This window comes from Gracilinanus agilis, chromosome 5 (assembly GCF_016433145.1).
Source record: "Gracilinanus agilis isolate LMUSP501 chromosome 5, AgileGrace, whole genome shotgun sequence".
Classification (NCBI taxonomy): Eukaryota; Metazoa; Chordata; class Mammalia; order Didelphimorphia; family Didelphidae; genus Gracilinanus; species Gracilinanus agilis.
Window position 1 is genome coordinate 223,404,278 of NC_058134.1, and position 144,179 is coordinate 223,548,456.

The 144,179-nt window shown below is 42.0% G+C and overlaps 2 protein-coding genes across 3 annotated transcripts in view; both read right to left on the reverse strand.

The window, feature by feature from the left end:
* Nucleotides 1-2,488: 2,488 nt before the first annotated feature.
* On the reverse strand, nt 2,489-107,107 carry RIC8B (RIC8 guanine nucleotide exchange factor B). Of its 2 annotated transcripts, XM_044679484.1 has the most exons (11): nt 106,995-107,107; nt 93,452-93,499; nt 64,868-65,476; nt 43,493-43,587; nt 35,942-36,188; nt 31,266-31,361; nt 27,150-27,294; nt 22,693-22,837; nt 14,233-14,352; nt 10,679-10,719; nt 2,696-2,788 (listed from the first exon to the last, which is right to left on the reverse strand). In XM_044679484.1, the coding sequence occupies exons 1-11, from the start codon at nt 107,076-107,078 to the stop codon at nt 2,778-2,780; spliced, it is 1,641 nt and encodes a 546-aa protein (XP_044535419.1). In that variant the 5' UTR covers nt 107,079-107,107; the 3' UTR covers nt 2,696-2,777. The 2 variants fall into 2 exon arrangements, with proteins under 2 accessions (XP_044535417.1, XP_044535419.1); XM_044679482.1 differs by lacking the exon at nt 10,679-10,719 and having other exon boundaries at nt 2,489-2,788.
* Nucleotides 107,108-126,153: 19,046 nt separating this feature from the next.
* Nucleotides 126,154-144,179, reverse strand: part of RFX4 (regulatory factor X4) — a 102,484-nt gene continuing 84,458 nt past the window's right edge. Inside the window, exons 14-16 of the mRNA XM_044679136.1 lie at nt 139,682-139,844; nt 138,581-138,719; nt 126,154-126,426 (exon numbers count right to left, since the gene is read on the reverse strand). Coding sequence (XP_044535071.1) covers nt 126,154-126,426; nt 138,581-138,719; nt 139,682-139,844 — 575 coding nt within the window. The remainder of the gene's footprint in view (nt 126,427-138,580; nt 138,720-139,681; nt 139,845-144,179) is intronic.

The following is a 144,179-nucleotide window of genomic DNA, read 5'->3' on the forward strand; positions in this document are numbered from 1 at the left end:
ACTGTTTGATCCTAGAAGCAATAGAGACCCTGGAGTTTGAGGGGAATGACCGTGCATTTTAGGAGAATCACTTTGGCAGCTAAGTGGAAGATGGAGTGGAATGGAGGGGGGGAACTAGAAGCAGGGAGATGAGTTAGAAGATTGCAATAGAGAGGGATGGTCAGGGCCTGAACTATGGCAACGATCGTGAGAGTTAGCAAAGGGGACTGAAACGAGATAATGTGAAGGTAAAATTGACCAAGTCCTTGGCTGATTGGATATACGAGGTGACAGAGGGGGAGGGCTTGACAATGACATTGGGGTTGAGAAGCTGGGTGTTTGGGGGCTCTGGGGGCAACTAAGGAATTCTGGAGGAGGGGTGGTTTGGGGGAAAAGATAATGGAATGAGACTTGAGAACCAGACTACAATCCATCCATTGAGTGATTCATTGTGTCTCATCCAAAATTAAGGGGGACTCGTTCCTTGGTTGCTGCACCCAGATGCAAAACTCACTCTCAAGAGGTATCTATTGCTGTCTTTCATAAGGTGATTTAGAGACAGAATTTTCCCATTGCTATCTGCACAGCTACTCTGATAGCTAATCTAGGTTTGATTAACATCAGGCTTGGTGGGGGGGGGGGACTGGGAGCTTGCACATCAATGGGTGTAAGAAGGGAAGCTTATACAGCGGTGACAGTGAACCTTTTTGGAGACCAGGTTCCCAAACTGCAACCCTCACAGCCCCATGCCTTACTCTAGACAGGGGAGGGAGGAAGTGCTCCCATTGGGCTGCTGGGCAGAGGGGCAGGTTGTGTGAGAAATGTCCTCAAGAATGTGTGGAGAGGTGGGGAAAGAGCAGTCCCCTCTGGCACGTGTGCCATAGGTTCGCCAACAGTAAAGAGCAGTCCCCTCTGGCACGTGTGCCATAGGTTCGCCAACAGTAAAGAGCAGTCCTCTCTGGCCTGTGTGCCATAGGTTCGCCAACAGTAAAGAGTAGTCCCCTCTGGCACGTGTGCCATAGGTTCGCCAACACGACGGCACCATAAGGGTAGGTGTGGTTGTGTTGGAGACAAGCTCTATCTATACTTGGCCAGCAGGACAAAAGTGGTTTGAAACTTGGGGACTCCAAACTCCATTTCTTAATAAGAATAGAACATGTCACCTTATAAAAGGGGGGGGGGCTTTTTCACTGGAGGGGCTCAAGCTGGAAATGCAAGATCTTCTCCCAGGAGGGTGCAGGTGGGATTCATGGAGGTGGCAGCCATCCCTGTGGCCTCTTCCAAGCTCGAGAACTTTTGGCTTTAGTGCGTGAGTACCGACGACAGTCATCCATAAAGAAAAACACGATGGCCAAGCTGAATCAACCCCAATGTTTTATTTAATTTAAAGTTTTAAAAGGCAGTGGTTAAGCACATTATCTATATATGTATAAAAAGGAAACCAAACTCCTTTTGACTTGATCTAGCAGGCCTCTCATTCTATGACATGATTCGTTTTCTACCCTTCAGTCCTAAAATCCTGACACACTCTAAAAATAAAAATGAACATCCCTAATAAAATTAGCAGTAACCAACAACTGTGTGGTCTTATTCTTTTTTGATTTTTTAAATATATAAAGTTACCATGAACAACCTGATTATGTACGGTAATGAATGGATCTCTAGAGACACATAGACACACAGAGAGGTGGCCCCCGACGGACGGAGATACCATTTAGACCCAAGCCCTTGGCTTCCTCAGCCGCCGAAGTTGGTCTCTCCTACCCTGCCCACCCCTCCTTGAGCAGCTGTCCTTGCCAGAGCCCCCCGGCCTGCAGCCACTTCTGGGGAGACGGGCCCCTCTTCCCGGCCTCCTGATGTGGGACTCAGAATGCACATTCCCCATAGGGGCAATACTATAGATCTCAGCTAGGAACTATTCTATGATTATGTACAATACATCAGGGACACTGTAGGTTAAATAGATTTGGGGGGATTAAATAGGGGGGTTTTTTAGGCTGGTCGGGGAACCTAACCACCATGCATAATGACCAGGCTATGGGAAATTGCATTCTGAGTTACAAACAAAGGGCTTAGAGAATGCACGCTGGGGGCTGTCTCTGTGTGCAAGCTGCGTGCATGTGTGTATACATAGATATTCATATGATAAGATTTAAATAGAATTGAGACATGATAAGTGGTGAGATGGTCCTGGGGTCATGGAGCAGTTTCTCTGGCTTTGCCTAGTCAGTCATGATCTGAGACACGTAACATGATTCAGTCGTCATCGGATGCCATCTTTCGGAGGAGCGTGGAAGGGGGCAGTTAGTTGTCCAACTGCCTGGATGGACACCACCATCTATTTTTTTTTTAAAACTAGGGGGTGTCAGCAGACCGAATGTCCTGGGCAGCCCGTCAGTCCCAGCCCGATGAAACACAATGACTTTTTTTGTCCCTAAACATCCCCCCCACCCCCCTCCCCCCCAGCCCTTGGGGAAGCTGCCCTCCATTGACATTCTGTCCCCATGCCTCCGTTTTGATATTGCAAATCCCCCAGAATCATCCCTTTTAGTATCCCAACTGAAGAAGTAAACCAGTTAATGTGCTTCCAGCCAAAGCAAGGGCCTAGATGTTGGAGAGAAAAGATTCCCCCTGGGGCTACAGAGAAAGATGCTGATAAAAGCGATATTGAGAGTGAAGCAGGTGATTCTTTCAGTCGGAGTCAGAGTCAGAGCTGTTCTCCTGGGTGACGTGGTACCGGCAAAGGGTTTCCTCCAAAGGAGCCATTGTCCCATCTGGCCTCACACCCATGGGTTTAATCACCTCCTCTCTGGAAGAAGGAAAGAAAAGAAAGAGGGGGAAAAAGCATTCACCAGCATCTCCTGCTTGCTTTCGCGTGGGTGCACGCCCATACACGCACCCGCACACACAGCCACCCCCTGCCCCCCAAATCCACATCCTTTCAAAAAAAAAGAAAAAAAAATCTTTAAAACCAAAGTGTTTCCTGAAGCTCTCTCTGTGTGTTTGGAACAAGAAAGATGAAAGGGGTGCTGGAAGGGGGGCGAAAAAGGGAGGGAGATAAAAGGCTTCATTCACAGAGGCCAAACCTCCTAAGCCAATTAAGAGGCATGAAAAGTCAGGGCCTAAATGAGCTCTGGACAAGGGGCAGGTCTCTTCTATTTGGAGTAAAAAGCCATCTCCATTTTCCCTTTGTTTTGAGGTGGGGGAAAAGGTGGGGGGGCGGTTAAAGTTTCACCTGTCCCTCATGAACCAAGCACACCATTAAGTGGGGGCAACTGAAACATTTATTCATTTAGTGAGATACATCAGCATTTCCCTCTGTCCAGCCTCTTGTGGTGCTGAAGTACCTGTTGAATTAGGCCCTTTTCCCCTGCTTACTGGGTCTTTTCACCCTCCTCCTCCTCCTCTTTTTTTTTCCCTCCTTTAAACAAGATTGCTTTTATTTGTGGCAGTTTAATTATGGGATTGACAGCCATTTTAATCTCTTCAAAGCTCCCCAGTGGCCTCTTCAGGGCTAATCCAATTATATCTACTCCACAAGTTACAGCCTCATCTAAAGATGATTAATTATTGATTAAGCCAATCAAAAAGTATTAGGAAAGATTTATTTAATCCTTTCATATGCTCTTATTTATTACACGGAGATTATGGCAAAGAGAGTGCTGAGCTAACCAATTCAGGTCCTTTCTCTACTTAGAAAATCAGCAACATTTCCTACAATTCCCTCCAAATGCCTGAAAGCTGCTGAACACCCAGCCAAAAACCCCAAATCCCAAACCAACCCCCAAAACCCCAAAACCATGTTTATAACCAGAAACTGCATGGTAGCGGCTGAAATGATGGGGAAAGATTCAGAATGGAAAGGAAGGAACCTCGCAAGAAACTTCCCTTGGCCCAATCGTGCTCGTCTTGAGATTGGACAAGAGGAAGGTTCCCACTTGGCCAAGCACTGGCTGGTGGAATGGTGTGGTGCAGACACAGCAGGAGCCCGGTCCAGCGACAAGTTAAGTCCGGCTTGTCACCTGTCAGCTACCCCAACAGAAATGCCACAAGGCAACTGCCCATAACCCAGAGGCTGATTCTATCAATCTGAAAAGCAACTTGACCAATACCAATAGCTAAGTCCAGCTAGGTTAAAGGCTCCGACCATATGGAAGAACATTTTAATGACTCCTCAAAACAAGATTCCCAGGGGAGGCAAAAGGGACTAGGCAGGAGATGATTAAGGGGGGACTGACTACCTTCACGTGTGGAAGCTAGAACCAGAGACTGGACTAGAGCTTCCTAGATCTGGTCTAGCGAGTATTCTTGTTCAGGTACTACACTTGGTCATAGCCAAAAGGCCAAGAAGCGATGGACATTCTTATTCATGTATGGGCTCGGCGAGTCTGAAAGGATTCCCCTTGAATCATTCGAAGATTCAAGATCTCACCCTTGTGGCTGCTGCTCTTCTCAGGCTTCGTTTCTCTCATCCACTCTGCCACAGCCAACTGGTGGCCATCCTCTTCTGCTCTTTCCTCTTCTCTGGGTTTTCATGATCCTGTTCTGTTTTCCTGGTTGGACTGATCTTTCTCAGGTTCTTTGGAGAATCATTCTGCTTTCTCTGTACAAGCATGCCTAAGCACTCTGTCGTGGGCCCTCTCTTCTCACTGTACTCTCTGAGGGAGATTTTCAGCTTTCATGGATTCCACTATTAGCTCTGTGCTGGTGACTCCCAAGGCTCTCTCCTAAACTCCACTCCTGTATCTCCAACGATCTGGGAGACATTTCAACTAGAAAGTACCAGAGGCATTTCAAACCCAACATATCTAAAAGAAAATTAATTCCCCTTCTTCCAAATGTCCTCATTTCTGTCAAGGGTACCTCCATTCTTCTAGTCACTCAGATCTGCATCCTTTCTTTTCTATTCCCTCTTGTGGTGTCTCTTCCACCAAATCCAATCAGTTGACAGATGCTCTCTGTTCTGCTCTCCTCAACATTTCTCCCACACTCATCTCTCCATAGCAAACAATGACCATCCTAGTTCAGGCCGTCATTGCCTCTGGAGTGGACTACTGCAATAGCCTTCCAGCTGGTATCTCTGCCTTGTCTTTCTCTATCTCATTTTGTACTCTGTGCTTCCATCAAAGCAACAGGAGCGAGGTGGTGCAGCAGATAATGTGCTGGGCCCAGAGTCTAGAAGGACCAAATTAAAATCATGCCTCACACGTCCCAGATGTGTGACTGAACAAGTTCCTTCACTTCTACTTGCCTCAGTTCCTCATCTGTAAAATGGGGATGATAATAGCATCTGCTTCCCATAACCGCTGTGGGGTTAACATTAGATATTTTAAAATGTTTTACAAACTTTAAATCACCAAATAAATGCTAGCTATTATTATTTTCCTAAAAGTATTTGTCTGTTATTTCATTTCTCATGAAGAATCAATAGCTCCCTCTTGCCTCTAGGATAACTACAACTCTTCTGTCTGGTACTGGGCATCCTTTCCAATATGGCTCCAGACTAGCTTTCCAGCCTGATTTTGCACAACTTCCCTCCCCTCATTCTAGGCTCCAACCAATCTGGCAAATACTTGCTCCCCATCCCCCACCACACACTAGTGCTTGTGGAATCTCTTCAAGGGTTTGCTCAAGGGCCATCTCTCTGGAGAGGCCTTCTTATTCCTCCAGTTGTCAGCCCTCCTTCTCTGAAGATCATTCTGCATTGACTTTGTAGGTAAACTGCACACAAAGGCTGGTCTCAAAGCAAGGAAGTCCTGGGTTCATGGCCCACCTTGACACACTGGCTGTGATCCTGGGCAAATCACTTCACTTCTCATTGATTTAGGCAGCTAAGCCTCTACACTGGAGAGAAGGTGCCAACCTATACTGGTAAAAGGAGCTCCCTTACCTGGGAATTCCCCGTGCCAATGAAATTAAAAGTCTAAGTCCTAACATCCTCCCATATTTTTTTACCTGGGAACAGGTTAGATGCCTCCCTCGTAAAATGTAAGCTTCTTGGGAACAGGAACTGCCTTACTCTTGGATTTATATTCCTGGCACCAGGTGCACAGAAGGCACTTAATTGTCACGGTTCGGTGAATAATGGAACTGCACGGTTATTAGGTGGGAATACGGATTTGCTTTGAGGCTATCTTTGTGGAACACTTTTTAAAAAGTCCAGATACTAAGCCCAGGTTCCTTCATCAGGACATGCAGATCCCCAGGAATTGAGAAGCATTCTGCCGGGGCAGCTAGCTAGCCCAGTGGAGACGGCCGGGAGGACCTGGGTTCAAGTCTGGTCTCAGATATTTTCTAGCTGCGTGACCCGGGCAAGTCACTCTTCTGCCTTGGAATTGATACGTAGCATGAGACAGAAGGTCGGGGCTTTAAAAAATAAAGAATTGTGCCTATTGGTCCCCATTCACATGAAGAAGTCCCGTCCTCTCACAGCTGATGACGGTCGGGGCTCGCTCTCAAGACCGCCCCCTCCCACATGGTGAACATCGGGGAAGCTCCCCTATGGGCAGGCAAGCGTAAGAAACACATTACTTGATGGATTTTTAATTCTCGGCAAGGGGCATCGGAGAAGGCTAATATAGCAAAATTCAGGCTTCTCATGATTAAGATCTTCACGTATCGATAACTGTCTCATCCAATTCATTTTAAGCAAAGCTAAGGGAAGAGCTCCCTTTTCTTAATTACAAAGGAAATGCCTGCCGTTTGGGTTCCAAAATGTCTCCTCTCGGGGGTACTCAGCAAAGCCCAAGAAAAGTATTCCTAGTAATCCAGGGGCAGGGAAAAGAGGGAAACCTCTTCCATGCTTGTTTTATGCCCTCCGATTTTGACAGATACTTTTTCTTAAGCAACTTTTCCTTCTTTAAACCCTTACTTTTTGTTTTAGTGGCAACTCTAAGGTAGAAGGGTAAGCAACTGGGCTTAACCGACTTGCTTAGGGTCGCATAGTTAGGAAGTGTCGGAGGTAAAATTTTAACCCAAGTCGTCTTGGCTTGGTGGCTCTACCCACTGAACCATCTACCTACCACCCCTTCTCGAGCATCTTCTCCCTAGTGCTGGTGGCCTCTAAGATCCCCTCCAGCTCTACATCTACGGCCTTAGGATCCTTTGGTCTGGTGAGCCCCAGAACTTCTGCAAATCCTGACGTTCAGACTTGAGAACAATGGCAAGAAGGGAAAAGGGAAGTCATCGTTTGGCTGCCCTCCATCCGAAATGATTTTAACTTTTGATCGTTTCCGTATAAATCAGTAGGAGTGTGCGGGTTCACCTTGTGCAGATTTGGGGCTCGGGTCCTCAGGGCCTCACTTGGTGCACCCCAGATCCTGCCCCACGGACGGGCCAGCGTCATGCTTCTCAAACACCTTACTTGACCTGGAGCCAGAGAACAGCCTCGCCTGTGGCCCATGTTTTCTGCCCCACAAACAAAAGTGGATTCAAGCACTCTTGTTAGGAAACGGGCCACAATTAAGTGGCCGGTAATAGGCATTCCTGGTCCTGGCCTGCAGGTCTCCTGAGAGTCCCCTCCCAATTTACCTCTCGCCGGCCGTTTAGCTTGATAACGACTCCAAACCCACTCCCTCGTTTTCAAGGGGGGCTTCTTTCTTGTGTGCACCGTGAACGCCGGGCACGATCGACACACACAGACTTAATGATGGGGCTGTAACGAGCCGGCAGTCATGCAAACACCAGCCTGGCCTTTTGACAAAGAAGCATGTTAGAGACCTATTCACCTCCCTCTAATTGACTGCCGAAGAATAGTTCCGATCCTTTTATGTAACATGATTTTGTTCTATGATTAGAAAAGAAGAAAAGAGAAGGGGTGGGGGTGGGGGGAGAGAACACTCCCCTGCACCGGCGCCTCCTTCCATCGCCCCCTGATTAATTCTGCGTTTTTAATGAGCGTGGTTGCTATTTAGCCAGGTTCGGTTACATCCTTGTTTTGTTGACTTCTGTTCAATGTCTAACAAAAACGGAGCTGGGATAATTGGGAATCATTTCATCAGCAATGGGATTCTTGCTATTAATATAAGGTTGGCTTGGAAAAAGAGCTCTGACATTTTTAAATTAGGCATTTAATATTTAATTCTTCCTAACATTTGTAAGATGGGAAGTTGGTATATAAATAAAACATCTTAATGAATGCCGAGCTTCTTTTCAACAACGCCCCATCAAAAAACGAGGCCTCCGTTGAATCCAGAAGGCACGAGGCTGTCTATGCTTTGGTTGAAACTTGGGGTTTGAGAGATGAGCTTAATTTGAGAATCGAGTCCCGGGGCCATTTTGAAATAGAGGACCGAAATACGCACATTTAGAGAATGACAGGAATATCTATGGCGACCTCTGAGGAATGATGCCACGGCAACAACTGGGGGGCTGCTTTTCAGTTCCCATCTCGAAACGAAGAGGCTTTGTGACTAATTCCTATCTTCTAACGGCCGGCAATGTGTGAAGTATGGTGTTAAGACAGCCAGTTGGGCCTGGGTGCCACAGCACAGTTTTCTAATCGAATCTAGCATACATTGATTAAGTGCCTGCTACGTACATGCCACTGTGCTAGGAACATGAAACCCAAACCAAAATGGTGCCTGCCCTCGAGAAGCTGACCTTCCATCTCGGACACTTAGTAGCTGGGGGACCCTGGACAAGTCACGGGCCTTCTGGGCACTTCCGTTTTCTCATCTATAAAATGAGGGGGTTGGACGTGACTTCCTCCGGGGTTCCTTCCAGTTCTAAATAGATGAGCCTGCCATCGAGGAGGAAGAGCGCTAAGAGTCGGAGAGATCAGGAGAAACTTCTAATGGCTGTGGTCCTCGCGCAGAGACGCCAAGGCCAGGGGCTGGAGAGGGAGGGAGAAAGAGGAGAGATACCGGGAGCTCCCACTGGCACGCAGGACATTTCCACAGAAGATTTTAAGCTCCAGACGAGCTTCCCTTTCCGGGCTTCCAGGCTCTTCTCTTTCTTGACCGTTGCTCAGCACGGGCTCTCGGAACACAAACGATCCTTCGAATGCTGACCTTTTCCTCCTTCTTCCTCGTCCAGCTGAAGAGGCGCCGCACGCTCACGGCGCCACACCAAGACCCCAGTGTTTCTGAAGGAGCTGATGAAGCCACTGTCCCTTCTGCTTTCCGAGGCCGGCCATCTCAGGAGACAGACACGCCGTCTGTTGGCTGGCCTCTATTTGAGAGCGCACCGGCTTGGTGGGGCTGGTCCCCCGCTGCACAACTGCCAGAGCCTTTCCAGAACCCAGAACTGCTGCCGCAGGAAGCCTCGAGTCTTCGATTTGGGGTCTCCTTGGAGCTTGGCTCCACACACTGGGAAGGGAGCAGAGGAATGCAAATACATGCTCGGAGGGAGGTGGGGATACAGAAATGGCTGATGTAACGACATCGATAAAACATATGAAAAAAGAAAAGGGGAAAAAATAAAAATCAGCACACTCGCTGGCACCTGGGAATAAGGCAATGGCAGCACTGACTATGCATACTCTTACCCTGATTGGTGAAACTTAGGAGATGAAGAAGGAAAGCAACCAAGTGAGCAAACATCCAGCGCAGATTATCCTCTTTGAAGTTTCTCTACTGCTGAGAGAGCTCTTCCAGCTGAGGTTGGAAATCAGAGCTCATGGCAGCCAGGGGATGCATCCTGGTGGGTGGCACACAGGGTCCAAGACTTACCGAGCTCCAACAGCACTGGGTTGGCAGAGACCTCCAAGGTCATCCCATCCAAACCCCTCATTTGACACACACAGACAAGGGATGCCTAACGCCACACGGGGAGTAGTGGCAGGGCCAGGACCAGAGGTCCAGGCTTCCAGATTCTCATTCCAACACCCTTTCCACCACACACAGTGTCTCAGGGTCCTCGGAGATCATCTAGTCCAATTCCCTCAGTTTGCAGAGGAGGAACTTTAGAGACCTCTAGTTGGCAGAAATCAATCGCTAAAACAACAAATCTTTACTAAATACCCAGTAGGTGCCAGGCACTGCATAGGTGGTGGGGATACAGAGACAAAGAATGAGGCAATTCCTATTCTCCAAGGAGCTCACATTCTAAAAGGAAATTATATATTTCAAACTAATGACATGCAAAGACCAATTCCTTCTCAAACTAATTCTCCTTCCCAAGCAATCTACATGTCTCAGAATAAAATGACTCAGCCTATCGCTAGCCTTCTCTTTAAAATCTAACTTTGAATATTTAAAAATTGCTATAAATATTGTAGTCATTTCTATTATTTACATTAAATAAGTTTTTATGGTGAACTTTAGTGATATCAAGTAACGTGTTTTCATATATAGAAGAGAAAAAAAGGATTGCCTACGAAACCATGAATCAAATTGAAAGGGCCAGCACCAATCCTGCGTTTCCTCCTTGTCTGTGTTCCCTTTTGAAGTTCCTCAAGGCTCACTTTACAACCTCACCTTCTCCCGGCCTGATCTGGTGTCATTTTCTGTAATAATTCTGGTCTATAAGCTCTCCTCTCTAGAATGGATTCCATTAAGTAAAGAATGTTTAAAACCACTAGGAGATGGATGGGGGGTGGATGGGGAGGAGGAGGCGTTTCTACATGCACCTGAGAAGTGTTTGCTGCCCCATCTTTGAGTCTGAACATGGTCACAGAGTTGGAAACTGAACCTCAGAAAGATGGAGAAACTTGCCCAAAGTTCCCACAGCTAGTCAGTGTCAGAGCTGGGATACGAACCCAGGCCGTCAGAGTCCAGCGTGATATAGTGCAGAGAGCATCTGTTTTCAACAGAAAGGATAGATTTTACTGAAAGAATAAAATGCTGAAGATCAACCCATACAACCCTCAATAAGTACTTGACCCGCATGTAAGGAGGAGGGGAGTTTCTGCGGGAATCGGGGGATGGCAGGGAGGGGAGGGGGTCATTGTCAACAGAGGAAGCTGCCACCCAAACATTATGAGGTGCCTGGCAGAAGAGCTCCAGGAGATGACTGAGGGTCAGGATGGAGGTGAGCAGGGATGGGAAGCCAATAAATCTCCATCGGTGGGGATGGGCATTTCAGAACAAAGATTTTGATGGTACAATGTGTTCATGAGTCCACCTTGACTTAACTTTGTGGCTCCTCTAGTTCCCAGGACAGGGTTCCGCACACAGAAGGTGCCTCATAAATGCCTGTCCTATTTGGTTCATTTTAATCCAATGATTGAAGCATTTATTAAGTGCCTGCTGTATTCCAGGCACTGTGCCAGACACTAGGGCTACAAAGGCCAAATTAAAACAGTCCCTGCCTTTGAGGAGCCTACATTCTACTGGGCTAAAAGCATTTATGTGTGAGGCCCTGGGGTTGATACCTCTGATGGGCATACAACATGCACTTACCCAAAATGAAGGCAAAAACAGAGGGGAGGAGGACTAGGTGAGGGATAGTTATTATTGCCAGGCCAAATGGCGACCCTTGGCTGGGATGATAAAATGGCACAGCACTTTCAAGATCAAAAAGAGAGGGGGTAAAAAGAAAACACTTAAGGGACCCTCAGAAAGGCCAATGGCTTTCCTTTTGGTTCATTTACTCTGGAAACCCATCGGTCTCGCCACTTTTTTTTTTCTGCAGGGGGTGGGCAAGAAGCAGAGTTAGGGGTTGTAGTCAAGGCAAATACAATTAGATTATCCACACTGGCTTTGCTGTCACCCCACATCAACCTTGTTCCTGATTGAGCTGTAGGTGACCTTTTAATCGCTTGGCTTCAGAAAGGGCAAGAGTTATTGAGACAGAAGGCCTCCCCTCCCTTTGGCACCTGGGCCATCTCAGCTAAAAGAGAAAGCACCTAATGACTTGGTTGGTTGGGGTCTTCTCCTGTAGGCCTTGAGATGGTAAATAGAGCGGCTGCAAATCTAACAAGAGGCACGCACGGCAAGGATCAAAGGAGCCATTCATCGGATAAGAGTCTGTAGGCAGAGAAATAGTTCCCCCTCCCCTCCACAAAGGAAACTTTTGAGGGCGTTTAGATCTCCAACCTGCCTAGAACGTTTGCTAGGGGAACACCATGATCTCCAAATTGGGGAATCAGCCCATGCATATCCATTAATCCATGGGGTGTGTGGCATTCTTGGGGTGATGAGATTTACGGAGTGCAAGCTAGATCGCTGGCTTTCACGCTTGCCCGGCCCCTCTGCCTTGCCTGACTCCCTAGGCCCTTGGCACCAACAAAGGTAGGAGAGTGGCTAACTTGGCAAGGGGAGGGGGGTAAACATGGGCCTTGCTTGCTGCAACGCCCTGGGAACTCAGCGGAGAAGCAGGAGACTAAATGATCAGCTTCACGAGGGCAGCGTCTAGACCTAGGAAGAAAGGCGCTACCCCTTACTGCCAGCTTGGAGGCAGGATCGAGAACTCTCTTTGTGCAGAGCCCACAGGGGTTACTCGGCCATCTTTTTGATCAGTGCTTTAGGAAATACTCAGTGTCCCTGGAAGGCACAACACCCCAGTGAAGTCCAACCTTTCTCTGCCTCCCTTTTCCCATCTAGAAAACCAAGATGGCAGTCGCTGGCTCAAAGGGCCAACCTGCCCTAACAGGCCAATGAAAGTGATGAGGATGTCATCAGAACACCTTGGGAGAAAGACACCAGAGTTCAACAGCCAGGGGGCTTCTGATTCTCCATTCTACTCAAGCTTGAAATCATTTTTCTGTAGCTAAACTTTCATTCGGAGCACCAACAACTGAAGACCTTAAAACCTAAAGAATACAGCAGAGACAACTAGCTCATGAGGAGTAGTTTCAACCTTGGTGATCTTCCCAAACGATATCCCCTGTAGCTGGTCCCACTGTGTGCAGGATTATTCCTGGGTTTGTTTGTTTTTTTTTTTTTCCCTCCCATTATTATTCATCTTTTAGTTTTGAGGCCAACTGATGAATAACTATCCGAAACAGACTCTATATGGACCCCGTGATGAGCCACCAGAGAGCTGGTACACTAGTACTAACCTCCAGGTCACTTCTGCCTTTCCTCTTACGTCCCCGGCTTTATAGGACCCACCAAGTGATGATGCCTGCATCCTGGTTTCCACGGGGCGTTCTGAGTTGCAGCACTCTCAGGGCCACTGACTCCAGGAACAGCCTTATCTGAAATCTCACCCTCATGAGGACTGGATCCTTCAAGGCTCCGCTCCCCCAGCAGAGCCTCTAGAAGGTCCTATGCTAAGGTGGCAAGGCATTGAGTCATAAGCAGGTGACTGACCCTGGCAGACCAGCTTCACCAGGGTGGGAGAGACTCATCATCACCAGAAAGCTGTCCACCAGGTCATGGATTTCTTTGGCCACAGCAACTCACAAAAGCTATTTACTAAAGCACAGAAAAAGCTGAAATCTGTACCAGTGGAGAAAATGCTGATAAAACCCGAGATCCCTGAAGTATTTAGAGTTAGCACCCTCTAAGGAAGATCCTTTAGTGGTTGTAGTCTCAACATCAGATGTAAAAACTCAAAATTAAACGTTATGATTGGAGGGGGGAGGGGAACTACTAATGATTAGCAAAAGCATTGGCTCCAACGTTGGCTCCTTCTGAAAACTGACAGGCTCAGATCAGTGAATGCTCCATTAAGCCACCTTCGCACACCAAATAAAAGTGGCAAGAAGGTATATCCACTATAGGCAGGGAATGGGAAGCCTTGTCCAATTTCATTGTTTATTTGGGCTCTCTCCCTCTTTTTCCAATGGTTATGTCAGTCAGGGGTTTTTAATATAGGTGGGGGTCTCAGAGGGAATCAATGAGTTAGCATGGGGAAAAAAACGACCTCTTTATTTCAACATCATTGGTTGTATTCCTCTGTGTTTTATTTTATGCATTTAAAAACATGGTTCTGAGAAGAGGTCCTTAGGTCTCTACAGACTGACTGCCCAAGGGGTCCAGGACCCAAAAAAAGGTGAAAAACTCTCTAGGTTTCTGCTCATCTATTTATGTATGTTGTATTCACGATGTAGAATGTAAGCACCTTGAGGGCAGGGGCTGGTTTTTTTTTCCGCTTTTTTTTTTTAATTTTTATTTTTTTAAATAAACCCAATGCACAGCAGGGGCTTAATAAATGCTTGTCGGATCAGCTTGGATCCAGCAATAGCAGGTCTGAAAAGCCACAAGGGCCAAGAGAGATGTGGCCACCTTGTCCCCATTCAACATGGAAGACTATGGCAATCCCAAGGGCGCTCTTGAAAAGAGGCAAAGAAAATAGACGAATTAAAAAACCAAAAAAACAAAAACAACCCCGGTGGGAAAACAAGCCCAGATGGGAATACAATACCTGGAAAGTTTATCAAGCATGTTGACAAGCTTCATGGCTTCGTATTCCTTTTGTTCTTCCGTCATTTCATCTATGGGGTTTGGCATGGGTTCCTCTAAGTGACCAGTGATAAGATTAATGCTATGAAAAGAAAAAAAGGTTATGCTGTATGCTTCCAAAGAATGCTCTTTCAATACTTTCTCTGGGCCATGTGATGAAAGTTGAATTTTTACAAGAAAGAGTCTAACAGCTAAAGACTATGGAAGTGATTCCCATGTTAACTCCAGGAGCCATTTCAGGATGACTCTCAAGATAGGGCCATGCTCTCTCTAAGAGAGCTTAAAAAAAAAAAAAAGACCAAAAAACTCCTGTGCGGGAGTTGGCAAGTGAGCTTCCATGGCTAGATGAGAAAAATCAAGACTGACTGGCCTCCAGGGGTAGAAATTGTGTGGCTATTTGCTAAGGCACACATTGTAATGGAATTGGGGCCATTATAAAATATCATCATGGATGCACAAGTCTTGTTCCTAAGGAGACAATTCATCTCACAGAAGAGAGAAAGGAGGTTTGGTTTTGTGATACAACATAAAATATAAACATTAAAAAGCACACTGGAAATTAGAAAGGAAGCAATGAATTGGGAAAAAATCTTTAGAACTATGGAAGTGATTCCCATGTTAACTCCAGGAGCCATTTCAGGATGACTCTCAAGATAGGGCCATGTTCTTTAGAACAAAAACCTCAGACAAAGGTCTAATTACTCAGATTTATAAGGAGCTAAATCAATTGTACAAAAAAATCAAGCCATTCCCCAATCGATAAATGAGTAAGGGACATAAATAGGCAATTTTCAGATAAAGAAATCAAAATTATCAATAAGCACAAGAAAAAGTGTTCTAAATCTCTTATAATTAGAGAAATGTGAATCAAAACAACTCTGAGGTATCACCTCACACCTATCAGATCAGCTAATATGACAGCAAAGGAAAGTAATAAATGTTGGAGGGGATGTCACAAAATTGGGACATTGATGCACTGCTGGTGGAGTTGTGAATTGATCCAACCATTCTGGAAGGCAATTTGGAACTATGCTCAAAGGGCTTTAAAAGATTGCCTGTCCTTTGATCCAGTCATACCACTGCTGGGTTTATACCCAAAAGAGATAATAAGAAAAAAGACTTGTACAAAAACATTTATAGCCACCCTCTTCGTGGTGGCAAAAAATTGGAAAATGAGGGGATGCCCTTCAACTGGGGAATGGTTGAACAAATTGTGCTATCTGTTGGTGATGGAATTCTATTGTGCTGAAAGGAATAATGAACTGGAGGAATTCCAGGTGAACTGGAATGACCTCCAGGAATTGATGCAGAGCAAAAGGAGCAGAAGAACCAGGAGAATGTTGTACACAGAGACTGATATACTGTGGTACAATTGAATGTAATGGACTTCTGTACTAGCAGCAATGCAATGACCCAGGACAATTTTGAGGGACATATGAGAAAGATGCTATCCACATCCAGAGAAAGAACTGTGGGAGCAGAAACACAGAAGAAAAACAACTGCTTGATCATATGGTTTTATGGTGATATGATCAGGGATGTAGACTGTAAACGTGCAAATATCAATAATATAGAAATAGGTCTTGATCTATGATACATGTAAAAACCAGTGGAATTGCTTATTGACTACAGGAGGGAGGTGGGAGGAGGGGAGGGAAATAACATGAATCATGTAACCATGTAAAAAACAGTCTAAATTAATCAAATAAATAAATAAACTTAATTAAAAAAACACACACACACTAGAAAATGACAACAGAGAGTCCACAATCAGGAAATGAGAGAATGCCCACTTGTCATCCTAGAGGATAAATTCATTAAATCTATCACTTCAAAGGAAAGCAGAGAGCAATCAATATTTAGTACAAGAAAAAAGCAGAATAGGTTTTAGTATGTTTAATTGAAATCAGGGGGAAAAAATAGCATACAATTTCTCAGGAGGCAGGTAAAATATTCAAGTTTTTTTTTTTTGGGGGGGGGGGTCATTTTATATGGCATTTAAGCTTGAAGCCTAGGTCTACTCCTAGGCTGAGTGCCTTCTTTTAGCACCAATTAACAGGTCTACTAGATCTCAGTCCCAGTATTTTTTCAAACTGGGAGGGAGCTTACTCCAAGCTTTTCATTTTACACAATGGCAGCCTTAAGCCTAAAACTGGGGAGGTCTTTCCCTAAATCACACAAATAAGCAAAAGTACCTCTTGAACTTGAACTCTAGTTACCCTCCTACTACACCAAAGACTAGGCTTTTTTTTTTTTAAACCTTTACCTTCTGTCTCAAAATCAATTCTGTGTGTTAGTTCATAGGCAGACGAGGGTAGGGGCTAGGTAACGGGGGGTAAGGGTTAAGTGACTTGCCCAGGATCACAGAACTAGAGAGTGTCTGAGGCTGGATTTGAACCCATGACCTCCTGTCTCTGAGCCTGGCACTCTATCTAATGAGTCACCCAGATAGCTGTCCCCGCTAGGCTCCTTTTTTAGGGGGTAGAAAATAAAGAGATGTAATTCTTGTGCAATAAGCCTCCAGCTTTATTTGAGGGCTTGGGCAGCCAACAGAAAGCTACACAGTGCTATGTTGGTTCAGCAGAGGTGGTTGATGACCATTATCTATCTTTGACAATAACTGGCAGGAAAACTATTGCCTAAGCTCCTTTCTTTCCTAATCAGGGCTTCTGTCTCTCGTAGTCCTGACCTGGGCCATAACCACTTCATCCTTCACCTTCGCATCTCCAGCCTCCACCCCCTGTAACTTCCCCTGAAGATATACCTGCAGAGAAGGCACAGAGAAGAGAAGAGCAGAGAGCTCCCGATCTTAACTGAGCTCACTGGGACCAGAAGCAGCTTTTAGAAATCTTTCTCACACAGAGCCCAAATGATCTCAAAACTTATTTTTTGGTTCAGTTGCCCCCCTTCCCCCAAAGATAAGAAATGGCCATCTTGCTGTCCTAGAGGTACTCTCTGGGTCCTTCAAGAAGTCATTTCAGGGTGTCCAATAAGAACAGTGAATCCAGAAGTCAGCTCTTCTTGAAGACAAGCGTTGGGAAAAGGGCCATATTTCCGGCCTGGATGTAGGGATTTTGTAAGGTAGTGCTAGAGAAGCAGTCAACTTCGACAATGGAAAATGTGGCTGCCATTTTTCTAATATCTGCTTAAACATACACGATATCAGCAGACAAGCTTCTCTCACTGGCTGAAAAGTCAAGTGAAACAAATAAATATCTTTAGAACTAGAGAACCTAGAGTCGGAAAGGGCCTTACAGACTATGGAGTTCAATCCCCTCATTTTACAGAGGAAGAAATTGAGGCTCAGAGAGGGCAAGAGTCAAACATATAGAATTATATGTATGGTGCAAGGAGGGGCCTTGGAGAAGAGTCAAGAGTTGAGTCAGGAGGACCCTGTCTCTGTCACCATCTCTGAAGTCCTCTGACTTCAAGTCAAGCTCACTCGGATACATCCCCTTCTCAGGCTATGCCCAGCAGTGGGGAGAGAAAGGAGAAGTGAGGCCTTAGGGAGGAAAAGTAGAGGAGTTGCAGTGTATTAAATAAAAAGAATACACTCATTTAGATTCATTGAAAAATGGCTGACTCTAAGCTTGGCTTTGAAGAAAGAGAATTCCTTTTCAAGCAAAGAAAATCCTGATTTTATAATCAGAAAAGTGACGGATGTTTCTCCCACAGTGGAACACAATTATCCCAATAGGGGATGTTGTCCTAGGGAGTCCGATCCATGAAAAAAAAAAGGATGTGTCATCCAGCTTCATTACTAGTAAACACTATGACACAATAGAGAAGACAGACAATGACGATGACGGAGGCTTGAATCAAGATCTATTTTGGGGTTCTGAAGAAACAAGAAGCCGGCTCAGTGGATAGAGAGAGCCAGGCCTAAAGATGGGAAGTCCTTGGTTCAAATCTGTATTCAGACCCTTCCTAGTTGTGTGACTCTGGGCAAGTCATAACTCCAATTGCTTAATCCATGCCAGTTTTCTCTTAGAACTGATAGGAAGGCAGAGGGTAAGGGTTAAAAAAGAAAAAAAAGACTATGGCTTTTCAGCCACTATAGAAATAATAATAATAGCTGACATTTAAATAATACTTTAAGTGTTCCAGACTTTTTCATACGTGATTTCATTTGAATGTCCTAGCTTACAGAGGGAGAATCTACAGCTAATCCTCTCCCTCTTTTAGAAGGGCTCTCTCACAGCCCCTGTAAAATAGGGACCAATATAACAGTTTGATGCAACAATCTGAGGTCTGAAAGAACTGGGGGAGGGTGGGAAAAAGCCTTGTGGCTGATGAGCCCATGCTCCACAGAAGAAGGAGAATGAGTTCTAATGAAAGTCTATTCAATTAGCTTTAGAAGAAGTGGATATAAAGTTCTAGGATATATGGAAAGAGCATGTAATTGTACCAAATAAACTGACTCATCAAAGGTTTAAAAAAAAAAGAATACCTACAATTATGATGTCTGATTAATGGTTCCCTATTTTGCTACAGAATGATAAATCTATTAAACAAAATTATGGAAAGTTCATAGTTCTCAGCCTGAAGAAACTTGACTCTAATGCAGAACACCTACCATAGCTGAACACACTAGCATGCAAAACACCAATGGTGGCAAAAAATTAAAATGGCAAAAAATTAAAATTCCAGGACTTAACAAGGGAAGTAGGGGTAAGGGTTGAGAGGGAGAACGCTGCAAAGCCAAAGGACTGAAAGCAAATGTCTCATGGGTTAAGGAGTCATTTTATTTTTTTAATAATATTTTGGTTTTTTCCTCAATTAGTGAAAAAAAATTTTTTAAACCATCTTTTTAAAAGTTTGAGCCAATTCTCATTCCTCCGCCAGCCCTCCCATGTTAAGGGTTGTTTTGAGTGCAAAAATAACTTCATTTTGACCTTGGCCTCACTGGAACCTCAAAAACGTGAGATAATAACTTATTACATTAAATTGCCAGGTTCCTGTATTAAATTAAAATCCCATAACAGCATGCATTGGTACCAACCCCAATTTAATGTAACAGAAAGGCTTCTAAACCTCAGAAGATGGGAGGTTTTGGGGAAGCGATAGTCCATAAAGCAAAAAACACAGAATTTGGAGGACTGGCCCTTGCAAGTTTGCTCAGTGGAGTTTACAACTTATAGGTAGCCTAGTATAAACATTCTAATTTTAAAAAATGGTCTTAACCTAGTTAGGCAGCATGGTAGAGAAAGAGCTGAGACTAAGAAGACCTGGGTTCTAATGCCATCTCAAACACATATTCTTTGGGTGACTCTACACACTTCTCAGTCCTCCAGACAACTCTCTGTTCAAAGTACATTACAGAGGAGGTACTGACTTGCATGGGTAGATGGAATTCCCTCATCTAGGAGGTTCCATATCCCCCTGAAATCACAGATCTAGTCCCTATCCCTGGCCTAAGTAGAGGTTGCCTGGAAGAGTACAAGACAGCAATTTGCAGAAAACACAAAAGTTTGATTAAATTGTACAAGAAAAAAAGGTTTTAACCCAAGATTAACATAGTGAGACAGAGATCAAAGTTATACTGGATCACCTCCACAACATGAGCCAGATCCTCCCAGAAGCTCTTCCAGAATTTCCAGCTTCAGTTAGAATTTAGAATTTGTCGCTTCTTTCCAACGCACAACCCAAAGCTTCTGGGGAAAATTTTAGATGTTTGGACTGGCCAGACACACACACACACCAAAAGCCTGTGTGGCATGTTGTTTGAGCATTGATTCTTCTAAGTCTGTGATTTCTGCAAGTGTGCCAACAGCAGAAGGCTGGCTTCCAGTCCATTAAATACATTTATTTTGACACAAAAAGGATTGCTGCGATATTAACTGTCCCCCGTAGCATGAATGTAAGCTTCATACAATTCGGGGTCTCGGATTCCTCTAAAGGATTACAGGTTACCTTGGTGCACTAATCAGAATCCACTTACATTTTTGACAACTGGGTTGGGGCCAAATGGAGGGATGGACAGCTTCCCTACCTCTGCTCACACTAGCAACTGTGGGGAATAAATGGACAGTATAAGAAAATCAGCAATGTTTGCTCTTCGGAGATTGAGGGAGGAGGGGACAAGGGGCACCTTGTGGGTAGAGGGATAATCGATTCTACCCAAGACTGACTTTATAAGCTTAATTAGGTTGGCAAAGCTCTGTGGGGCATCAACAAAATTTTCATTTCCCCTAAAAAGTTCTTGAGGTCCAGTGGGATCATTTCCCAGAGTATAGCTGGTCTGTTCCCTGGCCAAGTCTGCTTAGTAGCTCTTCTGAATATGAGACTAGTTTAAGAAGCTTTTTTCCATTTTTAAGCAATAAATGAAACATCTAAACAGTGATGTTTTTCCCTCTTGTATGGGGGACAGAGAATTTAAGATAAAAATAAACATCAACATATTGGAAGAGTAAGAGAAGAAGAGATTTGAGAAATGGATAATCATTCTGAGAGCTCATTTTAATATGATTGGACTGTGAAAATTATTTTGTTTAGACTAAGACCCCCATGCTAGAAAATGCATTTTCAAGATAGGTCAAAAGGCTTAAGACGGTTTCTGTTTAGGGATATGAGGACTAGAGTAAAGAGTTTGATCCACCAAATGAAGCGAGAGACAATATAAACACAGTTGACATCCCATTTCTTGTTTTAAATTGGTTTTCTAAGAAAACTAATATGCCATTAGCCACCATCAGGCTTCCAGTTCTGACCTGGGTTCTCTTTAAATCTCTCATTCCTTTTTAGTTAGGGTTCACTCTGGATTCCTCTTTGACGCCACCATGCAAAAAATTCCGTACAAAATTTTAGCTTCATCTGATGGCGCACAGATTTTGGATACAAGATTATTCACTGAAATTCTGATCACATCATCATCATGCTGTTTAGGAGACACTGAGAGGTTTTAAACCTGGCTTCCTATCCTGGTTCACTGTGTATACATATACTCTTGGTATATAACACAGGCCTCCAACAGTTTCTCCTTCATTTTAAATTCCTGAAATTCTCAATTGGTGAATTTTAAGGCCTCACATTCCAATATAGAGTTTTTGATGAGTTTGGCATGAAAATGCCCTTCTGATGTGAATTAATTAATGGAATCTAAGAAGCAAAAACTAGCAAGGACCAAGATTTATGTGTGCCCAGAAGAAATGAACCAGAATTCCCTTGCCTTAGATCTGAATAATTTTTCTACACGGTGCCTAAAAGGAAAACATCCTTAGGAACTATTCTGGTGAGCGAAAGGGTCGCTGACGGTTTTATTTGAGCAAGTTTTGTCTTTGAGTACACACCACACAGGAGACAGCTGGGACTGACTACATTAGAACTTTGCCAAGAGCCTTTCAATCAACCCACACTTCCATAAGAAGCTTGCCACAAGAATCCTGAACAATTAGAAGCTTAGATGCATTTTCATAGCCTACTTCCACGGTGATGACTGGGGAGTTTGTGCTAGAAGGATTCAATAGAAGATAAACACATTAGTTTTCGTTTTGTTCTTTTTTTTTTTTTTTTTTAAGAAGAGGAAAAAAACCCCATTCTCATTTGGCAGATGTCAATTTTCAATCTCCAGGCTCCCACTGTGTGTCCCCAGCAGTGTTTGAAAGATCATAGGAGGGAACCAGAGACTCTGGGCACCACTGATGATGGCCCAAAAGGAAGAGTATCACCCTCCAACATTATCTGGGTCAGCAAACCCCAAAGACAAGAGTGGAGGTCACTCCTCAGTGATGGAAGCCAAGAACACCACAAGAGAGGAAGGCAGTTTGACTTGGGATAAAATATTGCAGCTGGGCAGTCTCTAAATCTTATCCTCTGACGCCAGTGAGACTCCCTGGGGGCTCTGGTTTTCTTACCCGAGGCACTAATGTCATTTAGGGCATTTGGCAAAGATGATTCCCCAAGTACTAATCTGATTAACACTCCTTCCATGGCGACTAGTGGCCATCATTCCATGAACCTGCCCATTCATAAAGACTTTACATGGGAGGTTCAAGAAAGGCTAGAATTTGGAGGATTCACCAAAGAAAAAGTTAAACCTGAAATAATCCAATAACTAGACTATACAGTTAGTCTTTCTACTTTACAAGAGCTTAAGGAATGGAAAGGCAAGCAGAGAGTGAGAAGAAACAGCTTTCAGTATGTGATGAGAGGCATCCTAAACACCCAGGAGCTCTATCTGGGGCCATTTAGGAGAGGCTAGCTCACTGCCTGGAAGGGCCATGGCAGCAGCAGAGACTATGCCTTGTTATCCTGCCCTCCCCATATCACATGAAACCATCCCTTTCCTGGAAGATTGGGAAGCTCCGTCAGAACAAAGTCCTCACTTGGAAGATGAAAGAAAAAGCAAGAGATAGGGAGAGAGAGACAGACAATAACCCAACGGAGAGGGAAAGGTGGGTCCAAACAACGAGTAATACCATACTTGGGCTTTGCCGACTTGTACTCTTCCGTGTCCGTGTCTTCGTCGTCCGAGTACCAGTGATCTCCTCTTCCTCCTGCCAAGAGGCCCCTGGCCGCCAACAGTCCTGCCGCGTTGCCATAGCCGGTGTATTTCAGGAGGCTGTCCACTGCAAAGTCACAGAGAGCCGGTCACTTGTTACAATCGAGTCAGCCCCAGGGAGTCCCTGCGCCCGTGGCCATCGCCGGCCGCATCCTCCCCAGCGAAGGTTTCCAGGAGGTGCTACAGGGGTGAGGATGGTGCCCTGGGCACCCTCTGGAAATAGCACGGCAAGGGAGCACTTACTAAACCCCTTCTGAGTACCAGGCAGTGTGCTAAGCCCTTTACAACTATGATCTCATTTGATTCTCACAACAAACCTGGGAGGTGAGTGCTATTATTATCCCCATTTTACAGCTGAGGAAACTGAGGCAAACAGAGGTCCAGGGCCATATAGTCAGTAAGTATGTAAGGCTGGATTTGAACTCAGGAGGCATTGACAGAAGACACTTACATAAGGAGTGTCTGTAATTCCTGAGGAGAGCCAGCAATAAATGAGAGTCACCAGCCAATTGGGGAACTGATTTCTTCAGTCATAGCTCTTAGCTAACACAGAGGGTCCTGGGGCTCAGGGCTGGCCACATGAGGATTTCACCAAATGCATAATACTGCAGATGGAGTAGAGAAAACCTGCCTTTCACCTCTTTTCCAGGAAATGGAGAGAAATGTTATCAGGACTAAGAGAATAAATTGAGAGGGGTTAGTAAGTAGAACAGGAGAATAGAGAATCAGGCTCCCAGAATGCCAGGGTTAGGAGGGGCTTCAGGGCTCTTCTAAACAGTAACAACACAGCTACAAGGGTTCTTCAGCCTTTGCTTGAAGACCTTCAATGACAGGAGTCTGGGACCTATGTAAAAGGCAGCCCCTTCCATGCTGGGGCAACACTGTCTGCAGGGTTTACTGAGCTTAAACCCCTTCCTGCTGGGGCCTCTGGAGTCAGGCAGAACAAGTCGACTCCCTCTTCCACAGGGTGACCAATCCTCCAAGTACATAAGGGCTGCCATCTTGTTGGGAAGCGCCATTCCAAGAGCCTGCCCTTTTATAAAGATTTTACATGGGAAGTTCAAGCTTCAAGAGAGCTCGACTCTGGAGGATTCACCAAAGAAAAATGAAATAATCCAATAACTAGGCTATATAATTGGTCTTTCTTCTTTATAAAAGCTTAACAGATGGAAAGAAAACCAGAGAGTGAGAAGAAAAAGTTTTCAGGGAAGTATCATTAGAAAAAAAGATGCCATTAAAAAACCACTCTATAGCAAAAATGAATACTATGGAAATAGGCATCAAGTGACAGCATTTGTACAACCCAGTGGAACTGCTTGTCAGCTGGGGGGGGGGGGAGGGAAGGGAAAGAAAATGAATCATGGAAACATGGAAAAATATTCTAAAAAAATAAAATAAAATTTTAAAAAAGATGCCAAAGTCACTTGATCCCCATTGCCTAGCCCTTACTGCTCTTCTGCCTTGGAATTAATACACAGTATTGATTCTAAGGTGGAAGGTAAGCATTTAAAAAAAAAAAAGATGCCAACAGGCTAGCGAGGGGGTAAATAGAGAGCTAGCACCGGAGATGGGAGGTCCTGGGTTCAAAATCTGGCCTCAGATGCTGCCTAGCTGTGGGACCTTGGGCAAGCCATTTAACCTCAATTGCCTTACTCTTATAGCTCTCCTGCTTTAAAACAAATACTTAATATTGATTCTAAGACAGAAGGTAAAGGTTTAAAAAGAAAAGGTACTGAGGACACCCTGGGACCTTCCGCAAAAATCACAGCAAACTGTGGGGACCATCGCCAAGGTGGAGGGAACAAGTAGATGACAGTTATGGAGACCCTTCAAGAGTCTTTGGTGATAGTCTCTGACGAGAGCCAAGAAAAAGGAGGCAGAGGTCATGGCCGTACCATTTGTTAGGGATAGACAGAGAATGGGTTACAGAAAGGAGGGACGTGTAATCTTGCAGACATCTAACATGAGCCCTGGGAAGCAAGGACTGCTCTGCTTCTGTGTTTGCACAGAATTAATAAGTGCTTTAAAATTCACCCAAACGTTCATTCATTCAATGATAAGTTATAAAGCAGGGTAAGATAGGACAAAATGCTGGGACCATACAGGCAATTGGCAGGTGACTTCACTCTTGAGTTCTTAGGAAAAACTCATTCAAACAACACTTAGAAGATGGGCACCTGAGTTAACATTTATGGCTCCAAAAAGGGCTCAAATCATTGGATGTTCTTTCTGAAGGTGCCAACCCATTAGGTTACCATGACCAAAATGGTGAAGACAAGCTCAAAACACACAGGCCAGGCCAGGAAATGAGACAGAAGGCTTTGTTGGACAAAATCAGTGTTTCTGTCACACAATAGCTTTATAAATCTGGTGACTGCATCTTACCAAAAAACCAAACAGTTAGAGATGGTACAAAGGAAGGAAACTATAGGCAGTGTGTGTGTGTGAGAAAGAGGGGAGGGGTAGGGGAGAAAAAGGGCAAAAGGGAGAAGGAAGGAAGGAGGGAGGGAGGAGAGTGAGACAGACAGAGAGAGAAAGAGAGAGGGAGAGACTGATGGGGGGGGGGAGAATAGAGGACGGGGGGGGTAGAGAAAGACAGAGAGAGACAAAGAGAAGGGGTGGGGGAGAATGATGGTAGAGACTCCCACATTCCAGAAAGAGAGCCATCAATAAGATCTTCCTCTGGAAAGGGACAGATTTGAAAAGATCAAAGTCAACAGAATCAGGAAAGCACCAGGGAGTACAGTCACAAGCCCAGGAGGAGAAATCCTCACACTTACTACTTCAGACTTTAGAAAGTGTTCTCTTGAGGACCCTGTGAGGATCAGATAAGGGGTTTGTCAAATCTCAAACTACCAAAATTAAAGTGTTTCACTGAAGGTCATTTTTTTTTTTTTTACCAAATAAAAGGGAATACAAACATAAAGTTTATTCTTGAGTCCCCATCTCTGACCCTTGGTCCTTGAAGGCTGGGCCAGTGGAGGGCAGGCTCTGGTGGGTCCTACTCAACTGGACTTTAAGGACCAGCCTGGTGCCAGACTATAACAAGCCTGTATACCTGTCAGCCTAGGACCCAAGATACATCAAATGATTGACAAAAGTATTTTTAAAAGTACCTACTATGTGGCAGATGTAAGGGATAAAAAGACAAAAATGACATAATCTCTGCCCTTAAGGAGCTCCCATTCTACTAGGGAGATGTGACATGATGATAAATAAGAAACAAATACAGAGTGATAGAAGGAGGCGCTAACAACTAGTGGAATCCAGAAAGGTCTTCTGAAGGAGGTTGGGATTCCAAGGGGTAGAGATGAGGAGAACACTTTGGGTCGGAAGGACAGCTTGGACAAAGGCATGGTGGTTGGAGCTGAATGTGGTCATGTATGGAGAGTAGCAAGTAGGTCAGCCTGGTTAAAGTATAGAAGAGAGAATGAATGAGGGGAAAAAATGTGTAATAAATCTAGAAAGACAGAAAAACCAGATTGTGGATAGTTATAAATGCCAAACCTGACCTTAAAGGCAGTGGCGAACCACCACCTGAATCCTTCTGGATAATACAATATTCCAGGTTGAGCTGGATTTTTAAATTTAATTATTTTTTGGAGGCTAGCACTATGCTATCCAGAAAAGCCTTCCCTCCTGGATGGCTAGAAAACTAAATAATGACCAAAGATACGATCAATTATGAGAATGACTATTTCACCAAGCTGAATGCCTGGTGATAAATACTTAGGTCATAGCAGTTCCAAGAGTTACCTTAAAAAATTTAATTTGTAGCATTAAGTCTTTTGTTTTGATGCCATTCACATTTCCCCATGTGCTCTTCTCCCTCCCAAACAGCATTCTTATAACAAAGAATAAAGGGATAAGGACTAGACCTGAGATTTTGTTGTTATAGGCAATTTCTAAGTGGGGAAACTCTCTACCAACAGTCCTTGGCACTTTCACTGCATCTTATAGGGTTTAAGAGCAGGAGTTCCTCATTTGGGGTCCAGAAACTTTTCATCTTTTCCCCACTGTATTTCAATACAATTGGTTCCCTTTGAAATCCTATGTATTTGATTTTAGCCTACTCCATTGCAGAGGCAGGAGGTCCAAAAATGCATATGTGCTCAGGCTTTGGTCACATACTCATCAGTTGTGCTGATTTTCTAGTTTTACTGAATTCCAAAGCCGAACAAAAAAGACGGCAGGTTTATCCACTATTTTGAGGTATCTGCATTTCTCTCTTTCTCCAGCAGTGGGAATTTGGAGATTCTGACATTATTCTAGGCTCCTTTCATTCCAGGATGACCAGTTATGACCTTTCATTCAAAGTTTCTCCTCTGACCCCAAGGAAGAACATCAGCAGAAAGCAAGGGAAAGCGGTTCCCACCTACCTCTCTCTTTGCAAAGGACAAAAAGGAATTCAGCTGCGATCTGTTTGACCCCAAGGTCAACATGCGTCATGAGGCGCACCAGCTTGTTCCGCACGGTGGAGCCGACTTCGGGGCGGTTGGTCACATCTCTCAGAGGTGGCAGAACCTGATGACACAAACACAAATGTTGACGGTGGCCCAGAGTCCTATGGGCATGCTCAGGCACTAGAGGGGAGGAATAAGTCTGCCCAAGAGCTGCCATCTTAGATCTAGAGTTGGAAGGGACTGGGGAACCCTCTGTCCAACCCACTCGTTTTACAGATAATGAAACTGAGGCCCAGGGAGGTGATGAGGTGGACCTTGTCCATAGGTTATACATGACAAAGGCAGGATAGAGCCTAGTGGTCTGCCTCCAGGGTTCTTTCCACCTCTAACTACTCAATAACTGAAGTTGGAACTCAGCCATCATCAGAGTGGCAAATATCTCATGGGCTTAGGCGTTTTGTTTTGTTTCTTTAAAATAAGCAAACAAACAAACCTTTAGCTTCCATTTTAGAATCAATACTGTGGATTGGTTCTGAAGCAGCGATAAGGGCTAGGCAGTGGGGGTTAAATGACTTGCCCAGGGTCATACCACTAGGAAGTGTCTGAAGCCAGATTTGAAGCCAGGACTTCCCATCTCTGGGCCTGGCTCTCAATCCACTGAGACAGCTAGCGGCGCCCATGGTCTTTGTTTTCTAAGAACTCAGGCACCTACTTCCAGGATGAGAGAAAGAGCACCAGGAAGATTTGCTTTCCTTGTGCCCAACGAAATCAGACTCCAAATAATGGGCATGTCTATAACAGAACCCAGGGGACGCTTTTCCCCTTGAATGGGTGTCCTACCGACATAAAGAAGAATGCTTAAGGTTGACCATTTGGGCAAAAACAACTTTCTAGGTTCCCAGTTCCCTCACCCCCAAAGGCAAACACACACACCATACTCATTCCCCCCCTGGCCTTCTTCCATCTTGGTTTATCACAAGCCATGCCTTAAAGGAAGACTAAGTCCTAACTTCCTCCATCCAAGAAGGTCTGGCCCAAAGGGATCCTCCTCTCTTCTGAATTCCTGTAAAACAGACTGAACCACAGGATTTTTAATTGATACTATCTGATTTTTTTAATTGCCTCCCCAAATATACCACAAGTAGGAAACCAAGTTGCTTTTATTTTGGAAACATCATTAGTATAAATTCTGAGACACAGGAGTGGCAAAGGGTTAGGCAATCAAGGCTAAGTAACTTGCCCAGGATCACATAGAAGGAAGTGTCCAAGGCCAGATTTGAACCCAGATTCTCCCAACTCTAGACCTGGTGCTCTATCCACTGTGCTTCCTAGCTGCCTTGGAAACCAAGGTTTAACACTTCTCTTAACCTTGTGGGAAAGTGCACAGGACTGGGCCTATAGTACATGCTTGGCAAATACTAATTGAATGAGCTAAACAAAATGATTTTGGGGCCAACTTCTGACAAAAGAATAGGACCATGTAAGAGTGTGGGTTTGTAGCTCTGGATGACAAAAGATATTTAGAGTCAGTTAAAAAAACAACAAACGAAAGTTCTGTTAAGTCATTTGGCATTTGAAAATGAGGTTATTTTTTTGGAGAAATAGATTTTTATTGGTACCTTTTATTTTTACATGAACTCTATCTTTGCTCAGTTATCCCTTAAAGGAAAGACTTTAAAAAACTGTTCCTTCATTATAACATTTATACATTTCTTTATATTATTTATAGATAGTATTTATATATTTATACATTTCTATATAATTTGTAGATTTATTATATAAAATGTTAACACTTTACTCACCCCATAAGCTGTAATAACCTATTTGGAATCACTTGTACCTTCCAAGATCTTTTGTACTTTAGAACCTCACCCATGACCATCTCCCCTTCTTCATGGCCCTTGAAAAACTATCACAGGAGTATTGGCTTAAAGTTAGAAGAGAATCAGAATCCAACCCATCCATTTTATAGATGAGGAAACCGATGTCCTGAGTGGTTAGGTGACTTGCCTAAGGTCACATAGCTAGTGGGTGTCTGAGATAGGATTTAAACATAGGACCTCCTGACTCCAAGTCCAATGCCAAATCCACGATGCTTCCTTTCCATGTTTCATACTTGTCTTCCATGGGCCACAACTCAGTGAAATAACTCCTATTTCCTCCTCTTCAGTTGTTTGGGGGCAGGGGCTGTCTTTGGCCTCTTTTTGTATCACTGGAGCTCAGCCCAGCCTGGTATGTAGTAGGTGCTTCATAAATATTTATTGGTGAAAGTATATTTTGCATACTAATACCTGGACAACCCAGATCAAATGGCTTATAACCTGGGAGTCTGGGAAGGAGGGGAGGAAGATTTGGATCTTACCATTTAAGGAAATGTTCACTGAAAATTCTTATAATATGTAACTGGGAAAATAAAGGTTTTTAAAAGTATTTATTGATTGATCATCTAATATGAATTTTTTTCTATACGTTTTCTATATGTTTTTTCTATACTTTCTGACTCCAGTCCATCCTTCCCATAAATATTGGAGGCTTGATTATTTTCCTGATTAGACATGTCAGCACCCCAAAATGTTGGCAGAGTCTGGCCTCTCTTGTGAAATGGAAAGCATTTTATATCATGTGCTTATGCATTAAAAGCCACCATGGCTCCAGAGATGGGTAATAAAAAAACCACGAGAAGAAAAGCTAATACTTAAACAGCCTTGTCTATGTGCTAGGCACTGTGCTAAGAGCTTTACACTTAGCATCTCATTCAGTCCTCACAACAAGCCTGAGAAGGGAGTGCTGTTATTATCCTCATTTTACAGTTGAGGAAACTGAGGCACACAGGATTTAAGTGACTCTGCCAAGGTCATATAGCTATTAAGATTCTGAAGTTAAATTTGAACTCAGCTCTTCCAGACCCCAGATCCAGCACTCTATCCATTGCGCCACTGCCTGCAAATAGAAGGTCTTACTTAAAATAAATGATTAACCTTCTCGAGGTAAAGAGAAACAATCTCCATGTATGAATTTATATAAGTTTTCCCTCTTTTCTGCAATTTCTCAGGCAAAGATGGTTCTAATCTTCCCCACTGGATTAGAGATAATTTCTTTCATTCATTTTCTTTCTTTTATTTTATTTTCTCCCTTTCATTTTCTTTCTTTCCTTCCTTCCTTCCTGTCTGTCTTAGGAACAACTCTAACACAGAAAAGAAAGGTCTAGGCAATGGGGGTTAAATGATTTGCCCAGGGTCACCCAGCTAGGAAGTGTCTGAGGTCACATTTGAACCCAGGACCTCCTGACTCCAGGCCTGGAGCTCTATCCACTGAGCCACTTAGCCACCTCCTAGAGATAATTGATCTGTTGATGGACCTGTGATGGCTCCTTCCTCACCCAGCCTCCCTTTCTCTTCCTGATTCTGGCTCATGGTTTGATATAAATCTTTCATGGAAGATCCACTCCAAACCTGGAAACTTTCTTCTTCCCCCAGGTCCCTAAAATGGATTATATTTATCCTATCTTCTATTCCCTGTTTTTCTTCAACATCCACTACAGGCAGCTATGGCCTTGGAATTAGGAAGACCTGAGTTCAAACTCTCAGTCATAGACTAGCTGTGGGACCTTAGCCAAATCACTTAACCTGGCTGCCTCAGTTTCCTCATATGTAAAATGGGGCAATTATAGTACCTATCTCCCAGTGTTGTAAGAATTCTTAGCATTGTGCTACATAAGTTTTATACAATATGAATAGTATTATTACAGAGCTCTACACACAGGAGAATATTCAGTAACCTTTTTTTTTTCTGATAGATTCATACTTCCCCTAACTCTTAAAACCACACCAAAAAAAAAAAAAAAAAAAGCCAAAGGAAGAAAGAAAAGGTGTACTTGATTCCCAAACTGGATGAATTCCAAATGACTCTCAAAATGCCAACAGGCACCTATTTCTCAATGGAGAGGTGTCAAAGAGGAAAACAATGTGTCTTGGTGGTTTTTTGTTCTTTTTTGAGCTTGATAAAAGAATCAGGAGTACAAAGAGAATACAAGTAAAGGATGACAGCTTCCAGGATGCTGGCATGCAGATTCAATATGCATCCAGCTGTTACCTGGTCTTTAATGAATTTCCGGATGTTTCGGTGAGCTCGGGAACATTCGGTTAAGAGACTGAGAACTGGGGTCAGGCCCTCCCGGTAGCAGCTTCCCTAAAAAAGACCCAAAGAAGGTGAGTGAGCGGATTTATAGGATTTCACAAAAGACACACAAATCACAGAAATCTGCCCTTTGGTTTGAGTGGAAAAAGAAAAACAATGTCTCCTGTCTTCAATGAGTTAAAACTTAAAGAGAGTTAAAGATCAGCTTGGGGGGAGCATTACTGATGCGGAGGCTTCGTCATCTCCCCAAAGTGGTGTGTCCCAGAATTTTAGTGCTTCAACGGACTGTGAGTAGCAGCAGTTTTCATTCAACCGCTTACTTTTTTTTTTTTTTTAAATCCTTAGCTTTGATCTTAGAATCAATATTGTGTATTGGTTCCAAGACAGTAGAATGGTAAAGGCTAGGCAATGGGGGTTAAGTGACTCGCTCAGGGTCACACAGCTAAGAGATGTCTGAGGACCTCCCTTGTCTAGGCTTGGCTGTCTATCCATTGAGCCACCTAAGTGCTCCCTACTCTCTTTTTGCAATACAAAAAAGGCCTGTTTTGAATATTTTAGAACAGACATTTTTTCCCTGTCTTTTAGCAAACAGGAGTATCTGCCCAGGACTGTAATGAATGGGTTGAAAGTTATGAATGGTTCAGTCATTTTTCTTATATAACTCCAAATTGCATCCCTGAACTTTAGACCAAATTTACTGCTCTACCAACAGTGCTTCATTGGACTTCCTGACTCCACCAATGCTTCCATTTTTTTTTTTTAATCATCTTTGCCAATTTGAATAGTGTGGGGTAAAAACTCAGACTTGTCTTCATTCTCTTCATCTGGTCATTGCCAGTTGGTAATTCTCCCTTTGGAAACCATTTCTCATATCTTTTGACCACTTATATTCTATTCAATAAATATTTATTAAGCACCTACTATGTACCAGGCACCGTATTAAGCACTGGGGATTGAAAAGAAAGAAGCAAAAGACAGCCCATGTCCTCAAAGAGCTTACAATCTACTAATAACCGATGTATTGGAAAATGATCTGTGGTATTCCGTTTTGAGTCATTACTCATCCATCTTGGATATCAGATTTTATCAGGGAAACTTGATGCAAAGTTTCTCCCCATCACTTGTTCAATTCTTTTATTAATCTATTCTTCTATATGCATTGGCTTTGTTTGTGTGAAAGCTTTTTAATTTTATGTAACTGAAATTGTCTCTTTTTTCCCTCATGGCCACTTTGCTTGGTTTCTCCAGTCAAGAATAATCCCTTCCACTCTTGCTATGAAAGAAGGCTCTTTTGATTTTAGGATATGAATTTTGATGCTGAAGAAGCACATTGGTTTGGAGATACTACAGTACCTAGTTTAAGAGTGTGGCCGAAACCTAATTTCTTCCCAAAAGCTTTCTAGTTTTTCTAGGAGCTCAGCTAAAGATAATACTTTCCCCATACTGAGATTAAGTTTACCCAATACAGTGACATCCTTTTCTACTACTTATGTTTCTTACTTACCTAGTTTTTCTCACTTATCTTCTTTTTATTTTTAGACAAATAGTTTTTATGCTCATCACATTATAATTTATAACTTGAGTTTAGGTAGAGTTATGCCTTCTTCATTTCTATTTTTTTAATCATTTCCTTAAAAAAAAAATTTTTTTTACCTTCCATCTTAGAATTAATACTGTGTTTGGGCTCCAAGGCAGAAGAGTGTTAAGGGCTAGGCAATGGGGGATAAGTGATTTGACCAGGGTCACATAGCTAGGAAGTGTCTGAGGTCACATTTGAATCCAGGACCTCCTGTCTTCAGGCCTGGCTCTTAATCCACTGAGCCTCCTAGCCGCTCCCTTATTTTCATTTTGATTCAGATTCTAAGCCTTTTGTTCCAGAATGTGAATTTCATTATTCAGCTAATTTTATAAAATATTTCTCCCCCAACCCCATTTTGGTAGTGTTACTGGAAATAGCAATAAGTCTAAAATTAACTTAGATACTATCATTATCTTTATGATATTGGCACCACTCACTTCATCCCTGGACCACTATAGTAGCCTACTGGCTGGTCTCCATGCCAAAAGTCTCCCTTGACTAGCTATCAAAGTGAGCTTCCTACAACCCAAAGGTCTGACCATGTCTTTCCTAAGCCCCTGGATTCAAACAGCTCTAATGGGTCCCTATCATCACCAGAATTGACTATAAAACCTTCTGTTTGTACTTGGAGCCCTTCACAACTTGGCTCCATCCCACTCTTCCAATCTTCTTATGTTTTATTGCCCCCTCATCCCCACCACACTCTGAGCCAGTGACAACTGCCTCCTTGCTGTTCCTTCAACTAGACACTCCATCTGTTGTCTTCCATGCCTAGAATTCGGAACCCTCCCCCCTCATTTTTGCCTCCTCACTTCCCTGGCCTCCTTCAAGTCTCAGCTAAAATTCTTCCTTCTATGAGAAGCCTTTTCTGATTGCCCATAATCCTCATGCCTTTCCTCTGATAATTATCTCCAATTTATCCCGTCTAGATTTCGAGCTCCTCAAGGGCAAAGACTGGCTTTTGTGTTTCTTTGATTCCCAATTCTTACCTAGCACAGCGTTTGGCACATAGTAGAAGCTTAATAAGGCTTTATTGCCTGACCATTCAGTAATAAACAGTATCTCTCTAGTTATTTAAGTCATTTATTTTTTTGAAAAAAAAGTTTTAATAGTTATATTTGTGTAAATCCTATGTTAACTCCCAGAGTTTGTAGATTTTGTCATTTTTTAAAAATTGAACTTCTCTTACTTCCTCCTGATTTTCTAAATTCTCTATAGAAATGTTGATATCTTGTAGACATAGCTTATATCCTGCTAAAGCTATTCATCATCTAAGTTTATTTGCTGATCCTTTCAGTTTTTTCAAGCAAATTGTCATCTTGTCTGAAAATTTTTCTCCTCTCTGTCAATGTCTAGGCTTTCATTTCTCTTTAGTGTCTTACTGTTAGAGAGAACATTTTAGAACTTTGTCAAAGAGAGGGGATCTTTGCATGTCCTTGTTTGTACATGGAAAGCTTCTAGTTTTAATTTTTCTATCTCATGGCAAATAATGTTACCGCTTGGTTCCAGATAAATGATTTTGATCATATCAAAGTATGATCCTTCCAAGCCTATGCTTTTCCAGGTTTTTAACACAAATGAGTGACGTGTTTTTGTCAAAAGGCTTTGTCTGCACTTACTGATATAATGATGAGGTTTGGTTTATATGCATAATTCATGATTTTCTTAATGCTAAACCATTTTTGCATTCCTGGCATGAATCAGAATCAGTAATGATGAATCATTTTTTGGATATCTTGCTGTAGTTTCCTTGCTGGCTTTTAATTTTAAAATTGCCTTATCAATATTCATTGATGAAACTGATTTAAACTTTTCTTTCTCTGTTTGACCTGTCCCTGGTTTGGGTACATGGATCATATTTGTCCCAAGAAAAGGGTGGTAAAATGCCTTTCTCCATTTTAAAGGTGCAGGTATAAGCTATTCTTTAGATATTTGAATTTAAACAGTGAATTTAAGAAGTTGAAGTCACATGGAAAATCCTTCTGGATCAGTGATTTCTTTCTTTTTCAGTTTATGCTTGCATAATTCCTTTTTCTAAAATTGCCTTGGAGCCCCTACACTCTGTTTTGTTAATTTGGGTACTTTATATCTCGGCTTTAAAATTCTCAATTTCTGTTGGTAATATATTTGGGTAAAGACATTTTTTATAATTCTCCTTATTTCCCATAAAATGGAAATTCACCTTGCTCTTTTTAAAATTTTGGTAATTTGATATTTCTATGAAAACATTTTAACTCATGTTTCATTGATTTTGTTAGTCTTTTTCTTCACCATGACTATTTGTTGTCTGCATGACTTATTCTTTGGCTGGCTTATTATTCAGGATGTTTCCATTTAGGTCAGCTTCTTTTCCTCACATCTTTTACTGAATACTCTTTATTGAATTATGACATGTAGAGAATGTGGTCAGCCTTTTTGAATTGATCATTTTATTATGGCCTAGCACATGATCAGTTTGTGTAAAGGTAAGTATAGGATACATGTGACAAATTTTTGCAACAGTACTTGGGATGCTAAGACATCTATGGATTCTTTATTGCCACTAGTAAGTCATCAGGGGTCATCCATATTTCTTTTCCTCAACAGTCTCTGCAGCTCTATTTTTTCCCCTTATTTATCTTTCTGTTGGATTAATCCTGGTCTGAAAGTCCCCTCATTTCTCTGGGGATTCATTTCTTCCTCTTTAAAAATGAAGTTATTTGGGGGTAGCTTGGTGGCTCGATGGATAGAAAGCCAGGCTTAGAGATGGGAGGTCCTGCATTCAAGTCTGGACTCAGATACTTCCTAGCTCTGTGACCCTGGACAAATGACTTAACCCCCAATACCTAGCCTTTAGCACTCTTCTACCTTGGAATAAATACTTAGTGATGATTTTTAGAAAGAAGGGAAAGGTTTAAAAAAAAATGCTATTGGCCTAGTTCATCACTAAGGTCCCTCCCAGGTCGAAAGCTTGAGTTTTAAGATTTATTTCCAAAGCCTCTGCTAGTTCAAATTCCTCAGGAAGGAGCTTATTTGGGCACACCTCCCAAAGCCACCCCACCATTGGTATTACCTTGTCTATTCTCTTCTCCATAAAATCAAGAAGAACACGGATAGCCTCCATGTTCATACCATTGTACACCATGGTATTGTACTTCAGATTGGCTTCTTCTTCCCTTGTTTCATCTTGGCCTGTTTCAGCTTCTTGGGTCGGTTCATCCAGAGTTGTTGCCTCCTGGGCAATTTCGTCCTGGGCTAATGGACTAATGAGGACGTCCAAGCATGAGACTGGAACATTGCTTAGAAGGTTGACTGCATTGCTGAGAAGGGGAAAAAAAAAGATTTTAAAATGTTTTATTCTAAATATTTTTGAATAGCACTTACAAAAAAGAGAGGATAACAAACAGTTTCTAAGTGACTCTAAGGAAGCAAAATTTTGAAAAAAAAAAAACCTTTAAAAAGGTGCCATTATATTTGATAATAAGTTATACAAGAGAGAGGGAATAAATTATTTCCTGGCCCAATAAATAACCCAAAAGATAAAATAAGAACGGTAAAAGAGACTAATAAGTTAATGTATACAACCAGGTAAGTCACTTGCTGGATCTAGAAAATAGGAATTAATAGGTTCTCATATATACTTTTCATTTCGCTCTGTATGAGCAAAATAATTTTCTCATTTCTCTTTCATCCAGTTTGTAAGAGAAGCCAACATGGCTGCTGCAAACCTGTTTCCCATCATCTCTCCCTTCAAGAGGAAAACAGTAGATATGAGCTTGAGCCCTCCATACACCAGCAGGGGGAACTCACACACAGTTTTTGAGCGATGGATGCAATGTTTGATTCATTGTACAACAAATCCATTACAAGGATGGTGTAAGCTACTTTTAAATTTGGCCTGCTCTCCAATTACAGGGTATCCTTCCCACCAGAAAGAGAAGCCATTCTAGATGCTGCCTTAATCTTTGAAAAGAAAAATCTTCACAACTGGTTGACAAAGAACCCAGTGCTGAAAGAAATCACATTTCTGGCTTCAACGCTTCAGGCAGTGTTCTGAAAGTCTTAAATCCCGATTTTAAATGGTCCTCTCCTCTTCCCTCATTTTGATTTAAAGTTCTACAAGTACCGTGGCGTTTAGGGCATGCTCCAGTTAAGGTGGCCAGTGGCACCTTTGTAGAATCCCCTTCCCAGCAACAAAACCTTTGTGAAATGCTTTTCTTGTTCTTCTGAAGCTCAGTCATTCCTTTTCCTTCAAGTATGAGTTTTTCCTTTCTTTCATCATCAGAGAAGATTTCATTTCTTAGCTTATTTTGAAAAGAAGAAAAAAAAATTCTAATTGCTTCATCACAGATGAAGAACAGACAGCTGGAAAACAACATGTAGTAGGTTTTTCTTTTTTTGGGGGGGAAGGGAGAATCTTTAAGCACCCCCATTCAAATAAGCAAACAAATACTGCTGTCATTCTGATTTCCTTAATACAAACCTGCTTGATGATAGGACCTTATAATTAGGACTATTTATAAGGAAAGAAAATCTTCCATGAAGGAGAGTTTATTTTGTTTTATTTTGTTTTTTTTTTTAAACCCTTACCTTCTGTATCAGAATCAATACTAAGTATTGGTTCCAAAACAGAAGAGTGGTAAGGGCTGGACAATGGGGATTAAGTGATTTGCCCAGGATCACATAGCTAGGAAGTATCTGAGGTCACATTTGAACCCAGGACCCCCATCTCTATGCTTAACTCTCAATCTACTCAGCCATTCCTGAAGGAATGCATTTTTAAAATTTTTCCCACGGTTACATGATTCTTATTATCTCCTCTCTCCCAGAGTTGACAAGCAATTCCACTGGGCTATACATGTATTATCACTCAAAACCTATTTCCATACTATTCATTTTTGTAAAAGAGCAATCCTTTAAAACCAAAACCCCACATCACATATCCATATAAACAGGCGATAAATCATATGTTTTCTTCTGCGTTTCTACTTCCTCAGTTCTTTTTCTAGATGTGGATAGCATTCTTTCTCATAAGTCCCTCTGGATTGTCTATCACATTTTATCCTCCCACAGTGTTCCAGTTACTCTGTACAATGTTCTCCTGGTTCTGCTCATTTCACTCCGTATCAGTTCATGGAGGTCTTTCTAGTTCTTACAGAAATCAATCTATATATTCTACCACCATCATTTACCACAATTTGTTCAGCCATTCCCCAGTCAAGGGACATCCCATCATTTAAGGAATAAATTCAAAAAAGTCCTTTCCCACCTTTTAATTTTACAAATGCTTGAGGTTCTTTTTTAAAAAAATTAATGTAAGGGGCAGCTGGGTAGCTCAGTGGATTGAGAGCCAGACCTAGAGACGGGAGGTCCTAGGTTCAAATCTGACCTCAGACACTACTCAGCCGTGTGACCCTGGCAAGTCACTTGACCCCCATTGCCTACCCTTACCACTCTTCTGCCTTGGAACCAATACATAGTATTGGTTCCACGACAGAAGGTAAGGGTTTAAAAAAAAATTAATGTATCTTTAACATCTTTCCTAATTTAAATTTTTTCTTTTTAATTAATATTGACAAGTATTTTCATACACAAGAGAAAAAGACAATTGCATATAAAACTGTGAATTATTATGTCTAGCTTGTTTTTTTTTTTAAGTAAATGACTTAAACAAACTGCCTGGCTGATTTGTGTCTTGCTCTGAATTTCCTTCTGCTCTTTACTGGGTATTTTCTACATATTTTGCTGATTCTTTTTTAAATGGAATTATCACTACCTCCTTTACTCCCCTGATAAGTCTTCCCACTCCAAAAATTCCTTCCCTTGCATCAGATATGTATAGTCAAGTAGAACAAATTTAGACATTGGCCATATCTGAAACTGGATGTCTCAGCCTCTGCCTGTGGGTCTGCTTCTCTGCCAACAGGTAAAACTCTCCAAATGGCTTTTTTCTCCTAGATTAAGTGGGGTAGTGGCTGGGACTGAACTTCATATTTCCAAAGGAGATAAACAGAAGGGGAGGGAAATCCCCTTAAATAACAGAACCAAGGGAAATCTCCTCCAGTTATCTTCTAATACTGTCCCAGAAATTTCACATCTGCCATTTTTCTTAAGGTGCTTGGGGGTACCGGGAAGGTGGCTGGGATCCCAGAACTCCAACCAATCCCCAAAGATCACTGAGAAATAGAAGAAATGTTCAAATGTTGATCTCTTCCTTGACTTCATTTTAGATAACTATCTCCCTTTTTAAGGGATGTCAAGTGACCAGGTTACAGGAACTTTGCAATGATAAAGCAACCAAATCTGGCATTCAATTTAACAAATATTTGGTGCTTTTTAGGCTTCTCAAGGAAAAGCCCCCCATTTGCTGGTTTCTTATTAAACCACCGAGTTCCCAAACAACTACAAAATTAATTTTCTGGATCACTGTGTCTGAGCTATTCTTTTCAGGGCATGAAGTGTGGCTTTCTGATCTCTGTCACTTTGCTGATGGTTTCATTTGTGGTCAGAGAGTGTATGAAATTCTCGGGCTACCAGGAAGTCGGGGGTATGCAGAGCCGTGCACAATGGGGTTGGAATGCATGCTGCAGGGGGGAGAAATCCTGAGTATGCTACTCTCCTCTTTCTGGCTGCCTGGAGATCATTAATCACTGGGACAGGCCATTCCCCCCTCCAGCTCCCAAACCCCTCCTGATATGCAGATTTCAAAGCAAAGCCCATTTAGAAAGATAGAACCCCTCAGTGCCTGGGCTAAGTGGGCCCTTGTTTGTGGAGGGGTGGAGAATGGCCCTCTCATGCAGAGCCCTGGATGCTGACTTTGGATACAGTTTACTATCCCCAAAGGCTCCCAAGGATGAATATTGCAATGAGAAACACAAGAATGGGAGAGTCCCAATTCAGGGGCTCTTTTTCCTCTGCTAATTCTATACAGTTTGGGTATATTCTTTCTAAAACTTGTCAGGGGGCAGCAAAGTGGCTCAGTGGATGGAGAGCCAGGCCTAGAGATGGAGGTCCCAGATTCGAATTTGGTCTTGGGCACTTCCTAGCTGTGTGACCCTGGACAAGTCACAACCCCCATTGCCTAGCCCTTACTGCTCTTCTGCTTTGAAACCAATACACGGTATTGATATGGTTAATATGTCTTTTCTCCATCATTACCACCAGCACTCTGTCCCCTCCCTGCCGGACACTCCCTGGAGGCAATTGCTGGTTCTACATCTCTCAGGGTTGCTTCTGCTACCAAATTGTTGCCATCTTCAGACAGCAAGATCTGAATTGTGACTTGAATTCTCCACTGATGATAAAGTGACTTTTAAAAAAATGCTTACCTTCTGTCTTAGATGCGATACTAAGTACTGATTCCAAGGCAGAAAAGCAGTCAGGGGTAGGTAATGGGTGTTAAGTGACTTGCCCAGGGTCACCGAGCTAGGAAGTGTCTGAGGCCAGATTTGGACCTAGGACCTTCTGTCTCCAGGTCTGGCACTCTGAGCCACACTGCTGCCCCAGACACTGTGATTTTTACAGAGCAGAACAGATGTTCAGAGATGTTGTCCTCAGGATGCACCTAGAGTTTTTGCCCATCTGCAAAGCATTCCCCTTCCCCAGATCAATACCACCTATCAAGTGGAAAAATAACTTTGGGAGTCCAGAGAACCAGGCTGGAGTTTCAGATATGCCATTTACTAGTTGGATGACTCTGGAAAAGTCCCTTAATTTGTCTGAGCTTTTTTTCTGCATTTAAAAGGCCTCCTTCAATTCAATTTGACAACTTTTCATCAAGTGTCTACTGTGTGCTAGAAGCTGAGATTGTAAAACCTGCAGAAACCAAAACCATAATCCATGCTCTCATGGGGTTTATAGTCTAATAGGGGAGAAACTGCACAGACAGAATACATAACCTTATCATGTGTTGCACAGAATTGTTGTTTGATCATTTCAGTCATGTCTGATTCTTCATGATGCTATTTGGGTTTTCTTGGCAAAGATACTTGGAGAGGTTTGCCATTTCCTTTTCCAGCTTATTTTATGGATGAAGAAACTGAGGCAAACAAGGTTAAGTGACTTGCCTAGGGTCACACAGCTAAGATCCTGGAACAGTTTGCCATTTCCTTCTCCAGCTCATTTTACAGATGAGGAAACTGAAGCAAACAGGGTTAAATGACTTGCCATGGGATATAGAGCTAGTACATTTCTGAGGCCAGATTTAAACTCAGTCACTATGACTTAGTTCTTACCACTCTTCTGCAAAGGTAATGGTTTAAAAAAAAATCTTATATTGTTTAATTTGGAATAAAAAAAGAAAACAAAAATGCAAAAGACAAACACCAAAAAAGAATACTTTCCTAAACCAAAATAGAAAAGCATTATGACATAAAGATAAGAATCTTTATTACATAATTTTGATTTTTGAAAAATAGAAAAAAATAAAAATTTTTTAAAAATTAAAAAATTAAAAAAAATTTTAAATGGATTTAAAAATTTTAACTTGTTACTTTCAAAGCTGTCTTATTTGTCTTGTTTTCTTCTGACTTTCCTTAAGTTCCTATCTGTATGAAAAAAAAAAAAGATGTCTCCAAAGTGTCTCCATAAGCCTCTCTTCTTTCTTTTCTTTTTGCCTCCAAATTCATTTCTCAAAATGAGAGAGATACAATCTTGTTGCAAATAAGAAGTTAAGTAAAACCTTATATTGTCATTTAACTTCTAATCAAGCTCTCACAATTCCCCAAGAGACAAAATCCTCGAGGGAAGCAGTTGTATTCTATTCCTTCTTGTAACGTTGTGGCACTTGAGGGTTTACAGAGAGCTTCCTTTGTAGTAGTGCTATGATATAAAGCAGGAGAACCAGATTATTCCCATTTTACAGTTGAGAAATGCAGGCTGAGAGAGCCTTAGACTAACCCAAGATTAAACATGTGGGACACGAACTCATATTCTTTGGGTTTCAGATCCAGATCCAGAATTCTTTCTATAATGTGCTAACCTCCATAAAGCAGTAACACCTTTAAATTTAAAATGTGTGTGTGTGTGTGTGTGTGTGTGTGTGAGAGAGAGAGAGAGAGAGAGAGAGAGAGAGAGAGAGAGAGAGAGAGCGCAACCATCTTCCTATTATAGAATCACAGACTTGAAAGAGGCCAATTATCCAACCCAAACTGGAAAGGGAATTGCACCCCCCTACCACATACACACCTGTAACATACTAGACATATGCTCACTTAGACCTCATCCACCCTAGTTCCCCTCCTATGGGTGGTCTCTAGCTAAACAATGCCCTTGCTAAAAAGTGATGCCCAGAACTGAACCTAATAATTCTTCTTCTTCTTCTTCTTCTTCTTCTTCTTCTTTTTTTTAAAAAATAAACTCTTATCTTTTCCCTTAGAATCAATACTATGTATTGGTTCCAAGGCAGAACTGTGAGAGCTAGGCAATGGGGTTTAAGTGACTTGACCAGGGTCCCACAGCTAGGAAGTATCTGAAGTCATATTTGAACCCAGGACCTCCTATCTCTAACCTTGGCTCTCTAGCCACTGAGCCACCCAGCTGCCCCCCTGAACATAATATTTTTACTATGGTCTGACCAGGGCAGAGATAGTGGGACTCATCACCTTGAGTTTCCCCAGAATGGAATATTTTCATTATATACCCCATCAGGTTGTCTCAAAGGGAAGTTTGCTATCAAACCTGAAAATGCTACTTTGTGGGTTGGTGTTATAATTATTATCATTATAATTATTTCCAAAAGATTTCACCAAAATCATCCTTCTGGCAAAAGGCCATATGTATCCTAATGGCAAGCTTGAGAGTTTAGCAGCCCCAAATTTAATAATAGTAACAACAACAATGACAATAATAACAACAATAAACACATACATCACTTTCAGGATTGCAAAGGGCTTTATGTATCCTATCTCATTTGGTCCTCACAACCCTGGGAGATGGGTGCTATTATGACTCTTCTTTTTCAGATGAGAAAACTGAAGCAGTTAGGGATCAAGTGACTTGCCCAGGGTCACACAGCCACTAAGTGTCTGAGGCAAGATTTTAACCCAGGTCTTACTGATTCCAAGTCCAGGGCTCTCTACCAAACAGATTATGAATGAAGGTTGTAACTAAGAAGCAGGAATTCATTTTAATTTGCTTAACTCTTTGATGCTGATAAATTTCATTATGCACCAAGAAAAAAAATCCCAAATACCAATTCACAGAAAATCAATGTGTTTCCAGTGGTGACTTGATCTTTTTAAAAGCATTTTTAAAAATCCTAATGCTCAAACACCCTGGTAGAGAATTCTTCTGTTTAAAAAAACAGAAGAAGAATTTTTAGGCTAGCACCAGTCCAGTTTTTCTGGACGATGATTTTGGAAGCAGCAAACAAACTCATCCTTCCCTACTGGGTGGTGGTCACCATGGTTACTAATCAAGGCGTCTGGGTGAAGCAGCTCTTTTCTATTTTCCATTGGGCCACAGTAATGACTTCTAGCCTGCTGGTGACCTTGTGTTTATTCACAAGGAGGAGGATTAACTCCTTGTTGTTTAGACTTGTTTAAAAAAGAAGAAAAGGAATTAAATCTAGACCCATCTGAACCAGGCCAAGAGAGGATGCCTTCCGCACCAAGAGCTCACCCACCTGTGAAGCTCCTCTGTTTTGTCTTCGGTTGGACCCATAGTCAGTAAGCAGTAGCGGAGGACCGCGGCCATGACACGGAACTGGTGAGAGTCACTCTATGGCAAACACAACACAAGAAGGAGAAGAGACAAGGTTAAGCTTTTATTTGGAAGGCCTGAAGGAAGGGCTTTTCTTTTTAATCTTTTTAGGCTTAGACTGTCTCACCTTCTGTCTTAAGGCTCAATACTAAGAATTGATTCTAAGGCAGAAGAGTGGTAAGAGCTAAGCAATGGGGGATAAGTGACTTGCCCAGGAACCCACAGCTAGGAAGTGTCTGAGGCCACATTTGGACCCAGAACCTCCCATCTCCCATTCTGGTTCTCCATCCACTGGGCCACCTTGCTGCCCCAAGAAGGGTTTTAAGATAGCTGCACAAAAGTGAGCCACACGGTCAACTTCTCTGCCCTTTGCCCCTAAATAATGTGGGCGTAGCCTCTACGGTGTGGCTGGTCAAACAAGCAGCACATTCAAAAAGGTGGTTCCCCAACAACCCACAGGCCTTCGAGTCTGATCAATGAGTGCCTGGCCAACATGAGCCAACCCAGGGAAGAAGACCAGCTAGAAGGGGCTAATACCAGATCCTCCCACTACAGCTTACAGATCATTCCCAACAGACTGCTGCTGGTGGTGGTGAGAGACAGCAAGAGAGTTTGAAAAAAGGCAAGAAGACAAACATTTGGCTTATAAGCATTTCAGGCAGACATGACAATTCTCTACAAATATTGAAAGAACTGTCTGGTGAGAGAAGGATTGAACTGGTTCTGCTTTGACCCAGAGGGCAGAAATCAGAGAGAGAGAGAGAGAGAGAGAGAGAGAGAGAGAGAGAGTGAGTGTGTTGGGAGATTTAGGGCTGATATAAGCAGTAATTTCCTCATAATCAGAAGGGGAGAGGGTTGCCTTGGGAGTTAGGAGGCGCCTTCTTTCTCCAAGTAGAGGCTCATCCATCCAGAACTTCTTAGGGATATTCACATTCAGTGCACCCTTCTGAGTCTGAGATCTGGTGATTCATGATCATTTAATGGGATGGGATGACTCAAGCCCTTTTGGGAGATGTTGCCATAATCAGACCACTGTCTCCCAACTACTAAGAGTAGCAGTGAGAAAAGCTAGCCTCAATCATAAAAATGCACGGAAAATCCCCCACTCATTGTGACCAATGACCTTAACCTGCTTCTCTCACCCAAGGCTGGAAGATAAAGTGTTTTTGGCCTACCAAGTTTGGGGGAGGCCAAAGGTTTGGTGAGTGAACGCCAGCTCAGCTCATCAAACTTGGTCTGCCTGCTTGCTATGAAATATCAAAGGGCCATCAAGTACCCCAAATTCTTGGTTTTAGTTTTGAAGACTTGTTTTTGGCCATCATTCTTCATCATCTGTTAGAATACCACAATTCTTTTTTTTTAAACCCTTACCTTCTATCTTAGAATCAATATTGTGTATTGATTCCAAGGCAGAAGAGCAGTAGGAGTTAAGCGACTTGCCCAGGATCACACAGCTAGGACACTCTTCTTTTGTTTCTTTCTGACCCTTACCTTCTATCTTAAAATTGGTACGAAGTATTGGTTCCAAGGCATAAGAGTGGTGAGGGTTAGGCAATGGGAGTGAAGTGACTTGCCCAGGGAGGACATATCAGTGTGATTTGAATCCAGGACCCCGCCATCTCTAGGCTGGGCTCTCAATCCAATGAGCCACCTAGCTGAATGCTCCCTTGCTCCTTTATTCCTTTTGATCAAGGTACAAACAATTCCTCTGTTGCCCTGTGGTTAAAAGCTTTTGAATAGAGACTATATTAGAAGCACCCAGTACAACCTGATGATCACAAAGATAAAGCATTTTGGAGCTGGGAGGTGCCGTGGAGGCTATCTAGTAGAGGGAGCTGAGACTGAGAGAGGAAAAATATCCAGGTTCAGGGACTAAGCACTGAGAGGTAGAGCTAGGACCCAGCTCTTGTGATTTGTGGATGCTTCCCCTATTTTAATGTCTTGATGTAGTCTGGGGAAGCCTATGGGCCCATCTCAGAATCATATTTTTAAATAATTGAAGGAAATGCTAAATTTCAGGGATAGGCTAGTGAAAACAAGGATGTCTTTTTTTGTTTGTTTCATCTAAGATCAGGGACTCCAAGTTAAGGACCCTGGGCTATACCAGATACTCGGAAGTCAGGGTGAGACCAGAAAGAAGGGACAGAAGAAAAATGGACAGAATTTAAATGATCAGGGAGTTTCCCCTTCTTATTATGTGTTTCTTAGGGGACCTTAAATAAAGTCTCTAAACTGATTGATTCACATATCAAGAGTATGTGGAAATCCTTCTAACCCCTGGTCCAGAACTCCCTACGACACAATGAACTCCACAGAGTAGCCTGGAGCACTCATAACCCACAGTCTAATGCCCTTTTGCTTGATTTTAATGGAGCAATCAGGAAATATATTTTTCTTAAATCAGATGTCCCTTTCCCTTTGGAAATTACCAGGAAAAAAACAATCTTTCCTTGTCCCTTTGGCTGATTCTGTAACATGTAGCCACTTGCAAAACAAAGCAATCTGGCTTTCCCCCACTTGGCAAAGTGGATCTGACATCAAATTTTTCCCTCCTCCTCCCGCCATTCCCAATCTCCAGTCTATTTCGAACATGTCCTCAAAGCACAAGGAGCTCCAAGTGACTATTATTTACTCATTAAGCCTTCCCCTTGTTTGAAATGACTCAACATCCCACTGGTTGTCCAATACCTCCTCTTGAAAGCCTTCTCCAACAACTTTGTAGATAGGGTGATAATTCCTCAGGAAATCATAAGGCTTGTGACCTCTCTCTCCATTCACCATTCCAGCAGATGAATTCTACCAGATTTATCATGCTATCCCTTTGTTAGACAACATGGGATGGGGGGATGGAGGTGGCTACGTGGCTTATTGGATGGAGTCAGACCAAGTGACTGGTTTCAAATCTGGCCCCACACACTTCCTAGCTGTGTGAGCCTGGACAAGTTACTTAAATCTTTGCCTATCCTTTATCATTCTTCTGCCTTGGAACCAGTATTGATTCTAAGATGGGAATGTAAGGGTTTTTTGTTGTTGTTGTTGTTTTGTTTTTAAACTAAACAAAGAAAAAGAAAAACAAAGGAATGACTGAGTCTTCCTAATGGAGGAATGATTTAATCTTTCTGTACTGCTTGCAAGAAAAGTTAGGGCCAAATTCATAACTTTTATAATTTTGTAGAAGGCAGGATATATTTATCATGGAAGGGGATCTCCAGGTTTTGGTTCACCAGCCTGCAGAATCTGGAAAACCAATCCCTAAACCAAGAGCATCGACCACATTAAACTGGACACAAAATTGGGACTTCCATTTTGCTTCTTTGCTGAGCTAGAAGCAAAACATTGAAAATCAAACTAATGAAAATTGACCAAGTCCATCTAAACTGGAGTCAAATCTCTGTTTTCTATGCCTAAAATGGAGTAAAAAGCAACTATGCATAATAGAAAAGGAATGGATTTTGAATTGGAAGACCACAGATGGAATTCTAGCTCTGATACTTAGTGGATGTATTTCCTACATGACTGTAGGCAGATCATTTAACCCTTTGGGGTCTCTATTTCCTTCTCTGTAAAATGGAGGTTGTGGCCTAAACCCCTTCCAGCTCTAAGCCTTATGTACCTATAATCAGATCGAACTGCAAAAATCAGGTATGGTATATGTAAAAGAACAGTAATGAGACTACTCCCTTTCCTTTTTCCTCCTAGATACACTCACTTTACTGGGTTCTTTTTTTTTTCCCCCTTAAACCCTTACCTTCTGTCTTGGAGTCAATACTGTGTATTGGCTCCAAGGCAGAAGAGTGGTAAGGGTAGGCAATGGGGGCCAAGTGACTTGCCCAGGGTCACACAGCAGGAAAGTGTCTGAGGCCAGATTTGAACATAGGACCTCCCGTCTCTAGGCCTGGCTCTCAATCCACTGAGCTACCCAGCTGCCCCCTTTACTGGGTTCTTAAAACACTGCTCTCTCCTGGTTCTCCTCCTCCTTAGTTTCTTTTGCTAGATCACCATATTTGTTCCATTTCAAAACATGCGTGTACCCTAGGGCTCTCCTGGGTCCTCTTTTCCTCTCTCTAAATGATCATGAGCTTCCATGAGTTCAACCATCAACCCCATAGAGATGACTCTCAGATCTACATATCCTGCCCCACTCTTTCTTCTGAACTCCAGGCTCACATCACCAAGTGCCTGTTAAGACTTCTCCAACCAAATGTCTTATTGTCATCTAAACTCAATATGACTAAAACAGAACTCATTATCTTGACTTCCAAATTCACCCTTTCCCCAACTTTCTTCACAGTGTTCCAGCTTCCCAAGGCTAGGGATAAATAAATGCCTTACTCTCTTTTGGAACTTTCACCTCCCATGATGATCCACCACTTAAACATTTTCAGAGTTTTGATAACCTCAAGGTAATGTAAAACAATGGAAGAAAAATGGTAAGTCCTCTCCTGGCATTACTCTCTTTGTGCCCTCTTACATTGCCAAACTAGAGATGGGTCAACCATTTAGCATTCCTTATAACTTTAAGAAATCTCATGAAATCCCATGAGATTCTTTTTAGCCAGAACAATTGGTCTTCCCCATAAGATAGAACCGGCATTTCTGAAAACTCTCCCTACACTAAAATCTTAAACCATTAACAAGCATAATATGCAATGAGGATAAATTAGAAGCCTTCCCAATAAGATCAGGAGTAAAACAAGGATGCCCATTATCTCCTCTATTATTTAACATTGTACTAGAGACACTAGCAGTAGCAATAAGAGAAGAAAAAGAAATTGAAGGTATCAAAATAGGCAATGAGGAGACTAAGCTATCACTCTTTGCAGATGATATGATGGTCTACTTAAAAAATCCTAGAGAATCAACTAAGAAGCTTGTAGAAATAATCAACAACTTTAGCAAAGTTGTAGGATACAAAATAAATGCACATAAATCATCAGCATTTCTATATTATTTCCAACACATCACAGCAGCAAGAGGTAGAAAGAGAAACACCATTTAAAATCACCCTAGACAATATAAAATACTTAGGAATCTATCTGCCAAGACAAACACAGGAATTATACGAACACAACTACAAAACACTTTCCAAACAATTAAAACTAGATCTAAACAATCGGAAAAACATTGAGTGCTCATGGGTAGGATGAGCTAACATAATAAAAATGACCATTCTACCCAAATTAATTTCCTTATTTAGTGCCATACCTATCAAAATACCAAAAACCTTTTTTACTGCATTAGAAAAAATATAACAAAGTTTATTTGGAAGAATAAAAGATCAAGAATATCAAGGGAAATAATGGGGAAAAAAACGTGAAGGAAGATGGCTTAGCAGTACCATATATTAAACTATACTATAAAGCAGCAGTCATCAAAACAATATGGTACTGGCTAAGCGATAGAAGGGAGGATCAGTGGAATAGACTTGGGGAAAGTGACATCAGCAAAACAGTGTATGATAAACCCAAAGAGCTCAACTTTTGGGACAAAAATCCACTATTTGACAAAAACTGCTGGGAAATTTGGAAAACAACATGGGAGCGATTAGGTTAGATCAACATCTCACACCCTACACCAACATAAATTCATAATGAGTGAAAGACTAAAATGACTTCTGTTTAGACAGCCCTGGATGGCTCCTCTCTGGAGTTCATTTTCTCCAGCTGTAAAATGAGGAAGTGAAACTGCAAAGTGGAGAAGAGCTCAAAGTCTGATCTGCCACAGGGGTGTTGGTGGAGGCAGATGGTGATTAGGAACTCATGGAAATTCCCTTGTGGGAATGAAATGAAAGCTGAGTGCCTACACCCATATACAGTCAACATTCTTGGTTATCTGGTCTAGAAGAAGAACTTGGCCAGACTTTCTGTACCATTTCCCTGACCTCACAGAGGTCATACTGCTCCTCTAAGAGATAGCTGATCTCTCCCAGATTCTTAGGAGCTTGGTGAACATGCCTTAATTCAGCCACAACCCATCTCCCAAATTTAGCACGAGAAAGGAGCTGAAACCAAATCTCCAAGCTCTCTCCCAGATCATCTCTCCAACCAGTTATTTCTGGAGCATTGATGTGCCCAGAAGTGTGTTAGATTATGCTGAGCTGATTAGTTGTGAAGATGAAAAGGCTAAGCATACTGAAGAAAAACTATATGGACTATAGCTTCTAAACAATGTAGACTGGGAATGGAAAGAGTCAAAGACAGAAGTTTTAAAAGGCACAAGGAAGATCTCTTTTTAGGGACATTAGAGCTACCACAAGAATTTCTCATCTTGTTCCATAAACAGTCGTAAGGGATGCTCCTAACTAAGGTAGTTTTAAGTGTTCAAAGAGTAGATATCTCATGTCATAATGTAACCCCTGGAGATCAGATTTTCACAGGGAGTAAGAAGGGCTCTACCAGTTGAGGAAAAAGGGTTACCTGGAGATTTTCCAACAGTCTCAATGGACTGGTAAAGAAACAAATTAAAGAAACTAGCAACAGCTATTCCCTCAAAGTCCAACTCATTGTTTCCAGAAGGAGTGGGAGAATGGCAAAGCAAGGGGATGCCACCCAGAGTGATACGGAAACTTTATGTGCCCTGAGACCAATTATGGTAGTTCTGAAGGCAAAGCAGCAATTTTGAAATGTTGGCTAATGGAGTTCTGAGGGGCACCACTGATGGGGTTAGCATCAATCATGATCATGTGAAGTAATTTCTCATAAAGGTCAAAGAAATAGATAGGAAGTCATGGGGTTCCAAGCTGGCGCAACTGGAAATCATCATGGTGTTCAGTTTTCATCCAAAGATGATGGAGCAGATGACAAGGTACCAAGAAAAAAATCAGAAATACCAAATCCAAGGAGATGGTACTGATGAAACAAGCAAACCACCAGGATACATGAAATGGCCTGAAGACATGAACAGCTCCCAAGGAGAATTTTTAAAAGTTGGTATTCCTGCCTCTGCCTGATGAAATTTCACCACATCGAGGCAACCCCAGAGATATCAAACTACACTCTGGTCATTTCCTGAGCATGCTACTACTGCTATATCCACTTTTTCCTCTCCTTCCAACCAGAACCCAATGTTCCAGCTCCCATTCAGGGGTCCTGAACTCCTTAACTTGTGAGAGTTTACTATATCTAGACATCTTAGATCCACTCACAATGCACTCTGGCCATCTCCCTGGCATGCTATTGTGCAGAAACCACCCCCATTCCCCATTTAAAACATACCACCAAGATGACAATGTCAAGAATAACTCATGCAAAATGTGACATTTTTCAGGAAGATAGTTTAAAGCCATGGTGACTCAGACTAACCTTGGTCTATTAGCATTTATCCTAAACAGAACTTAACATGGCTTCCAAAAGAAAGGAGCTGAGTCAGTCAATGTGATGTATAGAGGTAACATCAAACTATGTGGCTTCACCAGAAACAGATCAAACAGTTCTTTCATCTCATGAAATCCCTAACGACATCAAAACATCATTTGTATACTCAATAAGTATAAAAATTCTAAACTTGTGGCAAGGAAAGGGAAGAGACTGAAGGCTTAAACCTGGAGGTCACAGTGAACAAATGGGTCAAAGTAATGCCTACAAATACCTTGGGTCTCTTTATGGCAGAACAGATCGTGAATAAAGCTACTGGGAGAGCTAGATGACTCAGTGAAGAACTAGACCTAGAGATGGGAGGTTCTGGGTTCAAATCCGGCCTCAGACACTTCCTAGCTATGTGACCCTGGGCAAGTCACTTGACCCCCATTGCCTACCCTTACCACTCTTCCACCTATAAGTCAATACACAGAAGTTAAGGATTTAAAAAAAAAATCAATATTTCCACTTCTAAAGAGGAGGAAGATGAGTGAAAGGCACTCACAGAGTAAGAGGAGCTCCTTTGTGTTCTGGTACCACAAGACAAGATACCAGCACAAATCAGACATAGCAAATATACCGCCTTCTGGAAAGTCTTTGGAGTAGAGCAAAAGTCCACAATTATCAAGTGAAAAAGCTACAGAAATATTTGGGGAACAAGCAGATACCACTTCATGAAGCAATAATAAAGGAAGATAACAGGTATAGACTACCTGATTCATCCAATGTAAATGCAAGTAGCTTACCTCTGAAGCGAGCTGACAAATTGATTGTGATCCAAGATCAGAATCAAAAGGTTCATGGGTGACATCTACATGGATTCAGCCAAAACTATGTTGACAAAGAAACACTGAACAAATGGCTGAATCAGGCAGATTGTTTTGTGGAAACAGAGAGAGTTATGACAGCAATTTAGGACCATGCCACTGCCATTACACCCTACAGCAGGATCATCCTCAAGTAACTCAGATTGATCAAATTTTTTTTAAACAACCTTTACCTTCCAACAGCAATAATGTACAATGATCAACTGTGAAAGATTTAGCTATTTCAGCAATACAGTGATCCAGGATAATTCTGAAGGACTTATAACAGAGAATGCTATCCACCCCCAGAGAAAGAACTGTTGGAGTAAGAGTGCAAACCAAAGCATACAATTTTTCACTTTAGTTTTTTTGCATTTTTATTTTAGGGTTTTGGTTTTATATGATTATTCTCTTACCACAATGAACAATATGGAAATATGTTTTACATGATAATATATGTAAAACCCAGATCAAATTGCTTACCACCTCTGGGAAGGAGAGGGAAGGAGACAATTTGGATCTCATAACTTCATAAAATGTATGTGGAAAATTATTATTACATGTATTTGGGAAAATAAAATACCTTAGTAAAAAACCCTTACCTTCCATCTTCAAATCAATACTGCATATTGATTTGAAGGCAGAAGAAAGGTAAGGGCTAGGCCAGGAGTTGGCAACGTATGGCTCTTTCTGCAGGAGCCATAAAGTCAATTTTTTTTTTCAGGCATCGTTACAGGAGCGTACACTGAGAGCACTGTATGGCTCTCACGAAATTACATTTTAAAAAAGGTGGTGTTTATGTCTCTCACAGCCAAAAAGGTTGCCGACCTCTGGGCTAGGCAATGGAGGTTAAGTGACTTGCCCAGGGTCATGCAGATCCGAAGTGTCTGAGATTTGGACCCAGGGCCTCCTATCTCCAGGCTTGGCTTTCTGTCCACTAAGCCACATTGTTGTCCTCTCCATGATCAATTTTATATTTTTATTTTTACCAATTACATGTTTTAACAAATTTCCACACAAGTTTTCCTAAGTGGTGTGATGAATTTATCTCCCTCACTTCCCCCTCTCAGTGCTGGCAGGCAATTTGATTTGGGTTATGCATGTATTGTACAAAACATATTTTCATGTTGCTCATGTTTGTGAGGAAATAATCTTATAAAACCTAAGCCCTAAAACATAAACCCAAATAAATGATTGAAAAATCATCTGTTTTCATCTTCATTCTGACTCCCAACAGTTCATTCTCTGAAGGTGGATAACATTCTTTGTCATAAATCCCTCAGAATTGTCCTGGATCGCTGTATTGTCGATCAAAGTTGAACATTCCACCATATCACTGTTATTAGGTACAATGTTTTCCTAGTTTTGCTTATTTCACTCTGCATCAGTTCATGTAGCTCTTTCCAGCTCTTTCTGAAATCATCTTGTTTATCATTCCTTATAGCAAAATAGTATTCTGTCACCATCATATACCACAACTTGTTCAGTCATTCTCCAATTGATGGACATTCCTTTTAATTTCCAATCCATTGCCACCACAAAAAGAGCAGCTATAAATATTTTTGCACCAGTAGATCCTTTCTCCACTTTCTTTTCTCTTGTGGTTTTACTGAATCAAAGGGCATGCATTGTTTTATAGTCCTTTGGACTTGGTTCCAAATTGCCCTCCAGAATGGTTGGATCAGTTCACAATTCTACCAGCAATGCATCAGTGTCCCAATTTTGCCATATTCCTTCCAACATTTACCACTTTCCTTTACTGTCATACTGGCCAGTCTGATGAATGTGAGGTGGTACCTCAGAGTTGCCTTAATTTGCATTTCTCTAATTAAGAATGATTTAGAACATTTTTTTCATGATTACTGATAGCTTTGATTTCTTCATCTGAAAACTGCTTATTCATATCCTCTGACCATTTGTCAATTAGGGAAAACCTTATATTCTTATAAATTTGATTTAATTCTTTGTATGATAAATGAGACCTTTGTCAGAGTATTTGTTATAAAAATTTTTTTCTCAGTTTATTGTTTCCCTTCTAATCTTGGTTGCATTGGTTTTGTTTGTATAAAACCTTTTAAATTTAATATAATCAAAATTATTCATTTTACATCTTATAATGTTCTTTATCTCTTGTTTGGTCACGAATTCGTCCCTTCTCCATAGATCTGACAGGAAAACTATTCTATGTTCCCCTAATTTACTTATATCGCTTTTTATGTCTAAATCATATATCTATTTTGACCGTATCTTGGTATAGGGTGTGAGATATTGATCTAAACCTAATTTTTGCCATATTGCCTTCCAATTTTCCCAACAGTTTTTGTCAAATAGTGAGTTCTTATCCCAAAATCTGGGATCTTTGGGTTTATCAAACACTAAATTGTTGAGGTAATTTATCCCTAATCTATTCCATTGATCCACCATCCTATTTCTTAGCCAGCGTTTTGATGATTACTGTTTTAGAGTACAGTTTAAGATCTGGTACTGCTAAGCCACCTTCCTTCACATTTTTTTATTAGCTCCCTTCATATTCTTTTTTTTCTCCCATTTGGTAGTATGTTTAATGTTGATATTACTTCATTGTGTGCTACCTTTTAGCATAAATGCAGTTTCCCTACTATCTATTTTAATTAAATCTATTATTGCTTTTTTTCTGCTTTGAGTTCCTAATTGCTCTTTTTTGCTGAATTATAATTGTCTGTTCCAGACCTGTATTTTTGATCTGTGTGTGTTTCTTATAAATCTATATATCATAGGAGTCTGATTTTAAATCCATTCTACTATCTGTTTCTGTCTTATAGCTGAGTTCAGCTCGTTCACATTGACTGTCATGATAACTGCCCGTTTTCATCTCCAATCTGTTTCCATTTGTTCCCTTCATATTCTTGACCTTTTGTTCCTCCAGATAAATTCTGGTATTATTTTTTCTAGTTTTTTTAATTTTTTTTTTAAATTAAAAAAAAAATTTTTTAAAACCCTTACCTTCCATCTTAGAGTCAATACTGGGTATTGGCTCCAAGGCAGAAGAATGGTAAGGGTAGGCAATGGGGGTCAAGTGACTTGCCCAGGGTCACACAGCTGGGAAGTGTCTGAGGCCAGATTTGAACCTAGGACCTCCCGTCTCTAGGTCTGGCTCTCAATCCACTGAGCTACCCAGCTGTCCCCTATTTTTTCTAGTTCTATAAAATAGTTTTTGATAGTTTGATTGGTATGGCACTGATGAAGTAAATTAATTTAGGAAGGATTGTCATTTTTATTATGTTAGCTCAACCTACCTGTGAACAATTAATGTTTTTCCACTTATTTAGATCTAACTTTGTAATGATTGATTTTTAAAAATTATTCTGAACTCAAGTCAACAACAACATATACATAACAGAAGGGAAAAAGAAAGATTGCACAGAAAATGACAAACCTCCACCATGTACAAGCCAGATCAATGTAAATTATGCAGGGAAATGGTGGAGCCTGCAGACTGTGGAAAGTTTAGGATCTATTGAATACTTAATAAAAGTTGGCCTGGTAGCTAGAATTATACATCAAAAGCTCACTATATTTCAAGGACTAACATGAAAAAATCCCCATCCTACAAACCCAGACTCAAACATCAGCTAGAGGTACCAACAAAAGAACAAACCAACATAACCATTATCAAAGACTAAACTCTTGCCTACAATTTCCTGAACATCACACTGATTCAGAAAAACTTAAGAACAGTATTTTTTAATAGATGATACAATCCTAAATATCTATAATATCTCAGTTCTATGGAATAAAAGTTATCAAAATACAGAGACCTGGCCAAAAAAAAAAAAATTTAACACTATGTGGGAATAGGCTGAAGTCTGTATCAACCCCATCAGCCCCAACCTGTCTGCTCCTGGAATGATCCAGAAGATGCTCTCTTTTGGTGAGCCTACAGAAGATGAGTAGATCCTAATAAGAGCTTCACTTTCTCAATGAACCCTTTCCTGACCCCTAAGTGCCTCCCTCTCAAGCTACTTTACCTATTTAGACACCTCCTGTATATTATTACTTGGTCACTTCCTATTAGTGCTGTATACTTTAAAAAAAACCTCTTACCTTCTATCTTAGAATCAATACTGTGTATTGGTTCCAAGGCAGAAGAGTGGTAAGGGCTAGGCATTTTGGGTTAAGTGACTTGCCCAGGATCATACAGCTAGCAAGTATCTGAGATCTGAACCCAGGACTTCCTATCTCCAGGTGTGGTTCTCAATCCAATGAGCCACCTAGCTACTCCCTGCTGGATAGATTTTTCTAAGTGCTTGCCATCTGTCCCATTGAAATGGAAGCTTCTTAGGAACAGAGGTCATTTTGTTCTTTGCTCTCTGAGCTGGGCATTGAGCAGAGCTATTGCTCAATTGAATCGAAAATCTGTTGATTCAAATATAAAAAGCATTTACTTTACACTCAGTGAATATAAGGGAATGATATCAGGAGAGTGACTTGGCCAGGACCATTTCTATTGGAATCCCATTTTTAAAAAGAGAGAGGAAGAGAGAGAAGCCTGAGATAATAAATAATAACAATAATAAGGAGAAAGAAAGGGTCTGGAATTGCCATCTCAATGCTTCTTCTTCTTCTTCTTCTTTTTTTTTTTTTTAATTTTAAACCCTTAACTTCTGTGTATTGACTTATAGGTGGAAGAATGGTAAGGGTAGGCAATGGGGGTCAAGTGACTTGCCCAGGGTCACAGAGCTGGGAAATGGCTGAGGCCAGATTTGAACCTAGGACCTCCTGTCTCTAGGCCTGGCTCTCAATCCACTGAGCTACCCAGCTGCCCCCTATCTCAATGCTTCTTGATGAGGAAATTCTCTCTACAAAGGCTGGTCTTGAACCTTCTTTGCAACTAATAGTCCTAGAGAGTTTCTGGAGCACTGTGAGATTATGACTCTCCCCAGGTTGGAGCAGTGTTTTGGACCCACATCTTTTTGGTTTTGAGGCCAGCTCTAACATGAGACAGGTCAAGTCATCCACTGGCATTCCCTTTGGCAACAGTTGTAAATTCTATGTAAGGCCCTTGCAAGAAGATGGAGAGATCCTGCCAAATCTGGAGACAGAGCCTGGAGCAGTAGAAAGGACATTCTTTGGAGTGAGAAGACAAGAGTTCAAATATCAATCCTGTGAACTCTCTGGGTCATCCTGGGCAAGTAACTTGACCTCTTTGGGCCTCAGTCACTTATCTGTAAAATGAGAGGGTTGGATTAAATGATGTTCAAGGTGTCTGTCAGCTCCAAATCCATAACCCTGGTCCTCTAGTAGAGCTAAAGTATCCAGACAGCTAAAGTTTTTTTTTTTCCTGTAGGTGCCCTTTTAACATTTGGGAATGGACATCTTCCTAGAACAGATCATAGGGCAGCTAGGTGGCTCAGTGGATTGAGAGCCAGTTCTGGAGAGAAGAGGTCCTGGGTTCAAATCTGGCCTCAATCACTTCCTACCTGGGTGATCCTGGGCAAGTCATTAATCTCTATTTGCTTAGCCCTTGCCTTTCTGTCTTAGAATTATTACTAAGGCAGAAGGTAAGGGTTTACAAAATAAAATAAAATAGGTCATTACCTTTCCTTCCTGGTTATGCCAAGCACATTGAACTGAGTTTCCTATTTCCTCCAGGACTCAAGGTCTTCAAGAATATCAACGATCACCCAGTGATGTTCTTGGGTCCTACTGTGAGCCCAAAGCCTCTTCCTCTCTACAGCAGACACAAACGTGCTTTGGATGTCTTCTCTCTGAGTGCCTACAACTGCCTTCTAGGTCTTCTCTCTTTTCTCTCAGGCATGGTTCTGCCTACCCCTGCCCATCTCCTCCTGCTTACCTGCTGTATCTCATCTGCTTGATAGGCAAGGAGCCATATTTCTTAGGATTTGACAGGAAGAGAATATAAAGATGCTCTGAGGGAGGGGCTGGAGGTCTCACCCTGTAGCCTCTGCCAGCTGGCTCTCAAGCACAGTTCTTAGGGTCTCCCGAAGGATTGACACAAACAATCTTATTTGATCCTTGCAACAAGCCTGGGAAGCAGACTGTCACAGGTATCACTATCCCTATTTCAGGGGTGCTTGAAGATCTCAACTGAATAGTGTCTGTTATAATCTCCCCCTATTATGACCACCTTGCAATTCTCGCATCCTTATTTTATTATTATTTTTAAAAATACTTACCCCTTCTGTCTTAGAATCAATACTGTATATTGGTTCCAAGGCAGAAGAGCAGTAAGCGCTGGGCAATTGAGGTTAAGTGACTTGACCAGGGTCACCCAGCTAGGAAGTATCTGAGGTCAAATTTGAACCCAGAACCTTCCATCTCTAGATTTGGTTTTCTCTCCACTAGGCACCTAGCTGTCCCCTCTTTCATATCCTTATAATGCATTATTTTGTATTAAAACATTTATGGACATGCTTTCTCCTCCGTAGGAATGACAGACTGAGAGCTTCCAGAGGGGCCCTTCTGTAGCAGTCCAGGCATGTATAAACCTTGGTTATATTTTAGGGGTACTCGAAAACCATGCTTCAGACTTGACATTTTTTTTTATTCTTCTTCTTTTAATCGCAAGATTTCATTTGATAGTTTTTTCTGTTTGTACTGCAATTTATATAATTTTTCTCCAGAATCTAAAATTTTACCCTTTTTGAGATTTTGCTTTTTCCCTTTTTTGCTTTTTTGAATTAAGTTTTCTCTTAAGTTACTCTAAACATCATCATTTAAAAATTTTTTTTAAATAAAAATTAAAGGGAGATATTTCTTTATAGCAGTTCAGGGATGTATAAACTTTGGTTATATTTTAGGGGTACTCAAAAACCATGCTTGTAAGCTACATGCTCATTTTTACCAAGCTAAGTTCTATGCCTGTGGTTGGGTACTTAACCTTTTCTAATTGAGGGCCCAGCCCTGAGGACACACTCCATAAGACTGACCAGATATATCAGTATCTTTGTTTTAACAACAATCGGACAAACTCATGATTTGAGGTGTTAGCTACATCTATTGTTTTAGGATTGGCAGTTTGGATCTGGTGATGATTACCTAACTTTCAGACCACCTTTGTCCCTTCCCCCATTCCTTTTTGTAACCCCAATAAAAATGAGTGTGCCCAAACACAAGCAGGCTCTATTCCACCGAAGCTCTTTCCACCAAAGCTCTTGACCAGCAGAGCTCTATTCCATCAGAGCTCAATTCCATCAAGAGCCCACTCGCTATGAGGTCTCCTCTTTTGCTACTGTTCTCTTGTGTCTGAGTCTTTCTTTATGATGTTCCTCTCTCATCACTATCAGAGGAGCACGAATGGCTGGAGCCCAGGTGGTGGAATCCTTTATCTCCGAGTCTTTCTTCCTTTATTGTTTCCCCTCTCCTTTTCCCTCATCACCCTTTCTCCCTCAGTCTTCAACCTCCCTTCTGAGTGTTCACCCACGAATATAGTAATTTGTGGCTGCTGGCAGCCACACCTGCCCTTCCTCTAGAGCTATGCACTCAATAGGTATTTAACTAACATGTGGCACAAATTCAGAGAAGGGATAGGATTTGCCCATAGAGCAGATGAGGGCTTGGAGCCCAGGCCTTTGCTGACTTGAAGGCCAGGAGTCTTTTCCTTATGAAAGGTAGTCAAGGTGGCTAAATGCTTTGTGGTCTTGGGGATGTTTACTTGGCCCTCCCCCAAAGGTTTTCTGGCTGCCTTTCTAGTTCTTTGCTATGTTTTGGAGACAGACATTGTTAAGTAGCTCAATTCCTAAGGGCTGAAATGTTACAGCTGCAGGTTGGCAGGAAAAGGGCTAGATTTGGAGCTCCTCTCTATGTTGAGAAGTCTTGAGATCAAATTCTGCCTCAAACTTCATCGTACCCCCAAACCCAGGCAAACTGTAAGCAGGGAAATTCCTTTGCTCTCTTCTGTCCTTGTGACTCCTAACCCAAGAACATCTGATAACTTCTATAAGACCCTGAGATTATTAACACCTTTGGATCATCCTTTAGATTGAGATGGATATAGAGATACACCTCCAGGCTACACCTTGATACCATTGGGTTGTATCTCAGGCATCCATCTGTTCCCCAAACTATGAAGGTCTTCAGGTAGACCCCAGTCAAATGGCCAAACCCCCCACCGAATGCCTGAGTGTTTACTACTCTAGAATCACGTGCACACCATGACACAACACCACATCCCCACTGTTGTAAAAAGTATATAATAATAGAATTGATGGATTCTGGGAGCAACCCTCCAGGTTGTTCCACTCATGCTGTCTTGCTGGCCAAAAAATTCAACACCACTAATAAATCTCTCTTTTTATTTTTAAGCCAAGTTTAGGAGTCTTGCATTCTTGCAAAAGGTATCCTTCCCAAACCCCAGGGGTTCACCTCTGTATCCCACATCTACTGCCTATGTGACCCTGGGCAAGCCACTCATATAGTTATAAGGATCAAATAAGATAACCTCTATATTATTATTATTGTTGTTATTATTAGTGATATGCTTTTCTACATGAAAGAATTTATTTTACTTTCTAATATTTTTTTCTCAATGATATGAAAAAACAATTTTGAATCTTTTTTTGTAAACTGTCACTCTCGCTTTCCTCCCCTGCTATAGATTTTATTTATTTTATTTTATTTTATTTTAAACCCTTGTACTTCGGTGTATTGTCTCATAGGTGGAAGATTGGTAAGGGTGGGCAATGGGGGTCAAGTGACTTGCCCAGGGTCACACAGCTGGGAAGTGGCTGAGGCCGGGTTTGAACCTAGGACCTCCTGTCTCTAGGCCTGACTCTCACTCCACTGAGCTACCCAGCTGCCCCCTGCTATAGATTTTACATGTGTACTGGTGTAAAACATTTTCATGAAAGAAGAATTCATTTTATTTATTTTATTTTTTTATTTTTTGATGAATTGAAATGAAAGAAGAATTTAAAGGAACAAAAAAACCTGGAAATATGCTCAACATTTCTCCACCCCCATTAAAATATGATGGCAGGCAAAACATATTATGACGACTGTCTTTTCACAGGTATCTGAGAAGTTGTCCTCTTCATTCACCCACACCCATTTCTTACTCGCCTATATGACAGCTTGAGGGGCAGCGTGGTGTAGAGAGCTGGCTTCCTCAGATTTACATGCCAGCTCTGCCACATTCTGGCTCTGTGGCCCTGGACAAGTCATTTAACCTTTCACAGTGCCCCAGACACCTCTCAAAAACTCTCTATTTCAGAAAAGGGGGCCAACCGGTGTTGAGAGAGGGCGTTTTCCTAAACCCATGAAAGCTCATGGCCGGTTCAATCCTGCTACTTCCTCTGCCAGCTTATCTAGTCTGCTCTTGGTCTGGGGCCAGATGGGCAGCTCTGGAGAACTCTGGTCTCTAGGACGCACCTGCATGGCTTTGGGCAAACCACAAGGGCCTTCCTGTTTTGCATGCCAAGCTAAAACACCAGGCTTATGACAACAGTCCCGGAGGACACCACACAACAGCAAGAACTAACAACAATAATGACAAAAATCCCCAAACAAATGATGTAGAAAGAAAATAACTGTAGAGAGTGACAAATACATATGCTCCTGATCCTTCAAAGTGTAAACAGAATGTGTAGGCTTGCCTGACCACCCTTTCCTGCCAAGGCTGGGCATGACTGACAGTGCCATCGCCATCCCCTAGAGCCGCTTTCAGATATGTGGCTGCGTGACGCAAACCTATTTGTGCTTTGAAATCCTGATATTTCCACCCTCTGAGACATCCTCCAGCTGGGGTGAACCTTCCCAAAGCAGCCTGTCGGTAGAAAGCCTTTACTCATGGGCGAGAATGATACAACTGGGCAGAGGAACACATGAGGGCAATTCCTAAACTTCCCCCCCCCTTAAATCCTTATCTTCTGTCTTAGAATCAATAGTTCCAAGGCAGAAGAGCAATCAGGGCTAGGTAACTAGGGTTAAATGACTTGCCCAGGGTGACAAAGCTAAGGAATGTCTGAGGCCAGATTTGAATCCAGGACTCCCAGTCTCTAGGTAGGCCTGGTTCTCTATCCACTGAGTCACCCAGTTGCCCTGAATTCCTAAACTCTTTTTGCGATGAGTTAGAACATTGCTGTGAAGGAACTACCTCATGCTATTTAAGGCCAAGATTCAAAAGATTTGGATTCCCATTGCTCCTGGGGTGGGGGAGAAGGGTTTAAATAGTTTTCTGTTTCTGCATAACTTTGTCATCCACTTACAGATTATTTTAATCCCAGCAGTTTAATTCCTTTCTCTGTTCAGCTGTTAATGCTGTTATAAAACATTTAGTTTTATAAGCTTCCCTGTTTCTTTTTCGTTTGCGGTTTTCAGTTGGAGGGGAGGGCTCATGGATTTTTTTTCTGTTTTTGTCACTGAAATGTTAAGAGTAGAATATTAATACATTTCAGTTTAGTTGTGTAATGTCAGGTATATATAAATTTTATATATAATTTATATGTGCACATATAAATTATATATAAATTTTATAATTTTATATATAAAATGTTATAGGTATAAAATTAAATTATATAGTATACAGTATAATTAATATATAATAATTAAAAGATGGCCTGGAGACTTTTCCTTGTGAATAGGAAAAAAAAACAACTCAGCACAAGTAAGGGGAAAAAACAAGATGGAGACGGATGATTCAAGAAATGACTGTGTGGAGAGCCAGGTGGTTCAGTGGATTGAAAGCCAGGCCTAGAGACAGGAGACCCTGGATTCAAATCTGACCTCAGATATACCCTAGCTGTATGACCCTGGGCAAGTCACTTAACCCTAATTGCCTAATACTTACCTCCTAATACTTACCTTCTGCCTTGGAACTAATACTCAGTATTGATTCAAAGTCAGAAGGTAAGAAGTCAAAAAAAAAAAAAAAGACTGTGAATGAAGTGAATGAGTGAAAGAAAGAGGAAAAACCGAAATTATCTCAGGTCACAAGAATATCTATGATAAGATATTTAAGCTGAGCCAGCAGCTTAACACTCCCTACTTTCTAGTAATCGTATTCAGTGTCTAGCAAATATCAACTTGGAAATGTCAACCCTGCCTTGTTCTAGGCTGATGGGATCTGTGTTCCTTGGCCTATGAAGGAACAGGGCAATTTAGTGGCTAAAGTCCAGAATGGAATTATAGCATAATCATGCTTATATTGCATGTCCTTGAATGAGATCCAAGTGGCTGGAGGCTTCCAGTTTAACCTGAAAGATAAATGAGCTGCTGGAGAGGCCTGAGTAATTCAGGAAGTGCCCAGCCCAGGCCACTCCTCTGGAGATAAAGATCAGAGCCCTGAAAGAGTGATCTTCAAAGTCCCAGAGGCTCAATCAGAAATGACACAGAGCCCCAGCTAGAACAACTGAAGAGAACAGATTGCCAGTTTGAGGTTCACCAGGAAGGGGGACCTCCTGTAGCAGCTCAGCCCAGTCCAGGACAGCCCTCAAGAGGAAGGGAGAGAGGTTTCCCCTACGCTGGGGTGAATCCACCAAGATGTAGGTTGGCTCCAGTGCTCCTGACTCTAGGGCTGGGCAGAACAGGGTCCAAGAGAGTCCAGGAGTTTCTGCCACCTTATACAGGTTCTCATCACCCCTGGCTTACCTCATTGTACCAGTCGCCTAACTCGCCTCCCTGCCTCAAGTCTCTCCTTACTCCAGCACAGTCTCTAGACATCACTGTCAAAATCATTTTCCTTAAGCACTAATCTGTAACTTCTCTAACTTAACTACTGTGGCTCCCAGGATAAAATCTAAACTGTTTAGTTGTTTTTTTTTTTTTCTTAAAAAAATAAAAAGAAACCACCCTTTAATTTTTGTCTTAGCATTAAGAGTGATAAGAGCTAGGTCATTGGGATTAAGTGACTTGCCCAGGCTCACACAGTGAGGAAATGTCTGAGGCCACATTTGAACCCAGGACCTCCTGGGTTTCTATTCACTGAGCCACCTCACTGCTCCTGTTTAGTTTTTAAAACTTTACCCAACTTGCCCGGAAGTCTAGTTTCTCAGCTTTACTAGCTAGACATCATTTCTAACATACCCTAAAGATCCAGACCAACTAACTTTCTTTTTCTCTGTTTTTCACACAGGACACTCCATCTCTAGTCTCCAAGTCTTTGTACTGGCCATTTCCTCTGCCTGGAACCCAAGCCCTCTTCTCCTCTGGCTCATAGAATCCTTCTCAACTAGGGTTAAGTGACTTGCTTAGGGTCACATAGCTAGGAAGTATCTAAGGTCAAATTTGAACCCTTCTGAATGCCAACCTGGCTCCCCATCCAGGGTGCTACCTAGCTGCCTCTTGATTTACACTCCTTCCCTTTACATTTGTGTTGTATAGATGTATATATGTATTTGTTGTCTCCCCCATCAAAACGAAAGTTCCCTGTGCCTTGTATCCTCAGCACAGAGCCCAGAGCCCAGCACATAGTAGGGGATTAATAAATGCTCACTGGTTAGCTGATTGATCATGTTCCCCCAAGTCTTCTCTTAAAATTAAGGGCATTCCCCCTTACAGATCAAGAGCCAGGCCTAGGGACAGGAAGTCTTGGGTTCAAATATGGCCTTAGATACTTCCTAGCTACGTGGTCCTGAGTAAATCACTTCACCCCCACTGCCTAGCCCTTACTACTCTTCTGCTTCAGAACTGATACACAGTATTAATTCTAAGATTTGGGGAGGTAAGAGATTAAAAAAACAAATAAACTAAGCATCCCCCATTTACCAATGGACTCCCACCAGCTAGGTTCCCATGGATCACCCCCTTCAATCTAATGGATTCTCTTCCTTCGAATTAGGTGTTTGGACTTTTTTTTTTCCCCCTTCAAAGATAAAATTCTCTTGTCACTTCAAAACTGAATCCTCACCTTGGTAGGATTTTCAATCTAAAGTCTGATCGCTTTCAAAAGAAGCATGAGACAAACCATCTTTAAAGTAAAAACAAGAAAGGCGTGCTGGTGGCCACTTGGTACAGCACGCCACGCCAGCCCCTACAAAAGAGCACCTGGGCGGTCAAAAGTGCTTTATGATGGAGACACAAATACTCAGCCAAGTTAGGAAACTGCCTCTGCACGTGATCCTAGGCTGCCTTGCCTAGTGGATGCCCCTTTCTCCCAGCAGCCTCGGTGGTTTGGGCAGACCCAGCATATCTCCCTCCTACCTCGCTGTGGACGTTCCAGCTGTCCACGGTGACGTTGAAGAGGGCTTTGAGGGCCTCGATGGCACAATCCGTCTCCTGCGGGGACAGGGGGGGCCCGTTGTGGTCTATGGCGGCTTCGTACTCATCAGCCCACTTGATGCTGAAGGCGCTCTCCAGGGCCTGGGTGAGCAGGGGCAGCCCTTGGAGCTCATGGCGGAGCTGGGACCTGATGTCGGTCTGCAGGAGGGACAGGAGGAAGAGGAGGCGCAGGTCGAAGCACTTAATGTCGCTGATGACCTGCTGGTCCTTGCATTTCCGCAGCAAGTTACACAGCATGGCGGCCAGGTTGAGCTCCAGGCTGAGCTTCTGGGCCATCTGGCTGTTGAACACTATGTTACACAGGCATTTTAGGGACTCCACAATGACCGGGAAATCCGCCACGTCCTCCAGAGAGTCCTCCGAATCATCCAGCTTGGCCAGCCGAATCAAAATCTGCATGTTCTCCTTGGTGGTGACAGGAACCAGAACCTTTTTGTCACGGGAAAGGATGCGGAGGACTTCCAGGCAGGTAACTTGGCAGGAGGTGGTGATGTCTTTCTCAAGGACCTTAAAGATCCCTTCACACAGTTTCTGAAAAGATAAGGGGGAAAAAAAAGCCAGGATTTCAGAGAAGGAATTCCCAAACAGAAGTTTCACTTGCTAATTATAATTATAATTAATAGTTAATATCAATGCAAAGGCTCGTACTGTCACAGTTCCTGGTCACAAACTTGCTTTCAATTCATTTCAGATCTCTTGCTCTTTCTTGGAAAACAAAAAAACAAAAAAACCTTATCGTCTATCTTAGAATTAAGTTCTAAGACAGAAGAGCGGTAAGGCCTAGGTAATTGGGGTTAAGTGATTTGCTCAGGGTCCCACAGCTAAGAAGTGTTTGAGACTAGCCTGGAAACCAGAATCACCTGACTCTAAAAGCCTGGATCTCTATGTAGCTCCCCCACAAACCCATTTCTCTTGATTTTATCTGTGGAAAGTTAATATTAATCTGAACCCCTTTTTTGGTACCTCAAGACAACTTTTGGATTTTAAAGGGGAAAAAAAGTTTGATCTTAAGACGGAAGCCACAAACTTGCTTCTTTCCCCTTAGAAATAGGGTGGAGAAAGTGCTTCGTTTATCTGTGAACAAGCTTCTTGGGTGTTAAAATAATCGAATGGGCTAGGCAGAGCCAGATGGAGGAAAACACATGCCCATACAGCCACTCTAAACTTCCCATGGCGGGTGCAGACTCCTGGCCTCTGGAAGACCCACCTCTTATCCAGACTGAGGTCAGAGTCCTCCAATCAAAGAGGCTTGGGAAAGGGGCATCACAAAGAATATACACTGGCAGGGGAAAGAGGAAATTGGTCTTTCCTTGGAATTGAGGATTGAGGAAGGTGGCCAGCCATAGGTGACTGGTGCCTTTTCTTTCTGTGCCCCACTTTTTATTATTTAATAAGTTATTATCATTTATGATACAGTCTCCAGAGAATTTTCATTATAACAAACCCAAGAAGGAAAATTACATGTAGAATAAGTACATTTAGAGTAGATGGAATCATATAGAACACAGTTCCCTGCTATTCCCTCACCAGTATAGAGATGGCCATCATTTTAGTGAGAAATGACACAAACCTGCCTCCTGTGACACTGTATCAATGAGAGTTGCTTCAAAATAAAGCTGCTAACACATTTATAACCAGTGCCAACCTTAACACTGGGAGAGCCCCTCTATTTACTTATTGTTGTCGTGGAGTAACTCTACCCTATAACATTGTTTCATCTCATGCCATGTTTCCATGGGAAGCCTGTCTATGGACCTTAGAAGTCATCTAGGTCAACCTCTTCATTTTACAGAGGGGGAAATGGAGGCCCGTGGAGGTGAGCTGACTTATCTATTCAAAGTCACATAGGCAATCAGTAAGCATTTGAACCTGGGTCTTCTCATCCCAGAGTCAGTGTTCAACACATTAATAAAGGAAGTAGGATTATTCTTAACCAAACGATAAAACTTCTATAATCAAAGGTTGCAGGAGCCCTCCGAGACCAATTAGTCCAGTTTCTTCATTCTTACAAAGGAGAAATATGGGCCTCACAAGGTAACACAGAGAATCTTTTACGTTAAAAAAAATCTGTAGCCTGAATGAAACTCGGGAGTCCTTTTCCTCTACTATAGTAGAAAATCATCACCTTTAAAAAGAAGCTTACTGTTTGTTACTGAATAGAGCTAGATAAATGAAAGTGAAACTCTGTATACTTAACAGCAATCTATCTTTCCTTCCTCTCCAAGTTAAAAAAAAATGTGGGCACTGTGTCCCTGTCCCTGCTCTCCCCCCAACTTCCCTGCCAGAGTCCCAGAAAGAAAAGAAGACCAGATCTGGGAAGCCAAGGCAGGAAACCCAACAGATAGCAATGCTCTCGGACAGAATGAAGATACAAGAAAGAGATCAGAGAATCTTCATGACACCCACAAAAGTGACTGTCAATGGCCAGCCTGAGCTCTGAGCTTTCACTCAGGAGGTTACCCAGCAACCAAAAGCAAGAGCGGTCAGACTGTCTCCAAGCAGCCACTAAGCACTGCTCTTACTTTACTTAGAAAAGTATTCAGCTTGAAAACCGGTCAGATTTGCCTGGCTCCCTAATGCTCAGAGCAGAGGCTCCTGACCTCTTCGGAGCAAAGAGCTACCCTGCTGGGCCCTGGTAATTCACCCTAAGTTAGGATGGATGAGGACTGACAATCTATGATGGAGCCAGTCCACTGGGGCTGTGGGAGGAAATGAGAAAGAGAGGTTCCTTCTGGGGAGGTGGGTGGCTTCTGACTAGCTAGCACGCTTTCCTAGAACCTAAACCTAACGATAACAGCTAATGTTTATAAGGTACCCACTATGTGTCAGACCCCATGCTAGGCACTTTGCAACTGTTATCTCATTTGTTCCTCACAACCCTGGGAGGTGGGTGCTATTATTATCTCAATTTACAGATGAGGAAACTGAAGCAAATGGACGTTAAGTGACTCACCCAGTGTCACAGAGCTAGGAGGTATCTGGGATTGGATTTGAACTCAGGGTTTCATGACTCCAGGACTTCTGTTCTAGCCAGGCCAGACTCTGCAGGTGATCATGAAACCTGATCAACCTGGCCTCTAGGAGAATGTTCCAAGCTTTGGGGTCAGAAGAAGCCAGACTTCTAAGTGAATAGGGATAACTGTTCATCTTTTCTTTTCTTTTTTTTTTTTTTTAATGTGCCTCATGCTAGTGAGGCTGCTAAGGGCACAGCACAGAGAGAGATGGCCTAGAGTCAGGAAAGCTACGCTTCTACCCTAGGCAAGTCACCTAACTCGCTCTGACTGTCTCTGTTTCCTAAGGTTTTCCAAAGCACTTTGTTAGCTCAACTGAACTCCAAAATATAGGTTGCTATTATTATCATCCCCATTTCACAGATGAAGACACTGAGGCAAGCAGAAATCACATAGCTGGTAAGTGTCTAAGGCTCAGCTTTCTAGCCCCTAATCCCTATTCTCTCTCCAGGACTTTATAATCTGTTTGGGGTAGGGGGCAGGGGAGAGATGGCTCACCAACATGAGACAAAAGGCAATATATCACCCAGGGATAAACAGAAGTGCAGAGAAAGGGCAAACCAAGCAGAAGGACTTCGGAGCAAAGGAATCTGAGGGATGAGTGGGATTGGGTATGGGAGGTGCAGGGGGCAGGGAGATGGAAGAAGGGGAGGCATTTCAAGCAAAGAGAACCAAGAAAAGGCAGAGCCCAAAGGAGGCAGCTGCTTCTGGATTTCAGAGCCATTTGCATGATAATCAACTAGGACTAGCTCTGGTCACTCTCAGAGATGGGAGAATTCTGTCTACACTACCAGCATACCAATTTGGTTTCAGTGCTTATGTACCCTTGTCACTGCTCTGAGTTCCTTACTGACAAGTCTCAGAAAGCTGAAGAGTTAAGCACAAATTATTTGCTGTCTAACAAAACCTGAGCCATTTTCGAAGGAACTGCTGAATATTTCTGGCTCACAGATCAGCAGCCAGTAAACGCAACCAACAATTACCCATACTTACCACCTCTGGTGGGGTGGAAAGAGCCCTGGATTTAGAGGCAAAAGACCTTGGATCCATTTGATTTTTCTGTGTTTATTGGTCTGTAAAATGGGTGCAATGATACTTGTACTACCAAAAGTATAGGGTTATGAGAATTACATGAGATAACATATGGAAATTGCTTGATAGACCATCAAGCCCTCAAGAATTCATTATCAAATTCTTCTGACTCTTTTCCTTCACTCCTCCCTGTGTGTCTAAAGAAAATCAACTGTATTAACTTAAGTAAAACATGACAAGGAAGAGAAACAGCTGTAAATTCCAAACATAAATACATAAACAAAAAAGGCAATTATTTAGTAAAAGGAGACCACAATTTGCAACCAGAGGAACTGGGTTTGAATTCCAGCTCAGGGACTTTTAGCTGTGTTACCTTGGACAAATCACTTTCTCTTTCTAGACTTCTGTTTCCTCATTTAAAAAATGAGGGACAAATTAAAGAGCCAGAACTGGAGTTGGGAGGATCTGGGTTCAAATCTGGCCAGAGATAACTCCTAGTTGTTTGACCCTGGGCAAGTCACTTAAATCCAACTGCCTAGCCCTTAGTGCTCTTCTGTCTTGGAATTGATACTAAGACAGAAGGTAAGAGTTTGTTTTTGTTTTTAAAGAAGAAAAATGAAGGATGAAACAAATATGGTGCTGATACCTAAACCAGGAAGAGCAAAAGCAGAGAAAGAAAACTGTAGACTGATTCACTAATGAATATGGATGCAAAAATCTTAAATAAAATAACTAGCCAGGAGACTGCAATAATCTATCACAAAGATTATCCATTGTGACCAAGGGAGATTTATACTGGGAATGCAGGGATGATAAAGAAAACTAGTAGCATAATTGATTATATCAAGGGATGCAGAAAAGGTTTTGACAAAATACAAAACATTACTATTGAAAACACTTGAAAGCAGGTATAAATGGATTTTTTCTTAAAACGATTAGAAGCATTTGCCTAAAGCCACCAGCAAGCATTATTTGTAATGGGCATTAAGCTAGAAGCCTTCCCATTAAGATTAAGAATAAAGCAAGGATGCCCATTATCACTAATATTAATCAACATTGAATTAGAAATGTTAGCAATTGCTTGAATTGCTTGTCAGCTCCAGGAGGGGAAGGGAAGAAGGGAGAGACAACATGAATCATATAAGTTTGAAAAACTTATGTGGAAATTTGTTATTAAAATAATAATAAAAAAAGAAATGTTAGCAATAAGAGAAGAAAAAGAAATCAAAGGAATCAAAATAGGCAATGAGGTAATAAACCTATCTCTTTTTACAAATGATAATGATGATATATACTTGGAAAATCCTGGAGATTCAACTAAAAAGCTGGCTAAAACAAACTTTTAGCAAAGTAGTGGGATACAAAATATATCCATGTAAATTACCAGCATTCCTATATATCCCCGACAAAGTCCTGCAAGAAGAAACAGTAACAGATATTTCATTTAAAATGACCACAGTATAAGATATTGGCCAAGACAAACCCAGGAATATCAAGACCATAATTACAAACTTTATTAAATTTTAACACTTTTAATACAGATTTAAATAACCAGAGAAGTATCAGTTGTTTGTGAGCAGGCAGAGTCAATATACTAAAAATACAATTCTCCCTAAACTAATCTACTTATTCAATGCCATCCCAATTAAAATTATCAAAAAATTATTTTACTGACCTAGAGAAAATTAATGATTCATTTTGAAGAATGAAAGGACAAGAATATCAAAGGGAGTAATGAAAAAATGTAAAGGAAGAAGGTCTAGCAGTACTAGATCTTAAACTATTTTATAAGGTAGAAATTATCAAAACTATCTGGTAATGGCTAAGAAATAAAAAGGTGGATCAGTGAAACAAAGTAGACATATACACAGTACTAAATGATTATAGTAACCTTGTATTTGACAAATGTAAAGAATTAAGCTTTGGAGATTCACTATTTGGAAACATTTTTTATAGTTATTATTATTGTTTAGTAAAAAATATTATTGGGAAAACTGGCACAAACTAGGTTTAGACCAGGATCGTACACCATTTATCAAGATAAGATTAAAATGGATACATGACCTAGACATAAAGGGAGATATCATAACTAAATAAGAACAAGGAACATATTGCCTGATAGACTTATGCATAGAAGAATTTGTGAATAAACAAGAAATAGAGCATTGTGAGATGTAAAATAGGTAATTTTGATTACATTAAATTAAAAGCATTTTATACAAATGAAATCAACATAGCCAAGTTTAGAAAGAAAGGAGTAAATTTGGGTTATAGATAATTATAGATAGTTTCTTGGATAAAGGTCTCACCTCAAATATATAAAGAACTTTGTTGAATTCATAAGAATATGAGTCATTCTCCCAAATAATAAATAATCAAAGGCTATGAACAGGCAGTTTTGGATGAAGAAATCAAAATTATATACAGGGGCAGCTAGGTGGCTAAATGGTTAGAGAACCAGGACTGGAGATAGAAGGTCCTGGGATCAAATCTGACCTCAGACACTTCCTAGCTGTGTGACCCTGGGCAAGTCACTTAACCCTGATAGCCTAACCCTTACTACTCTTCTCCCTTCGAACTGATACTTAGTATACTGAATTGTAAGACAGAAGGTAAAAACGACCTATATATAATCATGAAAAAAAATGTTCTAAATCACTGATTAGAGAAATGTGAATTAAAACAACTTGAGATAACATCCCACACCTTCCAAATTGGCTAAAATGATAGAAGGGAAAAATGACAAATGTTGGAAGAGAGAGAGAAAAATGAGTACCCTGATAAATTATTGTGGAGCTATGAACTGATCCAACCATTTTGGAGAGCAATCTGAAATTACACCCAAAGAATTATAAGACTGTGTATATCCTTCAGCCTAACTAGGATCAAGGTGATCAGGGAAAAAGGAAAAGAACCTATATGTCCTAAAATATTGATAGTAACAATCTTTGTGTTGGCACAGACCTATAAATTGAGGGAATGCCCATCAATTGGAGAATGGCTAAACAAGTTGTGGCATATGATTGCAATAGAATACTACTGTGCTAACCAAATGTAATGGACTTCTCTACTAGCAGCAATGCAATGACCCAGGACAATTCTGAGGGACTTCTGAGAAAGATGCTATCCACATCCAGAGAAAGAACTGTGGGAGCAGAAACACAGAAGAAAACAATTTGATTGATCACATGGTTTGTTGGGGATATGAGTGGGGATGTAGACTCTAAGTGATCACCATAGTACAAATATCAATGATATAGAAATAGATCTTGATCAATGACACATATAAAACCCAGTGGAACTGCTTGTTGGCTATGGGAGGAGGGAGGGAGGAGAGGAGGGAAAGAACATGAATCATGTAACCATGGAAGAATACTCTAAATTAAATAAATTTTTAAAAATACACTACTGAATTAAATTAAATCTTTCTTATCAGAAGCACAAGAAAAACTCTATTTACTTTATGCCTTTAAACAAAATTCATGAAAATTTTTGTCAAAATTAAAATGAAGCAATGAGTCAGAACCCAGCAATTCCTGAATATGCTCCAAGAAAGTGATGGTGTATTATACAGCTATTTCAGACCTCACAACAATACATGAATGGCGTATGTGAAATGTTAGCTAAAAAAAGAAAGGGCAAAAATATGTACACATAATTCTGTTTTGTATAGTGACATTTCTGTAGTCACAGACCTGACAGAAATGTAGGGAGAAAATGGCTTTATTTTTTAAAATGTAGGAAGAAAAATATAAATAAATTTTAATGTTCATTATTTTTAGTTTTCTCTTTCCAGTTTGATTAAAAAGAAATTAGAATTAACTTGTTATAAAACCCCCTCAAGAGTTTTGGTCCCAGTGACCATCCCAAAGAGCCATACTTTTGAAAAAGGATCAACTTGCTTTGTTCTAGGGCCACAAATTACATCCAGATCTAATTCTGAGGGCTGTCTCCACATTCCCCACAGTCCTAAATATGACTGACCAGATAAGAAAGTTGATGCCACTACAGCATACCTGGAATAATTAAGTAGTGATACTACAGTGATTATCACTTTGTATGCAAAAGGAAGCATNGCTTATATCTTACCAATGGGGGTGGGGTAGAAGAGTACTACTGTGCTATAAGAAATGTTGAGCAGGTCGATTTTAGAAAAACATGGAAAGACTTGCCTGAAATCATGAAGAGTGAAACAAGCAGTACCAAGAGAACATTTTATATTTGTAACAGCAATATTGTTTGATGAATAACTGTGAATGATTAAGCTACTCTGAGTAAGATGAATATTCAAATCAAGCACAAAGGCTCTAGGAAGGAAGAGGCTATCCACCTTCAGAGAAAGAACTGATAAATAGCAATATGCATCATCTGGTTTTGTTTCTATCTATATTTTTCTACTATCTATATTATATATATAGTGATCTATAGATATATCTATATTTATCTACATATAGTTACCTATGTTTATATATTATCTATATTGTTCTACATATTGATCTATCAGGTTCTATATATTATCTATATCTATCTCTAAATATATCTACCTAGGTCATGTCAATATATATTTCTATCCATATCTCTCTATTGATCTATACATATCTATCTCTATTTATCTACCTATCTTTATATTATCTATATCTCTCTATCTCTACTTATGTCATCCTATCTAGTTATCTCTCTAAATCTGTATGTGTCAAATGGTGGCCTTCTCTAACGTGGGGTAGAGAGGGAAGGAGACAGCTCAGAACTTAAAAGTGTAACAAAAAAAATTAAATTTTTTAAAAAGGAAAAGAAAAATGAAGGAGTGGGATTCTGGATGATCTACTTAACAAAATGTATGTTGACCCATAGTGTCTGTCCACCAGAGCTAGACATGCCCCTAATGACTCCAGAAATCTTGGTTGCTTTGAGAGACTTGTTCCCTCAGCACTGATCATGAGAACTAAGTGCTGGGAACAACATTCACTCTTCAGCCCACGATGATAATTTTCCTTTTGTGAGTTGATGGGTCCTGGCTGCTTTAGTCCAGCCTTGAGGTCAAACATCAATATCATGGAGCAGCATAAATGGAACTGATAGTCCAAACTCTATGTATTAACACAAATCCATGGACAAAACCATAGTTCTTTAACAGAGTTCAAAAACTCTAACTTTTTTTTAAGGCTCTAGGTCACAATCCTAGCAATATGACCTGCTTAAGGCCCCAGATCTAGGTTTGGAAAGGGCCTCATGGGCTATCTTTTTCCTCTTGCTTTCCATAAGGCTATATCCAAAAGGTGAAAAGTGAATGCGAGGTGGGAACAGGAAGACCTGAGGGCAAAAAGCCAGAGAATGGAAAGAGATCATCAGCTCTAGGGGAGAAAGGGCATGTCCTTCCATGATATCAAACTCAAATAGAATATGGAAGAATCCCTGTGGGTTCTATATGAACTTTGAAAACCACATAATGACATTATCTAGGTTCTATTGTTTTTTCATTTATCTTGTCAAATATTTCCCAATTGTATTTTCATCTGGTTTGGACTGTACTGATCAAGAGTGTTGCCTGCCACAGACAGTGTGTTTGATTTTGTTGTTCAGTAGTGTTCCCATTTGGGGTTTTCTTGGTAGATACTGGAGAGGTTGGTCATTTCCTTCTCCAGCTCATTTCACAAGCTGAGGAAACTGAGGCAAATGGGGTTAAGTGACTTGCCCAGGGTCACACAACTAGTACAAGCTTGAGGACAGATTTCAACTTAGGCCTTCTTGACCCTAGGCCTGGTGCCTTAACCACAGCACCAACTACCTGGCCCACAGTGTCTTTGATATTTCTGATCTAGTCCAACCTCCTAATTTTACAGACGAGGAAGCTGAAGCTTAGGTAAGTGAAATGACTTGCTTAAGGTCACCTAAGAAGTAAAACTCAGAGAAGGAATCTGAACCCAGACCCCCTGACTTCAGGGCCAGAAAGGAATGTAGACAGAGCTCATCTAGTTCAAAACCATCATTGTACAGATGAAGAAACTGCGGCACAGAGATTGGAAATGTGCCAAAGATCATCTGATTGAAGCCTGGGTTGAAGCCAGGTTTTGTTGCTCCAAATTCAGGGTCTTTCCCTGACCCCAGGGAGTGCGGGGATCTGAAGTGCTGGATTGATCCCCAAAGCTTATGAACCATTTCTCACTCAGCACAGGAAGGGGGCAGGGAGACTTGTCCAGGACAGTAATTATAAATCACTCTTGTTTGCATGTGCAGTGTTTGCAAAACAAAACTATCCTGTACCCTTAATGATGCCAAAATATCATTCCAGTGAAGAGAGTCCGGGCTCCTCCTCATAGCTTCTCCAACAAGACTCATCTACTAGCATTTATTAAGCCTCTACAGCACAACGCTCAGAAACAACAAAGAAATAGTCTCTGGCTTCAAGGACCTAGTAGACTCTGGAGGGAGCAGAAGCTGATGGGGCAAAGGGTGGGTTTTAGATATTCTTTGTAGACCCTGATGGGACACTGGCCTAACATTATGTAAATAAATGGGTAGAGATACCTAGGTGGCTCAAGAGCTAGGGTTCAAATCTAGCTTCAGACATTTCCTAGCTGGGTGACCCTGGAAAAGTCACTTAATCCCCATTGCCTAGCCCTTACTGCTCTTCTGCTTTGGAACCAATACACATTCCGAAATAGGTCAATGTTTAAAAAAAAAACAAACATTAAGGATCTCCCCCAACCCAAAATAAAATTTGTTCATCTGGGTTATATCTATTGATACTTAGCAGATTAGAAATGAAAATATTTTAATATTATGAAAATAGTTTTGACCTCACAGACCCCCTGAAAAGATCTCCCCTCTTCCCCCAAGATCCCTGGACTGCATTTAGGAAACTGCTGATATTGTCCAACTTGTACACTTTTCAGATAAGGAAACAGGTCCAAAGGGGGTGACGTAATGTGTTCAATACAAATCAGCAGCTGGGTCTAGCCCTAAGTATCTCAATGTTCTAGGCCAGTGCCTTTCCCATTCATTAAGGAATATTACAGAGGTTATATGTGGGAGCAGAGAGTGATAGGAAAAGAAAGCTAGCAGAGAACAGAGGACCAGGGAGGGCAAATCTCCCTCTCAGGATGCAACAAAGAGTCCAAGCAGAGCAAGTGTGAGAGGAGGGACACTGAAGTCAATGGAGGGAAGAGCCACAGACAAGGGGCATATCTAGAGGATGAGGGTGTTGGGGGATGGACTTGGCTAGTCCCATGAAACAGGCTGCCCAATAAGACAGCCTAAATGACAGTCAAATTCTTCCTGGTGAGCCAAATGCTGAAGTGATTTGTTTTCTAAAAATACCCAGAAAACTGGGTTTTGCATATGAAGGAAGTTATTTGCTTAAAAAGACTGAACCTGCAAGTGAGTCAGACTATTACTGGGCAATACTGGTGGTTTTTTTTGGGGGGGGTTACAACGATATAGGGACCCCTAACATATTATCAGGATTAATATATGCCTGGACTCCTACAACCGGGGGTCTTTGAATACGGTGGAACACCATTGTGCCATAAGGAAGGACCAAAGGGAGAGTTTCCAAGAAACTTGGGAAGGCTTGCTTGCATGAACTGATGAAAAGAGAGGCAAGCAGAACCAGGAGAATAAGTTATAAAATAATAACCACATTGCAAAGACAGGCAACTATGAAAAACCTGAAAACTCCGATCAGCGCAATGCCCAACCATGATCCAAGAGCACTGTTGATGAGATGTCCTCGTAGGAGGGTACGGCCTCATGGGGCAGATTGAGACACACATCTGGAGGCATGGCCAATGTGGAAATTCAGTTTTGCTTAACTATGCATTCTTGTTATATGGATTTGTTTTTTTTCCAATTGAGGTTGGAGCCCAGAGGGAGGGGGGAAAAATCTGTTTACTGAAAAAAAGAAAAAAGAAAGACTGCAATTTGTCATTGCAAACAATAGTTCTATTTACATATAAGTGTTTTACATCCATTATCTCATTTGAGTCTCACAACAGGTATTATTATCCCCATCACATAGAAAAGGAAACTGAGGTTTAGGGAGGCAGAGTGATTAATTAAAAAAAACCAAAAACAAAAACCTGGAAGCAGGATTTGAAGCCAGGTCTCTTCGGTCTCCAAGGCTAGCCCTCACAACACTCTTCCAAACTATTTCTCTGTACACAAGACAGACAATTACATCCTTATCTAAAGCTAACTCATTCTAAGGATCTCAGCTATCAGTAAATAAGCACAAAAAGCTTCCTGAGCAGTCCAAAGAGATGCCACAAAGTCCCTTCCCTAAAGCTCTTCATGTACAGAGCCTATTTGTTCTTATTTACACACAACTCTACCCAACTTGGTCATGTGGCTTTCTGGAGCCCTACAGATCCAAGCAGGCAGCTAGAGATGGACTTTCATTGCTACCAACGCCAACACTGACAGCTGATAGAAGCCACAGGTGACACGACTGAGGAGGAGCCTGGAAACCATCAAAAGACAACCCAAGAGCCCAAAAAACTGCAGCCTGGGGCCATCTAATATTGTTTTTAAATGCCAAGAGTCAACCATGAAGCATGGCAGGAGAACATACAGTGGAGGAGGGTGTGGGGCTTACAGTGACAAAGTTTGCAAGTTTCTCAGTCCATAAAGCTTTTCCCCTTCTGGTTCTTTTCCTTCCAGCTTAGCTTCACAGGGCCAAGTGCATTAATGACTGTGGATTCAACAGCTGTTCAGAGGCCTCACGAATCTGCCCAAGTTCCTTCTTCTTTCATTCACATCCCAAACCCTAAGAAAATCTCAGACCTGGGAAGACCTGACTGTTGATTCTGGCTCTAGACTGAGAAAGCCTCTTCTGACAGCTTCCAGCCATAAATGGCTCCTCCCCCATTTGGGGTCAGTTAGTGTCTGAGCAAAGAGTCCTCTCCACACCTCCTCCTACCCCAAGCCCTGACAGTATATATTACAGCACGATGAGAGAAAGGACTCAGGAAAGCTCAAGACCAAAGAGAGCATCTGTGGTGCTGATCACAACCTTGTGTCATTAAGGAAAGATTAAATGATGCCAGGTTAAACAAACACATATAAAATATACAAACACACGTATGTATAAAATGTATAAATATGAAATATATTTCATATAAAATAAATATATAAAGATATAGACAGAAATATTTATGTGTAAATATTTTTGTAGGAATGTAGATTTGAATGTGTCTATATTTATAAAAATAAATATTGATATATAAATGTATTTACAAATATATAGTTATAGATACATTAAATACATGTTAAATGATATCTCTGACTATTTAGACCTCTACTAAAAGGCTCCTCTGAAGTTTTCTCTGGGCAGACAACCTTGAATTACCTTTGGCTGGGTGGGTCAGGAGTGTGAAGTCTGACAGGCCAGACGCCAGGCACAAGAGGCTGCAGACACAAGTTTAGCCACATTTTTAAACTTTGGAGGTTACAGTCTGAGAAGCAGTGGAATAAAAGCTGGCCAATGAACAAAGAATTGTTTTGATCAGAACTCCTAGTTCTAGTCTCCACCTCTTATCAGGCAGTCCAGTTCTAGACCCAGACTCTTAATCAGCGAGATGTCTTTACATCTAGCCGAACCTGTAAGATCTTCCTGCGCACTACTCCCTGGCCAGTTTCTTTCTTTTTTTAAATCCTTACTTTCTGTCTTAGAATTGATAATAAGTATTGGTTCCAAGGCAGAGGAGCAAGCCTCAGGTAGTATCTGCAAAGTTAAGGTTTAAGTAACAACCCCAAAGGTTCTGGCTAAACGAAGTGTTCCTAGGAGGTGGCAGCAGTACCTGACTACCTCTCCATATGCTGCTTGTTGGTGTGGCAACATCTCATGCTGGGAAATCCAGCTGGCTATTTGGCCAGATAATTGGAATTTTGATAAGACATATAATAGCACAATTCATTTTCTAGGAGGTCTGTAAATCTGAAGATGGAGAGCTCTCTATCAAGGGCAACACTATGTTGGTGGCCTGTTTTCCTCATTCAAATAAGCCCACTGGGTAAGACTCATTGTCTATTTTTATGTTCTAGATCACAGGTGCACCTTGAATGTTTTAATTAGCCGAGATTCTTCCCCCCACTTTATTATTAGTCTCAATGGTCCTAGGAGATTCCTGTAAAGGATTACAAAGGTTAACTGCAGAACAAAAATGGGCCAAGGGTCAAATGGAACCACCACATGGTGGATGAAGAAAGAGAATATGACAGAGGATACCACGAAGGAAGCAGGCTTTATTTGCACCCAAGAGAGAAGGACAATTATTTTCTTACCCAAACCAGAGAAGAGGACAAGGCCCACCTGTGTCAGGAAGACCTTGGGTTGGCTGCATAGCACGGTAACATGGCTTACAAATCAAGTAAGTTCAGTTCAGTACCCAACCGGGGTTGGACACTTTGGTGGAGAGAAGAGTGACAAATAGTTCCAGGGCTCAAGAAGCTTAGGACACTCAGTGAGAAACAAATGATTCACTTATGAAGGAAAAAACCACTGCAAAGTGGTAGATAAGCCTATAAAACCAATGGATTTGTTTTGAGACAGCAAGATGGAACAGCAGAGAGTGCTGGGTTTGAAATCATGTTCACAGCTATCTGTGTGGTATTGGGAGAGTCATGTATCCTCCCTCTGCTTCAGTTTTCCCATTTGCAAAATGAGAATAAAAAGGGCACCTATTTTAGAGGAGCAAATAAGCTAACAAACTAAGGCTGGTAAAGCTATAAACCAATCTTCAAGTCCACAGAAATATTAGCTGTTGCCATTGCTATATTTTTGATGCATGATGTGTACATAGCAAAGGTAAAGAATTTCAAGATCAAAAAAACAACTTCTCATTAATGTAGATTCAGAACTGAAACATATTCATGCCTGACACATGACCACATGGATGATCATGACCTCTTGCTCCTCTAATTTTCCCAAAGTGATCTGTCTGAATCTCTCCTTTGGTTCCATCACTTCCTGTCCCGTCATAGATGTGTCCACCCAGACACCATAACTTCTCCACCAAAACCAAACCATTATCTTTAAGATCAGAGGTGCCTCCTTTAAAAAAAATCTTTCTCTCCAGCACCTTTCGTAGTACCAAAAACACATTCAAACATCTGTTAAAGTGTCCATTTGCCTCAGCAGAACATTCAATAATCTATTTATATATGGGTGTGTGTAATATACAGAAATACACAGATAAATGGATAAGTGTTCCTAACATCCATTGAGAATATTGCAAGAATAATCTTGAAACCAAGAAAGCCAAAACATTAATAACTCAGACTCCAATGGTGAAACCAATACCTAAGGGGGGGGGGGGGAGAAAAGAAGAAGAGAGGAGGAGGAAAAGCCTGAGAGCAACAATCTTCTTTTATAATAAAGTTTGGTGTGAGTTCTCTCTTAATTAACTGAAAAACATGTTGCATCAACAAGTGTCCCTTAAACAGATGGCAGATGCAGCTTATAGGGAGATGAATCAGAAAACACACAAATGCATACACACACACACACAACTAATCCCCAGCTCTTCTTCTCCTGTCCTAAAAATGGACCCATCAGTTTTATTGCTTCCCTTCTGTCCCCCTCCAGCTCCACTGCTCCTGCTGCTGCTAGAGCCCTGGGCACAGCTGATAACACATGGCCAAATCCAGAAGTACCAAAAACAAATCTCTGCCTTCTGACAGGGGAATCCTGGACATTTGGGTCCACACAAATGAGTGACAGTCTATGACTCTCTGAATCTTGATTTCCTCGTATCTAATGCCTCCCTCATATAGGATTGCCATCTATAAACATATATGCCATCTCATTAGAAATAATACGTGTAAAGTATTTGGCAACCTTTGGAGCATGATAGAAATGTCAGAAATCACTATGAACCAATGATTCTAATTGAGGTTCATTTTATTGAAGCTCTTTTTCATTCTTGGGGGTGAGGGCCAAGAAGTAGTGGATGGGGAGCTGGTGTCAGACCCAAGCCCACCTCTGACACATGGTGACTGTGTGGTCTGGGGCAAGAGCAAGTCTCAAAGATCCTAAATTGCTAAGAAGGGGCTGCCCTGCCCTGGCCCAGGAGTTCCTGTTTACACTAACAGAATCACAGTTCCTGTCTGCATCCTGTCCCTTATTTAACCACCTAGAATTAGCTTGTTTCATGGTGGAAGAGATGCTAGAGGGCACCTCGGCCAGGACTTCATCACCATCCTTATGTCCTGGGCTCCTCTGGCCATCAGTGAAGCCTCTGGACAGACTCCCTTTCAGAATCATTTTTTAGGGGCAGCTGGGTAGCTCAGTGGAGTGAGAGTCAGGCCTAGAGAAAAGAGGTCCTAGGTTCAAACCCAGCCTCAGCCACTTCCCAGATGTGTGACCCTGGGCAAGTCATTGCCCACCCTTACCACTCTTCCACCTATAAGACAATACACCAAAAATTAAGGGTTAAAAAAAAAAAAGAATCATGTTTTAAAGGCAAAAAATAAAATCTGTAGGATTACATAGGGGATCAAAAGCATTTTTTGTGTGTGTGCGTGTCTGTACACACACATACTCTCTTATCTTCTCTCTTAGAATTGATACTAGCCTAGTATCAGTCCCAAGGCAGAAGACGAGTAAGTGACTTGCTCAGGAACACATAGCTTGGAAGTGTCTGAAGTCAAATTTGAACCCAGGACCTCCTGTCTCCTGGCCTGGCTCTCTGTCCACTGAACCAGCCAGCTGCCCCTCCACATTAGCTTTTCAAGCAGCTGTGGCCCACTCTGAGGGCTAGTCTTGAACTTGTAATTGACAAAATCATTCCAAATCTTTTCAAAATGAACTGCAGTTAAGTATGGGAAAAAGTAAAAAACAGACAAACAAAAACCAGATCTAAGTCAGTTATTTCCTATCTTATACATATGCAATTGGTTTTAAAAAAAATTCAAAATTTTTTGTTGATCTGTAATTAATTTCCTAGGATTCTGGCCCATTGTTCCAGTCTGGTAAAGTCTCTTTGGATCCTCATTTGAGGTATAAACCTGCCTGTGTGGTTCTGTGCCACCTACGAATTCTGTTTTCATCCCACTTATTAATTTTTAAAAAAATCTGATGCCAAAAGGTCAGAGACTAAGCCCTGGAGCAACCAGCAGAGTTCTCTTCAGAAGGCAACTTGGGACAAAGTTGTCCAATTCACCACCCAGCCATCAGCTTGCTAGCATTATCCACGCCAGGTTTCTTCATTCTATCAGAAGGGTTTAGTGAGAGATTGTGACAGATATTTTTCTTAAATCCATGTATAATGTGACTGTGACATAGGAGATTTATCAATCATGGCTTGTTTTTTGAAACAGACTTGTCATCTCACCTGTGTGGGGAGCTCCCAGAAAGAAATTCTCTTTATCAGAGCAAAACAGCGCCTTTTCTGCAACTTGCAAACTTAAGGAGTTTCTTAGGACACTGAAAGGTACTTGCTCAGAGTCCCACAGTCACGATGTGTCAGCAGCAGGATTTGAACCTTGGTCCTCCAGCCTCTGAGACCAGCTCTCAATCTACCATACTACCTACTTCTCAACAAACTATTAATCCTATTTAAAAAGGAAATAAGGCTAATTTGGCATGACTTCTTAGTAAGCCCTTCCTGGGCTCCGGTGATCATAAATTTATTTTCTGAGGACTCTCAAGCAATCTGTCTACTAATCTGCTTTGGAATTTTGCTAGTGAGCAGCACCACGCTTATTGGTCAAATCAATTTCTGGAATACGTGTTTAGCCTGATTTGGAATCACAGAATCACAAAATTTCATAATTGGAAGAGATTTCTGAGGCCAGCTGGTACCACCCAAACTGAAACATTTGATTACATTCATACCCAAGTGGTCATCTTGCCTTTATCTGAAGGCCTCTAGTTCAGGGGATTTCACTGGCTCCTGAGGCAACATTATACTTTGGGGCAACTCCAATTTTCAGGAAATTCTCCCTGAAATCAAGCAAGAATGTGGCTCTTTGCTAAATACACCCCCACTGCTTCTACTTTTGCCCTCTGGAAAGAAGTCAAATTCCCTTTAAATCTTTGAGAAGAGGCATCATATCTAAACGTTCCCAGTTCCTTCCTCCACTTCTCATAGAGAATGATCTATTTTTTCCCTAATTAACAAACACTTATTTTCTTTCTCCCACTTCTCCCCAATCTGAATAACAATTTCTTTTAAACCCTCACCTTCCGTCTTGGAGTCAATACTGTGTATTGGCTCCAAGGCAGAAGAATGGTAAGGGTAGGCAATGGGGGTCAAGTGACTTGCCCAGGGTCACATAGCTGGGAAGTGTCTGAGGCCAGATTTGAACCTACAACCTCCCATCTCTAGGCCTGGCTCTCAATCCACTGAGCTACCCAGTTGCCCCCCAAATAACAATTTTTTAAAAAGAGAAAACCTTTCATCATATGCTATGAACTGGAGGCCCTTCATCTCCCTGGTGGCCTTGCTCCTAGGAGATAGGATAGATCTATCCATCCATCTCTCTGATTTCTCAGAACTCCTCAATAGAGTTTCCCAGATCATACCCAAATCCTTAGGTGGGGAAAAGGGGACAGGGGAGTGGCTGCCATCAGGAATTGGGCACTTAAGCTCATGTAAAGAGGAAGAATGTTCTCTTAGGATCTGCTCACTTATCTGAGCCTTTTAAGTCTCCCTTAATGATGCTTGCTCTACCCGTATTTTTTTTAGAATTATTTCCTAAGCCCTTACCTTTTGACTTGGAATCTATATTGTGTATTGATTCCAAGGCAGAAGAGTGCTAAGGGCTAGGCAATAAGGGTTAAGTGATCTGCCCATGGTCAGTATCTTAGACCACATTTGAACCCAGGACTTCCTGTCTCTTGACCTGGCATCTTATCCACTGAACTACCTACCTAACTATTCCACTCTAATCATTTCTTTTGGAAGATGGAGACAGAATGTAAAGAATATAACAGTTTAGCTCACTTTGTCCTTTTGAACATTACATCACTTTCCCTAAACAATGTTCCTCTTCTTTCCTTCTTTTTTTCTCCCTCATCCAAAGCTCAGCTCCTTCAGGCCTTGGTCTTTTTTAGGTTTTTTTGGCCTTAACCTTTATAAGAATATTCTTGCAGGCCATGGACCACTTTTCGGTATTCATCCTTTCACCTCTTATCTTCATTCTTTGACAATTTTATCTCAAAAAAAAAAAAAAAACCTCTCAATGAAAGCAAATTAGTTTAAGAAGACACCCGATTTTGTTCATCAAGCCTATTCATCTGCAAATGGTTTTATTCATGCCTCTCATTCATCTTTAGCATTTTTCCTAAATATTATCCCTATATTTTTCCTTTTCTATGTAAGTCATTTAACCTCAATTGCCTAGCCCTTGCCACTTTTCTGTCTTAGAATTGATACTAAAGTATAAGCCTAAAATTCCCTTCCTTTACTATTTATTAGAAACTCATGACAACCTAAGACATTTTCTCTCAAAATTCCTACATTTCTACATCACTAACCAATCTTTCCCTGTTAGCATATCTCTTTCTTTCTATCATTAACCTAGCTGTAAAATAAATGAACAATTTAGTTAATGATGAATTGAATAATAATTATTCATATGAATTATGAAATAAGATAGATAATATTGGTAATAAAATTAGTTATCCATTGAATTACAAACTTTTGCATAAGACATGTCAAGAATTTTTAAGATGCTCTACTTTTTTAAATTTTATTTTTCCCTTGGGTAAACTATTCTTTCTTTTTTTTTTTTAAGATGCTGTGCTTTAGAGAAAATGACACTTCTACCAGATATCTGAACACCTACAATCTTTATATTACAATTACCTGCCAGTTTTATAATCTAAACTTTGTATTAAGAAAGCAACATCCATATCTTCCTTCTGGCCAGTGGGCTGTAGCAAACTCCCATAACTACACCTAAAAGCATAACACCATGCTTTTACACTTAGGTTTGTGGATTTCTAAGATAGCAGACATGGTTCAGTAGGACTCTCTCTTCCACATACATCATTCAACATGACTCTCTTTCCTTCTATTACATCTGCTTCGTGCCTTATTCCAGCCATGAGTTCATGTCCAAACAAGTTCTATGAGATTGTATTTAGCTCTTTGTATGAAAATCAGGCTACTGTCATTACCTACATTCTGTACATTGCCCTTGAGGCCATCAATATTATTCCTTGCCTCTTCTCTGTCTCTTCTTGGTAACGGCTTAGCACTTCCTCTATCTATCACACCTGTCAATATACCAGTATTGTAATATTATAGTAGGTTATTTAGTAGGTTGTTTAGATATTTTGTCTCCCTCCCAAATTTTATACAAGAAGGTGGAAATATCACATACCTTTCTTACTTTCAAGAAGTCTTAAAATGTCAAGATTCCCTTTTTTATTAGGACACATCGAAGTTCATTAGAAATACTGAAATAACTTTAGCAAAAAAGACACCTGAAGTTAATTGTGGTAGTGGAGGTGGAGGTGGTGGTACCTCAAATAATCACTTGCCTAATTCAAAGAATATTCAGTGCCCCAGGGTGTTACAGGCCACACATTTGATTCCCCATGGGGAGAATTAAAGTCTGACCTTAGGACTTTTCTCCACTAATAATTTATTTAATAGCTCGCACTATCCCTCCTACTGGACAATCAGGTCATCTGCATCACCATTAACGTGGGCACCCAGTTTGGCATCTTAGAGCCTCTTTCTGCTCTGCATCAATAGGCTCAAAGCTTTGATGTCTAAAACCAGAATCTGCCTGGATTCCCTGAACTCTCCAGATCAATCCAATTACTCTACAGGAATATTCTATTTAAAAAGTCAGCTTGGGCCTTGGAGACTCCAGAAACACTGGCATTTAAGCAGATGTCACAGCAAAACAACATGGGCCTTCTGATGACAAAACAGGAGGCAGACGACAGCATTAAACCTCCTATCTGGGCTCATCCGTGACGCTGCTAAGTCATTCCAAGCAAATGACTTGAATCTCTGAATTCCAGGCTTTCAGGAAAAAGGAGGGGATTGTGCCCTACCTAATGGACAGGGTTATTATGAGAAAAAGCCAGGTGGTTAGTATGTAAACCTGAAATTCTGTAAAGAAAAATGACAAAATACTAACCACTCTTTTCAAGTGCAGAAGAATTAAGAGAATGGCAAACTATAGTTGAACAAAATAGTTTATCCAGGCTTCCTTTATATGAATCATAAAAGCCACCCTCCTCCTCCAATATATGCCTTATTGAAGAATCTGCCAAGAAAAGTGCTGCTTCAAGGATAAATATCATAACCACCTCTCTTATAACATATTCTCAGATTGGATCAGCTAGTGATAAAAGGAAAAGAAGATGGTATATCTATCTGTTCTAGTAGCTTATTTGTTTGTTTGTTTGTTTATTGTGATTATTTTTTAACCCTTACCCATCCATCTGAGAGTCAATACTGTGCATTGGTTTCAAGAAAGAAGTATGGTAAGGGCTAGGCAAGGGGGTTTAAGTGACTTGCCCAGGATCACACAGGTAGGAAGTGCCTACAGTCACATTTGAATCCAGGACCTCCCATTTCTAGGCCTGACTCTCAGTCCACTGAGCCACCCAGTTACCCCTACATTAGCCTTTTTGAATTTGCCAGATCTACCCACTAGGGACTAGGAGAATAAGCACTGACAATGGCTGATGGGGATTCTCCAAGAGTGGTTTCACCTCTCTCATCTCACTGGAGAAAGGAAGAGGTAAGTAACCTGTCTGGTTACAGACTGGGATACAGAAGCTCACAGAGATAAGAGTGAGCTGCCCAAGGTCCCCCAGAGGGTGAGGGACAGTGGCAGAGCCCAAACTTGGGTCATCCCAGACCCAGGGCCCTTTCCACTACACTGTACTACACCACAGCAGGCAGGGAAAGGAAGCCTTTTTGATGAGAAAATTACAACCCAGTCAGAAGTAAAGTTGTTTTAGAACCATTACAGAACAAGAGAACAGTATGTTAACCAGTGTGACTATGATGAAAACAAACTAAATGCTTCAATAGGCTAAGTGTGGTGGCAGCAGCAAACAATTGGACACTCTGCTGCTTTAGTTGTAGGAAAAAGATGCTTTCAGGAAGATACATCTTTTGGTCAACATCTCTCACCATGCCCTTTTATCTTCTGAAAATAATAAACCCAGAACACTGGATTTGGAGTCAAATTGCTTCTCATCGCTGGGTCATAATTTCCTTGGGTGTAAAATATGGCAGCTGGCCTTGGTGATGGTCCCTTCTAGCTCTAAATCCTGGGGTCCTGGTGATCTCTAAATAAGGGGAGATCCCAGAGTGCTGCCCACAGAAAGAACTTTCCCTCAAGTGTTTACTGTATGACTCATGACTATCTCATTCACAGGTCTTTGGTTTAAGATGCAATGGGATACCATGTAGGTTATTAGCCTGAATTTTTTCAAAGTAATTTCTATCTACCATTTCTATCTACTAAAGCCTAGGACCTAAAGACCATAGGGCTTTAAAGACGTCACCAAAGACATTTTGGGAAGATGGCTTTTGGAAGAAAGGTGAGCAGCACACATATGCAACAGTGGCTTGTACCAATGAAGATGGAGAAAATGATTTCAGTGAACTAAGTGGCTTCTTCTAATAAAAAAAAAAAAAGAAGAAAAGAGAATGTGCCAATGCAAAGCAATTCAAGGCTGAACCACTTTAGAAATAGTTGGAAGGCAGCTAGGTGGCTCAGTGAGTACAGCTCTAAGCCTGGAGTTGGAGGATCTGGATTCAAATCTGGTCTCAGATGTTTCCTCACTATGTGACCTGGGCAAGTCACTTAACCCCAATTGCCTAGCTCTTACCACTCTTCTGTGATTGAAAGAACTGATCCTCAGTCTAAATAGAAGGTAAGGGCTTTAATATATTCTACAGAGTATATTATTATATATAACAAAATTTTGGAACATAATATCTGCAGAATGTGGAAGCATATGACTTAAATGGGACCAAAAAACAAAAGAAAATCAGGCACCAAGAACCTTTCAAACACTTTAGAACCATTGCTCGATGACTGTCTGTTAGCCTTTTACTCGGGGAAAAAACAATAAATACGAAGAACAAAACCTGCTCCAGTTATTTCTTGCTTTCCCTTCCCAATCCAACAGTAGCCAAACAGATGCAAAGAATCTAGCAGAGATGGATTTGACTGCCTTTGGGAGATTTTAAGACTTCATGGAATGAAAAACTCCCTGACCATGAGGACTCTCCACAAAGGGAATGGGCTACTTTGAATGGTGGTGAGATTCTCCTCGTTCCTGGAGGTCTTTGGACAGGGGTTGGATGAACACTCATCAGGAATACTGGAGAGGGGGATCCTGTTTGACCAGGAGTCAAACTAGATAGTCCCAGAGGTCTCTGACAGTGCTGATGGGATGGGATTTTATTCAGAGTATTCAGGTAATTCATTTCAGTTCAATAACAAAAAAGTTAAGACTTCATTTCAATGAAGCCAAATGAAACATTTGAATTCTTCCACTGAACTGACATTTCGGTAGGCTAGCTGACATTTCTATAACCCTTTATGCTCTGCAAAGAACTTTACAGACATTAAGTCATTTGATCCTTACAACAATCATTTTAATTAAGGAGTACAACTATTATTCTCTTCATTTTCTAGACAAAGAAACTGAGACTCACTGTCAGCTGCTTTGAACCACTCTAAATTGGAGGTAGTCTGTGAGGTTCCCCCTCAATGGAGGTCTCTAAAAGCAGATATATTAGAGAGGGAACTATCTTCAGGTATAGGTTGGAATCAGAGTCTCTGCTGACCATTCCAACTCTAAGGTTCTTGGGGGGGGGTGAAAGGGGAGGGAAGGAGACAGTGTATTTGTGAGAGAAAGTGTGAGTGCGAGAGAGAAAAAGAGACAGTGTGTGAGAGACAGAGAGAGAGGAAGAGAAGAGTGTGCATATGCACATACTTGAACTTGTGAGGAAATGATCTGACCTGCTGGAGGTTCTATAAAAGATGTTTTATAAACCATTATACTTGAAGGGCAGCTAGGTGGCTCAGGGGATGGAGTGCCAGGCCTGGAATCGGAAGGACCTGGGCTCCAACCTGGCCTCAGACACTTCTTAGCTAATGTGACCCTTGGCAAGTCGCTTACCCTCATTTGCTTGGCCCTTGCCTTTCTGTCATAGAGTTGTTACTAAGAGAGAGAACAAGGATTTTTAAAAAATCAAAACTATCATATTTGGATGAAAAGTTCTCTTTAGAGCAGACTGAACCCTGCTAACCAGGGGACAGCTAAACAACTATCATAGATCAAGGGAATGTAATGTAATTGAGTTGTAACAAATGGATATGATGAATATGATGGACACAAAGAAGCCTGGGAAGACTTCTATGAACTGATACAGTATAGAAGAAACAACAGACACAATGACTTCCACCATGTAAAGGGAAAGAAAATAATGAAGAACTTGATACTACAAGGTGGGTTATTCTAATGGCCAAGCTTGGGACTAGGAGAAGGCACTTCCCAATGCCTCTAGGCAGACGTGGGGTCTCTGGGTGCAGAACAACAAAGAGAAGGTTTTCTGACATGCTGTTTAGCTTTGTGGAGTTTTTCCTCTACCCCTTCTGCTCTCTGGGAGCTAGAAAGAACTCACGTTGTTCCATGATAGGACCTAGTACCTGCTGGGTCACTGATGAAAGTGATAAAGGATATATGGGGGGGAGGGGCAAGAGGAAGAAAGATTATATTGTATATGAGAGAGGAAGAGATTGTGTGTGTGTGAGGGGGGGGGGGGAGGAGGAAGGGGGGGGAGAGAGAGAGAGAGAGAGAGAGAGAGAGAGAGAGAGTGAGTTTTCCTATTCTGAGAGGCATACAACAGTGCTGAAGAGGTGTTGTGTTGGGGCTTCTTAATCAGCACCTGCATTGAGCAGGGAAGGATCTCCCTGGGGTTCAGGCAATGAATAGATTCTGAGAGGAGATGGCAAGGTACATGAAAATGGCATTTGTTTTGGTGGTAAATCGAGTTGTGTCTAACATTAGCCTAGAAGGATTTGAAAACAAGCAGCCATCTCTTGGGCTCTATCTACCTTGTTAGATTCTCAGTGGACCTGGAACAGAAAGTTTCCCATTTCCCATGGTCCCCAAATGGAAATCTGTAGCACCTGTGTGTACCTGGAAGTGCACAGGGACAAGACCACACTTCCAAACACGATAGGGGAATAGTCACTTTAGTAAACAAGGACTGAAATACAGCAGGCATTTAATAAATGTGCTGATTAACTGATGAAAGTGAGGGGCGGAGAATGAGGGAGGAGAGATCTTTTGTCAAGTTCATACAAATTGGCTTCACTGCATTCAAAAAGCATTTATGAAGTCCCTACTATGTATAAGAAGTGATCTGTACTAAATAAAATACAGTCTCTTTCCTCAAAGAGCTTACATTTTACTGGGAGAAGAGTATGTAAAACCTGCAGCTAGGAGAGCCTAAGGAATATCTATACAAGAAAATAAGTGCCCAGGGACTTCAAATTCAAATAGAAACCTATCACTGTGAACCACAGACTGATTAAAAAAACTCACAAATTAACATTATCTATGTTGTGTTGTGCTTGAAAAAAAAATCTGTTAAACATTAAACAGTGCATTTCTCCTTTCAGAGGAGGCTTTTATTTGATCCCTCTGACATACCCCTTAAAAATACTTCTCCACGTGAAGGTCTCTCTTGTTAGAATGGAAGCTCTTTGAAGGCAGGGGCTGTTCTGATTTCTTCTTTATAGCCCTTCCTCCCCCAAAGTCTATTAGAGCACCTATCATATAGCTGAGATTTGAACCTAGGACCTCCTGTCTCTAGGTCTCGCTCTCAATCCAATGAGCCACCCAGCTGCCCCCCACATGGCTAAGATTTAATGAATGCTTATTGATGAATTGATTGCCGCTTCCTAGACCACAGATGCCCCATTAGGTTTCTCTGAGAATGAGAAGTGATGAATGGGAGGAAGTATGGAGAAGCCTGAAATCAGAAGACTTGAGTTCAGTTCCTACTTCTCACACCTGCCTCACTTCCTGGGCCTTGATTTCCTCATCTATTACTAGGAAATATGGATTCAGCTGGTCCTCGAGGTGTCGTTCAGTCCATATTTGCTATTGTGGGTAGATGAGGTTCATGCTTTACATTGGAGATTTGGACCAAAGGATGGCCAATGACCCTTCCACAATTTTTGGAACTCTTTAAAAGGCTCAACGGATCAAATTTGTGAGTTTTGAAACTAGTGCTACAGTAGACATATTTCCAAATCAGCATAAAGCTTTTGTAGTCCTGTGTAAAGGTTATGTTAGCTTTCTTGGGGAACAGAGTGAGAGAGGGAGAGCCAGAGGCTGTCTACAGGGAGTGTGGTTGCTGTTACCAGGACATCACTGGCAGAAGACTCAAGGGAGAGGCTTCTAAAATGCCAGAGAACAAGGATGGCAAAAGCAATTTGGATGTTTTGAGTTTCTCTTATGCCCAAGTTGAGTTTTTAATTAATGCTTTTTGGTTGATTGATTGCTAGGGAGGCCAGGAGAAAAAATGCAGCAATTGTTTTAAGGGTGGATAAAGGCTCAATAAGTTTAAAAAAACAAACTCAAAAGAATAAGGACAGAGATGAGACCATCAGAGTTGGTAATTACAGGATCATTCAGTAAATTTGAGGAGAGCAATTTCAGCTGAATGATGAGGAGAGAAGCCAGACTGCAATGGCTGAGGGAAGAGTGAAAGCAAAGAGGGAAAGAAATGGAGGCAATGGGTATGGAGAACTTTTTCTAAGAATTTGGCTGATAAATGGAAGGGACATAAAGGATGATAGCTTGAGGGGATATTAGGAGCTACTGAAGGCTCTTGAAGGATAAGGGAGATGGGTATTTCTGAATATAATAGGTAAAAGACCAGGAGATTAGAAGAAATTGAAAATTCAACTGAGGGGGATGTTTTAGGTTGCCAATCTGTTGAAGACAGAAGAGGAGGAGATAAAGGGAGCAGATAGAGGGGTTAGCCTTGGCAAGAAGGGTTATCTCATTGTCAGAAACTAAGGAAAAGAAGGAGAGTTAGAGGAGGAATTGATATCAAGGGACTGTAAGATGAAAAGAAGGGAAGATAAGTTTATATCAAATGGTGAAATAAGAAACAGTTCCTTCCCCTAGGGTAGTGATGGGCAAACTATGGCCCTCCAGGGAGATGGGGTGGGCCCTGAAATGTTCTATTGGGGGGGGGGTCCCAGACATTATTCCTAATCTGGCAAATACAATGAAGAGGATACAATACAATGAAACTTCAAAAGAGTTGCCTTAGAAACAGTCTGACGGATGAGCATTTCCTTTCCTTTGGCCCCCTCTTTAAAAAGTTTGCCCATCACTGCCCTAGGGAGTTTACATTTAGTTGGGGAATGAAACAGGTAGAAACATTATTGTTAGACAAAACAGAATGTGCCAAATGCCTAAAAAAAAAAAAAAAAAAAAAGAAGTCCAAAGGATGATGGGATATCATGAAGGAAAACAATTTCTTTTGGCTTGAGGTAGGGGTATCAGGGAAGTAGCAATGACTTTGGACTTTGGCAAAAGAAAAGGATTTCATCTGGAAAGGGAAGAGGGGAAAGAAGAGTGCATCCTGGGAACAGATGTCATGACAAAGGCAGGAGGAGATGTGGAGGCCTCATGAGGATTCCAGTCTGGCTGGAGTGTAGAGGACACTAAAGGGGAATGAGAAATTAAATGAAACTCACCACAGGCAGGCCAAGAAGGGCCTTGAATTAAAGAAGGTAGAATTTATACATTTGTCCATGAAACAGCTACTTCCTGCTGCCTGGTATACCCCAAGGGGAGGCAGGATTGGGGAGGGGGTAGACTAGGGGGTATGAGCACTGTATTCTCAGGTGCTGGCCCTCAATGGTCACAACCCTCACCCAGGATGAACAAGGGCATTATGAGAAGTTGGAGGATTCCCCCAATCTACAAAAAAAAAAAAAAAAAGATTCAAACTCTTCATTAACAAATTTATGGCTTGCATCCTTCTAGCCCTTTAGGGCTTCTAAAAGTGCTTTCCTCATGCCAGCCCCATAAGGTAAAGCTATGCCAGGCTTGCCCCCTAAAAGAGGACCTGAGATGTTTGTAGGTAGAGGGAACACCTTCTCACAGCTCATCAAGATCTGACTTAGCAAGGAAGTCCCAGGGATTTATATGAAGGGCACAGAGATTAAGTGGCTTGCCCCAAGGAACAAGGTCAGTCAGAAGAAGCAGAGGCAGGAAACAGTCTTTCTGAGTCCAAGCCCAGCAATAAATCCACCACACCCACACCCCCAGCCTCCTGGTGGAAGTGAGCAGGTGGGTGGCACCCCTATTTTAAAGATGAGCTCACGTGTCAGGGATGTTCCCGGAGGGAGTCCTTTTGGGCAGAGGTTGGAGTACACAGACAGACACAGACAGACACATAGACACACACACACAGAAGCAAGATGAGCTAATGCTTACCTTTCTCTTATCTTCATCTTCAGGTTCAAATTTGAAAGTAGCTCTGTGCTGTGGGGAAAAGAAACCACATGTTATCATGAGAAAAGAATTCATTTCTGATGCTGCTATGAAAAAAGATACATAAGGCAAAGCCACTGGGTAAGAGTTAACTTTCTTTTTCCTCTTGGGAGAATAACTGGGAAACGCTAGGACTTTTGTTTTTTGAAAAAAACTTTTTTCATAAGCACAGCTAGGTGGCATAGTGGATAGAGTGCCAGGTCTAGAGTCAGGAAGATGCCTGCCTCTTCATGAGTTCAAATCCAGCTTCCTAGCTGTTTGACCCTGGGCAAGTCATGTCACCTTGTTGGCCTCAGTTTCCTCATCTATAAAATGAGCTGGAGAAAGAAATGGCAAACCACTCCAGGTCTTCACCAAAGAAAAAAACCAAAAACAAACGGGGGCAGCTAGGGGCAGGATGTATAGAGCTCCAGGCCTGGAGTCAGGAGAACCTGGGTTCAAATTTAAACTCAAGCACCTCCTAGCTGACTAAACCCAGGGACCCCAGTCACCTTACTCTGTTTGCCTAGCCCTAGCTCTTCTATCTTGAAGTTGTTAGGATAGAAAGTAAGGATTTAAAAAAGAAAAAGAGGGAAAACCCCAAACAGAATCACAAAGAGTCAGGAGTGGGAAGGAGTCTAGGCAATTTAAAAACAAAAGATAGCAATAAAATCCATTGTTGCTGGGTTTTTCTTTAATGTAGAAGAAAGGACAGAAAAGCAGGGACCTCCTTTTTAAAGAAGAAAGGTGCAGAGGACTGATAAAGCCAGAAAAGGACATTAAGAAAATGCCTTCCTCTTTACAAAGGGCTTTCCCTGCCATTCTCTCCTTTGAGTTTTGCCAAAATCCTCTGACGTCAATAGAGTCTGGGATTGGAAGGTTTCAGATCTGGAGCTAGAATCCAGGACATCTTGCCCAGCCCCTTCATTTTACAAAAGAAGATACCCATGGAGGTGAAGTGATTTGTGCAAGGTCACATCTGGCAGCTAGTAACTCAGATCCTAGGACTCCAAACCCAGCAGTAGATTGTTATCCCTATTTTAGATAAGATAGGGAACTGAGTGAGGGGGCAGTGAGAGAAAGAGACTTTTTGTTCTAGGTGACAAAGCAAGTTAGGGACAGAACCAAAGATCTGCAAGTCAGTGTTGTTTCCACTATGGTTTATACATATTATTCTCTTTGAATTTAAATAGATTACTTTAATACATTTAATTTAATCATAAAATATTACTGTTTGTATATTTAATATATTAACATTTTAAGTTATTTTAAATTTCTTCAATTATTTTATTTTCCTTCAATTATGTGGAAAAACAATTTTTAGCATTCTTTTTTAAAATTTTGAGCCAAATTCTAAATTAATTAAATAAAAAAATTTAAGTTAAAAATAAAATAAAAATTTGAGTCAAATTCTCTCTCCTCCCCTCCCATTCCAAACAATCTGTTATTCCACTGTTATATTACTTCTTAAGTCCCTACTGTGTGCCCAGCCCTACCAAGGTTCCTGCCTTCAAAGTTCTAAAAACTGATGATGACAACATGTCCAAAAAAGTTCAGTCCTGAGCCTAAGATCCCTCCCACCACCCTTTCGGGGTTATTCCCAAAGGACATGATGGAAGGTAAGGAACAGTTTGTGATAATGAACGGCCTTTCTTCTCAATCCCATGGTGAGTGCACATACAGCATCCCACAGCTCACCAGGAAGGGGAGGGGGCACTGCTGGGCACTGAAAAAGCATGCTGGATCTGAAGTCAAGGAAGAGTTGAGCTGGAACCCTGCCATCACCTCTAGTGATTAATGTGACCTGGAGCAAACCACTCCAGGGATACTTCCTTATCTATAAACAAGGGGGTTCTACTGGATGTCTTCTCAGGATCTTCTTGCCCTAAATCTCTGGTCATATCATCTCTTCATGCTTCCACAATATCTCCTTCTCCATCCTATGGTTTGCAGGAACACAAAGGACCAGTGCTGGATGAGGTTGCTGACCCAGTGAGCTCACAATGTGTGATAATACAGAAAAGAGGCCAGGGGACTCCCAATGCCAGGCCAAACCCCAAAACAAAGAATTCTCAAGCACTTCAAGCTTTCCATTGAAATTTCCACTGGTTCCATTTCTCCCTTTCCCTTGTGTTTTGCCGGTTGGTGCAAGGATAAGTATTTGCTGGTACCATCTTAGAAGTCAAGCACTCAGCAGACTGTAGGTACTGTCAAGTCAAGTTAAGAATCATGTATTAGGGGGTAGCTAGGTGGCTCAGTGGACTGAGAGCCAGGCCTAGAGACAGGAAGTCTTCGGTTCAAATCTAGCTTCAGCACATCCTAGCTGTGTGACCTTGGGCAAGTCACTTAACCCCAATTGCCTAACCCTAAATGCTCTTCTGCTTTGGAACCAATGTACAGTATTGATTCTAAGGCTGAAGGGGAGGGTTTAAAAAAAAAGTCATTTATTAAACACATAGTTTCAGGCACTGAGCTAAATGCTAGGGATAGATAGTAAGGCCCATAGCTCCTGCCCTCAGAGAGCTTACTTTCTAATAGAGCAAACAACAATGTACAAATTGTACCCACACCAATACAAATATAGACAGCAATTGGAGATAATCAAGAGGGAGAAGGCTCTAATTAATATTAAGGTAGGCTGGGAAAGGTTTTGGAAGGGAAAAGTCCCGGAGTTATGTGAGGTGCTATAGTAACGACGCCTTGGAAAACGGCTTTTAAACAGATGATCCAGATTCAAATCACCTTTCTAAGACTTATGGTGTGATCTTGATAGTCATTTCCATTTCCTTGCCTTAGTTCCTTCAGTTGTAAAACAAAGGGGCTGGCTCCTAGAAGCCCCTGGTTCCCCTCTAGCTCTAAGACCATGATGAGACAGAATGTAATGGTGTGGTACCCAGGCTGGCACCAGAATGAGACATCATCGAAGGATGCTCAGAGGTAGGAGATAAAGACCGTGTGTGGGAATCCTAGACAAGATATGCCCTGGAAGGAGCAGAGCTTCCAAGGAGCCATGATTTTCTGGGATGTGGGTGCAACTTGTGTCAGCATGGATTGGTCACAAACCCCACATCTTAGTCAACTGTTTTTATGAGCTGCTGAAGCCAAAGAAAGAGAAGTCGTCCAACTTTCTGGTGATGAGTCTGTCTGAGCTTACACAGGCCAGGCTTAGACAACAGACACACAGTCTGGCGTCTCTAAGTGGGTCCCCCTTGTTTAGGGCCTGTCACAGTTGGCACTCTCTTGGCAAAGCCTTTGAGATCCACAAGTAGGCACCAGAGGTGGCCTTCAACAGAGATGCAGGAGCACATGGCACAATGGACATGGCCAAAAGAGGAAGAACAGGCAAAAATGTGTTCTCCACTTCAAGATGACTGATGACTGACCAATAGGGGAAGGGCTGGGGGCACCAAGATAAAAGGTAAAAAAAGGTCTGTTTCAGGATTGAGCCTGAACAATACCATTCAGGCTCAGAGAAAAGTGAAACTGGAGGGAAAAAACAGGAAAAAAATGTTTTTAAACCCTTCCCTTTTGTCTTAAAATCTATACTAAGTTTCAGTTCCAAGTCAGAAGAGTAGTAAAGGCTAGGAATGGGGGTTAAGTGACTTGCCCGGTTACACAGCTCGGAAGTGTCTGAGGCCAGATTTGAATCCGGACCCTTCTGTTTCTAGAGCTGGCTCTCTCTAAAAAACAGAAGCTTTGAAATGGAAACAACAGGCATCACCTCAGAGGAGGGTTCTGGCAAGTGAAAAGAAATAGCTGAGGGTGGGCAGGGTCTGAAAGTTATTACATAGCAGGGGTCAATGAGGCTTGGAGAAGGGCTTGGATGGGAGGAAGGGGCAGACAAGATGGCATCAAAGGTACCTGGCTTGGAAGGGGGAAGTGTAGATGGGGCCCATGTAAGAAGTCAGTCATAACGGCTTCTTGGAGCCCAGGACAGTCTAATATATCAGCTCTTGCAGTGTTTATTTTACTACTCTGAACCAAAAGACTCTCCATTTAAGTATCTGTTAGACACGAATGTGCCCAAATGCATGCTTTTACAGAACTGTTACACATTGAGAGAGAAGGGACAGAGAAACACAAGGCTTCTGGGAAAGGAAGACATCTAAGTTACCAAAAACATTGTACAATTAGTCACTATAAGGGGCAGTCAGTTTGCTCAGTGGATAGGGACCCAGGTCTAGAGACTAGAATTCCTGGGTTCAAACCAGGCCTCAGACACTTCTTAGCTATATGACCCTGGGCAAGTCACTTTATCCTGATTGCCTAATCCCTGACACTCTTTAAAACTTTAGAAGTTTTAGAATACTAAAAGGTTTCCAAAAAAAAACAAAACAAAAAAAAACCCAAATAACTTGGTTTCTCAGTTCTTCTGCTCTACCTACATACTTACCATCAACCATACACTTAGAAGGGCATCTGGTTGGCTCACTGGTTTGAGTGCCAGGCATAGAGATAGGAGGTCCTGGGTTCAAATCTGGCTCCTGGTACTTCCTAGCTGTGTGACCCTGGGCCCATTTGCCTAGATCTTGCAGCTCTTCTGTCTTAGAATTGATACTAAGGTGGAAGAAAGGAAAGAGTAAAGGGAGGGAGGGAGGGAGGGAGGGAGGGAGGGAGGAAGGAAGGAAGGAAGGAAGGAAGGAAGGAAGGAAGGAAGGAAGGAAGGAAGGAAGGAAGGGAAGGAGGGAGGGACGGACGGACAGTATGAGGGAGCAGGCAAGCAGAATGAGCAGCCCACTAAGCCTGCCCTTGTGTGGCAACCTTTTAGCTTCCACTAAAGCTTCCCCTCTGAATTCAAAAGTGGAGTTGGAAAGCAGATATCCTTTGACGTAGTTCTCTGTATCCAGGCTACCCTAAGTCCTAAGTCAGGGGCAGGATTTCCAGGGCTAACCCTTAGATTAGTATTTTCCAAACAGTGAGTCAGATGCAGTAGCATATTACAAGAAAGGAGGGTTTCCCCTGTGGCCTGGCATCTTCTTCAAGATTGGCCCCTAGGCTCACTCCTGCCCAAGTATTTTTAAAGCCCTTGTTCCTCCAGACCAGACATCTCTTCTTCCTTTTCCTCACTTGAAACAGAAGACTTGGGTTCAAATTGTGCCTTTGATGCTTACTAACAATATGGCCTTGGTTGGGAAGTTGTATAATTAGAATCTGCTTCCCAGGACTTTAAATCCTAGTATCTCACTTTCGTTCTCATGTTACATCCTTATGTTCTGGAGATAAAGTTTGTGTGTGACCCTGCCCCTCTCTCTTTCCCCGCAAACGCGGCTAAGAAAACTTTTCTATACTAAGGTTTTTACTTTTGTCCTTTCATTTCTTTTACTTCAAGTGATTATTAATACATCTTATAAAATATAATACTTGAAGTTATTGGATATTAATTTTAATCTTACAGAGGTAAGTATGCATATCCAGGAATAGTTAAGGAAAGTGGGATGCTGGGATGCAGAGTCCTGGGGAGCAGATTCTAATTATACAGTCACTGCCTTCATGGGCTGATTTCTGATTATAAAACAAGGGAGTTAAAGCAAATGGCTTCAACTTCAAAAAGACCCTTCCAATTCTAAATCTCTGATCTTATGAGCCTTGTTGGGGAGATCCAGGGGCAATCAACAAAAAACACCCTCAGATGCTACCAAAGAAAGTATCTCCAAGAGATGGGCTTAATTAATAAATGAATGAATGACAATACAGGCATTAATCTCTTAATAAGTGCAAGCTCTAAGGACACAAATAGAAAAAATAAAAAAGACAGTTTCTTCCCTCAAGGAACTCACTTCTAATTGAGGGAGATGGCAATGTATGCGGGTTCAGCTGCAGAGCAGATGCAAAGGCCCAGAGGTCCCTAGAGTGTAGCATGTAGGTAGGTGCAAAGGCCCAAGAGAGCTTGGAGTCCTCCTTGTCCCAAACTCCCTCCTAAAGGTTTTTATTCTTTTCTCCTGCCATATCAACACCCACCCAGTTCCTGAGATAACACAAGTTTCCTCCTTTCTTCATGGTCTGGGTTGACGAGTGTCCTTTCTTTATTTCAACAGACGTATACTCAGGATTTAAAAAAAAAAAGAAAGAAAAAAAAAGACCCACACGTCCTACTGGGCTACTTGGGAGGAAAAATGAATTCAAACAAAATACGTGAAATGCAGAATTGTGAACCTTCCCCAAAAGTGGACATAGATCTTCAGCTCACCCCGCAGCTGAGCCTGTGTCTCAGGCCCAGCTCGCCATAAGATGTCCAGGGAACAATGATGGCAGCCAAGACACCCCCTGGTCATGGAGCCTGTCCAAGTCACCTTCCTCATTGATAAAATGAGTGCAGGGGAGTTTGGAGCAGATGATGTCTCACATCCCATCGTGCCACAAACACCTGATCTTCTATTTCTCACTAGAGCCATCCTTCAAACATTTTCCCAAAGGTCTGCCCAAATCTGTGTTCTGTTTCAGCACACGCACACCCATTCAAGATTCTATGTGAGAAGGGACTATTCCTGGCATGCTCTAGGCATATTAGAACACCAAAAATGTGCCACAAGATGAAAAAAGCTGGGGAACCAGCTTGCCACTAGACTGCAAACTTCCTGAGGGCAGATGGCTGTCAACAGACATGACAAACTCAAAGGCATCCACCATACTGCCATGAACCTCAGAGAGCCCTAATTAATAGAGCCTGCTGTTGGATAATGACTGTAAGGATGGCACTAGGGATCCCTTATTGGGTCTGTTATCAGAGCAGAGGCTCAAAGAGAAAGAAAAGGAAAAGTGCCAATGATTTGGAGCAAAAGGCCATTGGTATAGGTATAATTTGCTTTTTGGGACAAATGGGGTGACCTGGCTTACCTGCAGCCAGAAGAAAATATTTACACTTTCCTGAAAAACCTCTCTTGTCTTTTTGTTCCTCTACTAGACTACCTTGAGAAAGGAGAACAAAGTTCATAGGAATCTTAGATTGTAAGCTTCTTAAGAGAAGGAATTCTTTTCACTTCACTGGAATGTGGTGGCTGCCCTTAGGTTTGTCATGTCTGGTTAGAATGGCAAACCTATGACGTGTGTAAGCACTGACACACGCAGCCATTTTCAGTGACACGTGGCCACATGCGGCTGCATACAGAGAAGTCTGGGGCCGCATGCTGAGGATGAAATATTTGTTGTAGAGCAGTGTAGACACTCTGTGCACTATAGATGATAATTCTACATTATCTATATTAATTTACCTATTTTGGTTTATTAAATACAGTTATATATTACAATTATACACTTTTGTTATTTACACTATAAATATTGTGAGATTATGGTTTTTTTCCCTCAAAGTGACACACCACCTGAGTGATGCTCCATTTTTTGGCGAAATTTGACACACCAAGCTCAAAAGGTTGCCCATCACTGGGTTAGAACCAGCACCTGCCCTTAGGAAGCCTGTAATCTAGGGGCAAATTTGGGAAGTGCTCACCCAGTCCTTTCTATAAGGTGGCACATTTTTTAATTAAAAAATCCACAGTGAATGGCATACAGCAGGTGTATTAACTTACACATAAATAAATGCTTTGTTAATGGACTGGATGGTAGATTTAGAACTAGAAATGAGCTCTGAGACCTTCTAAGTCTATGCCTTCATTTTCTAGAGGAGGAAATTCCAAGAGGTTTAATGGCTGGTCCAATATCACCCAGATGACCACTGCCGTAATTTCTGCAGTAAATTGCAGAATCAGGAATCCAAGGCCACCGATTCCAAACCCAATGTTCCTTCCACAGTAACTTACTTCCCTGCCACACTTGTGCTGCTCTCAGTGAACAGATAGGATATAAGAACTGGCTGAAGGAAATGGGGAATGTTGGCCTGGAGGACAACTAACTTTAAGTATAGGAAGTGCTGTCTGGCAGAATTACATTGAACATATTCCTTATAGGTACAGAACCAGGGGATCCAAGTTAGGGGAGCCTACTCAAAATTGGAGCTGTCTGAAAAAGCGATGGGCTATCTCATAAAGCAGTGGATTCCCCTGGGCAAGTCACGTCACCCCCATTGCCTAGCTCTTACCGCTCTTCTGCCTTGGAACCAATACCCAGTATTGGTTTTAAGACAGAAGGTGAGGGTTTTAAAAAAATAAAATAAAATAAAGTAGTGGATTCCTGGAACTAAGGGTCAAAGGATCTTAGATTTAAAAACTAGAGATAGTCTAGTTTTGTGCTGGCAAACCTACGGAATGCATACAAGAGGAGGCTACTCCCCCCCTTCCATGCGCCTGAGGACATTTCTCACATGACCCACCCCCCTGCCCAGCAGCCCAATGGGAATGCTTCCTCCCTCCCCTGTCTGGAATAAGGGTGCAGTTTGGGCACTTGGTCTCTAAAAGGTTCACCATCACAGATCTAGTCCATTCATTTCCCTCTCCCAGAGTCACTTATCAGGCTACCATAAAAGGGTTTTTATATGCTTCCGAGAAGGGGGGGAGAAGGGGGCCTAAGGCACAACTTAGGTCACTTAAAAGGGCTCTTCTACCTCTGAGAACTTGTAAGAACTGAAAATATGGTCAAGCAGATTCCATTCCTTCTAGAACATTCCTACCTCATTTAGGGGCAGTAATACATCCATGGCCAAAGGCTAAAGTCAGATGCCTTGGAAACTAAAGATGTAATATCTGTAGCACCAGTGACATCCATCATTTGGGCCCAAACCCCTCATTACCAGACAGATCTGCCTATCATTCATAGCTCACAATATTTGGCCAACGTTCCCTGTTATCCATTCAACTCTAGGTAGAGGGTTGAGGGTCCAGGCAAATGGATAAATTCATTAGGTTTAGGGAGGTAATGCTTTTCCATGTTGTTTTTTGCAGATGAGAAAACTAAGGCACTGCCTACCATAGAAGTCAAGGGTCAAAACATCAATACTCATTAGAGTTGAGGGTAACTTCCCCCACAACTGAACCCAACATACCTTCCTCTATTCCTGATCATTATCATCAGACTCTTTCTGCTCTTCCTCAAGCCTCCAAGTCTCTCACCTAAAGGACAAGACACCTTCAGGGCGGCATGATATGGGTGCAACTTGTCTCCCCCAAAAGAAGGTAAGTTCCATGAGGAAAGGGCTCATTTCACTTCTGTCTTTGAATCCCTAGCATTCTGCACAGTGCCTGGCACATGATAAACATGAAAAAACGGCCTTAACTTCGTAGTATCCATTTTTTAAAAATCCTTACCTTTTGTCTTATTGCATATTGGTTCCAAAGCAGAGCAGTAAAGGCTTGGCAATGGGGGTTAAGTGATTTGTCCAGGGTCACTCAGTTAGGAAATGTCTAAGGCCAAATTTGAGTCCAGGACCTCCCACTTCAGGTCTGGAGACCTAGCCACTATGCTTCATAGTTGCCCCATTAACAACAACAAAAACAAACAAAAAACCCCAACCACTTAATACATGCTTGCTGATCAGTTAGTTCCTTGGTAGTTAAGACACCTTTGCAACCAATATTCAATATGGTGGAAGGGGTTCTGCATTCCATAACTGCTCCATCAGTGGTGCTGCCTGACCCTGAACCCACTCCAAGCATCTTCTTGCTTAATCCATGGAAGGCCAGACAGTCTCCGTAAGTGCTTCACAGGCACCTACTGCCACAGAGAGGGGGGCAGATAGTCTACTCATCCTGCCTGCTCTTCTTCAAGAATGATCCAAAGGAGGGGCAGTTAGGTAGCACAGAGGCCAGGAGGCCAGGTCTGGAGGATTCAAATTTGCCCTGAGATACTTCCTAGCAGTGTGACCCTGGGCGAGTCACTTAACCCCCCATTTGGGTTAACCCTTCTTTCTCTTCTGTCTTAGAAGCAATACATAGCATTGCTTCTAAGATAGGAAATAAGGGTTTTTTAAAAAATGTAATGGAAATGTTTAATAAAATAAAAATATAATGCAACATAGATAATGTTAATTGGTGGTTTTCTAAGTTTATAGGCAGCCTCTGGGGATCATTTCATTTGAATTTGACACCAGTAGCCTAGACCAGGCTTGCTTGCTTTTTTTCCAAACCCTTACTTTCTGTCTTAGAAATGACACTAAGTATCAGTGCCAAGGCAGGATCAGGCAGTCCAGGATTCACACAGATAAAAAGTACCTGAAGCCACGTTTGAACCCAGGACCTCGGCTTTCTTAACAGAAGTCCACAGACCTTCAAGGGTTCTATGATACATTTCAGAAGGTCTTTTATTTTATTATGGATGAAAAACAAAATGTTACATTTATATTTCATTGAGTTGGTTTCCTTTGTAATCCAATATATTTTATATACCTAAAACATTATTCATGGGGGCAGCGGGGTGACTCAGTGGATTGACAGCCAGGCCCGGAGACAGGAGGTCCTAGGTTCGAATCTGGCCTCAGACACTTCCTAGCTGTGTGACCCTGGGCAAGTCACTTAATTCCCATTGCCTAGCCCTAAATGCTCTTCTGCCTTGGAGCCAATATTGATTCTAAGATGAAATGTAAGGTTAAAAAAAAAAAAAAGCTCCAACCCCCAGTCTAGACAATAAGCACTCTCCGGGCCCTCAGCTCCAGGGGCGTTAGGCAGGCCACCCTGGTGGGTGACTGTGGATCTCAGGGCACCCGCCAAGGGGCCCATGTTCCTCCCAGGACAGGAGCCTCGGGAGGCACCTCAGAAGCTAAAAGGACACGATGCTGGATCTCTGATACCAGCAAAGTCCCCTCTGGCAAGTTTGTATCTCCCTGTTTCTTGCCTCCCTTGGTAGGAAGGAGAAGAAAGCTGGGAAACAAAGTTATGTCTGCTCAGAGCTTTCAAAGGCAACTGCTGACCCACGCACGGTAGGCACCTTGTTGGAGGACAGCCCTGAAGGTGGTGCTTTGCTCCAAACACAAATCAAAATGTTTTTAATCATCAGCAAACCACAAAACCAGTAGGATTTCCTATTTGCTACATTTTCCAGTCAAGTGTATGATGGGAAAAAAAGTGTTTGACTGCAGTCCATGGCTTGTGAGTTAGGTGGATTGAGAGCCAGGCCTAGAGATGGGGAGGGAGATCCTGGGTTCAAATATGGCTTCAGTCACTTCCTAACTCCCCTTTAGAAATAGATTCTTAAAAGGGAAATGGTATCCTCAAAAAGCAAAATTCAGCCATGGGAGAGAAGGGGGAATCAGCCTTTAACCAAGTCAAGAATACGGAATGGAGAAAGATTTGACAATCAAGGTGTGGGAGTCCATGTTTTCACACCAAATCAGATATATGTCTAATAAAGAAAAACAAAAACAAAAAAAAGGCTTGAAATTATCCTGGGCAATCTGGTTCCTGGAGAATGCTAGGTCTGGAGTCACAGACAGGTTCAAATTCTGCTCTGCTATTCTTATTACCTGAGTGACCTTGGACAAGTCACTTCACTGGGATTCATTTTCCTCCTCTGGAAAATGACTACATGATCTTTAGGGTCCCTCCCAATTCTAAATCTGGGTTCTAGTCTGTGATCTGACACCTACTAGTCAAGCTTTCTTCAAGTTATCCCATCTGACTGATCCTCAGATTGAACTGAAGGATAATTTTGTTTTTACTGATACCTGTCCCACCTAGAAGCTTCCTAGGGTTCTTATGAATTTCAAAGGAAAGACATACAGAGGAAAACCTTAAAATTAAGATGTGACTATACCTGCCAATATATTTTATGGGTCTCAAAGATCCAATTCTGATTCTATTAAATATTTTCTTGGTCCCTATTATATAGGAGGCCCAGGGCAACAAGGCAGACTCTAGGGATACAGAGCTAAACAATGTATAATCCTTGCTTTGAAGGAAAAAGTAGGAGGAAGTCCAAGACAACTCCTTCAGGAAGTTCAAGATGATATAGGGCAATAAGAAAGCTTCAAACAAAATGGGGGGAGGGGGGTGAGAGAGACTCCAGGAGGGAAGGAGATTTCATCTGGAGAAAGTGTGAGGCAAAGAGGAATGACTCCAAGAGATCTAGGTCCTGAAAGGTAGGATTCTCACAGGTAAAGCTTCAGGCAAGGGAAGAGGCAATTGGGAGAGTCCTGAAGGGCATCTCAGGAAAAAGAAATAACCTGAATAGCCAGAAAATAGGAAAGCCCTGGGGAGGTTTAGTGAAGAACCAGAAGGCCAGTTTGAATGTTTACAGAGGGTCCAAGTAATGTCTTCCCCTCTCATCTTACTTGATTTCTCTCTTGTATATACTTGGCTATTTTCTTCCTCCTTTAAAGAATTATTTTTGCCTTTTTTGTAGGCCCAGCTCTTAGCACAGTGCCTGGTACATAGTGGATGCTTAATAAATGTTGACAGCTAGCTGGCTGCCTGCCTATTACACAAGAGCCTGGAATTTGTTGTCAAGAGGACCCAAGTTCAAATCCCAGCTCTACTACTTACCACATGTGGAACTCTGGACAACTTACTTAACCTTTCTAGGTCTTAGTTTCATCATCTGTAAAATAAGGGGTGGGGGTGAATTTGGACAGATCAGGGTTCTTGTCCAGAAATTAAAAAATATATCTTTTGATAATTATGTTACAAGTTAATTATTTCCTTTGTGATTTTATGCCTTAAAAACATGATGGGGGTGGGGGATCATAGGCTTCCCTAGACTGACTGTCAAAGGAGTCCAGGGCACCCCCTGAACTATAAGGTATTTGGTCCTTACTTTCTATCCTAATAGACTCTAGGGTCCTATCCTAGTGAAATAAGATTTGAAAGCTATGTTAGGGCCACAGCAAGAAATGTGAACCCTGAATTTGCAGTCAGACACCCAAAGCTGGCTTGGTTATTCACTTCTTGAGTGACCTTGGGAAAGCCCCTACTCTCCTGGGCCTCAGTTTCTTCATCTGTAAAATAGTGGAGGAGGAGAGAAGGGGTTGAACCAGGCAATTCCAAAGGTTCTAAGTCGCTCAGGTTCGATAAATGCTTGTTGATTGTTTGATACCACTCCGAGCCTGGAGTTTGGGCTCGATTTCAGGGAGCAGCAGGGAGCCGCTGAAGGTTTCTGAGTAAGGCAGCTGCTCCCTGAAGCTGTGATTGGGGAAGATTGATTTCAGCAGGGGAGGGTGTCCAGGCCAAGGAAAGGCTGGGGGGCTGGGGGAGATGTGCCATCCTGGCTGGGAGAGGTGAAGACGGCCTACACTAGGGTGGTGGCGGGGGATGGATGGATGGATGGATGGATGGATAGATAGATGGAGGGATGGAGGGAGGGAGGAAGGGAGGGATGCAAAGGGCTGGGGATTGCAACATCAATCAAGGAGAGGGAAGGAATGAGAGGGAAAGCCTTTGTACCGAACATGGGGGACAGCTGGGGGGACATGCACGGAGGAAGGCTGGAGGGCGCAGAGGTGGGTCTGGAGGGGGGAGGCGGGGTCGCGTGCATGCAGAAGAGATCAGTTGCACGGGTGGGTACGCCTCAACGTACACCGGCATGCTGGCTCTGAGCCCCTCTACCATGGGGATAGGGGTGGAGGGGCCTGGGGAGGGGGCGCTGCGCCACAGCCCAGCCCTCCCGGGGAGGGGGCCCGCGAGGGCTTTACCTCTTCGCTGTACTCCCGCAGGACCCTCTCGATGGCACCCGCGTCGCCCCCTCGCAGGGTGCTCAGCGCTCCCTCTGCATCCATCGCTGCAGGTGCGGGGCGGCCGCGTGCTGCTCCGGGCTCTGGGTCAACGCCTCGCGCCCCCTCCCTCTCGGGCCGCTAGCTAGCCCGCTCTCTCCCCCTCCCTCCCACCCGCCAGCCTCCGCCTGGCTCAGCCTGACGTCACCGCCTCTCACCTTTCACCCCCGTGACGTCAACGTCCCCATGGCAACCGCCGCGCCGTGCCCGCCCGCTGAGGGAAGGAGGGTGGTTTTTTTGTCGCGTGGATTGGCTGCGCGCCGGGGGTGGAGCCCTGGGTGAGGCATCTTCCTTGGCGGGGTGGGCGGAAAGAGGTACCGCAGACACGAGCGCAGAAGGTGGAGTCCACGCTTCGGCACCTCTCTTCCGAGGCTGCGTTCTTTCTCAGCGGGCCTGCGGGCCCCAATACATATCTTCCGTGGCCGCGGCTTCGCTGGACTACGTCTCCCAGCATGCAGCGGGGCAGATCTGTAGCTCCCTCTGTTGCCCAGCCCATCCATCAGCTGATAGATGTAGAACTGCATGCTGGGAGTGGTAGTCTTGTTCCTGGGAGAAACTTCGCCTTCTTGCCGCAGGGCATGAAGGGAATTGTAGTCTTGTTAGGGGCCTGGGGACCACCTGGGCAGAGGGAGGAGCTCAGGGTTCGGGAGAGGCTGTGAATAGTGCCCCAGGAAGGTCTAGGTAAGGGCCTCTTCCCTTCACAACTTTAATCCGTACCGGGAAGCTGCTGCCCAGGAACAGCCTTGGGTTGTACTTCTTAGGCCCAGGGTGGACGATGCCCTGTAACAGGAACTGTGAGAGCTGGGCATTTAGGACTGGTCCGAACTGGTTTCTCTCTCCCATCCCCCAACCCCCTTTTAAAATTGCCTTTCCGTATCCAGAGTCTTGAATTTGGAGTCCACAGCTAACTGGAAGCTCAGCTCTTCTTTTTAAATACTGTGTGATCTGGGAGGAGTTGCCTAACCCCATCTGGGCCTCCGTTGTAAAACAGGAAATCGTAAGGCTTTGGGGCTCTCAGTCACCTCCCCTCTCTGGGCCTCAGTTTCTTCCTATATAAAATGTGAAAGACTGGGATAGGTGATCTCCCCTGTCACTTTCAAATCCAGACACAGTCATAACCCTCCTCCAGAAGCTTCCTATTTTTCTAGAATAAAATGCAAACAACCTATCTTTCCAGACCATTTTCTCATGACTCCCTTTCCCCCTCCTTCCCATTTCAGCCCACTGCTGCCACTCCAGATAATTCTACCTCCTTCCTCTGCCCAGAATGTTCTCTCTCTTCACCCCCCAACTTCCCTCTCTTGGAATCCCCAGCTATCTCCAAGGCTCAGCAACCACATCCTAACCTTCAAAAATGTTTCCTTCAATCCCTCTAGTTATGGGTGTTCTTGCTCTCCCTGGATGCTACTTTCTATCTATTTGTATCTATGCATCTCTGTGTTTCCCTTCTCCCTCCTACCGTGGGAAAGATTACTAGGTCAGAGAACGTGGTCTTAAACTTTTCCGGAGTTATTTCCCTACTGTGGCCCTCAGTTTCCTCATCTGTAAAATGAGGGAATTGACTAGGGTCCTTTCCAGCCATGAACCCAGGATGACATGAAGCTCCTGAAAGGTTGAGGGTTTGGGTTTTTTGTCTTTGTATTCCCAGGGCCTCCTATGCAGTCTGGCATACAGTAGATGCTTAATGATTCTCTGTCTTGGGTTGACTAAAACTGAATTTCTCTTCTAATAGTCCCTGATCCTATAGGTTCCCCCAAAAGATAGTAAGTTTTCATCACTGAAGGTATTCAAATAGGGCTTTGATGGTAACTTGTTAGGGTATAGGATTCATTCATCAGGGGTTCAAGGGGTCCAAGATCAATTCTGAGATTCTAGCCCCAGCTCAAGAGTAGTCCCAGCCAGGGCCACCTTCTCTTTGAATCTCCAAGATGGGTCTTTCTACTACTCACTGCAAATCCAACTCTGCTCACCATCCCACACTCCCTCCCGATTATCTAGGCATTAAGAGGACAAAAAAAAAGAATGGTTTTTGACCCAGGTGTTTCACATGAAAGTGCAGATTGGATAGAGATTAAATTTCTCTCCCCTGGCCATACTTCATTTAGGAGGAAGGTTAGAGTGAATTGCTTGTTAATCAATCTTTGCTATCCAAATCTTTGCTAGTTTTCCATTCAAAAATATCTTTCATGCAGTGATAATTGTCCTTTTCCACCTGTGTGATGCTGATTTAATGTTGGGCTAGAGATAAGAGAGAACAAAATTCTCTCTCTTCTTCCACCTTCTCTCGGTCCTTCTCCCCTTTTCTCCTTCCCCTCCCTCTCTTTCTCCTCTCTTTCTCTTCCTGTTGTTCTTCTCCCTCTTTCTTTTCCTCTCCTTTCTCTTTCCCCTTCCACTTCTCTCATTATCTCCTCCTCTCTTCTTTTTGATTTAGTAGAATTTAGAACTGGAAAAGACAGTAGTTGTGATTCCTCCCCTTCCCACACATGTACTTTTTAGAAGAGGAAATTGAAACCATGAGATGAACTTGCCCAAAGAGATATAGGAAATAATCAACAAAACTCTAATAAAGAGTCAGTTCTCATGATGAGGAATTGATTTCTGGGGTGAAAAAGATGGGAACTTTGGGTGGAGACAACCCCTTTCTCCCCAGAGTGTGTGGCTGAGGAAAGGAAGGCTGGGAATTCCTGTTGGACTCTTCCCTGGTCACAACACACCTGGAATAAGAGATTTCACTCTAGTTGCCTAATATAAGAAAAACCTGGATATGATGGAAATGACTAGAAAAGGACAACCCAAAGGTGAAAGGCCTTGAGGCCTGGATCTCTAATGATCTATTCAGAACTGCAATATTTAGCCAGGGGAAGGGAAGAAGGATTAGTGGAGATCCATGACCCCCAGAGAATACCTTTAGGGTGAGGTACAGTCGGTAAGAGAGGGAGAGGTCTCTTGACTCTCTTTGGGTTTTTCTGGCTTCCAGCTTTGGTAGAGAAGATGAAACGTACTAATCTCCTAACTATAGATGAGGAAACTGAGGCAAAGAGGGTTAAATGACTTGTTCAGAAGTCACACAGGTAGTAAGTGTTCTTGAGGCTAGATTTGAACACAGGAACATGAATCTTCCTGACCTCAAGCCCAGTACTCTATCTACTATGTTGCCTCTAGAAGTAGACTGACTGTAATTCTTAGGGTCCAGTAATTATACTTTTTGTTTTGTTTTGTTTTGTTTTTTAAACCCTTAACTTCTGTGTATTGGCTTATAGGTGGAAGAGTGGTAAGGGTGGGCAATGGGTGTCAAGTGACTTGCCCAGGGCCACACAGCCGGGAAGTGTCTGAGGCCAGATTTGAACCTAGGACCTCTTTTCTCTAGGCCTGGCTCCCAATCCACTAAGCTACCCAGCTGCCCCCAGTAATTATACTTTTAAAAGAGCTTTTAAAGTGCAAAATTATAAGTTGTTACTGCATGAAGTTCTGTTTACTTTTTAAAAAAATGATTTATAGCACTGATTCCCAAAGTGGGCACCACTGCCCCCTAGTGGGTGCTACAGCATTCAGAAGGGCGGTCATGGCCACAGGTGCATTTGGGGGTGGTGAATAACTGTAAGGGGGCGGTGATAGTATGTGACAGGGGGCGCTAAGTAATGTTTTTTCTGGAAAGGGGGCAGTAGGCCATAAAAGTTTGGCAACCACTGATTTATAGGGTCATAGGTCTAGAACTGGAAAAGATCTAAGAGGTCAACATCTTCATTTTAGAGATAAGGAAACCGAGACCCAGAAAGATTAGACAAATGTTTTTACAACGTCTCTTACATACTTCCTTCTTTTTTTTTTTTATCTGAATCCCATAACTATTAAGTTGTCATCGCCCTCACCACCTCTCATCTGGACTGTTGCAATAACCAACCATCTGGTGACCCTACCTCCAACCCTCCCCACTCCATTCCATCCTCCAGAAAGCTAACAAAGTGATTTTCCCAAGTGAGGGTCTGACCATGTCACCACCTTCAGTGTCCCCCTCCCCAATAAATGTTAGTGGCTCCTTAATGCTTCCAGGATCAAATACAAACTCCTGTCAGCCATTTAAAGGCCTTCATATCCTGAATCAATCTGACCTTTCCAGGCTTCCAAGGATCTAGGCATACCCAAAATGGCCTTGCTGTTCCTCCCACAAGGTAGTCCAACTTGTCTCTCATGCTGGAATACACTCCCTCCTCACCTCTTCTTCTTTTGGGTTTGTTTTAAGATTCAGTTCAAGCATTATCTTCTCCCAGCACCCCTCCCCTACCTATCTCATGTCTGTTCTGGATGTGTCTTGTATTTGCCTCTCTGTGTGCCCATGTCTCCCCCCATTGGAATGTAAGCTCCTTGAGGATCTTTGTATCACCCCTTCCTCCATGAAACACAATAGCTGACTCATAGGAGGTTTAATAAATCCCCATTGATTGCTCGAAGCCACAGAGTGACAGAGCCTGGACCCAAAGGGCATCTTGGATTCTCTGGCTAGTGATATTTACAAGCAGTCACGCCATATCCTTCAAACACATTTCAGTGATGATTGTCTTTAATGCATTGGTTGTGTGTGTATGTGGCAAGGTGGGTCATACTCATTGGAGCACCTAGTAACAGGGCCAACAACACAATCTTCAGAAGACCCTGAAGATTTGCACTGATCTATAAGTGACTGAGGCAAAGACCTCATCTCCACCCCAGTTATGATTCTGCCTTATTACATCCTGCACTGTCTTTCTTTCCCTTTCTTTCTTTCTTTCTTTCTTCCTTCCTTCCTTCCTCTCTCTCCCTCCCTCCTTCCTTCCTTCTTCTCCATCCCCCTCTCCCTCTCCTCCTTTTACATCCCCCCTTTACTTCCCTCTCTCCCCCTTTTTGTCTCCCTATGTCTTTCTTTCCCTCTCTTGTTCTCCCTTTCTCTCCCATTCTCTCTCTCTCCATATATATATATATACACATATGCATGATATATACATGTTTATATATAATATATATGTGGATGTGTATAATATCTGTTTGAATAAAATTCTTAGGTTCTAGAAAATATGAATGCATCTTTTTAAATTAAATTTTTAAAAATAACATTAAACATGAATGGAAGCAACCAGATTTACTCAAGAACTATTCACATTTTAAATAGTAAATTCTAATACAAAATAACATGAATGCATTTTTTAAAAAGCATTGTATTAAGTGCTTCCTAACCAGTGGAGATGTGGCTAGAAAAGACTACAAGAGTTCACCTTCTACCTGGGATACATAACATGACCAGGAGGGTTTGGCTGCTTGGCTGGGTGGGAAGACCTGGTGGTCTTAGTGGCAAATAATGCAGTTTGGCTGGAAGATAGTAGGGGATAATGCAAGTACAAGCCCAGGTCATTTGGACTGATAGAACTATGCCAAGGACTTTGGTGGCGTCAAGGCTCTTTCTTTTCCAGGTTTTCAGTAGCAGTGATTGCCAAGAGGGCTAAATCACTACAAAGAAAGCTGCTCTCTACTGTGGTGGTAACCAGACGGGCCATAGTACCAAGGGCCTTGGCTTCATGGTTCTGGCCCTCTCCCAGGACGGTGGAAGGGTTTAGGGGAAGTGATAGTCATAGTGGTATCTCCCCTTTGTTCATACCATCTCATTACTAGTACATCTTGAGGTTTCCTGCTGGTGGCAGGTAGTGTGGGCAGTGGCAGTAACTGTGGGGTGTCTTGTCTCCTGGAGTCACTCTCTCCAGTCCTTATAATATCTTCATAACTGCTCTGAGAGGAGCACAAGGGCTTTTCCCTGCCTCTACAAAGCTTCTTCCCCTTGTGGGGAGGAGAGAATTCTCAGGAGACAAGACTGTGTGAATCTAGAAGCAGCTGTAAGCTGTTGATACTGTTCTGTTCTCCTCCAGGCCCTTGACCTGTCTGGACAAACCCTGCCTCCCAGGCCCAAAGGGTCCAGGACAGCTAGAAGTACCACTAGCCTCCCCCACACAAGGATGCAGGCATGGTGGGGAAATCTGGGGAGGTAGGGAGTAGTAGGGTATGTGTGTGTATAGACAGTTCTTGGGGCCCAGGAAGAGAAGCCAATCTGTGAGGCAGGGAGAGGAGGGGAGAATCTTTGACAATGCCAGAGGGACCTCAATTTCTACCAATTGAAAGTGCCCTCACACCATTACATGCAATTGCAAGAACTTGGAAGCAACTTAAATTTCCAACAGGAAAATGGTCAAATCAATTGTGGTATTGTCATGGGATGAATGAAATACTCTACAAAGATGGAGGCTACAAAAATACTGTATGGGGAAAGACCAAAGGCCTGAAAGAAGCCAAGGCAGACAAAGCAGAAGCACCACAGAGTGTGTCCACACTCACTGTGTTCACATAAGCAACAGTGAGAAAAAGGACTGGGCAAAGACTCCTTTTGGTGCTGGAGTGGGAGTTGCAGTGCTAAGACTACGTGTTGGACTGAATCTCCCTGCTGGCTCTTCTTCCCAGAATGTATTGCTTCTCTGTAGGCTATGGAGCTACTGGGGCTCACTCATCACTGACTGCCTGTTGAAGCTGTGTTGTGGACAGTGATGGGGAACAGATGAGTCCTAAATGTATGGGAGTCCCCCCTCACATTCCCCCAGTGCTTTCTAAATGAGGTTCACTAGGCTTCACATAAAAGAGAAAACAGCCATGCCCAGCCCACATTTTCACCCTCCTGGCAGCTGAGTACTAATTTACTTACCACCATTTGATTAAAGTCTTAAGGTTGCAGCCTAGATGGAAGTGGAGGTGACAAAAGATCATTGTCATTCATCATGGCCATGTTTTCATCTCCCTGTTGGGGAGCATATGAAGGATTAGAGTTGTAGTGAAAGGAGGAAGGAATAAATGGCAGCCGGGGCCAGAGAATGGCTGCAGCCAGGGAGCTTCTGGCATGTTAGTCAGCTGGAGCTCAACCTTCTGGCCAGGATCCGCATGGGAATTCCATGGGCTGCAGGGTCAGGCCCAGCTGACTTGGAAGGTTTGCTGGGGGTCAGAGGCCAGAGCTGTCAAAGGGTAGTGACCCTCCCTGCAAGAGGGAGCCTGTTAGAAAAGGGACTTCATTCCAGTGAAGGTGCTGACCACCCCTACCTCCTACTGGGGCTTTTTCTACCTATTAATAAAAAAAAATCTTCTAATGTTCAAGTTCTACCCCCCCCATATACAGTCACAGAAACAAAGACAGAAAGTCAAAGATGGAGAGACAAATAGAGAAAGAGACAGAGAGAGGCGGAGAGTTATGTTGGATATGCTACATTATATCATATTACATTTATTATGCTGTATTATGCCATGTTATATTCAATTACATTGTATTATATTATGCTGCTGTGTCATATTATAATTATATTGAATTGCCTTATAGTATATAATTATATGTACATATATGCTATTACATTAAGTTATGCTATGTTAAACTATACTATATTACATTGTTATAGTTCTTCTTTTGCTCCTTTTTCTCGTTATAATGGTTAGATCTTGCTCTTTAATAAGAACTTTGTAGCATTCTCTGGACAATGATAAATGAGCCCACAAAAGGGAACCCATCAGGCAGCTGTTTCAGACTATTGTTGAATTCCAAATCAGGAGAAGGGAGGAGATCAGGAAGTATTCAACATAGGAATGGACTCTTTCCCATACACAGGACATTTCTCTGATTTTCTGCAACTCTCCGTGTCCCTACCTTATTTCTGTCAAGAAGATTTTGAAGTAGAAAAATAATTTAGAAGGATGGAGGGTTGGACAGAGGGGGCATAGAGAAAAGAATGCTGGACTTGGAGTCAGGGAGATCTGGATTTGAATCTTGCCTCAGAAGCTGAGTGGGTCACTTAACCTCTATGAGCCCCATCTGTAAAAATGAGGGTATTGGATTTGATGACCTCTGAAGTCCATTTCTGCTCTAAATCTGTGATCCTCAGATTAGGGGTGGGAATAGCAAGAGATAATATCATAGGAGGCAGGTCTTTCTCTCCAGAGAGTCTGTTCCCAGTCAGAGCCAGCGCCTTGGGGAAGGAGGTTTCTCAGTTCAAAGATTTTCCATTTGCCTTTAATAAGTTTCAATTCTGTAAAAAGAAATTTTGCATTCTGGCTTTTGCCCCTACAGAGGTTCACTATGTCCTAGTATTCCTTGGATCTCATCCTCATTCTCATGGGCACAGCTTGGCAGTTCCTTCAGTATGTGTCCTGCCAACCCCTCATAGGATGGCCTTTTTCTTTCATTAGAGGAATGTCCTCACAGTAAGGAATCATAGAAAGATCATCTAATCTAAGCCCCTTATTTTACAGTTGAGGAAACTAAGGCCCAGAGAAAATATGTGACCTGCCAGTTAGATGTGGCTTCCAGCTTCTTTACAATCCATGATATTTTTTGTGGAAGTAGGGCTATAGTTGACATTGAAAGTTCATCTTCTACCTATATATTCAAGTCAAAACCTGTTCATTATTCATGTGACCCTTATGTTACTAAGACTCTCCAAATACATTTTGAGGGACTTTTAAACTTCTCTGGTTCATTGCCCTCATCCAAACAATCCAGAAATGTTACCATTTGACACTAGCCAGTCCCTTTGTCACCAAGTCCCTTTGCAAGCGTAAGAGTCACAAGGATCAGCAAACAAACAGGTTTGCTTGTAGGTCAAATTAAACAGACAGGGCTCACAACATTGCTATAGGAAAACAACCATAATTCTCTAGGAATATCCTCCCTATAGGCTTATATAGCCTTGGTCAATCACAATCATAATTTTGGTAGGTTCCTATCAGACAACACATCTAATGTGACTTTCCAGTATGTATCTCTGACTGAGACTCTTAAGGTCTCTCCATGGTAGCGTTCTCATACTCTATGTTTTTGCTTGATGTTGATGCTGCAGATTGTTCTTCTGGAACTCTCAGCTCTGAGTACATGGAAGTGTCATCACTACCTGCCGTGTCCTGTCACAGTTACTTCCATTGTCTTGAGTGGCATTTTCTTGGCCTTTAATTCTCCAGTAGATGGCATTAGTCCTCTTTTACCCCTCATTCCAACCAGAGGTCAGTGATTTTGTTTTTGTTTTTTGCTATTTCAAAATTCCTCTCCCTGCAGTTAGCTTTGAATGTAGGGCCCTAAGGGACCTTGCTCCTGAGTTTCCTCTTCTTTTTTAGTTCTTCTGATCTAACTCCAAAGGAATATGCCCAGAATTATGAGGAATGCAGTACCCTTCAGACCTTCCAATTAGGTTTCTATCTCTGGTATCAGTTTGGGCTATGGTTCTTTTTTAAACCCTTACCTTCTATCTTAGAATCAATACTAAATATCCATTCCAAGGCAGAGGAGCAATAAGGGCTAGGCAATTGAGGTTGAGTGATTTGATCAGGATTCACAGCTAGGAAGTGTGTGAGATTAAATTCAAACCCAGGACTTGACTTTCTAGCCACTGAGAAAAGTAGCTGCACCCAGGTTGCTTTATGTTGATGACACAGTCTTATATCCCTTCTCCCTCTTAGAGTAGTCAGCCTCCTGCTCACTTCACTACCTTCTCCAAATCAAGAGATTTAGTGAAGATTCTAATTTACCCAGTGGAATTGCGCATGGGCAAGAACATGAATCGTATAATCATGGAAAGGTTTTCTTAATTGATCAATAAAAAGATTTTTTAAAAAAAAAAGCTTCTAATTCTACATAGTCCCTAGCTTCCCCCTCTTGGCTTCAAGAGGAACCAGTTGAACAATTTATTCACAATGCTCTAGGGCTACTTACTCATCATTCGGGGAAAAGAGATGGGCTCCGAAAAGCTAGGAACCACCTTAATCTTGTCACACATACCAGGGAGAATAAAATTATATTGCCCTGCTATGTAACATCTATTAAGCAACCATAGTTTTATCAGCACTTTAAGAATTTAAAATAATGAAAGGGGGAAAAGACTGGAGTCAATTCTTTCAGTCATTCCTTCTCCAGAATCTCATGCTCTTTCCCTAACAGCTACCAATCTACCGAATCCCCTCTGTCCAAATCCTCTTTTCCACCTACATCACCAGCAACAAAAATTGCAAATGTTTGGGAGTAATAAAATTGGAGAGGGGCTGTAGGAGAAGAGATGCTCAGTGAGCAGACAAAGCACAAAAGGTGGTGACCTTGGAAGGGGAAGAAGCTCTAGGGAGCTTGGCCAAGCTGCTTATTCTAAAGATACAGTATAGCCAAGGAACTAGAGCAGAGAAGAGACAGACCAGCTAAAGAGAATGAGGGATGGAAGAGTAGAGTATAATGCAAACATAGCCAGTAGATGAAGGATAGGGAGGATTGAAGGAGCTGAAAAACAAATGAAATAATGTTTTACTGGTTCTAGAAAGGGAGTAAGAACCCCCAGGAAAGATCCCTTTTTAAAAAGGCAGGCATCTCTTAAAAAGGTGCTTAAAAAGTATGTGTGTGTATATGTTATACATACACAAATGTACACATTACATATATGTATATATACCTATATAAACATATCTCTATACAGGTAGCTGTATAGAGATACATATGCACATATAATATACACATATATAATATACACACAATACACCTATATGCCTATATATCTATGTGTGTGCATATTTATGCATATACACACAGATCACATATATGTAGACAGACAGATAGATAGATAGATAGATAGATAGATAGATAGATAGATGTCAAAGAAGCCAAACAAATCACTGAGTCATGAGGATTTCCTTGTGGAAACGGAGAGGTATTTTATGGTAGCAATTCAGGATCAAGTATGGCCACAAGAAACAACTGAAGAGTTATCTTTAGGGAGTTTTGACTTTTGGTTGATGTTGATTATTGAAGGAAATGGTAGAAACTGTGCTACTTATGTCATTAAAGGCTGCAAAAATTTATTCTTTAATATGGAAATGGATTTTGAGTGATAATATATGTATAACCCAGTGGAATTGCTTGCCAACTCTGGGGTGGGGGGGGGAAGGAAGAGGGAGGGAGACAACAAGAATCATGTAACCATGGGGAAAATTTTTTAAAAATAAAAAATAAATTTATTCATACTGGATACCTAGATAAGCATAATCTGGTAGTGAGAATTCTATATTAAAAGCTACAATACTATAAACACAAACCTCAAAATATCCTAGAGAACTCAGCCAATAAACTATTGAACTGAAGAATTATCACAGAACAAATGATTGCACCTGATCTTTAAATTAATTTAGACCATATTGGCATTTTTATTGTTTTAGGACAGCCCAACCATGGATACTAAATTCCCTTCCAATTATTTATCTTCTTTTGTTTCTGTAAAGAATGATTTGCAGCCATATTCATTTAATTTCTATGTGCATGTTTCTTGATAAATGAAGTTCTAGGCATTTATACATTCTGTAGAAATTTTGAATGGAATTTCTTTGTATCTGTTGGGTTTTATTGGTAATGAGCAGAAAGCTCGATGATTTTGTGAGTTTATTTAATATTCTCTTACTTTCCCAGAGTTATTAATTGTTTTATTAATGTTTAGTTCAATTTCTAGGATTCTCTAAGTGAACCATTAATCATCTGCAAAAATGAAAACTTTATTTCTTTTTTTCTTTGAAACTGCAACCTACAGACCATAGGAGCCTTCCCATCTGACTTGCAGCTAAAACCTTTGTCTCATCTCCTCCTGTTGGAATATATTCTTAAGAGTAGGGATTGTCTTGTTTTTCTATCCTGTACATAATGTTTTATACATAGTAACTAAGTCAGGTGATCAAAACAAGCATTTATTTTGCACTTATGTGTCAGGCCCCATGCCAAGTACTAGAGATCAAAGAAAGGTAAAAACACAGTTCCTGCTTTCAAGGAGCTCATATTGTCATATCACAGGCAACATTATATTCAGAGTGGATGGAAATCAATTTCATAGGGAAGACATTTGGAGTCAAGATTGGGGGTGAGGGGAAGCTTTCTTTAGAAAGTGAGATTTTAAACAAATCTTGAAAGAATCAAGATAACAGAGAGAGAGAGAGAGAGAGAGAGAGAGAGAGAGAGAGAGAGAGAAGAGAAGAGAGAGAGAACACAGAGTCTGGGAGAATGATGATGTCTTAGAAAATATTAGGGAGGCTGTAAAAAAGGAAGAGTTGGGGAGAAGGTACTGAGTTGTGTTTTGGACATAATGTGTTTGAGAAGCCTAAGGGACATTCAGTTCAAGATGTCCAAAAGGCAATTGGCGATGCAGGTCTGTAGCTCAGGAGGGATCTTAAGGCTACATGTATCGACTTATGAATCAAATGAATCAAATGCATAAAAATGATCATTGAGCCCATGAGAGGTAATGAGATAATATGATGATGCAAGATAGTATAGAGGAAGAAGAGAAAAGGGTTTGGGTCAGAGCCCAGAGCTGTAGATGAATTTGGGTGGGAAAAGAAGGGGACAATCCATGCTTAGTGGGTATGTTATGGAAGAATATCCAGAAAAAAAGGTTGAGGGATGATCAAAGAAGCAAGAGAACTAGGAGAGAACACTGTCACAAAAACTTAGAGATAGTATCCAGAAAGAGATGGGGATTAGCTATATCAAAGGTTTCAGAGAGGTCAAGAAGAATGAAGACTGACAAAAATCACTGGAGATCACAGGATAAGAAAGTTCTAAATTTACACATAAGTATTCATAAATACATATACATGTGTATATTGTGTATGTATGTATATATATATATATATATATATATAAAAAATCATTGGTAACTTTAGAGAAGGGGGCTTCAGTTGAAAGATAAGCTAAGAAGGCAGATTGCAGAGGGTTCAGAAACAAGTGAGAGAAGATGAAATGCAAGCATCTAGTATAATAATGTTTTTTTTAAACCCTTAACTTCTGTGTATTGGCTCCTAGGTGGAAGAGTGATAAGGGTGGGCAATGGGGGTCAAGTGACTTGCCCAGGGTCACACAGCTAGGAAGTGTCTGAGGCCAGATTTGAACCTAGGACCTCCTGTCTCTAGGCCTGACTCTCAATCCACTTAGTATCAGTTCCAAGACAGATGTATTTAAACTTTTTTTCATCCCTTCATACCTCATCTATATTTAGTATATTAATTTCTTTTCCTTATTGCTCTAGCTAGTATTTTTTAGAATTATGTCAGATAATAGTGATGACACTATAATAATAGTGATGACACTGAACATCCTTACTTTACCACTGATCTTATTGGAAAGAACTCTAGTATAAAAATTAAATGTAATAAAGAGAGCAGAAACCAAATTGTGGGCAGAGAAGAGGAAGACCTGTAGTGTTTCTTAATTATACACCAAGATAGCTCTTGGTTTTACATGGATACTATTTACCATATTAATGAAAGACCCATTCATTCCTACACTTTCTGGTGTTTTAAATTTAAGAAGGTGTTGTATTTTGTCAGAAGTATTTTCTGCATCTTATTTATAGGTTCATAATGTTTACTATTGTTATTAATATGTTTGGTTATGTTTTTAGTTTTCCTATTAATGAACCAGCCCTACATTCCTGATGTAAAACCAATCTAGACATTGTGCATATTCTTTAATATGTTACTTTATCTTTGCTAATATTATATTTAATATATCTGTAAAGACAAATATTCAAGATTTTTATCTATAGTTTTCCTTCTCTGACTTCTCTTTCTGTTTTAGGTGTCAGGATCATATTTGATTCATAGAAAGTGGTAGGATAGCATCTTTCTCTTTTAAAAAACTAATTAATATAAAATTAGAGAGGATTGTTCTTTGTATGTTTGCTGGAATTCACTTGTAAATCTATCTGGTTCTGGTGTCTTTTTCTTTGAGAGTTCATTTATGGCTTAGTCAATTTCTTTTTCTGAAATTATATTACTTCAATTCTCTATTAATTAGCCTTATAGTCCAAGTGTATTTTTTGGTAAATATTAATCCATTTAGGAGAACATTTTTTCCAGAATATAATTGGGCATAGTTTCTGTCAACTTCCTAAATTTCATCTTCATTTGTTGTTCAGTCATTTTTCAAGTCATGTCTGATTCTTTGTGACCTTATTTGGGGTTTTCTTGGCAAAGAAATAAAGTAGCTTGCCATTTCCTTCTCCAGCTTATTTTACAGATGAAGAAATTAAGGCAAATAGGGATAAGTGACTTGCCCAGGGTCACATAGCTACTAAGTATCTGAGGCCAGATTTGAACTCAGATCTTCCTGACATCAAGCCCAGCACTCCACCTGGCCACCTTGCTGCCCAGTCATTTCTCTCTCTCTCTCTCTCTCTCTCTCTCTCTCTCTCTCTCTCTCTCTCTCTCTCTCTCTCTCTCTCTCTCTCTCATCAGATTAGCTAAACTTGTCCCTTTTCTTTTTTCCAGAAGATTAGTTCCAAGATTTATTAACCAGTTCAAAATGTTTTTTTTCTTCAATTTGGCTTATCTTGTCTGATTTTAAAAATTCCTATTTTGTGTTTAGTTTTTTTTTAATTTGTTGCTTTTCCACTTTTTTCTTTTTTAGTATTTATTTCTTCATGTGAATGTTTGATTCTATTGATAGAATGTAAACTCCTTGAAGTCAAGAACTTCTTGATTTTGTCTTTGTATTCCCAGTGCCAGCCACAGTGTCTAATGCATAGTAGCTCTTAATGCAAGATTGTCAGTTGATTAGTTGATTGATATGACTGGAGAAGGTCATTCTAAACCAGAGGTTTCTACATTTGGTAAAGGTCACTGCATGATCACAACATTTAGATCTGGGGAAGCCCTTTGAAAGGATCTGGTCCAATCCCCTCATTTTCCAGAGGAGGAAACCAAGGCTCAGGGAAGTTGTTCCTTTTTAAGATTATTCAGAGGCAAGATTCTAACTCAGGTTCCCAGACTCCCTCTCTAGGGCTTGTTCACATAGATATACCATGTGGGTGAATCATCCTAGCCAGAATTCCTCATGCTTCCATGAGGTGGTGTGCTCTTCAAGGGTAGGGACTGTCTTTCCCCTTTCTTTGTACCTCTGCACTTAGGGGAGTGAAGCACATAGCGCAATGCTCATCCACCTGGTAGGGACCTTTTCAGGAACAGCTCCTGACTTGCCTGTAGCACAGCTTACTCTTCTGCCAGAACTCACCAGCTCTTCTTTTAATGAGTGATTAGCCTTGAACTTATTGATTCTAGATTAGCAGAGGGAGAGATTTCTTTGCTACCAGTGACCACCTCTCCCTAAACAGACACCATCCTTTTCCCAAAGTCAAAAGCTTTTCCTTATTGGTGGGTTAACTCTGGCTGCTTCCTCTGGCTCTGATGGCCACTGACTTCTGGCACTGAGCTGAGGTTGGGGAAAGTGATTAACTTCGAGATATTTCTTTTTAAACATGTTATATCAGCTTGATTATAGGACGAGTGAGAGTTAGCCAAAGTACTCTCAGTATTCTGTCATGTTTGCTTATTGCTTCTGAATTAGCAAGAGGGTGTCTCTTTCCCTGCCATTAATGTTCTTTTATAATGCCTCATCATGGCCTCGATGAAGAGCCACCCTGTGGGTTCTCGAAGGTTATGGTGGCAGTGCCAATGCTACTATGTGCTACCAAGTTGGGAAGGCTTTGAAGCCAGGTCTGACTCCAGACTCATTTTCTGTCATTTTATGGCCATGCTAGCTAATGATAAAAGGACTCAGTAGCAGAAGTGTAGACTCCAGGTGATGCATTTTCTTTTGAACACAGCAACTCATGAAAACTGTTCAGAAGTACAGAAGAGATTATAAATTGCCTGGTGGGAAGAGGATTTCCACCAATGAAATCTAACATCTCAGGAATGTCAATGTGTCCTGCTATCTTCCACTAGGACTAGGCCATTCCTGGGTTTCAGAGTCTCTTGATTCAAAGCAAAGTTTTAGGAAGTAGAGTCTCCTTTGAAGTCATAAATCACAAATATTCCTAAGCCTGGCTGTTAGTGGGGAATGGATACCAGGGTAATTCATTAAGAAATTAAAACAGGCATTCTCACTTTATCATCCACAGGTATTTGCCTAAATATTTTAGAGTGGGTTCTATGTGCAAATCCCAAAATGTAATTTAGAGTTGATTTTTAAAAAGATGAATTCCTATTGAAATTGAAAACTTTAAAAAAGTTTCATGTCAATACCTCTCATAATGGGTTTCAGAATTCATGTTCTTTTTGCCTAGCTCCCAGGGTTATTCTGAGGATATAAAGAGATGATATTCATAAAGCACTTGTGTACTCGGCATATAGTAGGAGTTTAATAAATGCTTATTTCCTTTCCTTCCAGGGAGTGATTTTTGACAGTTTTGAAATGGATTTTTTAAAAACTCTTATCTTCCATCTTAGAATCAATACTGTGTATTGGTTCCAAGGCAGAAGAGTGGTAAGGGCTAGGCAATGGAGGTTAAGTGACCTGCCTAGGGTCACACAACTGGAAAGTATCTGAGGTCAAATTTGAACCCAGGACCTCCAGTCTCTAGGCCTGACTCTCAATCCCCCAAGCCACCCAGCTGCCCCCTAAAATGGATTTCAGATCTGTCCTAGGTACCACTTTCTGCAATTTTTAGTAAATCACTTAATTATTTTACTTCTGTGACATCCCATATTCCTTTTCCAAGTTTCACACCACACTCAGTAACTGAAGAACTTCAGATCATAGAGCTCACAGGAACCCCATGAGGGACTCAGAGGCTCCTCATATTACAGATAAGGGAACCAAGGCCAGAGAGGTTGTGATCTGCCCAGAATCACACACTCATTACGTTTTGTTTTGTTTTTTTAACCCTTACCTTCCATCTTGGAGTCAATACTGTGTATTGGCTCCAAGGCAGAAGAGTGGTAAGGGTGGGCAATGGGGGTCAAGTGACTTGTCCAGGGTCACATGGCTGGGAAGTTTCTGAGGCCAGATTTGAACCTAGGACCTCCTGTGTCTAGGCCTGGCTCTCAATCCACTGAGCCACCCAGCTGCCCCCACTCATTATGTTTTAAAGGCAGGACTAGAACCCAGGTCTGATAGATTTTGAGGCCAGCTTTTAAAATACTAAGTTATTGCTCTTCTCTTGAACCTTATGGATGTTTTGAGACTTTGAAATTTTTTACACTTCTCAATTATTTTAATTTTAAAACTAAATGGGCTTTAGAAACTGAACAATAGCATACTGGCTCATTGATTGTTAAGACAAAGTGTACTAAGAACAGAGGAACCTCATTATGATGCGCTAGGGTTGAAGAATGAGATTAACATGCATCTAATAGGTTAACAATATAATGTCAGGTTTGGGGTATGTGGGTAGCAGAGAATGTTTCTGGGGTCATCCCAGCATAGGTACCAGTGCCTGATCTTTGTAGTAATTAGTGTAGCAACACCCATGATCCAGCAGTGCTCTGAGATCTTGACAAAACAGCAGCATTTCTTTGAGACTTTACTTTTTTCTTTATTTACAATCTGAACTGCTCCAGCTAAATTCATACCTCATGCAGGAGGAAGAATGAAGAAGTTATTTAATCTCAGGGGTTCTTTTTATTTGAGTGTGAAACCCTTGATATTTTACACAAATAAAGCCACTTCCCTGGCTTCAAATCTGACCTCTAGCTGTGTGACCCTGAGCAAATTACTTAACTCCCATCAAATAGCCCAACTGCTTTTTTGTCTTGGAAGTGATACTTAGTATTGATTCTAAGACAGAAGACAAGGGCTTTAATTAAAAGATAATAATAAAAAATAACAATAGTCTTGGGTTTTCAACACACATACACAAGAATGTCACAATGGGTGGTGCTATCAAAGATTTTATTTACACAACAATTGCTACAACAGCCGGTGTCATGTTTCCATTTATGTGTTTCTTACCCATAGGGTAATAGGTCCACCATAATTGTTCGGTACATTTTATAATACAGAAGGAAAGTCTATGTTAATAACCACTAACAAAGTTCACAGATTACTACCAATTGGACAGAAATAAAAATGTCTACAGAAAGTTTTCCCAGGAGTACGATATGCTTTGTTTCCACACATACACAGTACAGTAGGGGCTCAAAGGCACATCTTTGAAATACTTTTTTCCTATCAAAGTGTCAGAAAGTGTTATAGTCTCGTGAAGGAACGAGAAGAGCCTTTGTCACCCTTGGTGCTTGGCCAGGCTGAGTTGGCTTCATTTCATTTGCAACATGAACCTGGCATAGCTGGCCTGTGATGTTTAATGCCAAACATCCACGATCTCAAAAAACATCAAAGATCCCTCTTCTTCCCTTCTTTCCCTGACTGACAATAGCAGTTGTGCAAACTTAGGACCAACACACATAGAAGAATCTCCTCCAACTTAAGGTAGGATAGAGCAGGCTTCTCTCTCTCTCTCTCTCTCTCTCTCTCTCTCTCTCTCTCTCTCTCTTTCTCTCATTCTCACTCTCTCTCTCTCTCTTCCCTACCTTCTCCCCATCTCTCTGCCATGTGCAAACCCTCCCCTCCCCTCCCCACCCCATCCCCCCACAAACAAGACAATGCTTACAATGAAAGATAATGCAGGTGCTATCACAAATAATGCTGTTTAGGAGAATATGAAGGTTCCAAATAATGCAGTTCCATCCAGGTGTAGCAGAAAGGAGAACACCACAGAACTCTGCAGAACACCTCTCTCAAGTGCTCACTGGACAATAAGTAAAACGAAGGACGAATGTTGGGACTTCTCTTCTCGGTGGACTGAGCACGCACCAAATAAAAGAAAACTCCATTCTGTCTCCAGCATCCATCCCTCAAGACTAAAGACTGTTTGTCAACACGGAAGGGAGGGCTTATTTGGGCCAGGCACCACACAAGACACAGTCTTGGGACAGAGGGAGAAGGCATGGGTTAGCCTCCTGAAGACAGTACTCCACAGAAATAGTCCAAGATGGCTGACCTACAGAAATACTGCCATGCTGGAGTTTAGTGAGTTCTGTTTCTGAACTACGGTTTAATCATTGACAGTTCTAACCCAGCTTCATGTTTAATAGGAAAGCAGATATCTAGGTATAGACCCATGAGCTCTAAAAGGTGAAAGAGATCAAGCCTTCTGGTGTTGGTTGGTTGGATTTTTAATTATTATTATTAATTATTATTATTAATATTAAATATGGGTTCATACTATACCAGTCATTTTCATTTTGCCCAGCCTGTCGAAGCTTCTCCATTGATATAGGCAAAGCCAGGAAAGTGTTGCATGTGCTCATACTCGGAATTCCTGCGGGTGGTCAGGGGGGTGTACATGTCACTAGAGCCCCCATACCTTGCAGAGTGCACAGGTGGGCTTGGGTAGCACGTGTTGGCTGAGGGTACTTCTGGCCATCGGGGAGTGACCGGCGTAGGGTGCAGTCTAGGGGCTGAGCTCATCAAACAAGGCTCCATCCGAGAGGTGGGGCTGTTGAATGGGTACTTGGGAGGAGAGAAGAAAGAAATTCATGAAGGTTAAAGCCAGAAGCCATGCATTAATAACCAGGTTAGCCATAATCACTATCTGTTGAAAATTTGATTTTTAAGGATGCTGCAATGAAAACAAAAATGCATGGGGAATGGCAAGTAGGTGGCTCAGAGGATAGAGTCAGGCTGGAGATGGGAGGTCCTGGGTTCAAATTTGACCTCAGATATCTCCTAGCTATATGATTCTGGGAAAGTTACTTAACCCCCATCTCCTAGCCCTTACTACTCTTCTGCCTTGGAACTAATGCTTAGTATTGATTCCAAGAAGGAAGGTGAGGGTTTAAAAACTAAAAATAATTTTTAAAAATGCAAGGGGAAATCAATGCTCTTTAAAAGACACCATCTTTGTCTGGAGGAATCCATTAAAGATAGGCATAGGAAGGAATTCACCACCTGAGAAGTCCTGGTGCCTTTGTTCTCCTAAGGAGTAAGGCTCTGTTCCCTTCTCCTAGCCTAGCAAATTTGGAGTCCTGCCCTCAGGGAAGAGAGAAAAGTGCTTGAGAGCTAAAGGAAGGCATAGAGATAAGGTGAGTCTCCCAAGTTATGGAACAGATGACCTTCCATCTACTCTCCCTATAACAAAAGACTTCCAAATAAAATACAGTGACTCTCTTTAAAACTACATTTTTCATTTGAACTCATCTACTGTATGAAATGGTGCTGAAAGGGAAGATTAAAGAAGATGGGAATCAACAAGCCAGGCAGTTTTTGTTGGTGTTTTTGACTAAAGATCACTTATATTTTGGCTTAAAATCATGGGAGTCCTCAGTGGCCATCTGAGAAATGAATGACAATGTTAGGGTGGCTGTTAGGATGAGAGAAGTGGATTCCAGAGAAAAGGGGAGGATTCAGAGGTTCCGAGAAGACAAATGAAGACTGGATGCACAGGTAAAATGGATCCCAAGATTAGAGATTTGTTCTAATGACAGTAGACACTGCTGGGCTGTGCTCCCATTCATTCTCCTAGGCTGCCACAACAGCTATGCAAATCAGCCCTTTTTTAGCACTAGCAGAGGAGAGGAGAGGGAGGAGGTGGAGGCTCCCCTGGAAGACTCTTCTGCCAGTTGAAACAACGCTAAGTCTTGCTGTGCTAAGGGCCACCCCAGGATGGAGGGGAGCCAATCCTACAGGGCTGAAGGGAAGGCAGGGAGTGAAGGAAAGTGTTTGTGTGTGGATTCTTCTGCTCCCCATCTGTCTTTCCTGACAGTTGGAAAGTAGGGACCAGAGAGATTAGGTAGGGGTCTGCCTCCTGTAGGGGAGACAGACAGGCTGAAGGCTGGACAGCAGGGAAGGAAGGGAAGATGACAACAATGACTGCCCCTTCTAATCAAGGCAGCCAAAGGGAATCAAGTCTTTCTCCTGTGAGAGGAACCCGAGGTTGGAAAAAACCTGGAAAGCAGAGAGAAGAGCTGGTAGGGCCAAAGATGGTGGACAGAAAACTGGCCACTTGTGGCTCAACCTTGAAAGGAAGATCTCAACCTCTGGGATGGATTCCCAAATGGGGCTAGGGCCACCTGACCCAGCAGCCATGCTGTCAAGTGAACAGCTGGGTAGGAGGAAGGGTGTAGGTGGTGACTGGGAGCACCAGGAGAAAGAATCAGGGGCTGTTGCCAAGGAGACTGGAGAAGAGCAAACCCTATTTTGTGGATCTCTCTAGCAGATCTTTAGCCCTGTGGGAGAAGGCTGGATCTTTTTTTTTCTTCTGCTCTGTGCTGTGACAGCAATATTAATGTGTTGTGGCTTCTAGGGAGCTACTACAACAGACCACTAAGAAGGCAGACAGGTAAGCCTCCTAATCTGAAAGGGTGGCCTTCGAACTTGGGAGTTCAGGGCAGCTAGGTGGTGCAGTGGATAGAGCACTGGGCCTGGAGTCAGGAAGACACATCTTCCTGAGTTCAAATCTGGCCTCAGATGTTTACTAGCTGTGTGACCCTGGGCAAGTCACTTCAACCAGCTTGCCTCAGCTGCCTTAGCTTCCTGATCTGGAAAATGTACTGGAGAATGAAATGGAAAACCACTTAGGTATCTGCATCAAGAAAACCCCAAATGGAATCACGAAGAGTCAGACATGACTGAAGTGACTGAACCACAACAACTAGGGAGTCCAATTAGAGCAGTCTTTCAGAAAACAAAACTCCAAACGAGAAAGTGAAAAATTGGGGTTGGGGTGACGGTTCCTATTACAGATGGATACTTCACTTTGCAAAGAGGACCTTTCCATGACACTTCCATTTGTACTCTGCCAGCAGGGTCTCTCTTTCTATTTCCTGGTCAGTTTAGGAGCATCCCCTGCCCCTGATAGAGTGAGGTGATGCCATCCTGCTTTTAAACAAAGAGGGGGAGCACAGGAGGTGGGTCTCCTTCATCAAGTCATTGTAGCAGCCCTTACTGTTGTCCTACCCAGCCTCAGAACCTGAACAGGGGGATTCCCTTAGGCAGTTGGTACATCTCTTATGCATGCAAATTCTGCCTGGGTCTGTCCCTGATAATGGGTGCTCATTTACCCTCACTCTTGGGTACCTCAGTGGACTTGGAATTTCATCCATGTGGGCACTTCTCCCACCAATGTAGATCACAAAAATGCTTCTATCAACCTGTAGATGGTCTGTAAGAGTTGCTGTGGCCAAAAACTTCATCCTCCTGTAGGCAATTCAACTGAATAGAGACTTATTCAAATATACCTACTATGATCCAGGCACTGTGCTATATGCTGGGTATACAAAGACAAAACATAAAACTTGTCTGTCTTTGGCCTTCAGAGGAACTTGCATTCTCTCTGTCTACTGGATAATGAAAGTCTTTGGACTTTGCTAGCTTGGTTCATATGGCAGACACAGACTGTCTCTGATATGGTGGGCATCATGGGCAGCATCCCCTTCAAGCAGTGATTTAATCAGCCTTAGTGGCAGTACCAGAAAGGGAAGGGAAGAAAAAGGCCAACTCTGGAGGTGATATGGACCTTCGAAATCACACAGCCCCAGCTTAGAAATTCGGAAAGGTTAAGTGACATCTATAGAATATAAGTTCTTTGCAGGCAGGGACTCCTTGATTTCTTTTTTTTTTTTTAACCCTCACCTTCTGTTTTAGAATCAATACTATGTATTGGCTCCAAGGCAGAAGAGTGGTAAGGGCTAGGCAATGGGGGTTAAGTGACTTGCCCAGGGTCACACAGCTGGGAAGTGTCTGAGGCCAGATTCGAACCTAGGACCTCCCGTCTCCAGGCCTGGTTCTCAATCTACTGAGCCACCCAGCTGCCCCTGACTCTTTCATTTCTGCCTTTATATCCAGTACCTGACACATAGTAGGTCCTCGATGAATGCTTATGGGTTGATTCCTCACTTGTGATGATGTAGGTAGTACAAAGCAGAGCCAGCATTCAACCAAAGTCATCTTGTGGTGTTTTCCCATGAAGCTGCCTGTCTCTCACTGATAACATACCCGGTTATAATATTAAATAGTGTCTGATGTTCTGGAAGACCTGCCAGAGCTCTCATTCTGCTAGCATCACCCTGAAGGGCTAAGGATTACTCACTCACCTTGGTGGCCTGTTGATTTGACCTCTGCCTCTGCCCAGAATCCCTAGCATTCCTCAAGACTCAACTCAAATCCTCACCTTGTTCAGAAGGCTGTTCTCTGCACTCATAGCTGCTAAAGCCTTCTCCTCTAAAACTACCATCTATCAACCCAATACATATTTCTGTGCCATCTCCCCCATTAGAATGCAAGCTCCTTGAGGGCAGACTAGCTTTTGCTTTGTATTTGGACTCATAGCACTTAGGGCACTGCCTTGTGCCTAGTGAGCAAATGCTCATTGATTAACTAAATGACTGATGGCACAGCATCAACGCAGGACCCTAAAAGATTTACCCATGTAGGCTGCCTGCCAGCAGATGGAGTATTTTCCTTCAAGGGAACGTGGCACAAAAACTTGTGGCTTTTGTGCTTGACCAAGTACCCCATATGCAGCTGTGCCCAGAGGATGGGTCATGAGCTCAAAGAAGAAAAAAAACAGCTAGGCTTCAAAAGAGGCTTTAAATATCTCCTACGCGACAATCAAATTCTGTTATGGCTACTTCTGACATGGAAAGTTTTGTCCTGGTAGGTCAGCTAATTGCAAATGAGTCAGTGACTTATTTTCCCCAGAGTGAAGAGACCATTGAAAGACAATATTTGTAAAGTGCCCACTGGCCCCTGCCTGGCCATTAACTCAACCAAGGAAGCTTCTATTCAGCCTTGTTAGAATGTCTGAAGCAAAGCCATCTGCACGAATGCTGACCCAGGCATCCTCCATCACCTCTCGCACTTTGCTTCCGGCTTTCATGAAGGGTTCTGTAGCTTGCAAAATTCGAAACACTGGGGCCTGGAGATTGGGACTGGGCATAAAGGCCATGCTTGTTGGAGTGCTCTTGACAGGAAATTACCATTTTTCTGGGTCAAATCCCACTTGTTGCTGGGACCATGGTTAATTTGAGATGAGCTTCCTAACCTTTGTAAGCAGGGGAGTGGAGGGAGAAGGAGAGACAGAGACAGAGGGAGAGAGACAGACAGACAGATACACAGGGAAAGGAGAGACAGAGAGAGGGAGAGACAGAGACAGAGACAGAGAGAGAGAGACAGAGAGAGAGAGACAGAGAGAGAGAGACAGAGAGAGAGAGACAGAGAGACAGAGAGAGACAGAGAGAGACAGAGAGAGAGAGAGAAACAGAGAGAGAGAGACAGAGAGACAGAGAGAGACAGAGACAGAGAGAGAGAGAGAATGGGCAGTTTTGGAAGACCAATCAAATAGTTAGAATTTGGATCCTTCCAAACTTTACTTTAGAATGAATTTTGCCCCGTCCTCTCCCATTTTCTTGGAGGATGGGGGACCATCTCAGAACATGCTATTTTAAGAGACTATTTCCAGTACCAAGGGCTTATTTTTCTCCACATGGAGGAAGAAAGAATGAATCTTTTATCCTTGTCCTTTGCCAAGCTGGCTGCTGCTTGTGCAAGGGGGTGAAAGGTGACCCTGTGAGTGCGGCAAATTGTTTTCCTAATGAAAGCTGGGCTAACATCCCAACAAGTCAGTTAAGGACTTAGGGCTAATGGACCAGCTTAAGCTCACCAACCAGCTGAGTTCTCTTATGAAAATATGAAAAGCTTTACCTGGAGGAAGTGGGCAGGGTTCCTTTTTCAGAGGAACTACATGTAATGAGAATTTAGGACTAAACTTATTCCAGGCTGGGATATCGCAGCATGGCTCTGCCAAAAATGGGGAGCTGCTAATTCTCCCCTGAATTTGAGACACTCCAGCTCCTAGATCTAGATGATCTGGTTCTATCTGAATGCCACATGAAGGGCAACATTGATATTTTCAGTTCCCAACATGTGGTGTGGCCATATGGACAAGGCATAGAGAGTCTAATGGACCAACTGTTTGTGTCTGGTCCAGTTTGGATGTCTTTGTACCCATGTAACTTTTGTTGGATCAAAGAGACAGGCTCTTTAAGGGCTGTGGACACAGTTGATGGTCAACAAATATTTGTTGAGTGTAGTCCCAAAATAAAGATATTTACCACCCCTCTATGGGATTCAGAAAAATTCACAACCCCCCTCATGGTTTCCACCTCCTCTTCCAGAGGATGAAAGGATTGAACTAGATGATTTCTAATGTGTTTTTTTTTTTCAGTTCTAGCATCCTGTTCTAATCTCTTATATTCTAAGGTTCCTTCTGGTTTCAACATTTATTGTTCTGAGTCAGAGCATCAAAGTATATATAGGGCCAGAAGGGACTTCAGAGGTCGTCAGTTCCCAGCTAGGTGACATTGTAATGTAAAGAGCATTGCTTCTGGAATTAGGAAGCCCAAAGTTCAAATCTGACTTCACAATTGTGTGAATTTACTAATTGTGTGAACTTGGGAAAGTCACTTAACCTCTGTTGGCCTTAGTTTTTTCATCTGTTAAATGGAGATAATAATAGCATCTACCTCCCAAAGCAGTTGTGGGGATCATATAAGATAATTATAAAGTGTATGGCACTTAGTGGGTGATAAATAAATGCTTCTTCTTCTCCTATTATACAAATGAGGAGACTGAGTTTCAGAAAGATCCCTTCCAGACATAATATTGCACATTCTAAGATTCCGCCAAGTTTTTACATTCCATGTTCTAAAATTCCTCTCAGTTCTGACCTTATATCCTAAGGATCCCCCCAGCTCTAAGACTCTATTTTTTAAGGTTTCTTCCAGTTCTAATATTCCAGGTTGTGAAATTTTAGAATAAAAGGTTCTAGAAAGCAGGCATCAGGTTTTTGTGTGTGTGTGTGTGGGTTTTTTTTTTTTGTATTGGTATCACCAGTACTTGGCACAATGCCAGACATATTATAATAGTCATTGATAAATGCTTGTTGACTGAATGCTTGAGAAGTTTGTAACATCCATTCTTTTGGATACTTATAATGAGAGAAATCTAAAAAATCTAAAAAAACTTAATTCTTCATTTTATTTTCCCTCTGCTAAATTTCAAAGAAAGGTACGAGTAAAGGAGACCCAGCAGTGTGAGCTCTTCAGCAACCAACAGCAAAAACAGCCCACGGCACTCTGTCCTTCATCTTTTGACAGTCTCCGAGAAGCTGGACACTGTCTTTCCAATCCTCACAGCCATCCTGTGAAGGCCCCTTACTCTATGTACCATCCATCATTCTGTAAATGGAAAAAACCATGACAAGTATGTACAATCTGTCACTTTATGAACAGAGAAACCAGCGTGGTTATAAGGTACCTTGTCTTAGAGGGATCTTGTCTTACAGTCACTGCAGAATTCAACAGTGAAACCAAGGAAAGAACTTGGGTCCACAGCTCAGACCTAGCCCTGCTTCAGAAGATTTGATCAGTCAGCCTCTACTGCTCTTAGATAACATCATCCAGGTAATAGGATTTCTCAGTCTACAAAAGAGGATTAGCCATTTCTGGGTAACTCCCAGCTACCCTAAGCTCAGTGTTGGCAAAATGCAACCTTAAGAGACTTAGAAAGTCATTTATTTCTCCCTATGTCCATGGAGTAAGTACTTACTTTAGCATATGAACTTCTGAGATTTCATGAAAGAAAGAGAGCAGGGAGGAGGAAGGAGGGAAAGAAAAGAAAGGAAGGAAGGTGGGATTTCATTTTCCCTTTCACTCTTGTTATATAGAGATGGCAGCATGGAATCCCTGCAAAATACAGGGATTCCATGCTGCCATCTCTACATAACACTCTTAGTCAACCTGTACAGCCCTGTTTGGATTGATTGCACTGCCAAATTGGACCCAAACTCTAGGAGGAGATATTCCCCATTACTGGTGGTCTTCCAAGGGAAGCTGGGTGGCCATTGGTTAGGGACATGATAAAGAGAAGTCAAGTTGGATTCAGTGGCATCTGAGATTCTGTGATCCTCTGCAAAGCCATTCTCAGCCATCATTAGGATCTATCAAAGGAACATGGCTTCTGATCCCAGGAGCCTCGGCACCTTGGATGCTGGCATCTCTTCCTGACGCAGCTAGAAACCTATAATGAATGCCCCAGGTGATGACCTAGTGGAACCAATGCCTGTACTTGTCTGGGGATCACCCAAAGACTCTCCCTCGACACTTCAGATGGAAATCAAAACACACCCATTTACGCCAAGTGCTCTGTGTGTTATGGCCATGTTTTCCTGCCTCTGAGGTATAGGAACTATTCAAAATATGATGTAATCAAAGAAGCTTTTAGTGATCTGTTCCAGGCTCCACAGATGTGAAGCTAGAATCATCCTTTTTTTATTTACATGCCTTGATATATGCCAGAAGGAAAAACTGGGCACTGAGTGATGAGTGAATGAAAAAGCATTTATAAGTACTTGCTTTTTGTTGATAGATGTCTGAAAAAGATCATCAGACCCCAGCCCAATACTCTTTTCCATTTATCTCACACAGAGATAAGAAAATGGAAAATTAGAGAGATGATAAAGGAAGAGAGGACTGGGTTGGATGGTCCAGGTGGCTGTAAGCTCCTTGAGGACAGGGACTATATATTTTGTTGGTTTTTTGTGGCCACCTCACAGACTACCTTGCACGTATTGTAAATGGTTAGTGAATTAGATTAGAAAAAGTCGAAATGAAATGATAGGCATGAACTTCGTCAAATGTCTGCTGGTGAAGGATCTTGGCCAGATGTGATTCCCACTTGCAGAGAGCCAAGGAGTTGATTTAACAACTCTCAGCCCATGAGATACCTCAAGGGAAAGAATGGACAAACAGATAGAATCAGATTGTGGACACCTGTAGATTTTCTAGACCATATGTAAAGGTAACCTCTAGGTTTTGTTACAACGTCTATTTTTTTTAAACCCTCACCTTCCATCTTGGAATCAATACTGTGTATTAGTTCCAAGGTAGAAGAGTGGTAAGGGTGGGCAATGGAGGTCAAGTGACTTGCCCAGGGTCACACAGCTGGAAAGTGTCTGAATCCAGATTTGAACCCAGGACCTCTTGTCTCTGGGCCTACCTCTCAATCCACTGAGTCACCCTGCTGCAGAAGCCTATTTGAAGATAAGTTGGTAGAGTTTTTAATTTTGTTGCAAATGAACATACAAAATGATGTCACTGGAGCCATTTTAGAACTCGTAGTTTAGTTGTTCCATGGCTGGTAAAAGTCAATTGTTAAATTTTCAATGTGAGCATTTATTTATCAGAAATCAGCAAATGCTACAAACCAAGGCTTGATTTGTTATTTTGTAGGTTATCTAGAATTAAGAAAGTGATGGAGGAAATATTAATAATGCAAATTAAGGGGCAATGAAGTGGCACAGTGATTAGAGCCAGGCTTGGAGTTGGGAGAACCTGGGTTCAAATCTGATCTCAGACATTTCCTAACTGTGTGACCTTGGGCAAGTCTCTTTAACCCCATTTGCCTCGCCCTTGCCCTTCTGTCTTAGAGTTGTTACTAAGACAGAAAGTAAGAGTTTTTTTTTTTAAGAATGCAAATTAAGCTTTAAAAAATGAGTTCTAAATATGTTTTTTTTTTGAAAGTTAGTCATTAAACATTTGCCAACACACTCCTGATATCACTTGACCTAGTGATTGCAACTCTTGGGTGCATTGCAAAGGGTGGAACAATCAGGTATGATCCAGTCAAGATCTTGAACTTCTCACATTGAGGGCACTAAGGGCATCAGCTAAAGAGAGGAGTAAAGGATATTATAGAGTCAGTTCCACTGGGATTCCACCTTGATGGGACAAGTCTCAGAGACTCAGGAGTGTAAGCACAAAGAAGGAGAGAGTGGAGGAGAGGAGCTGTTAGAAAAGGAACAGAATGCTCCCAAGATGAGTCATCTTCGGTGGTGGTGGTGGTGGTGGGGAGTTAGCTGGCTCAGTAGAGAGCCAGGCCTAGAGATGGGGGGTCCTGGGTTCAAATCTGGCCTCAGACAATTCCTTAGCTGGGTGACCCTGGGCAAGTCACTTAACCCTCATTGCCTAGCCCTTACTGCTCTTCTGCCTTAGAACTTGGTTCTAAGATGGAAGGTAAGAGTTCTATTAAACAAAAAAAAAGACAAGCCATCTTAGAGAAAATCCCATCTACTCCCTATCATTACTGATAAGGAAATGAAAATTCAGACCAAGGAAGACATCAACACTTATTATATGCTAAGCTCTACTGGATTGTCAGACTAGTTCTAGGGAATGGTAAGCTTTCTTACTTCAATTCCAACTCCCAGATGATGTCTCCTCTATTTTCTCCCAGCTAACAGAAAGGGAAAGGGATATACCAGCTCTACCCAGATTGGTGGCAATTTGGTGCAATGAATTCTCCATGGCCATGTGCCATGTGCCAAAGTTTCTCCATTTACAAAATGGCGGATGGTACAAGTCAGGGGGCATGATGTGCTAGACATTAGATATACAAATCCCAAAATGTAACAGCCCCTTCCCTCAAAGGCTTACCTTCACCTAGGGAAATTCATACTCATCTATACGCAGATCTATTTTGATTTTGATTAGTTCTGGGAAGAAAACTCTTGCTTGAGCTGTTTCTTAAAAGAAATCTGGGATTCTGAGAGGCAGAGGGGGGGAGGGAGACATTCCAGGGATGAGGGACATCTAGTATCAAACCAGAGAGGCAGCAGATAGAGATTTGTGTGTGAAGAATAAGAACAAGGTCAGTGTAACTGTGCCAATAGATATCACTAGCCATATTGTTGCCTGGAACAAGCACCCCAAAATGTGCCTAAAGCAGGAAACAAGAAGTCGACCTTTAATCAGCTTTTTAAAAATCCTTCTCTTCCCCGTTGGAATCAATACAGTGTATTGGTTTCAAGGCAGAAGATGGGTAAGGGCTAGGCAATTGGGGTTAAGTGACTTGTCCAGGATCACACAGCCAGGAAGTGTCAGAGGCCAGATTTGAACCTAGGACCTCCCATCTCCAGACCTGGTTCTCTATCCACTGAGCCATCTAGCTGCTCTTCCCATCAGCTTTTAAAGACAAATTCAGTTGAGCAGCAGGGAGACCTTCCACACAGAGCTCAGACTTCCAGACACAAGATTTCATGGAGGGAGAGGAGGATGAGAGATCCCAAAACATTGCCCCATAGTGGAGAGACAAAGATCTTATGACACTAATCCCTATGGGAAGAGACCCTGGAGACACCATGACCTACTACCATCAAGGGACGACAGATGGGGCTGGGTCAGGGAGGCTCTCGCCTGCGGTGGGACTACAGGGAGTAGTGTGACGCATGCTGTCCAGTACTTTCCTATTTTATCTAATTATTCTTGATAACTAGTCAGTTATTTCTATTAGTAATATAAGCAAGTTCTAAATTTCAGTGCCCTGAGGCAAAGTCCCAGTTGCCTTCCCCTAGTTATGGCTCAGCTTGTCACAGGTTGTTAATAACACAGATGGGCTTGGAACCCATGTCTCCTGAGTCCTCATCCAGTGATCTTTCCATCACACCATACTGCCTATTAATGAGAAACATGGAGTTAATGAGGATGCCTAATAATGGAGGCAATGAGATAACTTGTCTAAATAAATTCTTTATGAAGACTGAAGAAAAGGTTTCAGGTGGAGGTGATGATTCCTTTGCTAAAACTGCCTTTTCTTTTACTGAAGGAAGAAAAAGTAGCTGTTGTCCAGGAGGAGATTTAAAAGCAATCACGGGAATGGAAGTAATGTTGGAAAATAGAGGGAAATAATATCAAGAGAGAAGTTCTGAATGAAGGAAACTACATCCAACTTTGGATGTATATGTATTATATATATACACACACACACACACACAATGGATGCATATAATTGGAATGCTTGGGGAATTGGATTCTCTAGTTAATAAGCAGAAAATCCCTTAATTTTAACCTGAAGAAACTGAGGCAACCAGAGGTTAAGTGACTTGCTCAGGGTCACACAGCTAGTAAATGTCTGGGACTGGATTTGAACTCAAGTCTTCCTGGCTCCAGGGCCAATTCTCTAAGTTGGTTTGGAAAGGATTAAGACCCAAAGCAAGGAAACAAGCATGAAGCAATGATGGCTTAGTTATACATATAGATTTCATCAAGAATGCTCTACATTTTCTGAAAAAAAGAAAAAATAGTGTTTTACATCTCATCTTTAAAGTAAATATTAATTCCAGAAATTAAGTGTAGTCAAGTTTTTGTTTAATTTATTTGGTAAAAGAAATAGTGTCCTTTAATTAAAGCAGTTGAACAAATGCTGGATTTGGACCTAGATTCAAGTTCTAGCTAGGCCATTTACTAGCTGGGTGGCTTTGGAGAAGTCACTTAACCTGTCCAGATATTTTCTCCTTTGTCAAATAAAGGGTTGGATTAAGTGGCCTCTAAAGTCCCTTCCAGTCCTAAATCTATAATCTCTAAGTATTTAATAAGATATTTGTTGAAAAGAATTGAATTCCCTGATTGGCTGCCTTAATAAAATGTGCTGGCTAAATGAAGATGGAGGACAAGCAGACTGATGGAAAGGACAACTCCAAGGTCTGGAGAGAAGAGCAAACATCAAATATATCATCTGCTTCTTCTGTACATCCCACGACACTCACACATGTTTTCACGATTTGACTTGACACCAAACGTACACAGTTTGCAAAGTAAGAAAGTAACCTTACCTGTGAGGAGCCCCTGTGGTACGGAGAATAATGGAGTGGCCCCGAAATGGCTGTGTCATGTGGTAGGGAAGGGTACTGACTCTGCATTGGGTGAGGATGCTGGTTGCTATACGTTCCATAGTTGTAACTCCCAGTGTAGCTAAAAGGCAATGAGTATTGCTCCATAAATAATATCAATATGGCAGCTCAGTTTGATATTTCAGATGTCTAAGATCAGAAGGTCTAGATTCTCAGTCTGTGGACCATCCAGCTTGTCTGGCTTCTCCTCATCACTGTCACTCGGCACACCTCCAATTATGTCTCTCTACCAACCAGCCAGTGCTCAAGGAAAGGAACACTGCCCTGCTCCTTGGTGGACCACACCATGTTGCCCATTGGCTAGAAGACCAGCGATGGCAGATAACCTGAGTTCACTGCCTTTGGAACAGATTCATAAAAGACCCTCATAGCAGGTCAGCCTTTACAAGTCCTTCTTCCAGAGGGAAGACTCAATGGCAAAGGGCATAAAGAACATCCCTGGAGGAGAAGGGTTAATAGGAATTCTTAGCTCAGCCTTTGACTTGTTCATTTCCTTGTAGTAGCTCTCAAAGTATGGTCTAGGGTCTCTAGGAGGGTCCCCGAGACCCTTTCAGGTGATCTGTTTGGGAAAAACTATTTTCATAATAATATGAATATATTTTAATTCCTAATCTAGTAAATAATATGAATATATCTTAATTCCTAATCCAGTAAATACTGTGAATATATTTTAATTCCTAATCCAGTAAATAATACAAATATATTTTAATTCCTAATCTAGTAAATAATACTAATATATCTTAATTCCTAATACGGTAAAAAAAAAATCCTACTTAAACCAAAGCTCTTTGTGATCCTCAATAATTTTTTTTTGAGAGAGTAAAGGGATCTTGAAACCAAAAGGTTTGAGAAACACTGCCTTAGAGAAAGTGATGGACTGCACAACCCTGGGTAAGTCACTTAACCTCATTGCCCAGCCCTTACCATTCTTCTGCCTTACAACCAATACTTAGACAATACTTAGACTTAGATTCTAAGACAGAAGGTAAAGGTTTAAAAAAGAAAGTAAGAAAAGTAACCTACCCATGCTCCTCTCTGTGGGGATAGACTGGTATCCGATGGGTGACTGAGGAAGAAGGTACATGAGTGCTTCTCATACAGGGCAGCTGTTGGGAGCTTTCAGCGGGAGAACCAGCAGCCGTTGTCACTGTGTATGTTAGGGACCAGGTGTAGGACTGCATCGCTCCTGCTAAGACAAAATGGCGCTCTGTCTGTCAATGAGCCCAACCACGGGTTTCCAGTGCCATCTCTCCATTCTCTTGCCATGGACCCCAAGGAAGGCAAGGAAGAGATATTTAGCCAAGTCAACCAAACTGAAATGCAATGAAAAGAATCATGATAAGAACCTTTAAGTAAGCTGTGGTCAAGAATTTAACAAGCCTATTTGGGGAGAGAACACAGCATGTTGGGCAATGATGAAGGTTTAAAACATTTTTTTCTAATTTAAAAAAAAGCCTTTTTAAAATTACCTTGCCTTGATCTAATAGGAGTATAAACTTTGAGCTGGAAGGAAGAGTAGAAGAAAACCTTGCTCGGAGGAAAGTTGGAGAACTTTGGGACTTAGGATCACCACTTAGCTTGAGTTAAAAATCAAGGTTTCTCCAGAATAAGTCAGCCAAGAGACGGGGGAGACTAGACATGGCATCATAGGAGAACCAGTTGGAAGAACTAGGGATGTTTACTTTGGAAAACGGAAGTTAGAGACAGGACATGGTCAGTGGTATTGAATATGTTCCAGAGGAAAAGGAATGTGGTTGGCCCCAAAGGGCAAAACCCAAAGTCGAAGCCCCAGGGAGGCAGACTCTAGTTTGATATAAGAACCATCTTCCCTATGACTAGAGCTGTTTAAAGGCAGAATGGATTCTGGCCTGTGGTAATGAGTTCTCTGTCAAAGGAGATGTATAGATAGAAACTGAATTGGCTCCATCATGGATTCTTAGCCATGTTCTTATATCAGGGAAGGGACTGGATTAGCTAAGCTCGGCGGTCTCTCCCACCTCAAAGTGTTTGTTTTGCAGATAGCTCTTCTCTGAATCGAGCTCCAAAGCGGACTATAACAAGCATCATACTCTCTCACACACCCCCCCCCAAAAGGGAGGAAATTACTAAATATGATTTGCATGAAGTATAAAGTATAAGTTTGAATTATCTTAGAGGTTCAGATTTTCTGGGATGGGGTGAGGGATGCAGAAGGGCATGAAAACATTCAAAAGGATTAGAATTCATCCCTTGGGTGTTGGGTATGGAGAATAACTGGACTGCTTCTCTTCTAAAAATCATCAAGGTCTTAAGCCAGCCACATCTTTAAAGGATTTGATTTTCTAAGCTCTGCCATTTTGCCACATCGATCCTTTCACAAAAAATCACAGGGCACTCATAACTTTATAAGAATTGGGAGTGGGTACTGGGTTTATAACCCAAAGAGATAAAAAAAATCTGGGCAAGGATCAGTTTGTACAAAAATATTCATAGCCATGCTTTTTGTGGTGGCAAAAAAAATTGGAAACTGAGGGGATGTCCCTCGATTGGGGAATGGCTGAACAAATTGTGGTATCTGCTGGTGATGGAATATTATTGTGCTATAAGGAATGAGGAATTGGTTGATTTCTATAAGAACTGAAAAGATCTACATGAACTGATTCAGAGAGAAATAAGCAGAATCAGATCATTATACACAGAAACTGTAATATTATGGGACAATTAAATGAGATTGACTTTGCTACTAAAAGCCATGCAATGATCCAAGACAATCCAGAGGGACTTATGAGAAAGAATGTTATCCACATCCAGAGAAAGAACTGTGGGAATAGAAATCCAGAAGAAAACATATGATTTTTCACTTGTTTTATGGGTATGTGATGTGGGGTTTTGGTTTTAAAGGATTACTCTTTTACAAAAATAAATAATATGAAAATGGTTTTGAGTGATTATTTATATAATGTGTATATATATATGTGTGTGTGTGTGTGTATAATATATGTATAACCCCGTGGAATTGCTTGTCAACTCCGGGAGTGGGGAGGGATAAGGGGAGGGAGAAAACATGAATCATGGCATCCTGGAAAATTTTTAAAAATAAAAAAATTTAATTAAGAAAAAGAATTGGGAGTGGAGGGGTTGGGATAAGAATGAACCCACCTTTAGAAGACAAACAAAAACATCGAGATTTCCCTTGGATTTTTTTTTTAAAGGACTTAGACAAGGAGCAGAAGGATGTTTTTCTCTAAATGGTGAGAACTGGCAACATCTGAGTGAAGGTAGGAGAATGGCTATGAAGAAGGAATAGCATCGGAGATGGGAATTCCAAAAATGGAAACATGATGGAATCTCCCACGGAAGCTAGGTGGCACATGGAGTTGGGAGGGCCTGGGTTCAAATGTGGTCTCAGATACTTCCTAGGAAGACCCTAGGCAAGCCACTTAACTTCAGTTGCCTGGCCCTTGCCCTTCTGTCCTAAGAGTTATTACTAAGACAGAAAGTAAGGGTTAAAGAAAAGGAAAGAAAAGGAAAGAAAAGAAAAGAAAAGAAAAGAAAGGAAAATGGATTCCCATGATTTGAGTTTCATTTCTGCCATTTTATTGGCTACATCACTTTTGCCAAATCATTTCCTCTTTTGGGGACTCAGTTTTCTCTTCTGTAAAATGGAATGGTTGGACTACATGGCCTCTGAATTTCTTTCCAGTTCAAACATTCTATGCTACTAATAGGTTTTGAATATAGGATGTTTTTGGTAAAGAATATAAACTTAGAATCACTACTTTAAAGCTGGAAGAGACTTTAGGGATCATTTAATCCAATCCCCTCATTTTACAGGCTTAGCGTAGTTAGGTGATTTTCCTGAAGGTTGCAAGGGTGATAAGCAGCAAGGCTGAGATTTGAACCAAGGTCTTTTGACTCCAGATCCTTTGCTCTTCCCACTTTCCACACAATTTCTCTGGGCGCTAGACTTAGAGATGAAGGTGACCTTAGAGACCATTTTGTCCAGTGATGTCAAACTCAAATCAAAACAGATCCCTGGCCCTCCAACTGACTTAAAAAACTATACAATCACATTATCTACACGGTATCATATTTTTATCTTGTTAAACATCTCCCAATTATAATTTAATCTAGTTTGAGCTGTTTGCAGGCCTTTTCCAGACTGTAGTTTGAGACCTCCCATCTAATCTAATGCCTCCTGGTCCAAAAGAGGAATCTGAGACTTGGAGAAACTCAGTGACTTAAGAAAGGTAACAGGCAGTATGTGGAAGGGCCTGGATTTGAACTCAGGTCCTTTGATCTTGAATTTAGCCTATTTTCCATGGTGCCATGATACCTCCCAAGAAAACTTCAAGGGGGTGATGAACCAGTTTACTAATAACAGTGTGACAAAATCCAAATGACCAAAGGAGGCAAAACTGATGCCCGTTCTCAGGGAAAGTGGTAGCATGCTATATCCATGGATGGAGAGCTAGCCTTGAAGCCAGGAGGAACTAGGAACTTCTTTTCTCCCCCTTGTGAAAATATGCAGTCAAGCAAAATAAATGTCTACATTGGCCGCTTCCAAAAAATTATGTATCATGAGTCCATCATACCTCTCTGTTGGAGAGTGCCAGACATCATTGATCCTCTGGAACCAAGACTGGAACTGGAAACTTCTGCCTAGGGTAAATCGCTTAACTTTGCTTTGTGCTCTAAGTGTTTTAAGAACAGAATTTGCAGGGCAGCTAGGTAGTACAATGGATAGAGTACCAATCCTGAACTCAAGAGAACTTGGGTTCAAATCTGGCCTCAGATAGTTTCCAGCTGTGTGACCCTGGGCAAGTCTTTTAAGTCCAATTGCCTAACCCTTACTGCTTTTCTGTCTTAGAATTAATACTAAGGGGGGGCAACTAGGTGACTCGGTAGATAGAGAGATAGTCTTGGAGACTGAAGGTCCTGGGTTCAAATCTAGCCTCAGACACTTCCTGGGCAAGTCATTTAATCCTCATCACCTAGCCTTTACCACTCTTCTGCCTTGGAACCAATACCTAGTATTGATTCTAAGAAATAAGATAAGGATTTAAAAAAGTGGATTTTGAACAGAAGATGCTAACTTGCATTAAGAGTTGCTTCATCTGGGAGTTGCCCATGCCAGGAGTCAGCCAGAGATCTAAGAATGAGTTTTACATTTTAAAATAATTGTATTTAAAAATGGAAAAAACATTCTTAACTCCCCCCAGCCTAGAAACAAGAGGTGGACGGGCTTTGGCCCGCTGGGTGGCCATTGGCACACGTTGCCCACTGTCCCTGCAAGCACAGATCTAGGTCTCATCTCAGGGAAGGGCTGGAGGGAAGCGTTCAGCCCCTGCCCACTGCTCGATGTCGAGAGGTCACAAAACTGCTCTCACACGAGCTGAGAAGGTAACGGCGAGTTTGGAATCCTGGAATAAATCTCCTCCTTGACCTCCTTGCCAGGGCTAAGATGGGGGAGAAGAATCGGTTATCGATGAGTAGACAGGCGCACCCAGGTCCTGGAAATGGGCCGTGTCTGAGGTTTCTG

What these genes read in the sequence shown, in the direction of transcription:
- RIC8B (XM_044679482.1), bottom strand. Translation starts at nt 107,078, where the DNA reads ATGGATGCAGAGGGAGCGCTGAGCACCCTGCGAGGGGGCGACGCGGGT. An exon ending in TGCGGGAGTACAGCGAAGAG is followed by an intron (nt 93,500 to 106,994) that starts GTAAAGCCCTCG and finishes TTTTCCCCACAG; the next exon opens with CACAGAGCTACTTTCAAATT. An exon ending in AAGATGAAGATAAGAGAAAG is followed by an intron (nt 65,477 to 93,451) that starts GTAAGCATTAGC and finishes TTATCTTTTCAG; the next exon opens with AAACTGTGTGAAGGGATCTT.